The 119613-nt window shown below is 41.1% G+C and overlaps 3 protein-coding genes across 6 annotated transcripts in view; 1 reads left to right on the top strand and 2 right to left on the bottom strand.

Moving 5' to 3' along the window:
- The window catches only part of ZCCHC8 (zinc finger CCHC-type containing 8), a 22929-nt gene extending 22771 nt beyond the window's left edge, over nucleotides 1-158 (bottom strand). For 2 of the 3 annotated variants that reach the window (XM_007666892.3, XM_001506590.4), the window contains exon 1: nucleotides 1-156. This exon is cut by the window's left edge and continues 62 nt beyond it. In XM_007666892.3, the coding sequence (XP_007665082.2) occupies nucleotides 1-128 (128 nt within the window). In that variant the 5' untranslated portion in view covers nucleotides 129-156. The other variant, XM_029057870.2, reaches the window with a different exon arrangement.
- A 9408-nt stretch (nucleotides 159-9566) lies between these two features.
- RSRC2 (arginine and serine rich coiled-coil 2) lies at nucleotides 9567-31215 on the bottom strand. Of its 2 annotated transcripts, none has more exons than XM_029057596.2 (9): nucleotides 31017-31215; nucleotides 26034-26190; nucleotides 25192-25235; nucleotides 22580-22770; nucleotides 21185-21388; nucleotides 17275-17397; nucleotides 13860-13939; nucleotides 10857-11113; nucleotides 9567-10406 (listed from the first exon to the last, which is right to left on the bottom strand). In XM_029057596.2, the coding sequence occupies exons 1-9, from the start codon at nucleotides 31020-31022 to the stop codon at nucleotides 10239-10241; spliced, it is 1230 nt and encodes a 409-aa protein (XP_028913429.1). In that variant the 5' UTR covers nucleotides 31023-31215; the 3' UTR covers nucleotides 9567-10238. The 2 variants fall into 2 exon arrangements, with proteins under 2 accessions (XP_028913429.1, XP_028913430.1); XM_029057597.2 differs by lacking the exon at nucleotides 31017-31215 and adding an exon at nucleotides 24279-24356 and having other exon boundaries at nucleotides 22580-22792; nucleotides 26034-26073.
- A 189-nt stretch (nucleotides 31216-31404) lies between these two features.
- KNTC1 (kinetochore associated 1) lies at nucleotides 31405-106048 on the top strand. Its single transcript, XM_029058528.2, has 64 exons — nucleotides 31405-31573; nucleotides 32589-32760; nucleotides 36397-36517; nucleotides 37043-37158; nucleotides 37637-37709; nucleotides 42354-42431; nucleotides 42770-42804; nucleotides 44293-44403; nucleotides 45270-45360; nucleotides 45896-45948; nucleotides 46181-46296; nucleotides 46467-46524; nucleotides 46855-46953; nucleotides 48934-48977; nucleotides 49101-49166; nucleotides 49375-49450; nucleotides 50162-50287; nucleotides 50433-50522; nucleotides 51197-51238; nucleotides 52834-52895; nucleotides 55569-55680; nucleotides 60600-60743; nucleotides 61030-61086; nucleotides 61178-61279; nucleotides 65004-65123; nucleotides 65209-65352; nucleotides 65598-65696; nucleotides 67086-67189; nucleotides 67390-67492; nucleotides 68313-68447; nucleotides 68763-68885; nucleotides 70612-70684; nucleotides 70965-71032; nucleotides 72205-72485; nucleotides 72945-73117; nucleotides 73823-73917; nucleotides 74669-74807; nucleotides 74948-75004; nucleotides 75388-75551; nucleotides 77325-77429; nucleotides 78886-79014; nucleotides 80333-80449; nucleotides 82313-82422; nucleotides 85055-85262; nucleotides 85596-85685; nucleotides 86296-86467; nucleotides 86559-86617; nucleotides 86750-86966; nucleotides 89446-89519; nucleotides 90323-90533; nucleotides 90646-90755; nucleotides 91437-91483; nucleotides 92039-92114; nucleotides 92572-92690; nucleotides 93693-93828; nucleotides 94122-94217; nucleotides 96257-96313; nucleotides 97494-97548; nucleotides 99586-99649; nucleotides 101824-101953; nucleotides 102840-102929; nucleotides 103487-103632; nucleotides 104667-104757; nucleotides 105598-106048. Exons 2-64 carry the CDS (start codon nucleotides 32629-32631, stop codon nucleotides 105619-105621), a joined length of 6615 nt encoding a protein of 2204 aa, XP_028914361.1. The 5' UTR covers nucleotides 31405-31573; nucleotides 32589-32628; the 3' UTR covers nucleotides 105622-106048.
- Nucleotides 106049-119613: the final 13565 nt, after the last annotated feature.

The following is a 119613-nucleotide window of genomic DNA, read 5'->3' as shown; positions in this document are numbered from 1 at the left end:
TCCCCCACTCCATTCTCCTCCTCTTCGCCTCCGAAGCGGAGACCCGCGGGCTTCGGCGCCTCCTCCTCGTCCTCCCCGCCGAAGGGCTCGAAGAGCTCCCGGTCGCCGAAGTCCACCCCGCCCGCCATCTTGGGCCGCGGACGGGTCGGCCGGCCGGGGGCGAAGGGCGGAGGGCGACGCTCGCTATTGGCTCAGCCCTCCGAGGGCCGACCAATGAGGAGCCGGGCCTGGGGAGAAGCCCTACTGACTACGAGGACCAGGATGCAACGCTTCCCCCCCCCCGTCGGGACGACCTGGAAGCATTGCATCCTGGGACGCCGGGATCCTAGGGGAGCGGACGGGCCTCTTGTGTGCGGTGCATGCCGGGAGTCGTAGTCTCTGAGAGCGGCCCATTGTCCGCGGGGCATGCCGGGAGTCGTGGTCTCTGAGAGCGGCCCATTGTCCGCGGGGCATGCCGGGAGTCGTGGTCTCTGAGAGCGGCCCATTGTCCGCGGGGCATGCCGGGAGTCGTGGTCCGGTGCATTAGGCGCCAGCCTTACGCAGTCACTCCAATCGTATTTATTGAACGCTTATTGTGCGCACAACACCGAACTAACAGTAATAATAATGTTGCTATTTGTTAAGCGCTTACTGCTCTAAGTGCTGGGGTAGACACAGGGTAATCAGGTTGGCCCAGGCAAGGCTGTCTTCAGCCCCATTTTACAGATGAGATCACTGAGGCCCAGAGAAGTGAAGTGACTTGCCCACACTCACACAGCTGACAAATGGCAGAGCTGGGATTCGAACCCATGACCTCTGACTCCCAAGCCCGAGCTCTTTCCACTGAGCCACGCTGCTTCCCATTTGGGCACAATACAACAGCAAATGCTTTTCCTGCCCACCAAGAGCCTACAGTGTGAAACCTTGACTTCTTAATGCATTTATGTCCATCCTTAGGCACTTGGGTATCAATCAATCAACCGAATTTATTGAGGCCTTACTGTAATCATGCAATCATATTTATTGAGCACTTACTATGTGCAGAGCACTGGACTACGTGCTCGGAATGTACCCTAAGGCAACAGAAAGAGACCATTCCTGCCCAATAACAGGTTCACAGTCTAAATGATAATGATGGTACTTGTTAAGCGCTTACTATGTGCCAACCACTGTTCTAAGTGTTGGGGTAGATACAAGGTAATCAGATTGTCCCACGTAGGGCTCACAGTCTCAAGGCCCATTTTACAGATGAGGTCACTGAGGCACAGTGCAGTATCCTCAGAGGAGATCTCCTCCCTCCTCGCAAGTGGCACCCCCTCCACCTGCGCCTCGGACCCCATTCCCTCTCACCTTATTAAAACCATCGCCCCTGCCCTCCTCCCTTCCTTAACTTCTATTTTTAACTGCTCAATCTCCAATGGCTCCTTCCCCTCTGCCTTCGAACATGCCCACGTCTCCCCCATCCTAAAAAAACCCGCTCTCGACCCCACTTCCCCTTCCAGTTATCGCCCTATCTCCCTACTACCCTTCCTTTCCAAAATCCTAGAACGAGTCATCTACGATCGCTGCTTAGAATTCCTTAACTCCCATTCTCTCCCGGACCCCCTCCGATCTGGCTTCCGTCCCCTCCACTCTACCGAGACTGCTCTCTCTAAGGTCACCCGTGACCTCCTTCTTGCCAAATCCAATGGCTCCTACTCCATTCTAATCCTCCTTGACCGCTCTGCTGCCTTTGACACTGTCGACCATCCCCTCCTCCTCCACACCTTATCTCACCTTGGCTTCATGGACTCCGTCCTCTCCTGGTTCTCCTCTTATCTCTCTGGCCGGTCATTCTCGGTCTCTTTCGCGGGCGCCTCCTCCCCCTCCCATCCTTTAACTGTTAGAGTTCCTCAAGGGTCAGTTCTTGGCCCTCTTCTGTTCTCCATTTACACTCACTCCCTCGGTGAACTCATTCGTTCTCACGGCTTTGACTACCATCTCTATACAGATGACACGCAGATCTACATCTCCGCCCGTCCTCTCCCCGTCGCTTCAGGCTCGCATCTCCTCCTGCCTCCAGGATGTCTCCACCTGGATGTCAGCCCGCCACCTAAAACTCAACATGAGCAAGACTGAGCTCCTCATCTTCCCTCCCAAGCCCGGTCCTCTCCCAGACTTCCCTATCACCGTGGATGGCACGACCATCCTTCCCGTCTCTCAGGCCTGCAATCTTGGTGTCATCCTTGACTCGTCTCTCTCATTCACCCCACACATCCTATCCGTTACCGAAACCTGCCGGTTTCACCTTTACAATATCGCCAAGATCCGCCCTTTCCTCTCCACCCAAACGGCTACCTTACTGCTACAGGCTCTTCTTATATCCCGGCTAGACTACTGTGTCAGCCTTCTCTCTGTTCTCCCTTCCTCCTCTCTCGCCCCGCTCCAGTCTATTCTTCACTCCGCTGCCCGGCTCATCTTCCTGCAGAATTGATCTGGCATGTCACTCCCCTTCTTAAACACCTCCTGTGGTTGCCTATCAACCTCCGCTCCAAACAAAGACTCCTCACTCTAGGCTTCAAGGCTCTACATCACCTTGCCCCTTCCTACCTCTCCTCCCTTCTCTCTTTCCACTGCCCAACCCGCACGCTCCGCTCCTCTGCCTCCCACCTTCTCACCGTCCCTCCGTCTCGCCTATCCCGCCATCGACCCCTGAGCCGCGTCCTCCTGCGGTCCTGAAATGCCCTCCCTCCTCACCTCCGCCAAACTGATTCTCTTCCCCTCTTCAAAACCCTACTTAAAACTCACCTCTCAAGAGGCCTTCCCAGACCGAGCTCCCCTTCTCCCTCTACTCCCTCTACCGCCCCCACTTCACCTCTCCACGGCTTAACCCTCTTTTCCCCCTTTCCCTCTGCTCCTCCCCCTCTACCTTCCCATCCCCTCAGCACTGAACTCATCTGCTCAACTGCATATATTTTCATTACCCTATTTATTTTGTTAATGAAATGTACATCGCCTTCATTCTATTTAGTTGCCATTGTTTTTACGAGATGTTCTTCCCCTTGACTCTATTTATTGCCATTGTTCTCGTCTGTCCGCCTCCCCCGATTAGACCGTAAGCCCGTCAAACGGCAGGGACTGTCTCTATCTGTTGCCGACTTGTTCATTCCAAGCGCTTAGTACAGTGCTCTGCACATAGTAAGCGCTCAATAAATACTATTGATTGAATGAATGAAGTGACTTGCCTAAGGTCACACAGCAGACAAGTGGCAGAGCTGGGATTAGAACCCACAACCTCTGACTCCCAAGCCCGGGCTCTTGCCACTAGGCCATGTGCTTGGGAGAGTACACTATAACAGTTGGTATATTCTCTTGGGCTTTCGCTTCTATTTATTCTGATTCTACTGCTTGCAAACATACATTGATCAATCCGTAAACTAGACTAACTCATTTTTTACGGTATCTGTGAAGGGATTAAGAGGTGCCGGGCGCCGTACTCAGAACTGAACTAAACAGAGGCCTAGGTAAAAGATAATCAGGATGGACACAGTCCACGCACCACATGATGTGGGCAGGGACTGTGTCAGTCTATTTTTATTCTGTACTTTCCCATAATTAATTAAACAATACAATTCTATATGTGTCACTCAAGTTTTCATTTAGGTTTTTTAAAAATCATGGTAAAACGCTGAGATTTTTCCCATATGTTGCATTTAATAATAATAGTAACAATAATAATAATAATGCTGGTATTTAAGTGCTTACTATGTGCCAATCACTGTTCTAAGCACTGGGGTAAATACAAGGTAAGCAGGTTGTCTCATGTGGGGCTCACAGTCTTCATCCCCATTTTACAGATAAGGTAACCGATGCCCAGAGAAGTTAAGTGACTTGCCCAAGGTCACACAGCTGATAAATGACAGAGCCGGAATTAGAACCCATGACCTCTGACTCCCAAGCCTGGGCTCTTGCCACTAGGCCATGCTGGTGGCAGAGGCAGAATTAGAATCCATATCCTCTGACTCCCAAGCCCATGCTCTTTTCACAAAGCCATGATGCTTTCCAGTAAACTCAAGAAACCCCCGTAAACCCTCAATAACATGCCTCCCCCCTGCCGCCTTTCCATCAATCAAGCATGGTATTTATTGAGCACTCCGAGTGGTACTAGCTGCTTGGGTAAGTAATAATAATAATGATGGTGTGTGTTAAGTGCTTACTATGTGCCAAGCACTGTAAAATACAACACATCAGTCAGACAGTTCACCTGTCAATCAGTCAGTCAGTCAGTCAATCAGTTATTCAATCCTGCCAGGTTTTCTCCCCCAACAGCAATGGGATTGGGACCGGCCCGCCGTGTCCTCACCAATCTCCCTGCCTTCAATGGTTAGATTTCACCGGTTCAGTGGTTAGAGGCCGGGCCTGAGAATCAGAGGACCTGGGTTCTAATCCCGGACCCACCACTTGTTTGCTGTGTGACCTTGGGCAGGTCACTTCACTTCTCTGGGCCTCCATTCTCTCATCTGCAAAATGAGGACTCAATCCTTGTTCTCTGTCCTACTTACAGTGGGAGTTCAACATGGGACTCCTCACATTGGCTTTAAAGCCCTCAATCATCCTACCTGCTCCTACCTTACCTCTTCCGACTCTTCTACTACAACTCAGCCCGCACACATGGCTCCTTTAAGGTCAAGCTTCTCACCTTCATCTCGTCTATCTCACCCCGACCTCTAGCCCACTTCTCCCTCTAGCCTAGAATGCCCTCCCTCCTCATATCCGACAGATGTTTATTCTCCCGGCCTTCAAAGCCTCACTGAAGGTCCCTTCTAGACTGTGAGCCTGTTACTGGGTAGGAATTGTCTCCTATGCCGAATTGTACTTTCCAAGCGCTTAGTACAGCGTTCTGCACACAGTGAGATGTGCTCAATAATACAATTGAGTTGAATTGAAGGTAAATGAAGGTAAATCTCCTCCAAGAGGCCTTCCCTGACTAAGCCCCTTCTTCCTTTTTCTCTCAACGTCCTCTGCATCACCCTGGCGTGCTTCCTTTATCTCCTCTCCAGCCACAGCACTTATGTACAGGTATCTGTAATTTATTATTACTGAAGGTCTGCCTGTCCCCTCTTAAGACTTTACGGTTGTGGTGGGAAGGGAATCGTATGTTTATATTACCATTGAATCCCCTCAGTGCTTAATTACAAGTGCTTTGCACACAGTAAGCCCACTCAATATATACAATTGACATGAGGGAAATATAATTGAATGAGGGAATGAACCAATAGGCTTTGCTTCCAGTTCTTGCATGTTTCCTTAGTCTTTGCCACTTTAGAAATTATGCTAGTTTGGAACAAGGAACAATTTTTTTCCTCCTCCTTAAAGCAGCATATGCTTTGCCCTGCTGCTCCTACAATTTTCCCATTCCAGTCATTCTAGCTGTGGAGGAGGACAATGTATATTTTTTGTTGTTCTCCCACCCTCCCATCATTATTAAACCACTCTTTCAATGCTCAACAACAGTTTACCAAACAGGTGAAGGGCTGGAGGTGTCTGCTGTTGTCGCCTCCATTACCTTAGGACGAAGCAGCTTGGCTTTCCGTGGAAAGAGCCCGGGCTTGGGAACCAGACAGTCATGGTTCTAATCCCCGACTGCTGCTGCCTATCTTCTGTGTGACCTTGGGCAATCCACTTAACTTCTCTGTGCCTCAGCCTACCTCATCTGTAAAATGGGGATTAAGACTGTGAGCCCCAAGTGGGACACGGGTTTTGTCCGACCTGATTATCTTGTATGCTACCCTGGCACAAAGTAAATAAACACTATCAAAAAAATGCTCACCTTACACTAGGGAAAGGCACACTACTGTACTTCCATGACCAACTATAACAAATGTGAAAAGAATTACTTCAGTGACAGATACTCAATGACAGAGTCTCACTATGGGCAGTGTCATCTTCAAACCAGAAAGGACAACTATAGTTACTGTGCCCCGCACACATTCATCAAGAAGCATTAATGACTTTCTCCAATCGAAAGGCATTATCAGAAAAAATTAAGCCTATTAGAAATGTAGGGCCTTGCTTGCCCCAGAAAAGCAGCTCTGAGTGTTTAACGGGACTGAAAGTGCACACAGTTCAGGACTCATTTCTAAGTGGAAGCAGGCCATATATGTGTTTTTTACCCTTCAATTTGCCATAAACATTCTATAAATTGAATTTTCAACAGGGCTCTGGGAGTAGCAGCTCATAGAGTCAACACTTTTCTGAAATTGCGGAACATTTCAGATTTGACTTACAAAAAAAAAAAGGGTATTTGTTTAAGCCTTACTGCGCCAGGCACTATAAAAGCATTAAGGCAAATACAAGCAAATCGGGTTGGAGACAATCGAAGTCCCACATAGGGCTCAGTCTTAATCGCTATTTTTTACAGATGAGGTCACTGGGGCACAGGGAAGTGAGGTGACTTGCCCAAGGTTACACTGCAGACAAGTGGCAGAGCCAGGATTAGAACTCAGGTCCATTCTGATTCCCTGGCCCATGCTCTATCAACTAGGCCATTCTGCTTCTCATGAACTTGACTGACTTCTTCTGAGCTGGCAGTATCCCCAGAGAGAATTTTAATGGCACTGCAAGTCTGAAAGTCTGCCAAGCCCTACCAGGGCAGAGTATTGTGCCTTTCTGCCGGCCAGGCTCTAAGATTTAAGGACTTGTAATGAACCTGATCCGTTAGCAGTTCTAACCTGGGGGGGCAAGTTGCATTTTTTGCAGTTTTTCAGGTGAAATGGAACCAAGCAGCAGGATTTATTGACCACCTACTCTCTTTAAAACACTATTATTAAGCACTTGAAAGTACAAGTAGACAGACATGATCCTTGCCCTCAGGGAGTCACAATTTAGCTGGCTGAGACCAGACATAAAATTAGTTTACAATCAGGAAGGAAAAGGAGTGTGTTAATGAGCCATTAATGGTGTATGTTGATACTTAAATGCTCAGGAGGCTCTCACTGCATCACTGGCTACTGAAATTACACAGATTCATCTATCCCATTAATTTGTCCTAAAATTTCTAACCAAGGACTGGCAGCCCAGGAATTTGTCAGTTCTTTCTGGATAGAGGTACTCTCTTCAAACAAGACTCAGGCTCTAAACTCATCTATCAATTAAAGAATCAACACAGTACTACTAATTATAATTACGGTAGTTATTAAGCATTTACTATGTGCCAGGCACTATTTCCGACAGTTGGGGTAGGGTAGAAGATATTTGGGTTGGACACAGTCCCAGGTCCTACATGGGCTCACAGTCTTAATTCCTGTTTTATAGAGAGGGAACCAAAGCACAGAAGTTAGGTGACTTGCCCAAAGGTCACACAGCAAGTGGTGGAGTAGGGATTTAGAACCCAGGACCTTCCGATTCCCAGGCCCCTGCTCTATCCACTAGAATACACTGCTACTGCTCATCCTTCCTTTTTAAATAATTTTTCTATTCCCTGGTTTCCCCCCGGTTCCTTTCATTTCTTTGGTGGCTCCCAAATTATTTCTTTGGTAGCTCCTAAGTAGCTTCTTTACTCAGTAGTTTGGTGAGGCCTGAGGCAGGGGAAGAGTAATAACTGCCCCCCTGGAGAAAATGATTTTTACAAATCAGTCAGATCATGTTACTGAGAAAAGTCACCCTTCCCCAATTTTGTGGTTTGAATAAATATCCTATAAACCAACCTATACTCTATCTCTTTCATGGTTTAGGTCCCAGCTTGGAATGATGTAAATATTGATGTCTTTTTCTCACTTCAAATAGAACTTGCACAGGGTTGCATCACTATAAAAACAGAAAGAGCCTACGAAGCTGCAGGATAAGAGATAAGTAATGAAAAACTTAAGTTTTCACTATGGCTATGGGTGAAATTTAGACTCTGAGCCACCTGAGCCTGAAATTCTCTAGCCAGAGCACCCTACCGATTTTTGTTTTAATTTTGTGTACTTGTCCTGGTCTTTTATCTTATATGTCTTATTGTCACTCTACTCCTTATGTATCTGCTTCCCAGTCCACTCCCTATTTACATTTTTTAGGATTGGAGCCCTTGAGAACCAGGGACTGTGTCTAATTTCCACCTGCGTATTCTTTCTCAGTGCTTCGTAGTTTCTGCACAGGAGTAAGTGCTAAATAAATTACTATAACTACAACACAGCTATACTGCTATTACAAGAAGTACCACAATCAGTCTTCTGAGGGAAATTGACGGTTTAATAAAACAAAAAGGAAATAGACAACGTCCTTTTTTTTTTCATCATGAGTTAAGTACTTTCATCTACAGAGTTTGCATAAAAAGCTATGACAAAGTAATTGTGATCAATTCCAGTCAATAAACGGCTTTCTACAATTTCTGGGTCCAATTACTCTGGAGAGTGAGAGAAACACTCAACAATGAAATTAAATGAGCCACGCACAAGCAGATAGATGTGAAGTGCACACATAACAATACACACTGTTAAAAGGCACTTTATTGGAATAATAAAAGTGCTTACACCCTTGAATGCATAAATCTATTACCTGGATAACATACTGAGTATTTATCAAATACTTCCCTTCAGAACAGCAGCAATTAAACATAAATCTTTTAAATTGGCATGACTTCTAAATTTTCTGTTCCCACCTTACTTTCTTTATTTTTCACATTTTTCTAGTTTTACTTTGGTGCTTCTGTTTTTTCAGCATAGTTGCTAATTACTCTCTAAAGTGAATTTCTAGTCAGGCCTTCTTCAGTCTTGCAAAAACGTGAAAATGTTTTAATTGTCACGGAAACCAAATAAAATCCAGGATTTCTGGGAATTAAGAGAACACCAGTTGTAGAGAAAAAAATCTTTTATATTACCATCACCCAGCTTTGGGCTGGATTATGTGCCAAATTGCCAGATCTTCTAAAGACATCTACACAACATTTCTTTCATGTTTCAAGAGATGAAAACTAGACTGTACAAGGTTAAGTACAAAGTAACACAAGACAGTGGACACGAAATATCCATGTATGAGATTTTACCCCACCTGCAGCTTTACAAATAGTTGGAAAAGTAGAACCTGTTAACTAAAAATATTGTCCTTCTATAGTTCTGTCAAGTTTAATGGAAGTGGGTATATAACCTGATTACAACACTAACACCAGTATCACTGATCGGATATTTACAAAAGAATGTATTTTCAATAATTCAAAGTCAATGCCAACACCATGCAAGCTAGATGCTAGCTGTTTGGTGAACAAGGACCCAACATCAGAACAAAGAAAATTCTACAAAGTCCCAATTTTAAAAAATCATGTTTTTTCAAATTGCATCCATTCCGCCGCATTGAAGATGTAAATCCCAAACCCATCCTCTTTGTGGTGTCGGTCTGTGATCTTGCCATTCATACTGAGCATCCGAGATTTCTAAATACTTCTTCTGTTGGTTTCAGAGTCTTATAGCTTCTTCATCAACTGAACTACAACCAGCTTCATCTCACTCTACAAATCAGATACAAAAAATGTGTTTAGTTATACATTCGTTTGCACTAGAAACCTTATAAATCAATAGTACTGAGGATAAAAATGAACCTTTCCCCGTATGTTCCATCAATGAGCGACCCTTTATTGATTCTTCCCCCTACTGTATGCGCAGTAAATATCTAGTATGTCTGTGAATGAAAGTTAATTCAGTTTTGAAATAAGGGTAAGTCAGAGCAGCTAATATTTCTTAGTGCCCTTCCCTGCCCCTTTCAAGTTGCTCCTTTGCTCCAATTATTTCCTCTGTTTCCTTCCTGTCTGAAAATCCTGAAGTGTGCTACCTTGCACAACAATTTTCTTCAAGACACTTTTTGAAAGCAAAAATTGATCGATGGATCTATTGATTAAATACATTCGCTTAAGAGGCCTTTCCCCAAGTATTAGCTCCCGATAATCCCTTATTCTCAGGAATGAAATATGGTCCGTGAAAATTAAATTGAATAACCAGTGTGAAGTAGGAATCTTTACTGAACATTAATATAATTTGGGGATTTGTTACCAGACATATGAATAACTACTCTCACTTCTGCCCAATGATTGATTTCACTGTACATTCTGGAGAGAATGTGATAGCTGAATCAGGAAACATTCTACCCGCAACATGTGTCTGTGAGGATACCATGTAATGTTACAGTCAGAGCACTAAGATGCAAATTGTCCTTTACCCTGAGTTGTGTAAGAACAGACCTCTGCATAATAAGAGAACTGGGTGTGCTTGGTTTAGGTTAAGATATTGTGCAACAAATGCAGGAAGCACTTACAAAAAGCCATTAAAAGTAATAACTGCGACCATCTTCAGACGTTTAAGAGAGTTTGAAAAAAAATGATGCCATACCTTAATGCCCATTAATTTCCTGAACTTGACATTTTGGTCCTTGTTCCCAAAATTTAACTTTTCCCATATTTCTGCAGACTGTGACTTATCCTGTAAGAGACACAAAACATTAAAATGTACTGCAATTTCAATCAGGGCGTTTAACAGAAATGCAGCAGTAGTAAGTCACTTTAAAGAAATAATCATCTCAAGAGGAGGCAATTACATGTAAAACTAGCTTTATGACTGTTTTATGCCTTTTCTGCTCTGGGATAGGTGGCGAGGGGAGATGTCCTAAATCCAGCTTTGCAAACAGGTGCCACAATAACATATATGTCAGGGAATAATAATTAAATAAAAAAATCACAGGTTCAGTATTTTTGCATTTGCAAGTTAGGGGCAAATAAATGAATAAATAAATAGAAGTTCATACTGAGCCTTAAAAAAATCTTCCCAGTGCAAATTTCTCTCAAGAAGATAGGAAGCAAATATATTTTTCCACTGAAGGTGGCACAGAGAGGTTAAGATAATAAATAATACATTCAGGGAACTAAATCTTACCCCTTCTTTTTTGCCTTGCCAGAGCATTTTTCGTTTTTTCTCCTGTTCTGCAAATTTCATTGGGTTCACAGCTGCTGGGTTATAATAGCTAGGTACAGCTATTCCTGTCTCTGCCAATGCTTTGGCCTGTAATGCTGCCATTTGAGCTGCCATAGCTATTTGAGGAGTTACTTGTGTTCCTGATGCCAACAGGGCAGCAACATTGAGGACAGAGCCTCCTGTGGCTGCAGCGGCTGAAGAAAAATGAAAGTTCATATCTAAGAAAAGAAAACAAACAAAAAACAATTTCAAAAGAGAGTTTTACAAGGCAATCACATAAATATGGCCTGACAGCCAATTCGAACATTAAAAATCATGACAACACAAATACAGTATTTGCAGCCTTTCACTTAAGTGTGGAAATGATCTTGCGGCAGAACAAAAATGAAAAGGCATCACATGTGCGTGCCCCACTGCTCCAGCCCCAGGCCCAGCAGTCCAGGTGTGATGGGGAACCTATTTCCAGCTTATAGAAAACCAGGAGAGAGAGCCGTGGCTATGAGTTATCACAGCTTCAGTTCCAACCGGCCTACCTCTTAAATGAGAGGGGAAGAGCCCTAAAGGAAGGGAGGCATTAGCCTCTTTCAAAAACATTTTGTTGCCTCAATCCTGAGTCAGACCAATGGTCTACCCAGCCACATTAGGGTTTTTTTACATTAGCAGCAACAGATGCTTGGCTGAGCGCTGAACTAATGATTTGAAGATCCGTTAGCAGTTCTAACCTGGGGAGGCAAGCTGCATTTTTTGCAGTTTTTCAGGTGAAATGGAACCAAGCAGCAAGGATTTATTGACCACCTACTCTCTTTAAAACACTATTTATTAAGCACTGAATGTACAAGTAGACAGACATGATCCCTGCCCTCAGGGAGTTCACAATTTAGCTGGTGAGACAGACATAAAATTAGTTTACAATCAGGAAGGAAAAGGAGTGTGTTAATGAGCCATTAATGGTGTATGTTAAGACACTTAAATGCTTCAGGAGGCTCTCACTGCATCACTGGCTACTGAAATTCCACAGATTTCATCTATCCCATTAATTTGTCCCAAGGCAAACTCTACTGTTCAAGCAGTTCTTCATAGCTGGCCCAAGGTCATGCAGCAGGCAAGTGGCAGATCTACAGCATTCACTGAGCACCAAGCGTCATATTAAACATGTGGGAGAGTATACCATAGGTGTCGGGAGAGCTTACAATCTGATGGGGAAGATACAAAATAACTTACAGCTATGAGGAACTGCTTGAACAGTAGTTTGTAATTTAATTTATTCTTAGGTACAACAGAAGATTTCCCCCTTTGACTGCGAGCCCCACTTGAGAAAGGGACTCGAGTCTAATCTGCTTGTACTCCCCACTCCAGTGCTCAGTTCAGTGCTTGGCACACAGGTAAGCACTTAACAAATACGACAAGCATTATTAGACATATATGTCCCTAATAAAGTACCTTCCCCCATTGAAGCCCTTTTTTCTAGCTCATTCTCCCTTCTGCATCACCTAGGCACTTCAATCTGTGACCTTGGGACACTTGCTATCTGCCCCACTCTCAACTCCGCAGCACTTATGCACATACCCTTTAAATTATATATTGTTTGTTCATTTTAATGTGTCTCCCCATCTAAATGGTAAGCTCATTATGGGCAAGGAATGAGTCTGCTAATTCAGCTGTATTGTACTCTTCCACGCACTTAGTACAGTGCTCTGCACAAAGCAGGCGCTTAGCAAATACCATTGACTGATTGATGTATACCAGGATTCGTATTTAACGTATTTCTCATATGTGTGGGTGCACTGCTAACCATTGTACTGTGGGGTACTTTCCCACAGGGAAGGATAAAAGTAGCCTCAGTGTGTCACCCAACGAACAGCCAAGAGGCGTCTCTGAAATCCATCATTCTGGGGCTGTGTCTTTTGGGGGGAGACACGGCAACTGTTGGACTCTTGATCTGGGAGAAGTCTGAAACTCTGTTCCTCTGGTTACAGTACCACACTGCTTTTTTCTTTTCTTTTGGTATTTGACCTTGTTTTACTATTTTGATTGTTTCAACCCCTCTTTATGCATCTGTTACCAGTCCTCCCCAACTCTCGTAATCGGGAACCATGCAAATTCATTCATTCAACTGCATTTACTGAGCGTGTACTATGTGCAGAGCTCTGTACTAAGTGCTTGGAAAGTCCAATTTGGCAACAGATAGATTGCCATGTGTCTTCTTCCTCAGTCCTTCGTTTGGTGTTTTGTGCACAGTATCTGCATAATAAATACTATTACAACTATAACGTCATTTTCCTGTTCCTGAGTTCTACAAGTTCACGGTCCCATACACTTCCTCACCAGCCCCCTCCATAATTCACAGGGACTTTTCTGACTCCTTTGCACCCTAATTTTGTTACCAACTACCCAGCTCCTCTTACCCTATTGGCATCTCCTCCACAGTAGTTGGATCCTGTGTCCCAACCCTGGGTTTTGTCTGACCTCTAACCTTAGTAGTGTCCACACTCCATGGGCTTTGCAGGGTGATCCAAAGGCCTCCAATCAACTCATGCTTGTTCCCTGGCTCCCTCAGGAGATCCCATCCCTGAGTCTCTCCCTCCACATGTGCTCACTGCTGCTCCAAACTAGCAGGGGCTGGGAGCAAGGTGAGTTTGTCAGCACATCTTGAATAAAGCGCTGTCATCCCCTCTTAATGAAGAGGCCTGGGGGGAGATGGGTAAGAAAGGGGCCGAGTTAGGAGTCCTCTAGCTGTGGACAAAACTTGCTCAGAACAGGAGTGGGAATTGAATGGCATGAAGTGGGAGAGAAAAAGGAGGAAACTGCATTCCCTGTGCTGATTAGATGCAATATCGGATGGAGCTTTCTCAGTGACCTATCTCTGGATTTGCTCTATCGTGGACACTCGGAATCGGGATACCCCTGTAACTGCAAAGTGATCAAAAACATTCAATGTCTTTAAAATGCTGAATTCAAAATTACCTGCAACTATTTCTTGTTGTTTCTGTTTTTCCACCATTTCCTTTTCTCTCTGTTCTTGCAATTTCTTTGCTCTTTCCAACCTGTCAATGATTTAGAGTATGTAAACAGCTGATTATCTCTAAATATTAATCTAACTTCTACACCATTTCAGACAACCAAACAAGCTTGAATAGACTGCATTATACTTTATGCCACCAAAAACTCTAAAATTGAGGTTAGTTTACTTCAGAAAAGATACATTTTCTTGATAACCATTTTAATACTTGTAAAGGACTCCCCAATCATAGATAAAACCCACAGATTACTACAAAGAGCTCGAATCTTCATTATTATAGTAGTATGACAGCTCTTCCCATCCAGTCCCACTATGCATAAAGAGGGCCATTAAAAAATAGTCTTTCACTTCATAGGAACTAACCTAGTGCAGAAACAAACGCAAAATCAAGCTTGAAGGGGAAAAAAAACACCCCACCTGTTTAAGGTGTGAATCTCAAAGTAAAAATGGCCAATTTTATTTTATTCTATTTACCTGCTGAAAGGAGGATGAGCTGGTAAAGAAATGAACCGGTGGTCTAGCAAATTGTTTGCATTTATAATGTACACAGGTCTTGGAAAACGGTTGCCATATTGCTGCTGGAGTGATGTTTTTCCTTAGGAAAACACAGGGATACACTTTGGTTTCACCATACTCCCAGTGTTAAGAGTGTGAGAGAAGTTACTCCAGGCAGGAGTCCAAGAGATGGTGGAGGAGGAAATTGTTTGTTGTTGGTCCCTAACTTTCAGCACTGGCAACTTAAAATGTTTCACCACAGTTTTGATGAATGCTGACATTTAAATCCGTTTTATTAATAAGTACTATCTCCCTAACTCTTTGCTACTACTTTCAGAACACTTTAACTGCATTCACTGCTTTGAACTTTACAAGACTGGTAGATAATCTAAAACTACAGGCAAAACTTCAACAGATGCACCCCAAGTCCAACGATAACCCTTTCGACAGCTTTATTAGCCATGCCTTCAGAAGGTGTGTGATCAGAATAAATGACTCTTTGCCCTATGCTAAGTGATCTTCGGATCTGGCACATGCTTCTTATGAGCATATCTTGAAATTTTACAAGGCCGTTATAATGGAGGCGCTATGACCACACTTTCTGACACCTGACAGTCAGCGTGGCAGGAAGAGACCGGCCCCTCTCCCCACGCTGCAATCATCTAGATCCATCGCAGCCCCACTGCAGGAAAGAGGAGCCTTTCCCAGACTCCTGTTTGGTGACCCATTTGGGGCTTATGCAAAAATGTCAAGTTTCTGGCTATGCCACGACTACCTCCCCCTCAGACAAAACCATAGGGAGTCCTAGAACAAATCACAGAGAAGGTTGCTTTAGCTCAGGTGACAGCCCTGGCTTGTATGGCTTGTCTGGTTGAGCCGGGGCCATCATTTTCTGTCACCACTGCGCAAAGTGGAAACAGCAGCAGCCATGGCTCAGTTGGTCTGTGCAGCAGTTGCCAAGTAACCTTCTTTGCATATTTCTCGATTACCTTTCTCTTCTCTCTTGTGGTCACGGAACATGTCTACTAAATCTGCTATATTGTATTCTCCCAAGCACTAAGAACAAGTGCTCTGCACACAGTCAGAATTCAGTAAATACCATTGATTCATTTCTCGTCGTTCACTCTATTTTAGGCCCCACCCTGACCCAGACCAGAATGGTCACCTTGAAGTGAGAGTAAGCACTTTGCTAAATAACTATTTCCCCTCATCAGCGCAATTCCTTCCTTCAACTCTCAAGATGAATTAGCTAATGTGAGCCCCACATGGGACATTCTGATTACCCTGTATCTACCCTAGCGCTTAGAACAGTGCTCAGCAATAATAATAATAATAATAATGTTGGTATTTGTTAAGCGCTTATTATGTGCAGAGCACTGTTCTAAGCGCTGGGGTAGACAGGGGAATCAGGTTGTCCCACGTGGGGCTCACAGTCTTAATCCCCATTTTACAGATGAGGGAACTGAGGCACAGAGAAGTTAAGTGACTTGCCCACAGTCACACAGCTGACAAATGGCAGAGCTGGGATTCAAACTCATGAGCCCTGACTCCAAAGCCCGTGCTCTTTCCACTGCGCCACGCTGCTTCTCTGCTTCTCAGCACATAATAAGCACTTAACAAATACTATAATTATTATTACTAGCTGAAGGAACTAAGCTCATGACAGCTTGAAATTACAGTGTACAAGGAATTAAAATAGACAATTGGGATTTAAATGTTACTGGGCTAATATAAACTTAGTATGAGCAGAGGTATCGGGTTCATTAACATGGATTTAGTAATTCACTTCCTCTGGGGTGGACACCAAGAAGGAAAATGTGAATATAAAGGATGAGCACATTGCATTCAAGTGGTCTCTGCAGATTTTGATATCCATACCATTCACTAGGGTGAATGGAATGAGAAGGGGGTGAGCTCACCCCTTGGCTGCTGCTGCCGTTCAGCTGGAGAGAGTTTCTGCCAGGCTGGGTTCACAGAGCAGGAGCATAGCAGGTAACTTGTGATAAACTTTATCTTTTGCAATGGAAAAATATAGAAACTGAATTTAAAAAAGAAAACAAAATAATAACCCCAAAGTGCAGATTCTGCAGAATGGGAAAATTTCCAAACCTGTGTGCTGTCCTTTTCTCTTGACCTTTGACAGGTAACACAACAGTATTTCGGGATAATTTGGCCCTGGAAGGTTCAGTGAGTCATTTACATGTTCCTTTTGGTAGACCATTCCAATAAACATGGTTACCGGAGAAGCGGAGCCAATACGAAGCTTTCTCCACATTTGCTTGTGTCACATAAGGAACAGTGTTTCACTTGTATGGCAATGCAAATTCTGGGGTATACTTTAAAGTGAACTGTGTATTTAATTTTAATCAACCCATAGCTTTGACTGCCTACGTGCAGAGCACCAGAATACCCTTCAAAATAATCAAGAAAGAAATTCTAACAAGATGCCAAGTGCTATTCAGCAACTCTGTGTTCTTGGACAAAATTTCTGAATCTTTTTGATAAACAAAATGGAAAATTTCTCTCTGCCTTCTAACTCAATCACAACTAAAAGGGAGTAGGAGTTGCACAAGTTTCAGTCCAAAAAGACAATTTTGGGGAGTTTTGAATCTCTCGAAAAACTCCTAGGAAAGGTGAGTACGAAGAAGAGGAACATTTATCAGTCATGTCTATTAACAGCTGTTCAGGGGAAAAGTTGAGAATAAAAATTATTTTCCTGGAGTGAAGAATATCTTTAACACTGTATAAAAGAATATAGCGAACTCTCGACTCTTTATTACTATATTTCAATGGCAAACGTCATTCCATCTTCTAAAATACAAGTCTTGCTGAAGTCAATCAAAAAAATTAGAGAAGAAGAGATACCTTCTAGCCAATGCTTCCTGTGCATCCATTGCTGTATTTCGTCCTCTAAAAGGAGGTGGACTCGGAGTTCGGCTCAAACTTCTGCTGAATCTTCGTGGCTTTTCAATTCTCTTCTTTCTCTCTCTGTAATTAATCAGATTTTAACGGTTCCATCAGAGAATTTGATTAATTAATTTACAATGTAAGACAGGCTTGGTGCTGGCAACAGTTGCCTCCAGAAACTTCCAGGACGCCATTCCAGATCACACATTGAGCAACACAAAATAAAATAAATAATCCCAGTACATCACTAAATACTGAATCATCAACAATCTGAATCAAGATCCACATAAGTGGGGGCTGGGTGAGCAAGGTTGAACTGCTCTATACTGGGGTTCATAGCACAGAGTGCAAAACCTTTTTTTCAAAACAAACAGTGTTAAAGGTACATTCACCACGGTTAAAAAAAGTAATGCTCAAAAGAATAGGTCTTTTAATAAATGACCCTTTTAAAACTCTGCTACAATTCTATTCTGGAACAGTGTTTTGAATTAAACTCATGTTCTGATGTCACCCCTTCAACCCAATTTGCCTAGTCCTTGAGTATTCCAGGGCAGAGTAGAATGAAAGGGGGAGGCTGCTAAGGTGGGGAAGGGAGAGAGGGGAAAAGGAAAGAAAGCCAAAGCAGGAGTTGGTCTAAAAATAACATCAGTCCCACAGGCAAGATATGCAGGTCAATATACCTGGCGACAGAAGCACCTAATAATAATGATGGCATTTGTTAAGAGCTTACTATGTGCAAAGCACTGTTCTAAGTGCTGGAGCTCACGTGGCCTGTACCTAATCCCCCTTGAGCCAGCTCAGAATCACTGCCAAAAATGTACAATTGCTTCCATTTGAGACTACCTCCTTTTTCTGGTCATGGTAAAAGCCAAAAGCTCATTTATGGTGCATGCAAATTTTAGAGAATTCACAGAGTGTGACTTTTGTTTAGGGGCTGAAAAGGCTCAGAATGCCAACCGTCAATGAGAAGAACAATGCTACGCTATATCACGTTCCCCAGGACCACCAGAGGCTGGATCAGTGGTACATGGCTCAAAAATCATCTGCACAGCAACAGGTCCCAGTGGTAATAGCCTGGGACTGGGAGTCAGGAAATGTGGGCTTAGCACATGGTGTTTAACAAATACCATAATTACTATTACTAATTACTATATTAGATACCTTCCTGAAAATTCACCCTCTCCAGGAGGCATTCCTAACATGTCATTTCCGGCCACCCCTCAGCCTTCCTTAGGACCATGTTTCACAATAATCATAATAACAGTACTTGTTCAGCGCTTACCAAATGTCAAGCACTATTCTAAGTGCTGGGGCAGATTCAAGCTAATCAGGTTGGACACACAGTTCCTGTCCCATACGGGGCTCACAGTCTTAATCCCAATTTTACAGATCAGATAACATGCACAGGTGAAGTGACTTGCCCAAAATCACAAAGCAGACAAGTGAAGGAGCAGTGATTAGAACTTTCTGACTCCCAGGCCCGCTGCTTCTCATGGCCTAGTAGACAACGCAGATTTCTTTATATACTATATTTAAACGTATCTCAATCAATGGTATTTACTGAACGCTTACTCTGTACCGAGTACTTGAAAGAGTACAACAGAGCTTGATCCCTGCTCTCAAGAAACTTAATTATCTAGTGGATTGTATATCTGTAAATATATCGGAGTATCTAAAGTATTTCTAAGCAACTAAAGAAGGAAGACATGGCTTGTGGAGACATAGTATATAAGTATACTGCATACCATTATTATAGTATAGTATATATATGTTATACTATTGCTGTAAAGTGAATATATGTTATATACTATATAGTATATATGTACATATTTTTCTATTTATTTTATTAATGATGCACATATATCTATAATTTTATTTATATTGATTCCTGTTTACTTGTTTTAATGCCTGTCTCCCCCGCCTTCAAGATTGTGAGTCATCGTTGCCTCTATCTGTTGCTGAACTTTACTTTCCAAAAGCTTAGTACAGTGGTCTTCACACAGTAAGCACTCAATAAATATGACTGAATGAATAAGTAGGTTTATGCTGAAGGAGAGGAGCAATATATCTTTGGGGGAGAAAAGTTTTGCTTTTTTCCCAGGTAGAAAGCATACCAATGGAATGGAGAATGCAATTTTAATAACCTGAAAAAACTGCCAAGGATTATGTGGTTTCAGTAGGGGAAAAAAGTCAAAACTCCATTCTTCCTCTTCTTAATAATTATTGGGTAATTTTATATCTTACTATTGCCTCTGCTTTTCTGTACTGTTGAATCCTTTTTTTTGTCAAACAATAGATTTGCAAGCTTGGAACAAGTTTTATGCCAAAGATTTCCAATGTATTCATGAAGCTGCCTTTGTGTGCAAATACCATGCACATGTTTTCTATCTCAGAAACATTCAGGGCCGAAATAACTGTGGAGTACTCCTTTGGCTTCCTTCTTCAGTTGTCTGTTCAATTTTCAGTGTGCCACTCCCAGTCACATATGACGTCTAGTAGGGCAATGTCAGAATAAGAAGGGAGTGTTTCTTCCCCACTGACCCATCTCTTGACCATGCAATCACCAGAGTTAACCCATAATGTGAAAGCTTAATCCTCCTTTGCTGGGGAAATGCATCCGTCTTCCAGAGACTGAACAGTCGAATAGGAGATCTGAAACCAAGAGGGCCTGCCTCGTACTGCAAGTTCCCAAGCACCGGTGTCGTAGGTGCACACTTGTTTTGGCTTTCAAAATGCCTCTCTACTCATTTTGGGAGGGGGCTTCAGTGCTAAGTACTCAATTCCAAAATAAACCTTGGCCATCCTTTTGTTTATCCATACCAGGTGACTGCCGTTTGGAGCTGAGCTCTGAACCTGCACTGTTGCAGTAGTTCGGGATTGAGGATCTAGTCGTTTGCTGGCTCTCTACCTCAAGCAGCGTAAATGGAATTGGTCAGGTGACAGCCACAGCGTGGTGGATGTTAATCTTCACCTTCAGAGTGATACTTTTCTTCTACAGCCCGTGCTCCAGGCTTCCAATTTCCAGTTGTTAAAATAGCCTCAAGACGTGAAGGATGAAGATACTGCTAAACTTATTTTCCTTGAATCTGACACACTTCCTAAGTACACACTCTTACCAAGATAAGCACTAAAAAATATGCTCTTGTGATTAACCACATTAAATCACTCAGCTCTTATTACAGTTAGAAGTTATTCCAGTTTGATACTTATTCCAAGAAAAGTGGGGAAGATGTCAAAATAATGATTTTCCCACATGTAACTAGTTAAATGACATTCACAGAATTACTGAAGACTTTTATTCTAACCCCACTCCAAAAGGCCCTCGAAAACTTTAGCTAATGATTGGAAAGTTTAGAAACAACCAATCAACCAATGGTCTTTATAGAGTGCTTATACTGTGAGTCAAACATTGTACTAGTGGAAAGAGCCCGGGCCTAGGAGTCAGAGGTTGTGGGTTCCAATCCCGGTTCAGTCACTTATCAGCTGTGTGATTTTGGGCAAGTCACTTCACTTCTCTGGGCCCCAGTTCCCTCATCTATAAAATGGGGATTAAGACTGCGAGCCCCACATGAGACTACTTGATTACCTTGTATCCACCCCAGTGCTTGGCACATACTAAGCGCTTAACAAAAAGCCAGAATTATTATCATTATTGTTATTAGTAGAGCTGATAGGTAGGATTCCCTGCCCTGGAGCTTAAAATACACAGATCCAGCCTAGAATTTAAAAAAAAAATTATTTTCTCAAAGCAAACACTATTTAACTCCATAAGCAATTTTAACCTTCCTAGAAGGCAAACTACACATAAAAGTAAAGAGGCAAAACATCATTTGAAAATATATTATTCGGTTCTGTATTAAAGACTCACCGGCTTCTGCTCCTGGTCCTACTTCTGCTCCTGGTCCTATGCCTGTGCCTAGATCTTGACCTTGAACGAGATCGGACCCGACGCTTTCTTTCCCTGCTTCTAGAGCGGGACTTCCTCCGTTCTCTGCTTCTAGATCGGGACTTCTTCCGCTCTCTGCTTCTAGATCGGGACTTCTTCCGCTCTCTGCTTCGACTACGATGGCGCCTGAAAATACAGTAAAAAAAAAGGGGGGGGGATATTACAGAGCCACCATGTTCTGAATCAACCTTCCACTTATGATTATTGTTTTTCGCATTTTTGTAGCTCATATATGGAAAGGAGCCGGTGCAAGGTAAAAAAAAAATGTTGTGGATATCTTAGGGCGACTAAAAATCTTTGAGGACATATATTGCATATGTTTGCATGAGGGTTTCAAATTTTCAATGAGCTGCTTCATTAAGGTTTCCTAAGAAATCTGTAGCTAAGAGCTAGTAGTGAAAACTCTATTTGAACCGAGTACATAGCCCACAGAGAGCACCGCTAGGATATTTAACCAGAAACAATCAGGTAAGCCCAGCCCTGAAAAGGCATTATCCTGAATATATCTACTGAAACCTAGACATGTCGAGAACAAGCCATTTCAATGCAAAGCAACCCATATGCTGCATACATTCAAAGCATGAGGGTATTAACCTCAAAAAGTTAAGTATCATCTATAACGAGATAATGCCTTGTTAGTTCTAAGTGCAAAATATTGCACTTATGCATAGAATTAAGCATTATCCAGGCAAAAATTCAATAATGAAGGGCACCTTAACTAAGACCGATACTGAATCTACAAAGGAGGCAATGTCAAGTGACTATGGCTTGAATCCTTGAAAAGCTAGGAGTGGAACAATGGAAAGCTACTGAGTCTTTTACACTACCCTTCATCTGGACACAGATTCTCTTCTTTGAAAAGGGGTCAACCAGTTCCTCCAGCTTGTTAAACAAGAGAAATACCATAAGACTTTACTCTTGCCTCAAGAAGGGTTATCACGCTTAAGGCCTGGGAAAAAAAAGCCACAATTTCCTAGCTGTAATACTGTTCTTCCTTCCCACAGTTATACATTAGGAAACGGGGCCTTTCAACTGATGGGCAGGGCTAGAAAGAGAGGGGAAGGAAGTATAGCAAAACTTGGCAGGATGGCGGCAGGGGGACCAGGCTTTCCTGGATCCGGACTTTGTTCGGTGAAACTCCTGCATTCATGCCAACTCCCACTGGCCCTGATCTCTCCAAGAAGAAAGTGGAAAATTTTCAATGATTACCTGCCTGCAAGCATATGAGAAGTGCTAAGGAACTTGGACTTTCTTGGAATAAATAATTGTGATGGAATGATGTGCAAAACGTTAGTGATGATTACAGCTACTACGTACCTTTCCCGGGACCTAGATCTTGAGTGACTTCTGCCTCTAGATGTTTTCCTTTCTTTGCGCTTGTGTCTCTCCTCACCATTTTCAGAGGAATTTAGTCGTTCTCTTCCCTTATCTGAAGAATGTTCTTTGTCATTATGGTCCTCAGCCTTGTGCTTCTTGGAGGACTTATCTTTGGATTCATGTCTTCTTGCCTGTTTTAAGAAGAAGTTGGTTCTTTCAGGAAAATAGTGCAACAAAGAGAGTTAGTATGGGTATCAGAAGATAAAAATATGTTGTGATGCAACATTAGTAACCTTAGGAGTGTAGTTCAGTCAAAAATGATTTTCTATGTTTCTCATCAACTACCCAATGTTGCAGATGCAAATACAATTTTATTTCCTATTAAAAATCCCAAAATGCAATTTGCAGCACAGTGCAAAGCAGTGAATCATTTTCATGTCTTACTGAACCGTTTCATCTTTAGGAATGACTGATTAAAATAAAGCAACAACAAAAAAACCCCAGATGAAAACAATACATAAAATCATGTTCCTTTATATTCAGGAACAAGCGATAATATAAAGTGCACGTGGATTTGCCAATGTTTCTAGAACTGAATTCACGTATACACATCGAAGCATAAGTGCAGGTATATGCCCTAAGAATTAAAATGTACCTTGAACTATGAGCTTTCAAATTTGGCAAATCATTAATAATTCACCATGTGGGTGAGGACACTAAATGCAATTCCAATTAAGTATTTTATTACAAATAAAATCTGCAAGAATTTTTTTCTGCAATTTCAATTATTTTTAAGCTGAGTGTCCTTCTTCTTTTACAGTATAATAGTAGTGCCAAAATAATCTGCCACGTCAATTCTGTTTTTTGGACAACATTTGCACTGGAGTCTAAAAATGTGAGGCAATCACTTCTCTTCTTGATATATCCAGACAGGTTGTGGGTTTTTGGAGGGGTAAAATGTACCTAGGATAAAAAATGGCATTCACATCTGGTTCGTAAAAAAGGTTCTATAATTCAAAGAATCAGAGTTTAAAAATACAGTGACATAACCCCAATGCCATCATACTATGTTTTCCTTCACAGTGAAAAAAAAAAATAATAATCCAACACCCTGACGCTTAGTCTCGAAAAATCTCCATTAGCTACATCACACGATCAGTTATTTTTTAAGATGGGTTATACATCAGAGTGCCACCCTTACCACTTAGAATCGAAAGACTACATATTAAAAGGAACAATACCGAAACTGTAAGACTTCCCTATTTTAATTGTGTCTTCTGCTCAGTTTAAAATCCTGGGCATACTGTAAGCTCTCTTTCCATTTGGAAGTATTTGTAAAATAACTTGAATATATCCACCTCTACATTTAAATCCAACCACTTTATCTGAACACGAATATTAAAATTTAATGAAAAGGACCACGTCATGCAGTTATTTTACAGAAGTTAGGTATCTGAAGCAGACCTTGACTTTAAACAACTCCTTACTAACTGAACCCTTAAAATATACATTAGACTCAACAGTATGATGGCAAATCGTAAAGGCTTGCAAAAAGGTTAACTTTTCCAGTTAACAAAAAAGTTTATTTCACACCAGTTTCTGAGTCATAACACTCTATTACTAACAAAACACCATTAAGCCCCTTAATTGATTTAAGAGAGATTTAAGGGAAATAGGAGTTTGAATGACTAATAGTTACCTTATCATGAAGTAGGCTTATAATTTTGCTATCTGAGTCTGCAGCGTCTTCAGTTCAGTCTCTTCGCGCATTAGCACGCTGAGTATGATTTATTATAGAAATGTTATCATGTGAGCTAAACAAAATAGTCAATTTCACAAAAAACTCCTAAAATGCAAATTTTAACAGAGCTTGCCATTAGGGAAGGGAGGTGAAGTCCCTGCCCCATGGGAAGTTTTAGTTAGGAGACCCCTCACCCAGACCCCACGGGACTTATTCTCGCATTCAGGTTGCTACGTCTGCCGCTTCTTGTTGACTTTCTCCAATGTCTTCTCTGGTGATTAAGCCAGCCTCGCACCACGGCTGTTGCCTCTTCTTACTTCCCCTCACCCTTTTTCCTCAGGCTCTGCTGTCACCTCCACATCTCCAGCTGCCCCTCAGCTCATACTTGTGACCCGGGAGCGGTCTCTGAAAGGCTATCGGAATGCTATCCGAACAAACCTGTGCTACTGACGAAAAGACGGACTCTGCATCTTCCATACAAAAAAAAGGCTCCCCGAGTGAATGTACGCATCACTACGGACCAGGTCCCGGGCAGTGGCCAGCATAAGAAGACTTGGGACCTCAGGTTAATGGAAGCTCTGTGTGATAGACCTAGAAAACCGATTATATTTCTTCATATGAAATTTCACTGTGAATACTTTCATTAAAGTTAATAGCTTCTGCATGTATTTTTCCCATAAACTATTATCTCGTGGCAAAAACGTTGAATCCAATCATGCTTCTCTAGGATACTCCATAACCCAATTAACCTGCCAAATTTCCAAAGTTCTGGGTAACTTACCATAAAGTCATCATAAGCACACATACAGTTCTACCACATACTTTAATAAGTGATTTTTAAATTACCTATACGCTACAAAGTGTTAATTACCTCTTTGCTTCTGCTCCGGCTTCTGTGTTTTCTTCCTTCATTATCTGTATATAAAGACATTTTCTCAGATCAGCAATTTTACTTGAGATGGATTACTGTATTTTATTGACATGGCAGGCATGTTGACTTCTAAGACGGGCATGGACTTGATGCTTTTGGCTGCCTTCCAAATCTTTACGTATTAATAAACAATTTCACTCCTCTAGAGGCTTCCTTTTCTTCCCACTCTGTACGAGTCCAATTTCCTTGGATAGCTGAACTTGTGGCCACATTTTCTTATGTTGTTGAGTTCTTCTCATTTTACTGCTCTAACAATGAGCCACCACTGCAGAACTAAATGTATGCTTATTGTAACCCACCCTAAATAAGCAAGGCTGCCTTAACGTAAATAAGTCAACGTAAAAAACCGATGTATATACTATGTTACTCCCTAGCACTACATTTAAGTTGATTTATGAATGTGCAAAGCCTGTGAATGGAACAGTCCCTATTTTAACACGTTTAATGGGAAAAAAGCATGGATTTTACTGGATTACATATTAAAAATAAATCCCAAGAGTTACAAATATTGGGCAGTCAGTGTTTTAAAATACCTTTCTCTAGAATGTGGACAAGGTGAAATTTACATGCTCTTCTGGCATGTAAATAACTAGAAATTTATGCTAATTTACAGGATTGCTGCAATAAGTTGTTACTGTCTTTTACCAACTAGAAATGAAATATGAATCTTCATTTATGGTCAGGGAAAATCTGAATTAATCTTAATTCTAACTCAACCAAGGAAAAAACAAAACACTGTTAAAGGTGGCACTTATTACAAAAAAAGTCAGAGTAAGCTATACCTGATTTTCGTTTTCGTTCCCTTGATCGTGACCGTGATCTTGAATAATGATGTTTTGAAGTTCTAGGAGAATTAGATGCATCTGACAGCTCCTTTTTCTTTTCTCTATCTGGGGACGTCTTTTCTGGGGCTAGTCCATCTCGTTCTGTGTCACTAGCCTAGACAGCCAAGAAAAAGCAATAGACAAAAATTTGTTATTTTTCAAATAAGATGACAATTTGAAATTAATGGTGCCAGTTATTCTCTTCAATTTTTTTTAAGTTTTGAATAATTTGAAAGCATCTATTAAAAGGTAATCCATCAGAGTGGTGCCAACGTTTTTCTCAGAGTGCATTGGAAGATCCCTGATTTACTCTGGACAATGGATCTAAGGAAAGCACCAAGGAGAAATGAACACTATTCTGGTGATGGCTGCTAAATTTTTTCTTTGCTTAGGGCCCTTTAGGTTTTCTGTAAAAACTCAAGAATGTCATGACGTGTTTAAAATTATTTTTAATAGCATGATTTACTTCAGTGTGGGTTTAGAAGCTTGAACAGACTCAGAAGAAGATTCCAAAAACTTCTTATAAATTCTATACATTTTATTAAGGTCTGGGTCTGTTTCTTCTAATTTTACACAATGTTACGGATACACGTTCTCCTAACCCATAGATTTTGAGCCCCATAAAGGGCAGAGACAGAGTCTAAGCTGATTATCTTTTATCTTCTCCAGCACCTTGTTGAATACATACTAAGGACTCAAATAGCAACACCCAGAGCATTTAATTAGTATGGATAAAAAATTATAGAGGACTAAATTTAGGCATAAGTAACCTCAAATTAGGATTTCTCTCAAAAAGCCTATGACACAGAGAAGAAAATATTTCATTGTAAAGCAATATGGAAAGCTATCAACTCTACTTAGATTTTTCTTTCTTTTATAAAAAACCTTAAATGAGTTGGGTTTCTCCCCAATTGGGATTATCAGTTGGTATTATTTTATGGACTTTGCATAAAACCTTGTCATTTGATTACAGCATACCACTTTCCCTTAACTGAACTCTCGCACCAATTAAAATGATTCATTTTGCATCCATGTTTTCACTTCTAATACCTCCTTGTCCAGTAATCTTGAAAATAATTTCAAGTCACCAGAAATATATGACTCTCAGGTGAACATTATGAAAGTTGGAAAGCTGCTTCCTGTCAGGGATGAAAAGAATCCTGGATGATGAATTTAGAGAATGTTACTATGTTCACAGAGGCTTGCAAATGAAGAGGCAATCATGGAAAAAAAATTTCCATATAGTCAGAAAATGGTCTTTGATATACTAACACATTGAAAGGAACCCAAAAATTTCTAGGTGCTTGGGAAAACGAAGTTTATAGTTACTTTAATGAATACAAAAACTGGTCTCTGTAATATAAACCCCTCTTAGCGTATACAAAACTATTCTCTTAGAGGAAAAATTACTTTTACACACAGTGACTGATTAGTGGATAATGGGAGAGGCCAGAAAAATAAAACGGGATAAAAGAAAAAATGGCGTTAGCTTTATTTTCCTTTTTCATAGATTTATGTTGTAAATGACTGACTACAGAACCTCTGAGTATGAAATTCTTTTTCATCCTAAGAATGACTACACAATTGTTTTATCTTTGTTAATGTCTTTCATGTCACACCTTCCCTACCATCACCTCAGCATTTCTGTCCCCAGAACTTCTGGTCCCTATTTGTACATATTGTTTTGTATATTATACTATTTGAGGAGGACTTCCTCCTGTTTGCTGTAAGTTATTTTATTTATTCCACCACTGCTAGATTGTAAACTCCTTGAAGGCAGGGTCTTCTACTGTATTCTCTCACAAATTGTGCTCTGCGCAGAGTCAAGTGCTCAATAAATACTATTAATTGATTGAATTCAAAGCATAAAGTCCCTTTAACTAAATGTGAACCTCTAATAATAAAATTATGACTCTTACAGGAGACTGGAGAAGTAGCAGCTCGTTCTGCTGACTTTGGGAATAGGTTTCTCCATAAAGCAATGTGCAGAAGGCTAACTCCTTCTGAATATTTCTGTGCACCTCTAAACTTCTCTCCTCTTGCGGCATCATGTTAAATCATTTTTATAAATTCATTTATTTTCTTGAGAATGAATGCAAACTAATTTAGAAGCTGTAGCTGGTGGTGGAGACCATTACTACCAATACATTTGTTTCAGCTTCTTGCAATGGGATTTATCAAGTTTAATAGGGTCCTTTTTTAGCAACAATTTCTCTGGGTGAGATGCAATTAACAAGACATCTGAAAAATCATTTTCTAGATACATTTGTCTCCCCATTTCAACAACTTCTTTGCTACCTGCTAAGGAGTCTCTCTTAAGCTTCTAAAATACCACCAATTGTAATGAGTGCTAACTCTTCCAAATGTCACCTTCTGGTTTTCTACTGGTTAAATAAACTACTGCTTATTTAAATCACGGGGAAAAGACGGGGATCACTGTACTACACTAGTCACTAGTCACTAATCAATGGCATTTTTAGAGTACTCACTGTGTGCACAACACTGTACTTAAACACCCAATAAAGTACAAGAGCTAGTACACACTGTTCCCTAACAAAGAGTTTAGGATCTAGAGGGGGGAGGTAGACGTTTAAAAAATTACACATTATGTACACAAGTGCTGAGGGGCTGAAATCATGCTAGATTACACGATGATCACCACTGCCATTTGTTAAAACCTTTTTTGACAAGAGTTGGCTAAAGATAAATCAGATACCAACAGTCACTGTGTAAAGTTAGTTCACCTCACTCTAGACTGTGAGCTCGTTGTTAGAAGGGAATGTCAGAGTTTACTGTTGAATTGTTCTTGCCCAAGTGCTTAGAACAGTGCTCTGCACACAATAGGTATGAAGTGACGTGAAGCAGCGTGGCTTAGTGGACACGGCACAGGCCTAGGAGTCGGAAGGATCTGGGTTTTATAATGCTGGCTCCAACCACTTTTCTGCTGTGCGACCTTGGGCATATCACTTATTTTCCCTGTGCTTCAGTTACCTCATCTGTAAAATGGGGATTAAGACTGTGACCCCAATTTGAGACCTGGACTATATCCAACCTGACTGGCTTGGATCTACCTCTGTGCTTAGTATAATAATAATAATGGTGGTGGTATGTGTTAAGCGCTTTCTATGTGCCAAGCACTGTTCTAAGCATTGGGGTAGGCAGGAGGTAATCAGGTTATCCCACGTACATCCTGGGAGTCAGAAAGTTATGAATTCTAATACCAACTCCACCACTTGCCTGCTGTATGGCTTTGGGGAAGTCACTTCACTTCTCTGTGCCTCAGTTACTCCATCTGCACATTCCAAGCGCTTAGTACAGTGCGCTGCACAAAGTAAGTGCTCAATAAATGCAATAATGAATGAATGTAAAATGGGAATTGGAAGGCCTTGAGCCTCAAGAGGGACAAGCAACGTGGCTCAGTGGAAAGAGCCCAGGCTTGGGAGTCAGAGGTCATGGGTTCTAAACCCCACTCGGCCACTTGTCAGCTGTGTGACTTTGGGAAGGTCACTTAACCTCTCTAGGCCTCAGTTATCTCATCTGTAAAATGGGGATTGAGACTGTGAGCCCCAAGTGGGACAGGGACTGTGTCCAACCCGATCTGCTTGTATCCACTCAAGCGCTTAGTACAGTACCTGGCACATAGTTAAGCGCTTAAGAAATGCCATAATAAATAAATAGACAGACAGACAAGGACAGTGTGCAACCCTATTTCCTTGGCTCTGCAAGGAATACCTACCACATAGTAAGCGCTTAGCAAAAAACGTTGAAAAAAAAAAGTGACTCCCAACTACTTTCAGAACCATATTTTTACCCCCGTCAATGGGCAGGGATTATCTCTATCTGTTACCGAATTGTCCATTCCAAGCGCTTAGTACAGTGCTCTGCACATAGTAAGCGCTCAGTAAATACTACTGAATGAATGAATGACCGTGTGTTGAGGAAATGGAAATTTTTGCTTTCAGAAGGCCACAAAGAGAAACCCCCGGACCCTGGGACTTTCAGAATGCTGCCTGGAATTTGAACTAGATCCACGTTGCTACAAAAAAGGAGGAAAGGAATGTACAAGGCCTATTTTCTTTCTTGCTCTACAGGATATGTGCAGTCCTGTTAGTCATCCACTAATGCCACCCAGCAGGCTTTGATATCATCACAACGCAGGCTCAACGCCCGTAAAACCTAACCTTAACGCTTCGGGACTGGTCAGGAGGGGATTAAAATAAAAAAAAAAGGAAAAGAATGGAGAGACTTCTTCCTTGAAATTGTTCATTATATTGATCCAGCTCGGTGCCGAGCCTTCTCAAGGCTTTGCCCGGATGGGGGTCACTGGTCTCGGCCGCTGGTTCCCCACAAAAGTGGAACCGACTCCTTTTTGGGAGACTATTTGAACCTTTCCTGGGACCTTCCCCCGATTCTCTACCTTTGGGCTGATGGAAGCTCTTCGCAGGACTCGCCCCAAGAGGGCCGATTCGCTTACATGCGGTGAAGGACAGGCCAAAGCCACCGGGGAAGAAGGGCTTGACCTCTTCGGCCCTCCTTTTTCCCCCTGATCATCATCCCCTTGCCCAGCCCATCCGATCGATAACTTGTAACTCTGAGGGTTTGTCCCCGAAGAAAAGGACCGGCTCACGGAGGGGCACGGCTCCGGGAAGCCCCGAAATCGGGCGCCGCGGCGAAAGCGACGCTCCCCGGGGCCCCAGGAAGGGGTAGGAGTTAAAGAGGAAAGTTCTGGAAGGAGACACTCCCTCAGGCTCCCCCCGTCCTCCTCCCTCGGCGCCACCTCCCATCGGCCGCCCGCCATGATGGCGGCGGACGAGGCCGCGGCGCCATTTTGTCCACATCGACCCGTCCCCCCCGCCCCCCCGGCTCCTCGCGGCGGCTCCTCCGTCCCTCCCGCCCAACCCGGAGGCCTCCCGCGGGTCCAGGGCCGGAGTCGACACTTACCGCCATGGTCCACAGGATCCAGGCCGCCGGGGCCGCGCTTCCACTTAAGCAGCCGCCCCGGTATCCGCCGCCGCTGCCGCCGCCGCCGCCGCCGAGGCGCTGCCAGACCCAACGGCTCGCGCCAGAGACCCGGATGGCACAAAGGGGCTGCGGCCCACACCACCGCACAGCCTTCTGGGAGTGGGGTCGTGACAAGAGTTGCTATGGCAACGAAAGCCCCGACGGCGATTGGCTGGCTTCCCGCCGAGTGGGCGGGGACAGTGGAAGAGGGCGGGGCCAGAGGGCTTCTTTCACGGGCGGGGCCGGCTCGCTGGGGAGTGGCGGGGCTTCCCTTTTTTTTTCTTTCCCCTTCGCGTTTGAATGGTATTAATCCCTCCTGGCTTCCGTAGGAGGCGGGGGCCTGGGCTTCTCCCGCCAATTTGAATGCAAGTGAAGCTGGAGAGGCGTCCATGCATTTTGGAGGTTCAAGAGGAGGAGGGTTAGCAAGGGAAAATTCCCTCCTCTGCTTTTTTTTCCCCCCAGTTGCAAGAGCGGAGGGGGAAGCGTTCTTCGTGAAGGTACCGCTTGGCGTGAAAACCATAGTTTGCCATGGTCGAGCTGCGGTGGGCTCCAGGCAGCTGTTGGTCCTGAGAGGGTGGGGCCAGTTGCTTGAGATGCATCGTCTTGCCAATCTGCAATTCATATGATAGCTAAGGGTTTAATAATAAAGCGTGCTGGACACCAGCCCGGCCTGGGGCAAAGGGCCTGGGAGTCCGAGGACCTGAGTTCTAATCCTGCATCTGCCAATTGCTTGCTGGGAGACCTGGAGCAAGTCACTTGCTTTATCTATGCCTGAGAACTGTGAGTCCTCTGCGGGACGGGGGTCTGTCTCCAACCTAATTAACTTGCATCTACCCCAACTCTTAGATCAGGGGGTCTGTCCCCAACCTAGTTAACTTGCATCTACCCCAGCTCTTAGATCAGTGTTTGTCACATGGTAAGCTTTTGACAAATATCGTTAAAAATGCAGTAATTGCCATTTTTATGGGGCATCGGTTATTTTGGTGCAGAAACGTTCTGATACCTCCAAAAAAAAACTTTGGCGAGATGTGCATTCATTCAATCGTTTTATTAATAATAGTAATAATGATGGTATTTGATAAGTGCTTACTACGTGCAAAGCACTGCTCTAAGCGCCGGGGAGGATACAAGGTGATCAGGTTGTCCCATGTGGGGCTCACAGTCTTAATGCCCATTTTACAGATGAGGTAACTGAGGCACAGAGAAGTTAAGTGACTTGCCCAAGGTCAACACAGCTGACAAGCGGCAGATATGGAATCTGAACCCATGATCTCTGACTCCCCAGCCCGTGCTCCTTCCACGGGGCCATGCTGCTTCTCTATTTATTGAGCGCTTACTGTGTGCAGAGTAAGCGCTTGAAAAGTTCAGTTTCTAAGTCAGTTTAGAGACAACAGAGACAATCCCTACCCAACAAGGGGCTCACTCACTGTCTAGAATCCACCCCATTTGGCTCAAGTCCTACTTTTGGGGGAATTTTTAGCTTTCTCATCTCACGCCTTTTTTTCCCCACAGTGAAAACATTTCTTATAGTCAAGAGGATAACTTCCTTAAAATGTGGAATGAAATTGAACTTCTAACAAGTGATGACACAGGAAATGGTTGCCTAAGTATTGGTTCCAGAGAAGAGCATGGAACAGCTCTATATCAAGTGGATACCTTAGTTAAGATATCTTCTTCGGAGAAGGTAAGACTGGGGACTGAAGATGACTGGGGGGAGCAAAAATGCAGTATTCGTCAATCAGTATTACCTATTCAGCACTTTTTGTGTGCAGAGCACTGTTCTAGGCATTGGGGAGAGTTTAGAAGACTTGATCCATGTCCTCTAGGAGCTTACTGCCTAGAGGGAGAGACAGACAAATGATTTGCAGATAGAAGAGAAAATAAAAATGGATATGTAGATGAATAAATGCTTAAACTATAAGATTTGTAAACATATGTACAGAAATCCTACAGGTAGGTGCAGAAATATTGAGGAGCTAGTTGGGGCTGGATGTGTCATAGAGAAGCAGCATGGTGTAGCTGATAGAGCATGGGCTTGCGAGTCAGGAGGTCATGGATTCTAATCCCGGCTCTCCTGCTTGTTTGCTGTGTCACCTTGGGGAAGTCTCTTAACTTCTCTGTGCCTCAGTTACCTTATCTGTAAAATGGGGATTGAGACTGCAAGCCTCACATGAGACCAGGGACTGCATCCAACCCGATTTGCTTGTATCCACACCAGTGCTTAGTACAGTGCCTTCCACAGAGTAAGTGCTTAACAGATATCATAATTATTATTGTTATAAAGATGAAAAACTAATCTGAGAGAGCCTGGAGGGAATGTTATTTCTTAAGGGCTGGGAGGATGGGGAAAGGTTAGGCTTGGCATATTGAAAGTGCGAGGGAAGTTTAGGCAAGAGGAAAGACCTGAGCAAGGGGGTCAGAGGTGGGAGAGACGGATAAGTAGGTTAGACTGAGAGGAGTTGAAGAGTCCTGTGAGACAATGTAGCAGCCGAAGGACCTGGAGGGTCCCAGATGGGAGATTTGGTTGACAAAGCAAGAAGTCATCAGGCATGAATTCCTCAAAACAATTGGCAAAGTCAGCTGGGGCATGAGGTGGGGGCCACTGTGGGTTTCAGGAGGGAGTTAAAGCCTTTAGAATAATTGGGACATAAAGGCAAGGGACAATGGGCATTCATGTATTTAGATCCCAAAGCATTCTGGTTACGATTAACAGAAAGTGGATTTGAACACGGTTTTGAAACTGTTGTTCTTTCTTACCCGTTTTCCAAAATTCCAGTGGTCTTGTCAAAACCCCGCATTAAATGTTTTGAATCCTTGGTCCTAAACAGTCCCCTGTGCCCTCGCACATCCTATTCCATTTTGTGACATACAAGTATGACATTTCTGTTAATGTGTGAATTTCAAGAAATTATTTGCGGGGCAATCGAGCCCCAGGTAGTATATCTTCCAGGTAGTATTTTTCAAATTGAGTCCCGAGGACTTTTATTTTTTTTTTATGGTGTTTAAATACTTACTATGTTTCAAACACTGTTCTAAGTACTAACGTAGAGACAGATCTATCAGGTCAGATACAGTCCCTGTCTCACGTGGAGCTCACAGTCTAAGTAGGAGGGAAGACAGGTTTTCAAGCCCCATTTTACAGGTGAGGAAACTGAGGCACAGAGAAATGACTTGCCCAAGGTTACACAGGAGGGAAGAAACAGAGCTGGGATTAGAACCTAGGTCCTCTGAATCCCAGGCCCACCCCGTGCTCTTTCCACAAGGCCATGCTATTTCCCATGGCCTGTCTTTGAAAATGGGTCACCTCCTTTTTACTCTTGGCCCTTTCCCTGGTCCTGTTTTAAAAATAAGACTTTGATGGAGCCTGCCTTAAGTAGTCTTTGGATTTGCAAAGTCTGAGAGTCACTACTTCAGTGTTTAGTGTAATCATCAGTGATGGTATTGAGCTTAGTGTGTGCAGAGAAATGTACAATTCTAATTAATGGTAACATAAATGGTATTGAGGGTCTATTGAGTGATGGGGGGAGGGGGGGAATTCAGCAGGCACACAAAACATGTTCCCTGCCCCGAGGAGTTTTACTCTAATGTGGGAGCCAGACAAACTATTCTCAAGCAGTGGAATCAGAATAAAACGAATGTTCAGTCAAATAAACACGTGCTTTGCTTACATTTCACAAAGTTGAATAGGATGGGCAAAGGCATAGTTGACTGTTTTAGGACCAAGTATTCAACACATTTCATGGAGAAAATGGTAGGGTATAAAGATATGTACATAGGACTGTGGGACTGATGGTGGGATGGATATCATCAAGTGCTTAAAGGATATTGATCCAAGTGCATAGGTGAGGCAGAAGGGACAGTGAGTAGGGGGAAATGAGGGCGTTGAAGGTGGGTAGAGTGGTGGGCTTTCCGATAAAGAGAACCAGCATGGCTTAGTGGAAAGAGCACGGGCTTGGGAGTCAGAGGTCATGGGTTCTAGTCCTGGATCTGCCACTTGTCAGCTGTGTGACTTTGGGCAAGTCACTTAATTTCTCTGGACCTCAGTTACCTCATCTGTAAAATGGGGATGAAGACTGAGCCTCATGAGGGACAACCTGATCACCTTGTATCCCTCCAGTCCTTAGAACAGTGCTGTGCACACAGTAAGCGCTTAACAAATACCAACATTATTATTATTAATATTATTATATGAAAGGGAAGGGAGTTCCAGGCGAAAGGGAGGATGTGGGCAAGGGGTTGGCAGCAGAACAGATGAGATTGAGGTACAGTGAATATGTTGGCAATAGAGGAGTGAAGCCTGCGGGGTGGGTTGTAGATCAGCAAGGTTAGGTAGGAGTGGGGGAGCTGATTGTCTTAAAACTGGAGGTAAGGAGTTTCTGTTTGATGCAGAGGTGGATGGGCAACCATTGAAGGCCTCTGAGAGTAGAGAGACATGGACTGACCTTTTTTTAGGAAAGTGATATGAACAGCTGAGTGAAGTATGGGTGGGAGAAGGGAGAGACAGGGAGGTTAGCGAGGAGGCTGATATGGTAAATTCTTGGACCATCATGGTAGCCGTCTGGATGGAGAGGTAATGGTGGATTCTAGAGACGTCATGAAGGTAGAACTAGCAAGATTTCATGTGTGTTAAGGTCTTCAAGACGGTAAGCTCATTTTGGACAGGGAATGTGTCTACCGACTTTGTTAAATAATACTCTCTAAAGCACCTGGTACAATGCTCTGTGCAAAATAAACAATAAATATGACTAAATGAGAGAGATGCATCTAAAATATCAATCAGGTTATGTGCTTCTGGGACAGGAAGGAGGGTGATGTCTATAGTCACTGGAAAATCACGGGTTTGGGTGGGAAGATGAGGAGTTCAGTTTTGGATGTGTTAGGTTTGAGGTGTTAGGTTTGACAACTCTACTTTGACATCGAAGTAGAGTTGTCCGAAGGCAGAAGGAAATATGATCCTGCAGAGGAAAAAGGGTGAGGACTGAGTGGTAGATTTGGGAATCGTCCACACGGAGATGGTAAAGACATGAGAGAAAATGAGTTCTCCAAAGGAGGGGGTGTATGTAGAGAATAGATCGGGACTCAAAACTGAGCTTTGAGGAACCTCCACAATTAGAGTGTGAGAGGGAGAGAAGGAGGAGAAACACGCGAAAGACACTGAGAAAGGGTGACCAGAGAGATGGGAGGAGAGCCAGGAGAGGACAGTGTCAGTGAAACAAAGGCTAGCTAATCTTTCCATTGCTACTTCATGTAACTACCTTTTGTGCATTTGAAAGTGATGTAGTTATGTATGTCATAAATGTTTTTTTTCCATCCCATCAAGGTTTCATTTAATCCCAAATTACGTGCATGTAACTCAAGTGATGGATGCACTGTTGTAGCTGACCAATCAGTGACACTACTTGACAGTAGTTGCCAGGCCCTCAGGTTGCATCTTCAGTTTGGTGAGTTTATTTCTCTGAAGTTAAAGAAATGAGAAGTCAAAGTAATGTAGTAATTAAAGCATCAATTCTTGCCACCCTTTTTTTTTTTTTTTTTTGCAAATGGAGGCCAAAGTTTAGTAGAGGTACTTTTGGAGGAAATGGGCACTGTGGTAAATGATCACGTATTATGTTTTGTGAGGGATCCGATAGTACTGAGGTGTCCCAAGATTTCTCAATCTAATGCAGTTTTATAACTTCACAAATCATTTTTGAGATACATTTTCCATAAAAACAATGAGATGAGTTAAAATGTGCCAGTAACTAGGTGACAGGGTGGCACTACTAAAATGCTTAGACAACCAATTCCTGTAATTTTGTGGCTTACCCAAGTGCCTCAAATTTTACTTCCTTCTCCTCTCCAATTACTTGCATTTGAATAATGCTGTTTTTTACAAGGGGAAAGTATACCGATGGGCATCTGAGATTGTGAACTGTAAATTAATACGACTGCTTGAAATAACCTTAACCTGTCCGTGGAATTTTTAGGTACTCAGGTGGATGTGGTGGGCTTGTGTCAAGACGGAGAGTTTCTTTTGGTTGGTGAGAGGAGTGGAAATCTACATCTTATTCACGTAGCAACAAAACAAATCTTGCTCACTAATGTAGGTTCCATTTTCTGTTCTTTAACTTAATGAACTTCTTTTGTGGCTTATTGATAGATTTTAAACTACAAACCTGATTTGTGCTGCTGGAATTATGCTAACTCTTAAAGGAGCATCAGACTTGCCTAATTAATTTCTCAATTGCTTGGCTCATTGCAGTCAAGCCTTTGATAAATGTTTCCTAGGAATAGAGCTCTTTAATTCATCTTGTAATTTATAGAACTTCAAATTTTTATGAATTACACCCTGGAAACAGAAAATTCATAAGCAAATAACCCACCATTTTGACTTTACAGATGTTTGGAATATTATTTTTATTGACCTTGCCTCTAGAATTTCTTTTGCTTTATGCCTAAGTTGTATACATTTTGTGCAAAATTTTGATAGCCACGGTAGGAAATTTGCCTTAAAGTATTATCCTCTAATTATATGCTATTCTAGATTAAATAATGCTTTTTTAAAATTTATTTGCAATTAGGCTTTGGTTCAGAAAGCCCCAGATGAAACCCAAAGTACATATCGGGATCTTATTATAGAAAAAAATGATGAAGGTGAGCTTCCTTGTTATATATTTTTTCTTTTTTACCCTTGATATCCTACGGCGAAGGCTAGAAAAAAAAATGATGTCCTTTAGATTCCCCTTTAAATTTTATGGTAGCCTCACTGAATGTGAAAATTTTATTTTGTTGTAGTAAATTAATTTTTAGTTTTTTCTTCAAGGGAAATAATAATATGCTAAGAGCAGGGTTTAATGATTGTTTGGTCTTTGCTCCCTTCAAAATGCACTTGTTTTGTGAAGTATTAAGTTTTAAACTATAAAAGTATTATTGAACTAATTCACTTGGACACTACTCACTACTTTCAGAGCTCATTGGAATCTGTGTTTGGAGATGCTTCGTTCCTTCAAAGGTTTTTGGGTTTTGATTTTGTATTTTAGTTTTATTACACCATCATCTTTTACATCTGGACAAAGTCTGATTCTTTTAAACATCTATTTTGGGACAATTTAGCCATTCCTTGGAAAATGTCCGAAGTTTTACAATACTTTAGGCAAAATTAGCAGTTTAAAAGATGTAGAATATATGCCAGTAGCTTTGTGAATATTACATTTAATCTTGGGCATGATGGATTATTCCTATATTTGTAATGATAATAATGTTGGTATTTGTATTTGTTAAGCACTTACTATGTGCAGAGCACTGTTCTAAGCACTGGGGTAGATACAGGGTAATCATGTTGTCCCACGTGAGGCTCACAGTTAATCCCCATTTAACAGATGAGGTGACTGAGGCACAGAGAAGTTAAGTAACTTGCCCACAGTCACACAGCTGACAAGTGGCAGAGCCGGGAGTCGAACTCATGACCTCTGACTCCGAAGCCCAGGCTCTTTCCACTGAGCCACGCTGCTTCCCATAAATAATAATAGTACTACTAATAATATAATAGTAATAATGATCAAACAACACCAGTAAAGTTACACTTTGAGAGTATACCTCTCTGAAAACAATTTTTTGGTCACATTTGCTGCAAATTGCTTTTAAGAAGTTTTCTAGTAAAATAACTATTTATGCTAAATTTGCTGCGGCAGGCATGTTTACCAACTCCATTGTATTGTACCCTCCCAAATATTATGTACAATGCTCTGCACACAGTGAGCACTCAATAAGTACCACAGCTTAGGCTAAGGGTTTTCCGTTGTTCCTCTCTTACTGTGCTAGATTGAAAGCTCCTTTAGAACATGTGCCTTGAACCTCATTTGGCTCTGTCAAATAATCATAGTTCATTAAGCACTTACAATATACGAAGAACGGAACCATTATTATTAGGAGACTGCATGGGTATTAATTCCCATAAGGTCGCTGGCCCAAAGGGGAATCCTCAATCCAAGAAGGGGGAAAATAAAAAGGGAAAATTAAATCAAAACGGAAACCACAGTAGTTGAAGTTAGTGATTCATCCCTCATCTCTTCCCTGCTTCAGTCTTGGCTGATGTGTTTCAAACTGTCATAGGGTCGCAGCATTCTGAATATTGGAGTGGCAGGTTTGGCCTCCGCAGTGTTAGGAGGAAGGTCTGGGCTTCAAGCCACTCTCCAGCATCCCTGGAGCCCCACTGGAGGAGGATCCAGGTTGTAGGGTGCCAGATTGCTGCTCGCCCACTGCATAAAATAAACCAACCAACGCCAAGTTTCGGGGCTTTCAGGAGACCGTTTTAATGACGCGTAACACGTCCTGCTCTGTTTTTCACTCAAAACCCAAAAGGGATTACGAAATTATAGTGTTAGGATTTGGACTCTGTCCAAGCAGATTTGACTGAGGGTTTTTTTGTTCTTTTGGGTGTGTGTGTGTGTGTGTGGCGGGATTGTGGATTATTTTCTCTCAAGTTCTTTCTAAAGAGGGAAGGATGAATTGAAAGTAAAAGGAACATGGCAAAATTTGAAACCTATGTTTCTCCTCTCATCCCCTTCCTTATTCTTTTGCACTTTGAGTCACCCAAACTACCCAGTAAACTGGGTCCAGGTTAGAATCCACAGAATGGAGATCCACATCCCACTGTCTCCACAGCCCAGGATCTTGGATTTGACCTTGCGGCATTGGCAGAAGAGGTCCAGAATCCCTTTCCAGTGTTCTACCACACATCAGTATTTGAGAGTCTACTATATGTGGAACACTGCACTACACACAAGAGATCAGGAAATAAGAGTAGATGTCAGAGTTATTCAAGGAATTTACGAACTCATGTGCAATGATTTAGTGACTTTCTGGGAGTCGTACTCCCCATTAACACGGGGACAGCTACACATGAACAAACACTTTGACCTGTTTTCAGCATCCCCAAGTCTCTTTACTTCAGCCTCCCAAACCCTGAAACTCCTGAAATGTAATGACTGACAAGATTATCTGAACCTGTTCCCACTTAGCCAAGTTTGTCTTTGTGCTGGTTAAATCTAGTTTCTAGGATAAGCATACACAGGCCAGACTTGGCCTTCCCATACTGACAACTCCAACCCTTGTTTGCTGTGTGACCTTGGGCAAGTCAGTTCACTTCTCTGGGCCTCAGTTAACTCATCTGTAAAATGGGGATTGAGACTGAGCCCCATGTGGAACAGGAACTGTGTCCAACTCTATTTGCTTGTATCCACCCCAGTGCTTAGTACAATACCTGGCACATAGTAAACCCGTAACCAACACCGTTATTATTATTATCTCTGCCATCAAATTATTTTTAATCCCTCAAACCCAAGCAATTGTATAGAAAGGTGTGCTCTCCTCTTTTTCTTTCTTTTATTGTAATTGTAAAGACCAGTGTTCAGAGAAATAATAACCTTCCTATACAGTTGTTGGTGTTCATTTTCCTTATTCCTGAAAAGGTTTACATTTTTAAAATGGTAATAATAATAATGATAGCATTTGCTAAGCGCTTACTATGTGCAAAGCACTGTTCTAAGCGCTGGGGAGGATACAAGGTGATCAGGTTGTCCCGCTTGGGGCTCACAGTCTTAACCCCCATTTTACAGATGGGGTAACTGAGGCACAAGGAAGTGAAGTGACTTGCCCAAAGTCACACCGCTGACAAGTGGCTGAGCCGGGATTTGAACCCATGACTTCTGACTCCCAAGCCCATGCTCTTTCCACTGAGCCGGATTTGTTATGTGTTGAACCCTGTTCTAAACACTGGGGTATTCATTCATTCATTCAGTAGTGTTTATTGAGCACTTACTATGTGCAGAGCACTTTACTAAGTGCTGGGATTGTACAATTTGGCAACAGATAGAGACAATCTCTGCCCAATGACAGGCTCACAGTCTAAATGGGGGAGACAGACAGCAAAGCAAAACAGAACAAAACAAAAACAAGACAACATCATCAAGATAAATAGAATCAAGGGGATGTACACCTCATTAAAATAAATAGGGTAATAAATAATATATACAAATGAACACAGTGTTGAGGGGAGGGGGAGCAGAAGGAAAGGGGATGCTCGCTAGATACAAGTTAATCAGCCCATTGCAATCCCTGTCCCACATGAGGCTCACAGTATAAGTAACAGGGAGACTGGGCATTGAATCTTGTTTTTTAGTTGAGGAAACCAAGGTACAGGGAAGATAAGTGACTTGCCCAAGGTCACACAGCAGGCAAGTGGTGGAGTCGGGATTAGAACTCAGGGCCTTCTGACTCTCAGCCCAGGCTTTTATCCACTAGGCCTTGCTCTTCCTCCAGGCCTCCAATTTCACTATTTTCCTTTTCCTCACTCCCCCTTGTACTGTTTTTTCCTATGAAAGAGGAAGGAAAAAGGACAAAAGTCCATCAGATCAACCAGATCAGGCACAAAGAAACTTGCCACAAATTTGGAAAGTGTATTTAGTCAAATCGGGTAGATGACTCCTCTAGGGTAGGCTCTAAATTGGAACTAATGGTTCCCAGCTCTAGAAATGATCCCTTATAAGTGTTGAATTTATCCCGGCTGACTCCGGTTAAGAAGAATTTTCCTCTAGGGAAAAAAATCCTTTCCCAAAAATATATGCAAAAATGACAAGAAGGTGCTTAACATATGGTAAGTGCTTACAAATTCCACTATTTATTGTAGAATAGCCTTTCAAATGTATAGTTTGTTTATTTTTTATTTATCTGTACATTCAGACACTTCTACAGTTGTATTATTCTGATTCGTTTGTACTTCTTACTGCCTTATCCTTGTTCATATGGCCTTTACCCTCTGTAAATTTTTTTTTAATGGTATTTGTTAAGCACTTACTGTATGCCAGGCATGTACTAAGGGTTGGGTTAGATAAAAGATCTTTTTTGTTTTTCCCTTTTAAATGGTAAGCTCTTTGAGAACTGGGAGTTTGTCTTGTTACTGTGATTCGCTCTCAAATGTTCAGTACTCACCGTGCCTAGCACTTAATAGGCACTCAATCAGTACCGTTGATTGAGATAAATTTGAGGGGGGACAGCATTGATTTTAAATGAATTAGTGGGCATGAGCCGATTCTCCCTCGCTGTACAATAAGCTCCTTGTGAGAAGTGAACGTATCTTCCAACTCTCATGTATTTTATTCCCCCAAGCATTTAATGCAATGTTCTGAACAAAGTAAGTGTTGAATAAATACCACTGATTGATACATACAGGTTACATTTGGGCTAAATTATCTATGATCCTGACAATCAAGCAACATTTCTTTAAATATATTTTGACAGGGCTCTATCATGTTTTCCTTCTTACAAGCGATGGATTCTTTTGCATTATGGACCTTCATCTTGGAGAAATTCAGAAAGGTAGCTAAAAATTCATGCATAAGTAACAAATTATAGATTTGTATAGTATTTATGTAAACTTAAACCTTTAGAGTTGAATTTTTCTGAAAAGAAATTACTAAGAGTATTGCTTAGATTTTGTCGTTGAAACTCTTGTACCGTACGCAATTGTCACATAGCCAGTATTAACACTGAATCTTTAGCGATGTTGAAAATTAAATACATTGGCAGACTTTTTTTCTTGTGTTCTGTCCATAGTACCGGATTACCATTCAGTGTGGATTATAGCTGCCTTAGATATTTATGTTGTTGTTTTCGTACACGTTTTCATTGTGGTTTTTTTTTTCTTTTTAACGTAGCAATTCAGAAGATGGACCTTAATATGGCAAAAGAGGTATATGGAGTACCTGCCCATGTCTGTACCTAGAACCAAGCACTGTCTCACCTCTGTTCATTCATTCATTTATTCAGTAGTATTTATTGAGCGCTTACTATGTGCAGAGCACTGTACTAAGCGCTTGGAATGTACAAATCGGCAACAGATAGAGACAATCCCTGCCAGTGACAGGCTCACGGTCTAATCGGGGGAGACAGACAGCAGAGCAAAACAGAACGAAACAAATACAAGACAACATTATCACTATAAATAAAATCAAGGGGATGTACATCTCATTAACAAAATAAATAGGGTAATAAAAAGTATAGACAAATGAGCGGTTTGATCTGCCATGGCAAACTCTTTTCACAAGCACCTCTTTTCTCAGTGCCACGATCACTTCCAGCTTTTCCCAATCTCGGCCATGGCTACTGCCATTGCAGTTATCACTTATTTGGTAGTCTTTTTGAGCACTGGTATTGTGCACTTGGAAGCGTTCGTTGGATTAAGTATTGATGATCCCTGGCCTTAAAGAGCATCCAATCTAGTTTCATTACTATAGATCCTGGTTTGGTTGCGTCTCCAAAATTTCAGCCCCTCTACCATCCCCAGAGAACCCTCTCATTCTTCCATGCATTGCCATATTTACTGAGTGCTTACTGTGTGCAGAGCACTGTACTAAGCACTTGGAAAGTAATTCAGTAACAAATAGAGACAATTCCTGTCCAACAGCGGGCTCACAGTCTGGAATGAAAGAGCTGACTGAGTGCCTTAAAGAGTCTCTGTTAGATGCAGACCTCCCAGGCCACCTGAGAGGACAGTGTAATTCTTCTCCTGAGAGGCCTCTGCCACACAGTGCAGCCCAGGAGTACTCATCATCTTCCTCCTCTTTCCTTTAGGGAGCAAGAATTGGAGGCATCATTTTGGTTTCTTCTTTTCCTTTTTTGACTCCAGAGGAGGCAGGCTAGCTCTGGCTCCTCAGAAATGTTGGAGGGAAGGGTTAAACTAATGATGTTACTCCTTCTGTGCCAACCCACTGGGTGAACTTGAGTGATGGCGATATTTTTTTAATAAATGAATTGTAATGAAAGTTTGCAGTACATTCAGCACTGCAGTTCAGCAGTACATTTAATAATAATAATAATAATAAAAAAGGTATTTAAGTGCTAACTATTATTATTATGGTGTTTGTTAAGCGCTTACTATGAGCCAAGCACTGTTCCAAGTGCTAGGATAGATGCATGGTAATCAGGTTGTCCCATGTGGGGTTCACAGTCTTAATCCCCATTTTACAGATGAGGTAACTGACTTGCCCAAAGTCAACCACAGACAAGTGGTGGAACTTGGATTAGAACCCATAACCTCTGACTTCCAGGTCTATGCTCTATCCACTACTCCATGCTGCTTCTTTCAATTCTTTATTTCAGTTTCAAAGCTTTTTAAAAACACTGTGCTATCCTAATCTGCCAATTTTAACTAAGTCATATATTTATTTTTGTTTTCCAGTTACAAGGACGTGTTAAAACCTGTTTTATTTCTACGGAAAATTATCACACCTCTGGTTGCCTGAATTTCGTGATTGGTGACTTAACAAGTGAAATCCAAATGATAATTGGGGTGATTATTTTTTTTCCTAACATATTACACTTTTCTGTAACTATTTAATGCCCGGAAGTAAACATTGCAATTTTGTACAGCAGCTCTAGAACTATGAGGAGTTACAAAGACTTTATGCTGTAATTTTAGTAAGGTAAATGAGCTTCTCTTTAAGTTAATTTAATCATTATATTTCATAATCTAGGGCAAAATCCTTTCAAGATTTATGTTTAAAATTGATTCCCATAACATTCGATTATTTTTTGTGTGTGCAGAGATCACAGGGAAAGTTTTACAGGTGAAAGTATAACATTTAACTAGTGTGGTTGGCATATAGAAATGAGAGTGTTTACCTTTGAAAATCGCAAAACTAATAGACACTAGTATCAATATGGATGTTTTTTCTGTTTTAGTAGGTCCTTTAGTTTAGTAGGTCCTATTATTATTCTTCTCTAATTTCCAAATGGAATATGCTTCTTAAAGCAAACATCATTTAGAATCTAAAATCCCAGAATCACAAGGGTGAAAGGGAAAATGGAGATGTCTTTGTCCACTCCTCTTCCTAACCAAGTCTGTAGTCAGGCCAGCTAGGAATGAGCACTTTCCACATTTTAAAAGAAGTTTTCAGAGAGGCACTCCACAATCTTGTGGTCTTTGTGTGATTCATTTGGTTTTGAGTGGGAGATTGAATTCCTCCTCCAAGCTAAAATAAAAAGAAAATTTCCAGGAAATAGAAGAACTAATTTTATTTAAATGGAATTTGAAGTGTATTCTGAGGGCCATGGTTAAAAACTGAGATGGACTTGCCTGATTTCTAGAAATCTTCAGTATTATGAAGCAAATTTATGAATGATAATTATATTATTTTCCTTATTTTCTTCCTCCAGGGCACTGGTGACTGTGTACTCTCAAAATGGGAGCAGGATTCTCAAAAACTGGTAACTGTTACGAGTCTTACTGATTCAAGTATGATTAAAGGTAAGATGGAAAAACCCACTGACACATCATTGTTTTGTAGTTATTAGCAAATTTAAAATACTGTCAATGGGATTATAAAGAAAAACATGTGTGTAATATTTTATATATATTTGTATATGATATATAAATTTTTCCCTGTGATCAGTAGTCCAAAATTTGATTATTCCACTTTGCTTAATCAGATCCATTGTTTTGAGTTCCATTTCATGGACTACTCTTGAACTCACCTAAAATTAGGAGGACGGGCCAGTCATTACTGTTTGTTCTGTGGGTGTCTTTGCTTGTTCCTGCAGCCACTACTAATGATTTGTGAAATTTTAGGCCAAGGATAAAGGTTTCTCAAGTTAGAATAGTCAATCTAACTTTCATGTTTATCTAATGGTATAATGTCATTAATATGTAATTTAATCAAGCTTGCTGAAAGTCATATCTAAAAGTAAGTTAATTATAAAATATGTGGAAAATGCCCCACTTGAGTATTAATGCATTTAATCTCCAAATAAAATCATATGTTTTGAATTGTTTTCTTTTATAGGTGCAAAGAAATTCCAGCTGATAGACAATCTGCTTTTTATTTTGGATACTGAGGTATGTTTCCAGGCACTCTGGTTTGGTTTCATACAGTTTTACCATTGGGATTCTGACTGTAAGTCTAGTTGTGAATAGAAAATTTATGTAAAAAGATGGCTTTATTTTTAAGAAACCTGGAAAGTATACTGCTTTTCCACAATAAATTTGATTAAAGCAGCCTAGATTGTTTTTAAACAAATCCATTTTAACAAGTGAATAATTCATGCAAATATTTTCTAACTTCTTATAGAACGTTTTGAGCTTATGGGATGCTTACACTCTAACTCCCATTTGGAATTGGCCTTCAGTTCATATAGAAGAGTTTCTTCTAACTACAGAGGCAGATTCACCCTCTTCAGTTACTTGGTAAATGAAAGTTTGGTACTTTATCTTAATACAAGTTTTTAGAGAGCATGCAGGAGTTAGGTGACAATTTAGGAGAAGTGATCTGTTCCACCATTTATTCCTCTCTAAAGTGAGACTTCACTGTTTAGAAGGTGAATATTTGGTAACTTATTCTTAATTTTTTCTTCCAGGCAAGGAATCACCTCAAATCTCAAACTTATAGCTCTGACTACGCCTAATGATAAACAGGTGCAGTTATTTTAACTTCCTATTTTGATCCTTCTAAGAAACACAGGCCCTCAAATTACTTTTTTCTTTTTGATAAAGTAATTTTCATAACTCAAGTAACCTTGATTGAAATAAGATTGTAGGAACTTATATAAATACAGACCAATGACAAATTTGAGAATATGAAGATTTGACTGAATGTACAAAGAATTTCGGTAGGTATGTACTGTACAACATCAGGTTTTAGAAGCACATCTCTTAAGTTTCCTGCATTCCCAAACTTAAGACCAGTAAACTTTGATTTTTGTCTGAAAATTGAAATTGTTCGGTTGCCTTTTTTTCCTCTCCTAGATGAGGTACCTCATGGTTTATTCACTCCCAACCATGAACCTGCTATATTCTTTGCAAGTATCTGATGTTGCTTCACTGGTTAAAAGTGGAATCAGTACAGTAAGTACATATACAATTTCAGCTGTTTGGCCAGTAAAGCACTGCTAGGTTGCATCAGACAGTAATATCATATCAAGCTGGAGTCTAGGTTAAAAAAAAAAAAGAAGCAATCAGTGGTATTTATTGAGCTCCTACTGAGTGCCGGGTGCTGTACAAAATGTCTAGGCAGTATAAATGATGCATAAAAGTATAAGTGAATAAAATGCATAATCTTATGCATATTCATACCATACGCATAAAAATATAAAAGAGTGTGAAGGAAGATGCATGTTCCCAACCTCAATCTTTTGGAGGAGACAAAAAGATTTAAAATGGTGGAAGCGGGAAAAAGAACCAGGATTTGACTGGAGGCTCTATAAATGTTAGGATAAAAGAACAGAATAAAGAATCGAATATACAAATAATATGTTCCCAAGTGCTAAGGATGACTGTTGGGTAATTGGGAAAGACTTCTTGGAGGAAGTGGGACTTTAGGAGGACTTTAAAGTATGGGGAGCTGTCGTTTTCTAGATTGAGGTGGACAGAAGTTCCAGGCCGGAGGAACAGCTTGAGTGAGATGATGGGGGTAGGAGATTTAAAAGGAGGGTACTACAGTTAAAAGGAGAGTTTGTGGAGGAGTAAAGTGTGCAAAATGGGAGTAGTGGTGAAAAGAGACTTGAAGCCAGTTGTGAAGGGTTTTGATGCAGAAGAGATGGATAGGCATTGACATTTTTTTTTGAGGAGTGGGGAGAGATGTGCCAGATTATATTTCAAGACGATGATATGGACAGGAGTGTGTAGTATAGACTAAAAAGAGACCGAGGGAGCCTGGAAGCAGAAAAAAAACAGTGAGATGGTTGGTACAGTAGTTGAACTGTTATACAAGTGCATGGATCAGGATGATGGTTGTTTGAATGTATTAAAAATATATACTAATTCTTAGGGAGTTTGCCTAAGACTTAAATCATTCATTCATTCAATAGTATTTATTGAGCGCTTACTATGTGTAGAGCACTGTACTAAGCGCTTAGAATGTACAATTCCAGAACAGATAGAGACAATCCCTCCCCAGTGACGGGCTCACAGTCAAATTGGGGGAGACAGAGAAAAACAAGACAACATAATCACAATAAATAGAATCAAGGTGTCATACACCTTATTAACAAAACAAATAGGATAATAAAAATATATACAAATGAGCACAGTGCTGAGGGGAAGGGAAGGGGCCTTAGCTAAGGGGAAGTGAAGGGGGGAAGGGGGAGGGTGTGGAGGGGGAAGAGAGGGAGCAGAGGGAAAAGGGGTAGCTCAGTCTGGGAAGGAAATTCATTCAGTAGTATTTATTGAGCGCTTACTTTGTGCAGAGCACTGTACTAAGCGCTTGGAATGTACAAATCGGTAACAGAGACAGTCCCTGCCCTTTGACGGGCTTACAGTCTAATCGGGGAAGACAGATAGACAAGAACAAAAGCAATAAATAGAATCAAGGGGATGAACATCTCATTAAAACAATAGCAAATAAATAGAATCAAGGCGATGTGCATTTCATTAACAAAATCAAATAAAAAGGAAATCCACTCTAGAGAGTAGGGGTGTGGTTGGGGAGAGTCATGTCACTTTTTATCAGAAACTGATCTCTCACATACTCTATGGGATGGAAGAAAGGAGATTTGGGGTATTTAGGATGTTTGGAAAGAGCTAGTTAAAACAGCATTAGAGTGGGTGCTCATTTTTCTCCCATTTTCCTGCTATTTTATTCATTTAAAACTTGCCAAGAGGTGACACCTCAGGGCATTTGGGAAGTTATGGAAGGAGCGCCTCTCCACTGTTGCAGGGGCTGTAACAGCAAAAAGTCCTGGAGAAATGTGTGAAGGGTTAGGTTTGCAGCTAACTGGACCACTAGTAAGCTTCAGAAATTCCTGGTTTGCAGGTGGGAGGGACTTTTTTCCCAGGTAATAAAATCTGAATTGCTATTCTTTCTTTTTCTTTTTCCTATCCTTACAGGATACAATTTATCTTTTGGAAGGAATTTATGAAAATGATAAAAAGTATGTAATATTATCAAGTTTCCCAGATCGGTTGTGAATGTCACTGTCCCAACTTCTTTATTCAGTTCTCGTCAACACTTTATTGAAAGCTCATTTCTAAGGATTATTCTGGTTATTTGATAGGTCATCCGAAAGCTCTGTGTCTGTATTGGTACTGAGATGTCTAACAGAAGCCTTGCCAGAAAATCGGTAAGTTTTCCATTTTTAAAATTTGAAGTTCTTGAGTGAAAAACAGATTCCATAGATAATGCATATTTCACTTCCATTCCTCTAGACCGAAACATCATTGTGGGCCAGGAATGTGTCTTATACTGTACTCTCCGGAGTTTTTATTATAGTGCTCTGCACACGATAAGCTCACAACTGACTGACTTTTCTTGCTCTCTCAATTATCCAGGTTAAGTCGCCTTCTTCACAAGCGCAAGTTTGCTGAAGCTGAAAGTTTTGCTATTCAGTTTGGGTTGGATATTGAGGTACTAAGAACTTGAGAAATGTCTCAATGGGATCAGATCAGTGGATCATCCAGTCCAGTCCAGTTGCATAACATCCTTAACTTTTTCCCTTTATACCCCTAACTATCCCTCTTAGTCTTATGGACTGCTTGTCTGAATGTATCCAAACCCATCATGAACTTCTTGAGGTTTTCTTCTGTTCATCTGCAGAGATGAACTTCAAATGCTTACTGCTGGTAATCTTTGAAATATGTCCTTGTCCTGGAATTGCAATCAAACCTAAAAGATACATATTTATAAGGAAAATTTGATCGAGTATTTGAGGCATAGAAAGGGACACTGATGCTATGTATTTCTAGGTGCTACAGGGCCCTAGGAGTTTGGAAGTTTAGAAATGATTATTCATGTAAACTTGTATTTAAAATCTCATTACTGCTACACTAGGAAACATGAATGCCAACAAATAGATACTCCTGATTGAAACAGATTGTCCCTTTAGGCTTTCAGATGTTGTTTTGGTACTTTCTCAAAGGAACTAGACTGTCCTCCCTTACTTTTTTCCCCACATCTCTGGCTACTGCAAAGCCCTCTCCTAGGAAGAGAAGATCTAAGAACTGAACATAGGATGATATGATCCCCCTTTGCAGGAAGAGCCATACAAAAGAGCTTGAATTGAGCCTCCATTCTTTATACCCTTAACATGTGTAAACATTATAGCTGTTTCTCTTGCAGCTTGTATACAAAGTAAAATCAAATGCTATTTTGGAGAGATTGGCTTCATCTTCAGTGGCTATTGGTGGACAGAGTACATGTCAAGAGCTTGTGGAAGAAGCTAAAGAGAATTTACGTAAAATCCAGGCATGTTCTTTGGATTGCATTGAGTTGATAGTCTGCATACTCTATATATGAGACATTTTGGGTTGGATTTCAAATGTCATATAAGGCCCAGTAATTTTATCTTTTTTTTCTCCCCCTACATCACCGCTTTTAAAATGAAAAACAGGATGATGAGTTTGTTGTGAATTACTGCATGAAAGCTCAGTGGCCCACCTATGATACAACTCAGGAAATGCTAAATTATGCCAAAATCAGAGTAAGTTTTTACAGACCTGCTTGTACATTTGAATATGAGTAGCATATTTTGCAATCTTTGAGAAAGGATCATTTTAATTATCCTTAAGATAGAAATCAGTGGGAATTACTTTCTTGCCTGGCAAAATAATAAAACAAATGGATAAAAACAAATTTAATCATTCCTTTTAATATATTGTTGCTAAAGTTTTTTTAATTGCTGTTAAGGTGGTTTGCCTTTGATTGGGACTGACATGCACTCCATTTACAATTGGAATTTATACATTTTCGAGTGGGTGTGAGAGAGATGGGGTTAAGAAACAGTTAGACTGTCTAACATGGAGGCAAATCCTTCTCCATTCTTTGCAGTTATGTATTTGGGGCCCATTTGTCTGAAAGACTTCTCACACACTTTCAATCTATCATATTTTTTGAGCACTTACTGTATGCAGGACACTGTAGTAAGCGCTTGGGAAAGGACAATATAACAAAGTTGGTAGGTACGTTCTCTGCCTCTTTCCATGTTTCTCTTTTGCACCCTGCTCTCAAATCAAGTGGCTAGGAATGGGAATGTTCTTCCAGGACTTCTGGGAAATGTAACCTCTGGTAATTAAGTCCAGGGAAACATCAGAAACCTAGGGTGGCATAAACAGTAAAAACATCAGTTATCTCTCTCATCTATATACTTTATCTTAGATTTTGAAGAAAGAAGATCCCATTTCAGATGTCTTAACTGAGGTATTGAAACCTAAAATTATTTTTATGTAAAATATTTAATACCTTTTAAATATAGAGTGTGTTTAAGTATGAGGGATATTTTGATGACTTGCCAAATGACTCATTTAGATTAGCATATTTTGAACAAAATCAGGAGGACTAATTCTCTGGAGAAGACACTAATGCTAGGAAAAGTCCAGGGAAAACGTGGAAGAGGCAGACTGGCGGCAAGATGGATAGAGACCATAACAATGATAACGGAAGAACCTTTAGGTTACGGATTATGGTGGAAGACAGGACATTCTGGAGAAAATATATCCATAGAGTCGCTATGAGTGGCTCAGTGGAAAGAGCACGGGCTGGGGAGTCAGAGGTCATGGGTTCAAATCCCGGCTCCACCGCTTGTCAACTGTGTGACTTTGGGCAAGTCACTTAACTTCTCTGTGCCTCAATTCCCTCATCTGTAAAATGGGGATTAAGACTGTGAGCCCCGTGTGGGACAACCTGATCACCTTGTGTCCTCGCCAGTGCTTAGAACAGTGCTTTGCACATAGTAAATGCTTAATAAATGCTATCATTGTAGAGAAGCAGCATGGGTCATTGGAAAGAGCCCGGGCTTGGGAGTCAGAGGTCATGAGTTCTAATCCCAGTTTTGCCTCTTGTCAGCTGTCTGACTTTGCGCAAAGTCACTTAACTTCTCTGCCTCAGTTTTACCTCGTCTGTCAAGTGGGGATTAAAACTGTAAGTCCTATGTGGGACAACCTGATTACCTTGTATCCCCCTCAGCTCTTAGAACAGTGCTGTGCACATAGTAAGCGCTTAACAAATACCATCATTATTATTATTATTATTAAATACCTAAAAGCACTTAATAATAATAATAATAATATGTAAGACATGTTTTGTACATCTAGGATCTCAATGAATTATGAATTTTATAGTATTCTAGTACCCAAAAAGAAGAGTAGGGATTGGTTTAATTTTATTAATAGTATTTAAGAATCTACTATATGCCAGGTACTGTACTAAGCCCTGGAGAAGATACAAGTTATTCAGGTTGGACACAGTCTAAATCCCCCTTGGGGCTCAAAGTCTTAATCCCCATTTTAGAAATGAGTTAACTGAAGTTCAGAGAAGTTAAATGGCTTGCCCAAGGTAACACAGCAGACAAGTGGTGGAGGTCGGGTTAGAATCCATGTCCTCTGATTACCAGGCCCATGCTCTTTCCTGTTAACCTAATCTCTTTGGAGACACAATAGAAGCTAGGATTTGCTTTCTATTTCAACTATATTTGATGAGTAAAGCTGCAAGTGCTCTGGGAAAATTTGTCTGAATTTGAAACTTCTTGCCTGTTGCTAAAAGGGTGTGTGAGGAACAGTGTGGATGGAATAGAGTGGAGTATCTGCTGTTTTTTAGCATCCAGTGCCATTTTTCTCCTCTATTGGTTTAGTTGATCAAGTAATATGGAGTTTGAGGGGTGTAATGATAATTTGGGTGGGAAGTTAACCTGCCGAAAGATTTCAGAAGTATTCGTATATAAAATGGCAGCTAACTTTAATTTAAAAAATGATTTTTTTTTCCAATGAAACCTCAATTCAAATCCTTATTTCCATTAGGTACTAAGAGCTCAAGCAAAGTTAACCACTTTTAATGGAGCATTTGGACCCGAAAATTTCAGGTTTGCATTCTTTCTTCTCCCACCCCTTTTGTAATCCTGATTTAAATTAGTGATAAGTCTAATAATAGCTGATGGCTCATAAAGGACTTTTAAAATCTGAAATTAAAAATTAGTTTGAAGAAGAAAAAAGATTATTCTTTCCTGCTAAGTAGCTGTTTTGCTTTAGCGTCTGGGACCTTCAATTTGCTTACATTATTTTCTTGAATTTTATTTGGTTTCATTTTTTCTTCTAGTCTGCCTTAACCATTATCTCTTCAAAATCTTCCTAACTTACAGATCTGTCCTATCCTTAATATGCATGACTAATGGATAACTCATTTTAATGGTAGAATTCCTCTGGGAGGCAGGCAGGTCCTGTGACTCAGTGGGGAAAGAGCTTGGGATGGGTTGTGAGGAGTCCTGGGTTCTAAACCCAAATCTCCCAAATATCCTCTCTCTGCTTCAGTTTCCTGTTATGTAAAATGGGGATGAGATTTGCTCTCCTTTCCTCTTAAATTGGGAGCCCTTGTGTAGGACAGGGATAGTGTCTGCTCTGATCATTTTGTATTTATCCCAGGGCTTAGCACGAAATCACTGAATTGATTACACTTACTAGGTGTGTAGAATGGAATACAATAGCTAACTAGAATATTTATGTAACTGCTTTGGAAAGTATACTCTTGCTCTTATGATTATAATTGCTTTTATAATTCTGTGCCTTCTAAACTTATGCATATGTACAAAGCAAAATTGAATTTCATTGGTAATATCTCACAAGCTATAATGGGGAGTCCTTGGAGAACACAATCATCCCTTCATTACAGCATTTACAGAATTTTTAAAAAGGCAAACTTGGGCCCATTACAGGATCAGAAAATGAGACTCAAGTATACCCTCTTTTTTTTTAATTCCTAGTCTCTAAACTGAAGATAAATGAACAATTATCCAATACAGCTCTGAGAAACTTGAATCCTGCCACTACTCAGACCTCTTTTTTGCCCCAAAGAGTGGTTGCCAGATTTCAGTTTTGAGAACATGGACACAGACCGTCTTGCCTCCAGTCTCTCCCCTTTTCAATCCATACTTCAGTCTCTTGCCCATTTTATTTTTCTAAAACATTTTTCTACACATTTCTCCCCATTTCTCAAACAACTCCATTGGTTGCCAATCCATATCCACATCAAGCCGAAAATCTTCACCATTGGCTTTAAGGCTCTCAATAGACAATCTCCCTGTTTTCCTTCCTCTCCCACTATACTCTAGCTCACATGCTTCACTCCTCTCATGCCAACCTATTCATTATACTTCATTCTTGTTTCCTGCTCATGCCTTCCCTTTTCCATGGAACCAAGCAATCTATCAGTGGTATGTACTGTGTGCAGGGCATCGTACTAAGTCCTTGGAAGAGTACAATACAAAAGAGTAGGAAGATACAATCCTTGCCCACATAGAGGAAGACCACTGCTCACCCCATCTTTAACACCATCCTGAAATCACATCTCCTCCCGGTGGCCTTCCCTGATTAATCTCTCATGTCCCCAATTTACTCCCACCCCTCCTGCTATCCCAGAATATCTTTAATCACCTAAGCATTTGGGTACCCACACCCACCCTGTTGGCATTTATGAAATTATCTTTTTATATTATTTCTCTGTAATTTATTTTAATGAATGTCTCCCCTAGTAGATCATTTATTTTAATGTATGTTGTCCACACTTGATTGAGTTCTTCAGAGTCCCTTTCTTTTTTAAATTGTAGTTTGATTTCACTGCTGAGGGAGAGGGGTTTTGACCCCAAGTTTCATGTACAGTGTTAAATTAATTTTTATGGCTTCATTAAGCAAAGTTAGAATAACTATGGTTCAATGCTTAAAGATGTTTAAGGCTCTTTAGGCTAGGGATCGTTGTCTATGTACTCCGTTGTACTCTCCTCTGGCTGTAGCAGAGGGCTATGCACAGGTTAAGTGCTCAATAAATAATATGGATTAATTAAATAGGTGCACTGGCCTCCATTCTTCTATAAATGCAGTGCTTGCTGTCACTGTCAGATGTAAGAGGGCTGGAAAGTCGTGTCCCAAGAGACTTTCTAGGAAATCAATGAAAAATAGTGAAATGAACCCATATAATAATAATAATATGTTGGTATTTGTTAAGCGCTTACTATGTGCAGAGCACTGTTCTAAGCGCTGGGGTAGACACAGGGTCATCAGGTTGTCCCACGTGGGGCTCACAGTCTTAATCCCCATTTTACAGATGAGGGAACTGAGGCCCAGAGAAGTGAAGTGACTTGCCCACAGTCACACAGCTGACAAGGGACAGAGCTGGGATTCGAACCCATGACCATATATAAGGGATATATAGCAACTTCAGTTTGGGAGCTCAGCAGTAGGTAATCTCCATATTGGGGAAAAAAGACAAAAAGATTGAAATATTATTCCAGTATTTCAGGGGACATATGCTCTTACTGAAGTTTCTGATATCCCATGGTATGCCCACAATTTAGCCGATCTGCTTTATTACCTCAGTGAATGCTCATAGCCCTTAATGATTATTATTAATATTATTACTCCTAATTTTTCCACTTTGGCTCGTTTTCCTTTGTTTTCCTGGTTTGTGTGATCCTGTCACCTTTCCTCACACCCTGTCATTAAATGCATTGTTTTTACTGAAATTAAAAAAAAAATCTTGATTTCAGTGGAATCTCTTGGATTGAATTTCTGAAAAATGAAGATATTCTGAAGGACATTTTCTTCCAGCTAGGAGAAGGAAATCTTGCTCGGGCACAATACCTTTGGCTTAGGCATCGGGTAAGTGTTCCGCGAATACTTAATTTAAAGCTTATGAAGTAGACTATTGAGTAAGACTAGGGATTAAGCATCATTTATGACCAAGAAATCAAGTAATGTATTTGAACTTGCTTTTCTTTCCAAGTTATAATTCAGCCCAGTGACCTCAAATAAGAGTTTGCAGAGTATATTTTTTTCTGCCATCATATATGGATAATATCTTTGGAATGCTTATAGCTTGCTACTTAGCTAATGAATGGTATCACATTTTATAAGAAGTCGTTTGGATTTGTTCCTTGGTGAGAACTGCAATTATGGATATACAGCTAGTATTGCTCAGTTTTAATCTGGAAAGACTGGAATGAATTATTCCATTGCTAACTGTATCCTGTTTAACCTCGTGATTTTTCAATGATATTCCTTTTAAGTAACTAGATTGTAAGCTCCTCCTGTAGACCATAAACTCTCTGAGAGTAGGGATCACTTCTACCAACTTGTAGTTTCCCAAGCACTCAGTAAAGAGCTCTGCATACAGTAAGTGCTCAAATTCCACCTATAGACATCTTTAAGCATGGAATTTAGTTATTCTAACATAACTTTGCTTAATGAAGCCATAAAAATTATTTAGACACTGTACATGGAAAGTGGGGTCAAAACCCCTTCTCCCTCAGCAGCGAAATTCATTCATTCAATAGTATTTATTGAGCGCTTACTATGTGCAGAGCACTGTACTAAGCACTTGGAATGAACAAGTCGGCAACAGATAGAGACAGTCCCTGCCGTTTGACGGGCTTACGGTCTAATCGGGGGAGATGGAAAGACAAGAACAATGGCAATAAATAGAGTCGAGGGGAAGAAGATCTCGTAAAAACAATGGCAACTAAATAGAATCAAGGCGATGTACGATTCATTAACAAAATAAATAGGGTAATGAAAATATATACAGTTGAGCAGACGAGTACAGTGCTGAGGGGATGGGAAGGGAGAGGGGGAGGAGCAGAGGGAAATGGGGGGAAAAGAGGGTTAAGCTGCGGAGAGGTGAAGGGGGGGTGGTAGAGGGAGTAGAGGGAGAAGGGGAGCTCAGTCTGGGAAGGCCTCTTGGAGGAGGTGAGTTTTAAGTAGGGTTTTGAAGAGGGGAAGAGAATCAGTTTGGCAGAGGTGAGGAGGGAGGGCGTTCCAGGACCGCGGGAGGACGTGGCCCAGGGGTCAACGGCGGGATAGGCGAGACCGAGGGACGGTGAGGAGGTGGGCGGCAGAGGAGCGGAGCAAGCGGGTTGGGCAGTGGAAAGAGAGAAGGGAGGAGAGGTAGGAAGGGGCAAGGTGATGTAGAGCCCTGAAGCCTAGAGTGAGGAGTTTTTGTTTGTAGCAGAGGTTGATAGGCAACCACTGGAAGTGTTTAAGAAGGGGAGTGACATGCCCAGATCGTTTCTGCAGGAAGATGAGCCGGGCAGCGAAATCAAACTATGATAAAAAAGAAAGGGGACTCTGAAGAATTCAGCCACCAATCAGAGCTCTCTTCCTGCTCAAACTATCTTCTTAGCCAGCAGCAGTGATACAGAGAGTGATAGGGCTACCTAGATATTCTATACAAGTCCCTAGGGGCATCTCTTGGTGTCCTAGGTTTCTCCAGTGTTGTGCATCTTGAAGGAAACTGAAAGCAGTGCATCTAGAGACTCCCCAGGGAGTCAGTCAATTGTATTTGAATGCTTATTATGTGCAGAGCACTGTACTAAGGGTTTGGGAAAGTTCAATATAAGAGTTGGTAGATATACTACCAGAACGATTGCAGACAGAGGTGGGGTGTTTTGGGAGAGATGTGTCCATGGCGTTGGACACGACTCAACAGCATACAGATTACAGTATCAGCCTCCTTGCTGACCTCCCACCCTCCTGTCTCTCCCCTCTCCAGTCTATATTTCACTCTGCTGCCCAGATCATTTTCCTATAAAAAGTTCAGGACGCGTTTTCCCACTCTTCACGAAACTCTAGTGGTTCTCTATCCACTCCGCATCAAACAAAAACTCCTCACCATTGGCTTTAAAGCACTCAATCACCTCGCCCCTTCCTATCTCACTTTACTACTGTCCTACAACAACCCATCCCACACAATTTGCTCCCTCTAATGCCAGTCTTCTCACTAACTCGATCTCGTCTATCTCGCCACTGGTTCCTCACCCGTCTCCTGCCTCCTCAAATCAGACAATTACTCTCCCTGGCCTTCAAAGACTTACTGAAGGCATATCTCCTCCAAGAGGCCTTCCTTGACTAAGTCCTCCTTTCCTCTTCTCCCACTCCCTTCTGCGTCTCTCTGACTTGCTGTCTTTATTCATCCCCCTCTCCTCCCAGCCCCACAGCAAGTAATTTATTCATTTATATTAATGCCTGTCTCCTCCACTAGACTGTGAGTTTATAGTTGGCAAGGAATGTGTCTTTTTATTATATTGGACTCTCCTAAGTGCTTAGTACAGTGCTCTGCACACAGTAAGCATTAAATAAATATGACTGACTGAATGAAAGAACTTACAATCTAGAGTGGGAGATAATAAAAATAATAATGGTATTTGTTAAGCACTTACTGTGTGCCAAGCACTGTACTAAGTGCTGAGGTAGATCCAAGGTAACCAGGTTGTCCCATGTGGGGCTCAAAGTCTTAATCCCCATTCTTACAGATGAGGGAACTAAGGCACAGAGAAGTGAAGTGGCTAGACATTAATATGTTACTGATATGTACCTAACTGCCATGTGACTGTGGGAGAAGTGAATAAAGTGTAAAAATCCAAGTGCAAGGTGGTGCAGAAAGGATTGGGAGAAGAGGAACTGAGGGTTTAGCTGGAGAAGGTGTTCTTGCCAAGATGTGCCTTCAGTAAGGCTTTGAAGTTAAGGAGAGTGATCATCTGTCAGATGTGAAGTGGAAGAGCATTCCAGTCCAGAGGAAGGACATGGGCGAGGGGTCAGCAGATACACGAGATTGAGGTATAGTGAGTAGGTTGGCGTTAGAGGAGTGAAGTGTGTGGACTGCGTTGTAGTAGGATATCAAGGAGGTAAGGTAGGAGAGGGCGAGGTGACTGAGTGCTCTAAAGTCTGTGGTAAGGCATTTCTGTTTGATGTGGAGGTGGATGGGCAACCACTAGAGGTTCTTGAGTGAGGAAACATGGACCGAACAGTTTTGTAGAAAAATGATCCAGTCAGCAGAGTGAAGAATGGACTGGAGTGGGAAGAGATAGGAAGCAGAGAGGCTATTGATGCCTATCTACTTGTTTTGTTTTGTTGTCTGTCTCCCCCTTCTAGACTGTGAGCGTGTTGTTGGGTAGGGATTGTCTCTATCCGCTGCCAAATTGTACTTTTCAAGTGCTTAATACAGTTCTGCGCACATAGTAAGCACTCAATAAATGCGATAGAATGACTGAACCGTCAGCAAGGAGGCTGATGCAGTAATCAAGGTGGGACAGGGTAGTGCTTGGATTAACATGGTAGCAGTTTGGGTGGAGAAGAAAAGGTGGATTTTTAATGATGTTGGGAAGGTTGAAATGTCAGGATTTGGTGACAGATCGATTATGTGGGTTGAATGAGAGAGATGAGTCAAGGATAGCACCAAAGTTACAGGCTTGAGACCGGGATAATGGTGGTGCTGTCTACAGTGATGGGAAAATCAGGGAGAGGATAGGATTTGGGTGGGAAGATGATGAGTTCTGTCTTGGACATTCTGCTCTGCCCTTACTGTCTCCATCATTGGCAGAGGAATTGGGAGGAGCTATGTGGATCCTGAGTTCTTGTACCAGCTATTTCTTCCAGTTTAATAATAGTAATAATAATAATAACAATGGCATTTAAGTGCTTACTGTGTGCCAAGCACTGTACTATGCACTGGGATGGATACCAGCAAATTGTGATGGACACCGTCCCTGTCCCACATGGGGCTCACAGCCTCAATCCCCATTTTACAGATGAGGTAACAGGCACAGGGAAGTGAAGTGACTTGCCCAAGGTCATACAAAAGACATGTGGTGGAGCCGGGATTAGAACCCATGACCTTCTCCCAGGCCCGTGCTCTCTCCACTACCCCATACTGCTTATGTTTACTTCTGGGCCAGTGCATCCTTAGAATTCTAGAGAGTACTATAATGAGCTCAGGAGGAAGTGTGTTACTTTCATTCAATGCTCCTTCCAAGCCCTTTGCTACCCCTGTTGATAGCATGAGCATGGCTTAGTGGTAAGAGCACGGCCATGGGTGTCGGAGGTTGGGGGTTCTAATCCTGGATCTGCCACTTGTCAGCTCTGTGACTTTGGGCAAGTCACTTAACTTCTCTGTGCCTCTGTTACCTCACATGTCCCCCTCACGTGGGACAACCTGATTACCTTGTATCTACCCCAGCACTTAGAACAGTGCTTGGCACATAGTAAGTGTGTAACAAATATGATTTTTATTATTATTAATAAAAGCTGTCTTAATTATGAAGTCCCTGGAGATTATCTGCTGGATTCCAGGGCTTCCCCAGTGTTGCAGGCATCTGGAGTAAATCTGAAGCAATGCTGTCTCATAGTGCTATTTTAGTGTTCTTTTGAGTCTCTGGCACAGTGGGAGCTCTGGGAATACATTGCTATCTTATGTGGCATTTTCCCTGCCCATTCTACATGTGAGGGTGTCAGGAACACCAGGAGAAGTGAAAGGGAAAATATTGTTGGGGTGTTTTCGGCAATATTTGTTCCAGTCTTTCATTTGGTGCCTCTGTGTTAAAGTTGATTCATTGATATAGAATCAGTCAATTAATGGTATACACTGAGCTTTTACTATGTGCAGAGCACTTTACTGAGCTTGGGAGAGTACAGTACAACAGAATTAACAGATACGTTCCTTGGCCCATAACGGGCTTCTAGTCTAGAGGGGAGATGCAGCTCTGCAAATTTATGTGCTTAAAGGTTTTTGTTTTGTTTTTTTTAAGGCCGACTTTGAAAGCAGATTTGATGAGACAATGCTAGAGAAATTGCTTAACTCAATTGCTGCAACAATCCCTGTGCAAGCCCTTTGTCTCTGGTTTAAAAACATTGTGATTCCATTTGTAAGAAGAGTTGTACCTAAAGGACAGGTAAACTTCTTTAAATATCCCTGGATGAACAAAATAATTTTTTTTCCTTTCTTATGTGAATGGACCCCTTCTTGAATTGTAACTATATTTCAATGACAACTTATCTGTTGCCGACTTGTTCATCCCAAGCGCTTAGTACAGTGCTCTGCACATAGTAAGCGCTCAATAAATACTATTGAAAGAATGAATGAATGATCTCCTATAATACCATTTTAAAGATCCTTATAGCATTTTCCCTGTTTTTGTCACTGCAAACTCTAACAGTTTCAGAAATTTTCTGTTTCAGAAAATTCTTGCAAAATGGTTGGAACAAGGAGCTAGAAATCTTGAATTAACTGATAAGGTAACAATTAATTTAGTGATTACTGGAAAAAATTCCCATTTTATATAAGTACTGTTGTTCTTAATATATATATTTAACTTTTATACAATAGGCAAACTGGCCAGAAAATGGACTTCAAATGGCAGAAGTGTTTTTTACAGCTAAAAATCCAGATGACTTGGGATTGGCATCTTCCTGGCATTGGATCCCCTTGGTATGTTATTTGTTGAGTGCTAATACCATGTTGTTAAATTCAGCGATGACACAGCTAACCCCCCAGACTGCCTCTTGAGTGAGCAGTCATAAACCCCTGAGTTGCCTAGGAATGCTGTAAGCTCACTGTGGGCAGGGAAATGTGTCTTATTGTTGTAATTGTGTTTTCCCAAGGGCTTGGTAATTAATGTTGGTATTTGTTAAGCGCTTACTATGTGCAGAGCATTCATTCATTCAATAGTATTTATTGAGCGCTTACTATGTGCAGAGCACTGTACTAAGCGCTTGGAATGAACAAGTCGGCAACAGATAGAGACAGTCCCTGCCGTTTGACGGGCTTATGGTCTAATCGGGGGAGACGGACAGACGAGAACAATGGCAATAAATAGAGTCAAGGGGAAGAACATCTCGTAAAAACAATGGCAACTAAATAGAATCAAGGCGATGTACATTTCATTAACAAAGTAAATAGGGTAACGGAAATATATACAGTTGAGCGGACGAGTACAGTGCTGTGGGGATGGGAAGGGAGAGGTGGAGGAGCAGAGGGAAAGGGGGAAAAGAGGGTTTAGCTCCGGAGAGGTAAAGGGGGGGTGGTAGAGGGAGTAGAGGGAGAAGAGGAGCTCAGTCTGGGAAGGCCTCTTGGAGGAGGTGAGTTTTAAGTAGGGTTTTGAAGAGGGGAAGAAAATCAGTTTGGTGGAGGTGAGGAGGGAGGGCGTTCCGGGACCGCGGGAGGACGTGGCCCCGGGGTCAATGGCAGGATAGGCGAGACCGAGGGACGGTGAGGAGGTGGGCGGCGGAGGAGCGGAGTGTGCGGTGTAGGCGGTAGAAAGAGAGAAGGGAGGAGAGGTAGGAAGGAGCAAGGTGATGTAGAGCCTTGAAGCCTAGAGTGAGGAGTTTCTGTTTGGAGCGGAGGTTAATAATAATAATAATAATAATAATAATGTTGGTATTTGTTAAGCGCTTACTATGTGCCGAGCACTATTCTAAGCGCTGGGATAGACATAGGGGAATCAGGTTGTCCCACGTGGGGCTCACAGTCTTAATCCCCATTTTACAGATGAGGGAACTGAGGCACAGAGAAGTGAAGTGACTTGCCCACAGTCACACAGCCGACAAGTGGCAGAGCTGGGATTCGAACTCATGAGCCCTGACTCCAAAGCCCATGCTCTTTCCACTGAGCCACGCTGCTGCTCTAGGTTGATAGGCAACCACTGGAGTTGTTTAAGAAGGGGAGTGACATGCCCAGATCATTTCTGCAGGAAGATGAGCCGGGCAGCGGAGTGAAGAATAGACTGGAGCGGGGCGAGAGAGGAGGAAGGGAGGTCAGAGATCAGGCTGACACAGTAGTCTAGCCGGGATATAACGAGAGCCTGTAGCAGTAAGGTAGCTGTTTGGGTGGAGAGGAAAGGGCGGATCTTGGCGATATTGTAAAGCACTGTTCTAAGCACTGGGGTAGATACAGGGTAATCAGGTTGTCCCAAGTGAGGCTCACAGTCTTAATCCCCATTTTACAGATGAGGTAACTGAGGCACAGAGAAGTTAAGTGACTAGCCCACAGTCACACAGCTGACAAGTGGCAGGGCTGGGATTCAAACCCGTGACCTCTGACTTCCAAACCCAGGCTCTTTCCACTGAGCCATGCTGTTTCTCGACAGTACAGTGCTCTGCACATAGTAATGTGCTCAATAAATACAGTTGAATGAATGAATGAATAGATTACCATGGCATCCAAGCAGCAGTTTTATAAATCAGGGTAGAGGTGGGTGGTTCTTATTTTCTGCACCTCTGTAGGGTGTATTGTTGACCTTATGGGGGCTTCAAGAGAAAATTTAAATGTGTCTATTCGGTTTTTCTCATTGTGTTTCTGGCTGTTTTGGCAAATATGGATGTTGATATAATGTAATTAGATTGTTTACTGTGAAAGTTTTGATTCTTCTAAGTGTTTTAGTTGTCTCTTCTGGGTCCTTCATTTGTTTTTTCTCTCTATACCCCTTTTCCTTCTGTTTATTTAGTTGAGAGGGCAGGGAACCATCATATTTTACTGCGAGTGGCATAAAATGGGAGATGACAGCTGTAGGCCACTTGTCAGCTGTGTGACTTTGAGCAAGTCACTTAACTTCTCTGTGCCTCAGTTACCTCATCTGTAAAATGGGTATTAAGACTGTGAGCCCCACGTGGGACAGCCTGATTCCCCTGTGACTACCCCAGCGCTTAGAACAGTGCTTGGCACATAGTAAGCGCTTAACAAATACCAACATTATTAGGTAAACTTTCCATAAAAGAATTAGCAAAGCACTGCTTTAACAAGAGAATTCTGATGTCCCTATGTTTTGAAGAAGTCAGTTTCCAAATGATTAGCTTTAAAAACGTATTGGAAGAATCAATCCATGATGCTTATAGAGTGCTTACTATGTGCAGAGCACTTTATTAAGTACTTACAGATCTCAACAATCTCTAGAGTGGCAATGCTGAGAATTGTAAATTTCATTTCTGGGCAGGGCCAGTCAGGGGAAACACTGTCTTATTTAGTGAAATAAATTGAATTTCTGAAAAAAGCTATTAAGAATATATTGTTCCTTACTGAATCTTACGAAGCAAGTTGCCTAACACCACCTTGGAAAATGGTGATTCTCATATTCAGGGGAAAAAAGAACTGTTAATTGATTTCTCAAAGCAGGAGTAAAATTTATTTATTTTTAGTTGTTTCAAACTGTATCATTTGATTAAGCACTACAAATCAGCAGCTGACAAGCTTTTCACAACAATCTAGGTGGTTCTTGGTCTTTTTCCCTGTTGCTTGTCCTGATTTAAAATGGTTCCAGCATCAGTTTAATTTTGATTATATGTCTAATAGGAGATTGTTCATCTCCTCCTCTTCTGCTGAACACGTAAAGAATGTGGTTTATAGCTTCCTAACATTGCACTTTACAAGGCAACAATCCCAAAATAATATTCACAAGCACTTTTTTAAACAAAGGTGACTAGTAATTACTTTATACAGTGAAGGCTTGGGCATTAGTCATACAATAAATTGAAGTGTAAAAATGGCAATTTTCCACCTTATTCTCCCATTAAAGTCTTGAATTATCAGTTGATTCCAAGTTGCACATTAACCCTTGACTCATAGATCAGGTAGTCAAGTTGTTGCCTTTTCTGTAGCTCTAGATGTCACAAATTGACACCTACAGAATGTCACTGTATCACCTTTTAGGGCACTCATTTTTCTTTCTTCCAAATTTTATCTGTTATAGTCAAGATAGATGGCTTGAATTCATTTGAGAGAAATTTGAAAAGTCTTCTAGTTTTCATTTTCATTCAGTTTAATAAATTTCACCAGGTCTTCCCTAGTTTACAATGTTCTAGAGAGTCTAATCCATTAAAAAATGGCTGGCGTTAAGTAGCCTAAAGAAATGCAACGTTCGTGTCAGGGGTTGTATTCACAAATGTCGTTAAAATTATGTTATTGTTCAGCTTGATTGTTTCTGGATCTTCAATCTCTGGCAGTGAGTGTGCCTGAATTAATTTGATTTTTTGTTGGGCAGGAGTGGGTCTTTAGTTCTTTTATAATTTGAATTATTCTAAAATTGCTTACTTTCCCAACTTCCCAATTTTCCTGTGCACATTTCAACCAATTGTTGGCTGTATCATTTTGACTAAATTTGGGTTGGGATAATCTAACATTTAGATTGATAGCATCTAATTTTAAATTATCTGTGTTTCAGAAAGAATATCAGAGCAGCGAAGAAGTGTGTCAGTTAAAGAAATTAGTGAACAGTTTACAAGAATTGATCAAGTTGGTCAGGAAGTACAACTGCAGATTGGCACTTAGTGATTTTGAGAAGGTAAAAAGTACAAGAATCTTTGTGAATTGTTATACTGTGTTGCAGTCTGGACATTTGTTTACTTTGATCTTTTTTAAATACCTAGGAGAATGCCACTACAATAGTGTTCCGTATGTTCGATAAAGTATTGGCACCCGAACTCATTCCATCTACCTTAACGAAGTTCATAAGACCCTATATGAAGGAACATAGCTTGCAGGAGGAGAAAGTTCTACTGCTCTATATAAAGGTAATTTTAGGAGTTGAGACATGCTCTGATGTAAACGATGTAAAGACGTTCTCCATGGGAAAGCCTGTCACTGTTTGGCTGTCTTAATTTAGCGATTGAGGATTTCTGCAGGGTTTTTTTCTGGGCAGCAACTTCCATTTCAATCTGTTCAAGTGCAATCGGAGGCAATATTAGCTTTGCCGTTCAGAATACTTTTAATTTGGGGAAAGAAGTTTTTGTTGTCAATTGAAATGATCCCTTTTTAGGAGCTGTTGAAATGCTGCAGTTCCCAGTCTGCATCCTTGTTTGAAACTGCATGGGAGGCGAAAGCCATGGCGGTCATCGGGTGCCTGTCGGATACAGATGTAAGTTTCTGGGAAACTGAGCAAATCAATATCAATGCAGCCATCTAGCACTAACAGGGTACAGGTTTCCCACACCGGTATCTAATATATATCCATTTCAGCCCCCTTGGGCTGGGGCTAAATGTAAATCAAGGAATGGAAGTCTCTGTTTCCTGCCATGGTCTCTTGAGTCCAGTTGAGAACATTCTGAGCAGGTTAATAAAACAGTTATCTCACTGGTGACTGCCTGCCCTTTTGTAATGGGCAGAGGTTTGTTAATATGTAATGCAAACTAGAATTACACACCGTTAGAGTGATAAACAGGGCAGGACATTAGTTCTACATGTCTCAATGTCAGTCAATCAATTGTATTGGGCACATTGCATGCACAGCATTTTACTAAGCACTTGGGAGAATACAATAAAACAGACGTATTCCCTTTCCAAAGTGAGCTTAAAGTCTATTATCCTCTACAGAGCAGGGAGTCTGTGTACAGGATAATAGAAAAGACTAAGGAAGAAGTTTTATAATTTTCACATCATCAGGGGAAGACCACTTCAAGCTATGCCTTCCTAGTGATACTACCGGTCCGGGTGGCCCAGGAAGCTTGCGGGAGCAGTAGATGGTTAGGAATGTTATGTGATTGTGGTTAGTGAATTCAGAATTCTGTGGTGAAGAGTAACTCAGTAGCATGGTACAGCAGGAAGGCAAAGCCTCATTAATCAAGCAATCATTTACAAGAAGATTATCAGTAATGCTATTAAAATTGGAAGGAAACATATTACTGGTGAACAGAAATGTCCCTTGGATGGAAGGGCTTTCATGACAAGATGAAGCAAGTTAATTTAAAGAAAGAACAAATAATAAAGGAGTTATTTTACACTCTTCAGGACCAAGCTGTGTGAACAAACCTTCTGAGCGTAAATGTCCCCGATACTGAGCCCTGTTAAAGGACACTAGTTAACAACCTTAATAAAAGTTTAAAACTCATGAGAAGCAGTATGGCGTAGTGAATAGAGCACAGACCTGGGAGTCAGGGGGTCATGGGTTCTAATCCCAGTTCCTCCACTTGCCTGCTGTGTGACCTGGGCAAGTCACTTTACTTCTCCATGCCTGTTACCTCATCTGTAAAGTGGGGATTGAGACTGTGAGCCCCTCTCGAGGCAGGAACCGTGTCCAACCCGATTTGTTTTGTATTCACCCCAGTGCTTAGTAAGCACCTGAACATAGTAAGTGCTTAACAAATACCACAATTACTATTATTATGCAAAACAGGATTTTGGTTAAACAGAAGTTAACCAAAAGGGATACCTTTGAACCTGGTTGGGGTCTCTTTCTGTTAATTTAGACAATGCCAGGCAATCTACTGTGTAAGAATCCGTTTTCATGGGCGTCTGTTTGTCTCGGTAGCTCATATTCGATGCAGTGCTTCAGATAATGTATGGAGCAGTGGTGCCCTGGAGTGCAGCAGTTGAGCAGCTAGTGAAACAGCACTTGGAAATGGATCATCCCAAGTAAGATATGACCTTGCTGAATATTTTGTACATATTGTTTGGAAATGTCATCTTGCTTTGCAGTTGGTGAGGCTTTTCCAATAATAAGTACATAGTAAAAAAAAGTTACATGTCTAAATGCTGTGCAGTTGATTTTGATATGGCAAATTGTATTGGATAAAATTACAAGCCAATCAGTAATATTTTATTTTGCTTTAAAGGGTCAAATTATTACAGGAAAGTTTTAAGTTAATGGAGATGAAGAAGCTTTTGAGGGGATACGGAATAAGAGATATCAATCTTTTAAAAGACAAACAGATAATGGTAAGTAAATTACACTAGTCTTTTCCTCGCTTTGTTCTTCAGCTCTTTTTTGGTCTGTGTCTCTTAGAATATGCTAGAAACTCTGAAGAAAGTGTTTGTGCTTCAAATAATTCATTTTGCAGCCAGTTTGGGTTTTGCTTCAAATAATTCATTTAGCAGCCAGTTTGGGTTTTGACTCTGTATCCGCAAAGGAGGAAAAGAAAAAATAATAGTGACTATTGAAAGTGCCTTATTGTGTGAAGAGGGACGGTGTGTCTCACTAATAATAGTCAGGTTGCCTTTAAGAAGAGGGAAATAGTCCTTCTTTTTTAAGTCTAGAATCGGCCAAATCTCTTCCTTTCCTTCCCCCTCTCCATGGCACTGTGATCCTCATTCTTCCCTTCCCTTACCTCCAGAGGTAAGATCACATGGCAGCTCTTGTTGTTCCCGGGGAGAGGGAATTGATCTCTTAATGGGCCCAACCCTTGTGCTGAGGAAAGGAGAAGGTGGGGATGGGTGTTATCAGAACTAAGTACTGGGTCCGAGCCAGCAGGTATTCCAGTTTGCGGAACTGTAAAAACACTTTTGGACACATGCACAAGAGTTTTATATATATTGATAAAGTTGAGAAAGGAATCAAACAGGAAAAGGCCATACAAACAGTAGAAACTAAAGCATTTTTTTCCCTTCAATTTCCATCTGTTTTAATACAAACACAGTCTGGATTTACCCAATTTCAGGTTAAACCTAATCTTGAGAGCTGTTTTTTAGCTCTACCCAGGGAATTTCACTGTAATAAAAATCAATTTCCAAAGCAGATAGTTGTATTATTTTCTTTCAGAGGGTGGTGAGGTATATTCTCAAGCAAGATGGTCCTTCGTCATTAGAAGATGCTTTAAAAGTGGCACAGACATATATGTTACCTAACGATGGAGTGTACTGCCTAAAGATTATTGACCTGATTGACAGAGAACGGGTATATATGTTTTAATGTTTTCTTTGTTTTGGGGGTTGGCTATCAAATGAGATATACTCTGGGTTTTTGTAGAGTTTGGATTTTCTTTCTTTCTCATATGCAGTATGTAGTTGTTTTGACTAATTTTATATATTTCTCTGGAAGTCCTAATATAAGGGGAGCTAATTTTAAAATTAAATTCACCTGTTTGATAGTCAAGCTATTGGTCTCTTGAAATGAGAATATTGAAGTAAAATAATACATATTGAAACATTAAAAGGAACATTTTCCAATGCAGTGCCCTTTATTTGATCTTCAAATATGATATTTTTGTAGGGTGAAGAATGTCTCGACTTACTGAAGTCTCTGCCTCCTTCTGAAGTTGAGCAAACCGTGGAAAGACTGGTCATATGGGCAAGGCTAGCTCTACAGGAACATCCTGACTCTAACTCTGAAGAGGTATTATTTTAATGGGTTCCACTTGGAAGTATTCAATCTTATTTGTTGTTTAACAAAGAATGTGGGATAAATATACTAAAGGGCACTTAAGAACCCCCTTTCAAATTAATCAACAGTATTCATTGAGCATCTATTGTATGCAGAGTAACATACAAAGCACTTGGGCTTCTAATTACATGGATGACCTCATTTTAGTAATTACAACCTCACCTAAAAATCACTTCTCCTTCTTCCTATTTACAAAATACACTTAAAATATTTTTATTTTTACTTCCTCACAGCCTTCATAATCTTTTCCCAAACATTAGATTCACACTCAGTGACAATGGTGGCATTAATTGGATCAATATCCTGATATTCTCTAATAAACTTGGTTTCAAAGGGTCTCCTAAGCTTTTTCCTTCTGAAGCCATAAAAGATCGATATCCCTGTGGTTGAGATCTAGGGCTTGGAGAACTCAGTAACCTTTTAAAGCCCACCTAAGTAGAGGTTTCTCCAAGCTTTGTTTTGCTGGCCCTTGGCAATAAGAGCTCCTTTTGGTTCTTTCTCTCTGTCAGAGCCTCCCTGTCTTGCTGATTATTTCCTCATCCTCCTCTCCCTGCCTTCGAGTAGGATCTATAGCTCTGTTCTGCTACTATCCACTGCTACGCCTTTAAATAAGCTCTTTTAAATTCTAAATCACTTGATGTGAAGGAGATCAGGCTGTGCAGGAATATAGTCCTGTCGTTTATGGAATTTGGGCTTATAGTGTGCCAGACACTGTACTAAGCACCAGGGGAGCAACTGAAGATCGATTCAGATGTAATCCAGGTCCCGTAAGGGGCTTAATCTTAATCGAAAATCTATGTTCATATTCAGTCAATTGTATTTATTGAGTGCTGTATATAAGTGAGCACTGTATATAGATGAGGGGGAGAAGAGACGTGCCAGGAAAGTAATAATGGGGTAAATTTAGGCATAACAACCACCAAGCAGAGGTACTGTACTGATGGAAGGAAGTGGTCCTCAAGCACCTCACTGTTCCAAGCCAGGTCTTTATAGGGCTGAGAGCCATGACCAGGGGAAGCAGCGTGGCTCAGGGGAAAGAGCCTGGGCTTCGGAGTCAGAGGTCATGAGTTCGACTCCCAGCTCTGTCACTTGTCAGCTGTGTGACCATGGGCAAGTCACTTCACTTCTTTGTGCCTCAGTTACCTCATCTCTAAATTGGGGATTAAGATTGTGAGCCTCACGTGGGACAACCTGATTACCCTGTATCTACCCTAGCGCTTAGAACAGTGCTCGGCACATAGTAAGCGCTTAACAAATACCAACATTATTATGACCTTTCCATCGTTCTAAAAGGTATACTTTGACCTGCCCCATTCTACCTGGACATGTCTTCTCCTTTCAGCTTTGGGGGAAGGAGCCACTCTGGCCCCTGGACCTCCCCCCTCTCACACACCCCAACCCCCCGTCCCTTGTGTAGACTTCGTGAGTCCTGATGGTGGCTAAAGTCCAGGCTATAAACATTCAGTAATAAAGGATTGACTATTAGGTACATCAAAGCACAGTTAATATAGTAAAAAGAAAAAAATAGCTTATTTTAAATTTGGATATTAAAACTTTGTGCCTTATTGTATAACTGAATAAGTGACCAACACCACATTTCACTGTCTAAAGAGCTTCTAGTTCTTTTTAATGAGCAGGAAGGGAACAGACTTTATTGAATTTCTTTTTGTCTTTTCAGAGCAAGTTCCAGCAAATGTCTATAGCCAAAACACTGGTAAAATGTCTGAAAATACTACTTAATATTCATAAAGGTAAATTATCCTTCAGCACCCAGTTTACTTTGACAATGGTCTCTCCCTCCCAAGAATGACTGCCTTTTCCTACTGTATCCCATTGTGAGAAAAACCTCATTGCCTTGTAGCAAAAAAATTCATTTCACACATTTCCAGAAAAAGCAAAAAATAAAGAGAAACCTTACAAAACTAAAAGACCAAAGTTTATTTAGGTGTCTAGTCCCTCAATCCAAGTCACCTAGACTCTAGGCATGTTTTGGTTTGTATGGCAGCTGTAATTAGTTTTGTTTTATTACAGAAAATCCTATGAAGAAGGATGAATGTGAAAAAAATGTAAAGATGTTTGAAACCATGGTTAGCCTACAGGTAAAGAATATGACTTGTTTAGAGGGTCACTAACTCCAGTGGCTTTCTTTAGTTTTAGTTAAGCAGGATTGATGAGAAATCATATTTAATTCTAGCAGCCTCTTTTCTTAATTCGTAAATAAAGATCAATTCAGAATGTCCCTATCCTTTAAAGAACCAGTCGGTTTTTGTTTTTTCCTGGTTTTTTGAAAGAGAGCAAGGTTTTTTGAGAGAAGGGGATAGTGTGGTTTGTTGTTTAGTTCTGAGTTAAAGTCCCCTGAAATTTGCTGTGACTTTGGAGGCCTAGCTTATGTTTAGGGGATATAGATGTGACTTTTTTGGTGAGCAGAATCAAAATGTTGAAATAAGATTTTCAGTTGATTACAGGAAAAAATATTCTTATTAAGCAGATTTTATGTTCATTATTAGCTGAAATCATAATTCTGGATGAGCTTTGTGGAAAAAAAAGCACTTCTGGCTACATCCTTTGGTGTCTTCACATAATACATGAAATTCTCTGTCACTACCAGCATTAATTCTAGAGATGGTGTTGGTTTCACATACAGGCAGTCTTTGTGCTTACAACACAGTTGCTTCTTGAAAACTGTCTTAAATGAAACCAATTTTCGTATGAGGAGAATATTATGAATCGGGGACTGGTACAGATACCTTGTTTTTACTGGTTACCCAGAATTGTATACTCAGATAATTAAAAATTTGTAATGTGGCTGTGAGAAATTCCACAATAAAGTTGCTAGCTTTTTTTTCCCCACTTCATCAAAAGTAAAATGGATGTGGTCTCTGGTCCCTCCATCTGGCGAGCAGGCAACTTCTCCCCACCCTATCTCTGAGTCTCTCCAGGTCTAACCCCAAATAGCAGAATTCCACTCTGTTTCTCCCTGCTCGTCCTCCCCTCCCCCGATCCCTCACCACCAGTCACAGTTTTACATTTTTTTACTCATTTCCCAGAACTCGTTCCATAATGGAGGCTATTGTTGTAAAGTTTAAACCAATGTGTTAGAAAAGTGAAATGGTGTTAGTTTTAAAATAGTGTTTGTGCTATTCATCTTAATTCAAAGCATCTTAAGTGCTTTCTATTACGGGTAGGATATTCTTTGGAATGTATTAAAGTGAGAGTCATTGAAGAGAGGAAGCATGAGATTATTTTAACTTGATTCATATTTTTATTGCAGGAAGATTTTGATATCTTTCTTTCAGTTGAAGATTATGGAAATCGTTCGCTGGTGACTCAGCTGCGTGAAGAACACATTAAAGCTTATGAAAGCACCCGGTCCACGCAAAAATCTGGAAAGACCCAGGAGATGACACCAGCCAATACAAAAAGCCCTTCCACTGAGTCAAGGCTCTACCGACTGGCACTGCTTCTTCAAGTGTCAGAACCAGAGTTGGGTGGAGAGCTAGCATTGAGAGCATTAAATGCAGGCAAAGTGGAAAAGGCCTTAAAAATATGCAGGTAGTGTTTCATGTGAGAACTGTAGAGTACAAGTTTTTGAAACAACTGGTCTTTTTGCCATAGAACACCTCTCTGCTCTTGTGTGAGTGCCAGACAATACAGCAGTTTTTATTTTTAGGGATATATTGTGGTTAACAAATTTGAGATCCTTTTCCCAAGGTGTTTTTCTGGTGATGAACATTGGGTTTTAAATGGACTACTTAACCTGTAGGTTTCAGACACCGGATACTAACAGTTCTGCAAAGCTAGTTCTTAAATTTGCGTCCTTGAACGTGGTACTTGATCTTAAGTATAAGATTTGAAAAATGAGTAATACTGAATACAACGTTTGCCGCTGAATATATTTTCTTCACCTGAATTGGTGTTGCATGTTAATGAGATAACTCTACCTCCATCGAAGGCAGAACAATCGCGATCCTTTTAAGATATTCTCCCTGCGTATTTACCTCTTCTCTCTAGAGACCTATTTATACATCACTGTGATGCCGGCACAGGAAGATTGCTGTTTTTGGCTTGTCAAAAGCTTTGTCACATGTTGGGTGCTGATGTTCCAATGATAACTCCTGCAGGAGTGAATCTGCCTGCAGTTTTACATGAGCTGGCCTGCCAGGCAGTCACCATCTGTAGTCCAGGTAATCATCATCATCCAGTCATATGCACTGTCCTATACATGCATTTAGCTTGAGGCTCTTTGCCCATGGTTAATAATAGTAATTAATAGTAATTATGGTATTTTTAGACGCTTATTCTGTATCAAGCACTGTTCTACACGCTAAAGCAGATACAAGGTAATCAGGGCAGACACAGTCCCTGTCCCACAGGGGTCTTACAGTCATAATCCCCATTTTATGGACTGAGGTAACTGAGGCACCGAGAAGTTAAGCGACTGGCCCAAGGTCACACAGCAGACATGGTGGAACCCAGGTCCTCTGACTCCCAGGCTTGTGCTGTTTTCACTAAGCCAGGTTGTTTTCTAATCCTGATTCGCTCTTAATGGAATCCCCCCACCCTCCCACACACAAAAGGCTGCAGGTATATTTCCCATTTTACAAAAAGGAGAGATGAGGTCCAGAAACTAAGTGACCAAAGCCACTTAAACCTTTTCTTTCAAATCTAGAGCTCTTTTTTTTAAAAAAATCATTTCTCAGGTGATATATCCTATAAAATCACACAAGTTTCACTCCTAGAACTTATTTTCAGGACAATTATTTTAAAAGTACAGTACGTTTTATTGAACAGTCAAAAATTAAATTCAAAAATATTCATTTAGGATTTATATACAAATTGAAAATGGCTATTTTAGTTTAATCCTCTCTTTCTAATTTTTTTCTTTTCAGATCTTTTGTTAGATGCTCTGGAACTATGTAAATACACCTTAGCTGCCATGGAATTTTACAGACAGTGCCAAATAGATTGTGGATTTATGACAAAAGTAAGGGTTTAAAGCTGTGTTCCTTTAAAAACGGCACCATAAAAAGCAGTTTAAAAATTCCTTGCTAAAAACTGTCCTTTGCCATCCCTCTCACTTCTCCAGAAGGCTCTCAGTTGTTGGGATGTAAAGTACCACTTTGCAATCACCTGCAAAGTGATTCAAGGAATTTCTTGTATGAAAATATTAGGGGTTCAAGCTGGAGTAGGGAATGAAACAAAGCAGATCTTAGATAATATTGGGTCAGTGATACGGAACGCCATACCAAGCGTTTGGGAAAGTACAACCAAATAGGTAGATGTAACCCCTGCCCGCAAGGAGCTTTCAGTCTACAGAGGGAGACAGATATTCACATAGATTGGGATAGAGGAAATAGTAGATTATAAGACTATTTACTTAAGTATTGAGGGGTTTGGGTGTGTACCACACTGCTTCAGAGGTACACGGCCAAGTGCGTAGTCGACTCAGAGAGGAGGGCAGATAGGTACAGATGTTTGCGAGAATTTTAGAAGAAATACAAGATTCCCCTTTTCCCTATTATCTTTTTAACGAATAAGCTCTAGTTTGTGCATGAATAGAATGTCTTTAGGAGAGTGAGCGCTTATGCACACCGTGTTATAAGCTCCCTGAGGACAAGGATCATGTCCACCAACCCTATTGTACTCTCTCAACTACCTAGTTTAGTGCTCTGCACAGAGTGAACACTCAGTGAGCACCATTGATTCAGTTACATGTTTTTACTGCTTTGATCTAGACTTCTTTTGGAGCAGATAAAGATCCTTATGAAGAGTGGATGTACAATGACTTCTTTAGCGAAGATGGGATTGTTCTTGAAACACAGTTGGTGCTGCCAGTTATCTATGAACTGATTTCATCTCTGGTTCTTGTTACTGGTAAATTTGAATTTTAGTTCTTGGTGTTTTTTTCTGTTAGAGAAGAAAATTTTTCGAATGTATTTATAAGAAAAAGAAAGGCATTAAGGCCTTTTTTATGATGAAGAGAGGCACTCAATTAAAACTGATATCTTTTGCAGAAAGGAATATGCAACCTCTGGATTCTGCAAGCTTGCCATACTGTCCATTTAATAAAGGTATTTAGAAGATAATTATAGCCCAAAATTGTAACATTTTCAAAGGTTCATTTTAAACCCACAGTTCTATAGAATACTTTCATGCTTTCTGTGCTGACTTATACTTTTTATGCAGACTTAAAATGTATTTTGTAGGTTATTTTTATGTTTAAGAATTAAGTTGCAAACTTTAGTTTGTCTTCCAAGTAAATGACACCCCTATCCCTGTTCTAATGGAGTGACAGAACATTGCCAGTAAAATAATTCTCACCATGAAATTCCATAGATATTATAAACTAAGAAACAATACCTTGATCATTAAGGTACAGCTACCTCTCTCCATCTTTAAAATTGATTTTGAAACTGACCATTTTTACCTATTAAAGTGTTTTGTCCTTTCATAGGTGAGAATCTTCTATTGCCGGTCATCAGTCCCATTTCCACTCTGCTCCAGAACCTGCAGGAATGTAGCCAGTGGGGGCTAGCCCTGGGGCTCGTCGTAGTTTCACTTGGCAGCTGCCTTCAGCACGGAGTGTCCAACAGCATGAGCAGACATTTGAGTGAAAAGGTAAAGTAGAAGAACAGAGAAAGAATCTGGACAATTTTGAAGATTAAAACTTTTCTGCAAGGGGAATTTTGGATGACTTGATCGTTTGGTGTTTCACAAGCGGGGGAAATTGCATTCTTGGTAGCCGGCAGGTATTAATTATGGTGGAATAGGGCATTTGAGGTGGTGTTTCTATGGTTGGCAGTTCAGGAGCCAAACGACTGTTGCTGTCTTGTCCATTTAAGCTGAAGACAGGTAGAAACAGCACGTATCACTATTTTGATGGGATGGGAAAAGTGGGATAATGAGCTTCTTTATTGAGTTGATCCCTCAGAGGATTTTAATTTCTACTACTTTTTATTGACTATATACATTTGAAATGTCACTACTTTCTGGGTCTGTCCTGGAATATAAAGGAAGTGTCTATTGTAGGGTGAGAGTTTGCTGGCTAGATCTGTCACTAAAGTGGCAGGCCTGCCCCTACCCCCGACTGAGAGAGAGGAAGAGAGAGAAACCCACCCCCCACACACACACACCCAACCCCCCACCCCACTTCAGCACACCCCCTACTCCAAAGAGGAGAATGAGATTGTTTTGGCCAAGCTGATCACTCGCTCTCATTAACCTTCTTCTTCCCTCCAGCCTCTTTGGAACTGGATGGGTGAAAGATCTGGAGACAGACATTTTCTTTGACAAAGATGAAACTTTTATTAAAACAGTGATAAGCTTAAAACAGACAATAATGGCAATTTCATTAATGGAAACACTGGCATCTTCAAGTTGACATTTCCAAAGAGAGAGCACAGGTAGTAGCCAGTGCTCTAACACTGACTTTAGGAAGGAGTGCAGTCTAGTGGAAAGAGCAGAGGCCTGGTAGTCAGAGGATGTGGGTTCTAATCCTGGCTCTGCCACATGTCTACTGCGTGACCCTGGGCAAGTCACTTCACTTTTCTGTGCCTCAGTTACCTCATCTGTAAAGTGGGGATTACGATTATGAGCCCATATGGGATGGACTGTGTCCAACCTGATGATCTTGTATCTACCGTAGCACTTAGAATGGTGCTTGGCACATAGTAAGCACTTAACAAATGACATTATTATTATTATTAACTAACACATTACTATTAATATTATTATTAATAATAATACTACAAGTTTGCATTCTCGAATAAATTGGCACTAAGGAAAGTTCACATTTTACACCGATCCCATGTCTGACACTGTGCATATGCAAATGCATTTCTATGCCCCGTTCTGTTTAGGCACACCACATTTTTGGAAAAAAACTTTCCCTAATTTCTGCAGTTGTCTCCCAGACAACTGAAGTAGAATGAGTTTTTAAAGATTAGATTTTTGCCTTAAGTTTTTTGTTGTTGTTGTTGTTATTGTTTTGTCCAAAGGCAGGACAGGACAGCAGCCATGGTTTAACCTCAAGACCATATTAGGTAGCTTTAGGGGAGCAGATGTATTCCTACATTTCAATTTTCCCCCATTAAGTGGAAAGGAGTGAGGCTTCAGTGGGAGAGAGGAACTATAGGGGAAGATGCTCATAGCCTCCGATGTACTTTGACGTCTGGCTGGCTAGAGAGACATCTGTGCATGTAGCTGTGTACTTCTAACGTTCCCTCTTAGAGCTAATGTTGGAACTTACTATAGTGCCCTTCATGCAGTAAGTGCTCAATAAATACCATTGATTTATTGTTGGATCTAGTATTAGGTAAAGTGAGAGTTTTTTCAACCTTGTCTGCACTTTCATTGTATATAGTGACTTCTCTTTTAATTCCATTTTGTAAGCTCTATGAGGAAGAAATGCTAGCTCACATGAAAAGTATTCTGACTGCCATGAAAGAAAAAGCCAATACTTTTATCCAAGAAAATGCTTCAGCGTTGTTACATAAAGTGAGTATTTTGTTTAAAATGTTCTTATCTATGTTGTTCACTCTTTATCAAATACCTGGGCCTGCTGTAGGGTTGTTTGTTTTTTTCTGGACTTTAGAAGATTTCAGCCTCAGTGACTTTTGACTTGACTGTAGTCCCTACTTAGCTCTGCTGTTGTCCAGGGGAAAGAGCATGGCTCTGGGAATCACGAGGAGACCTGGTTCTAGTCCTCACTCCCCAAGTAGGGTGTAATGTTTGCTGGGCTGTGGCATCAGTGGTGAAATTTATGACTGAACCACCTAGGTTGTTCCACGAGAAGACGAAAACGTGCCTCGTATGTGACCTTGGGCAAGTCACTTAGCCGTGCCTCATCTGTAAAACCCCCTCCCCTCCCCATCGCTCCGACTCTACCTGCCTCTCCACCCCACAGCGCTTGTGTATATATATATACATTTTTATAATTATAATTCTATTTTTATTAATGATGTGTATATAGCTATAATTATATTTATAATGATGCTACTGATGCCCGTTTACTTGTTTTGATGTCTCTCTTTCCCCTTCTAGAATGTGAGCCCATTGTCAGCAGGGATTGTCTCTATTTGCTGCTGAATTGTACTTTCCAAGGGCTTAGTACAGTGCTCTATACACAGTAAATACTCAATAAATACGATTAAATGAATGAATAAAATGGAGAAGCAATACCTATTTTCCCTCCTACTTAGACTGTGAGACCAAGGTGGGACAGGACTTGTGCCCAACCTGATTATCCTGTATCTATCTCGGCACTTAGTACAATGCTTGGCACATAGTAAGCACTTAACAAATACCACACTTACTATCATTATTATTAGAACCAGCCAAAATCCTGAAAATGTGCTTCCCAACATGGATTACAAGATGACAACCTGTTGCATTATGGTGCTACAGTGCACAGCATCCGCACTATATTACCGTCACTTTGGCCATAAATGGATCCTGCACGTTAAAAGTTTTTACATGCGCTTTTCAGTTTTTGTACCACTGATTGCTCTCTATATCCTAATGGGTAACATTAGGACAAGGCAAGGGCAAGACTGTGTAAATGGCACTGTACAAGCGCTGCATACTATAATCAAGTCACTCATCCTATCCCGACTGGATTACTGCACCAGCCTCCTTTCTGACCTCCCAACCTCCTGTCTCTCCCCACTTCAGTCTATACTTCACTCTGCTGCCCGGATTATCATTCTACAGAAACACTCTGGGTATGTCACCCCCCTCTTCAGAAATCTCCAGTGGTTGTCAATCAACCTTCTTATCAATCCAAAACTCACTATTTGCTTCAAAGCTCTCCATCACCTTTCCCCCTCCTACCTCAGCTTCCTTCTCTCCTAAACAAAGCAAAGAGCATGCCACATACTCCATACTTAAACTTAACTGCCCGTGTGTTTTTATTATGTGCATAATTTTTTTTAAATTGTATTATTTCCTTTAGGTATTTAATTGTCGTCTGGTGGATCATGATCTGGCACTGGGTTACTGCACTCTTTTGCCTAAGGAAATTGTCTTTGCAAAACTGTGGAAGGTCATAAGCAGCTCCTGGCAGAACTACAATAAAATTTTGGTACGCCTGAAAAAACAGATATTTAATCGCACACAATAGCTTGTTAAAGACTTTGATGATGTTACCAACTCAGGGTGCTTCTTCTAGTTAGTCTACATTTGGTCGGCTCGTTCAGCGTTTTTAACAACTCTCTCTCAATTTCTGACACCACTGTCACATATGGCCTCCTCAACTTAACAGTGAAGTTCCAGAAGCTCCACTGCTTCTCTCAAATCCATAGAGATCACACTCCAGGTTAGAAGAACCTCTTTCTGTATATTATAATTGATGATGAAATTGCTCAGAGAGTTAGCAAAGCCTTTGGTCTACTTAAACACAAGCTATGGGGTGCAGCATGGCCTAGGGGATAGAGTACGGACCTGGGTGTCAGAAGGCCCTCGGTTCTAATCCCGGTTCCGCCACTTGTCTGCTGTGTGATTTTGGGCAAGTCACTTGGCTTTTCTGTCCCTCAGGTACCTCATCTGTAAAATGAGGATTAAGACTGTGAGCCCTTTGTGGGACAGGGACTGTGTCCACCCAATTAGCTCGTATCTACCAATTAGCTTGTATCTATCCCAGTGCTTAGTATAGTGCTTGGCACAAAGTAAGTGCTTAACAAATACCACTATTATTATAATTATTATTCTTATGAAAGGGAGATCCAATTTCAATCAAAAGTGTATGCTCAGTGGTCAGTCCTCTTCTCTGAGCTATGGTTACTATATGGCTGCTGCACTGAAAAGTGACTTAATCTACATGAGATTCCTGCATACTCTTGCAGTGATTAGCAGTAGAAGGCTCTACATACTGGAAGACTGGAATGATGCAACAGTGTTGGAATCAAATCTTTAAATTCTTTGTTCTCATCTTCACTGGGTTGAGCATTTAGTATGTATGCCAGACGGTGGGTTTTCAGAAGCAGTGTGTGCCATGTGAGTGTTTGCCAGTCAGTCAACCATCTGGAAAGTACCTGCTGCCAACTAGAAACTTGGGCCCTGGGCTACTTGCTGAGGGTATGAAGGTTGACCAGAAGTGAATTTGCGTGATTAAAGCTGGGAGCAATGGAGGAAAGCAAGTTCCTTAGAAATAGAAAAAGACATGGGCAGTATCAACAGCCAAGGAAGCTCTCTCCATCAGTCAGACTTAGCACATGTTTTCCTGGCTTCAAACTAATCATTCTATCATAAAGCAGGAAAATGTATTATGGGACTATTCCTGTATGGTCTCATAAATCAGTAGACTTGGTTAAGTTTCTGTTGAAGAAGCTTTGTTTTGGAAGCTGAAAACGAGCAGACCCAGCTAAGGAGTTTGATTTTAATCAATTTGTTTTTGTTTTTAGGCAGTAGCTTTGGTTGGAGCTCAACTTGCCAGTCTCTATGGAGAAGAAGAAATGAAGCTTAAGTTTCAGGAATTAATTATTGATGCTCACTGGGGTATCCGGCTTGGTAAATTTGGTGTGAGTTTATTATAATAATTTGTTATAATAGGTATCGAGTAATAAGTTAAAATAAGTATCTATTGATTGAAGCAGCGTGGCTCAGTGGAAAGAGCACGGGCTTTGGAGTCAGGGCTCATGAGTTCGAATGCCAGCTCTGCCACTTGTCGGCTGTGTGACTGTGGGCGAGTCACTTAACTTCTCTGTGCCTCAGTTCCCTCATCTGTAAAATGGGGATTAAGACTGTGAGCCCCACGTGGGACAACCTGATTCCCCTGTGTCTACCCCAGCGCTTAGAACAGTGCTTGGCACATAGTAAGCGCTTAACAAATACCAACATTATTATTAACATTATTATTATTATTTTATTTATCTACTGATAAATGTTCTATCTACTTCATCTATATCAATTTTATTTTATTAATATTTTATCCATTGGTTTAAAAAAGTAACAATCCGTAGTATAGAGTACCGAGGGTATTCTAGAGCACTGTACTAAGTGCTTAGGAGTTTCATTATGAGATATAGTGTCTATTTAGTTGCTGAACCACCCAACAGGGACACTTAGTACAGCGCTCCGCCTACAGTAAGTACTCAGATACAACTGATCGATAGATCAAGGGATAGTCTTCCCTGCTGGGAAGCAGCATGGGTGTAATGGATAGAGCACGGGCCTGGGAATCAGATGTCGGTGGGTTCTAATCCCGTCTCCGCCACTTATCTGCTGTGTGACGTTGGGAAGTCACTTCACTTCTGTGGGCCTCGTTTACCTCATCAGTAAAATGGGGATTGAGTCTGTGAGCCCCACATGGGACAAGGACTGTGTCCAACCTGATTTGCTTGTTCCCACCCTAGTGTGGTGGGTACAGTAAATTTCAGAGGTACAATGCCTTGCACACTGTAATTGCTTAACAAATACCAGAATTATTATTATTATTATAATGATGATGATGATGATGATAGTCTGTTGGTGTGCACGGTGTGGCCTGAATTATGGGGGTGAATTTCACAGCATATATATGGAGTTGTAACATGAAAGTGAAGTTCACATTTTTCTTCACTTTTAGTGAATATTCCATAGAGAGTGTATGTAGACTGATGGTCCTGAACTTTAGTGTACGGTTTTACTTCTCAAGAAAGAAAGAAAAAAATCCACTTTTTTCTTGAGTCAAAGTGCTTCTGAATTCATTTTTTTTCAAGTATACACATATGTGAGTGTTAGTATTACCTCCTGTGTGAGTTATTATTTTCATTTGATCAGTACCTGCCTAAAGAACTTGTAATGGTAGAGATATAAATATTGTGTATCTGGAGGCTTTTTTTCTGACAACTTTGCCCCGGTCCTCTCTGATTTTGTAGGTCCCAGTTTCACAGATCTAGAGATCTTGAGAAGCAGCATTATCATAGTGGATAGAGCCCAGGTCTGGGAGGCAGAAGGTCATGGGTTCTAATCCCTGCTCTGCCACTTGTCTTCTGTGTGATCTTGGGCAAGTCATTTAACTTCTCTGTGCCTCAGTTACCACATCTGTAAAATGGGAATTGAGACTGTGAGCCCCATGTGGGCCAGGGACTGTGTCCCACCTGATTTGCTTGTATCCACCCCAGCATTTAATACAGTGCCTGGCACGTAATAAGTGCTTAACAAATACCATAAATTTGGGGATTGAAGCAGAAACATAGCTAGGGGGTTGACAGTTAAACAATTATGAAATACATTTTTGAGGGGATGAAACAATAAATATAATTCACTAGTGAAAACCAGGAGAGGGAACACTGTAAGTAATGCGTGAAGTAGTATAACCAATTATTTTTCTGCTTGGAGTGTGCATTTGAAACCATGTGTCAGTAGCATGCTGAAAACTTCTCTTACTTTTCTGTTTGTAGATTTCTTTCCAGCCGGTATTTAGGACATGTTCACCAAGAAAGAAAGAACTTATTAAGACCCTAGTGGAGAATCCAGATACCGACACACATCTCATCCTGGAATATTGCAGGTAAAATACCTTTTTAGTTCATGACATACTTTTATTCCATTCTAAGAGGTCCCAAACAGGTGATGTGTTGTATATGTTTGTAAAATATAGAAGCATTTTAGGTATTTGTACATCTTTAATCAACGTCCATATATAGAGAAGCAGCGTGGCTCAGTGGCAGCTGTGTGACTTTGGGCAAGTCACTTAACTTCTCTGTGCCTCAGTTACCCCATCTGTAAAAAATGGGGATTAAGACTGTGAGCCCCATGTGCGACAACCTGATTCCCCTGTGTCTACCCCAGCGCTTAGAACAGTGCTCTGCACATAGTAAGCGCTTAACAAATACCAACATTATTATATATGCTTTTTAGGGGATGAACTTGAATCCTTGACTTGGTTTCTATCTGTGAACCCATGTTTTTTTCAGCCATGGCATCCTTCTGCTTATTAGATGTACTTTTTAGAAAATGGGTTTTGGTTACATCCCATACGTCAGCGCTAAGAGGATCTGAGATGGGGAGCTGATAATTCTGTTGTATTGTGCTTAGTACAGTGCTCTGTACCTAGTAAGATCTCAATAAATACCACTGAGTAATTGATAGTTACATTCCTTGCTTTGTTGCAAGTAGCTCTCTGATTTTTGGAGTCATTCTCTTCAACCCAGTCTTAATGATGTTTTCTTCGAGCAATATTCAGTCTTAAAGGCAGACTGTTAGAGGGAATCTTAGAAAGACAGCCAGTTTTTAGCCACAGTAGTAGGAGCTCCTTGCCCTACTGAGGTTCTTTAGGAGTTTAATCCAGTTATCTAGGTGGTATGGAGTTTTCCTTAAATAGGGCTTTCAACAGTACAATTTCCACATTATAAGAGAAATTGGTAGAAGCAGCATGATGCAGTGGATAGATCACAGAGCTGGGAGTCAGAAGGTCATGGGTTCTAATCCCGGCTCCTCTACTTGTCGGCTTAGTGACCTTGGACAAGTCACTTTGCTTCTTAGCGGCCTCAGTTACCTCACCTGTAAAATGGGGATTTAAGACTGCGAGCCCCTCGGGACAGGGACTGTGTCCAACCTGATTATCTGGTATCTACTCCAGGGCTTAATACGGTGCCTGGCACGTAGTAAGTGCTTAACAAATACCACAACTATTATTACTAGGTACAGCTTACTATTCAACACTTTAATGAAGTCACCACTGCAGTTAATCAGCTGTAGTTGTTGAGCCCTTACCATACTAAATGCTTGGGAAAGTACAATACGATAGATTTGGTAGGCATGATCCCCGAGGAGAAGCAGCGTGGCTCAGTGGAAAGAGCATGGGCTTTGGAGTCAGGGCTCATGAGTTCGAATCCCAGCTCTGCCACTTGTCGGCTGTGTGACTGTGGGCAAGTCACTTCTCTGTGCCTCAGTTCCCTCATCTCTAAAATGGGGATTAAGACTGTGAGCCCCACGTGGGACAACCTGATTCCCCTATGTCTACCCCAGCGCTTAGAACAGTGCTCGGCACATAGTAAGCGCTTAACAAATACCAACATTATTATTCCCATGAGGGACTTATTTGGGAGAGACAGAAATTAAAATAAATTACAGTTAGGGGAAATAGAGAATACGACGATGTGCACATAAATGCCGTATCAACATCCTTGGGGCTACACAAATCAAGTGTACATGTGATGCAGAGGGGAGGGCCGGGGAAGAGAAATGAAAACTTCTTCAGGGATGGCCTCTTGGGAAGACAGGATTTTTGGAGACTTTTGAAGGTGGGGAGAGTGATGGACTATTGAATATGAAGGAAGAGAGAGTTCTAGGCTGAGAGAGGATGTGGGCAAGGGGTCAGTGGCAGGATAGATGACATTAAGGTATATAGAGTAGGTTGGCATCGGGGAAGTGGAATGTGTGGATGAGTAGGGAACGTTCTGCTAATTCAGTTGCATTGTACTCTCCCAAACACTTAGTACATAGAAAAGCAGCATGACTTAGTAGATAGTGCCCAGGCCTGGAAGTCAGAAGGATCTATGTTCTAATCCTGGATCCACCACTATTCTGCTGTGTGACCTCGGGCAAGTCAGTTAACTTTTCTGTGCCTCAATTACCTCATCTGTAAAATGGGGATGAAGACTGTGAGCCCATGTGGAACATGGATCCTATCTTGCATTAGCCTGTACCTACCCCAGAGCTTAATACAGTGCCTGGTGCATAGTAAGCACTTAACAGGTGCCATCTTTTTTAAAAACTAAGCATTCAACAAATACAGTTGATTGCACTGAGTTGAAGGAGATCAATGAGGCAGAGGTAGGAGGGGGAGAACTAACTGAGTGTCTTAAAGCCGAAGTAAGGAGTTTCTGTTTGATGCGGAGATAGATGGGCAGTCATTGGAGTTATTCAAGGAGGAGGGAGATATGAACTGAATGGTTTTTCGGAAGTTGATTGAGGCAGCAGAGTGAAATATGGACTGGGGAGGAGAGAGACGGGAGGCAGGGTGGTCGGTGAGGAAGCCGATGCAGTAGTCAAAGTGGAGAAATAAGCGGTTGGATTACCAGGTGACTTTTACAATGAAAGGACAGAACCTGAATAATGATAATGTGCTTAGGAAGAAATCTCTTTTTAAGGATGCTGTTTTTATTGTAGTCATGTTTAATTGAACATTTTTGTCTTAGCGCTTATGAACTGGACAGTGACTCAGCTCTCCAACTTTGCATTGAAACACTATTTCTCCACAATTCAAATATAAACCCAAGTGAAGAAACTACAGGGAATACTGCACATCAGTTACATTCCAAGCTCCTGGCTAAGGCTGCAGAAATAATTCCTTTGCTGAAGAGCACGAAAGATTTGGTCATCAGCCTTAGTGGAATATTACATAAGGTGAATAATCACAAAATAGAGAAATTCATATGTCATTTAAATACTTTCTCTAGTATTCATATACTCTCTGAAGTAAAATTTCAAATACAATAATATATGTCATTGTTTTAAATAGCAGATTTTTGTGCATCCTTGTCTGAAAGGGAGTATTATCAAAGTAAATTTAAATGATAAATTAAAAAAATTCCTTGTCTTTGGAATTATAATTTCTAAGAAATGATTAGATTTAAAAACTTATCTAAATACCCTCATTTGTGTACTGTGTTTTTAGTACCACTGTAGAAGCATTTCTAATCTAAAGTAGGTAATTGTTGATTCTTTACTTTGGAACAGTTGGATCCCTATGATTATGAAACTATTGAAGTTGCACTGAAAGTTATACAAAAAGCGGATGAAAAGAATACCAGTATCCAGATTAATCAGGTACATCAAAAATCAACTGAGAAATCTTATAAACACACTCACTTAATTTCCCACTCTGTCTTGATTCTTTACCCTCAAAGGATTTCAAAAGTATAGGAGGGTTTTTTCTTTCTGTATTTGTTTTTAATCTTCCGTATCAAGTTAAAAAAATGCTATAGATGTGTGAATTAAGCGTCGATAGACCTTCCAAAGACGATTAAGTAACATCTTATCATGGTTGATGGGGAAAAATTAAAGTAGAGAAAGTGAGAGGTAAAGATATGCCACAAGGCACAAAGGACATGTTTATGTTTTTGGCGGTTAGATTTCAAAGACCCTTAGGCCATTCAAGGTGTACCAGAGGATGAGAACTGTAAGTTTTGTCGAAGGGTTTTGTCACATTAAAATGTACTTTTCTGCTTTCCCTTGCTTGGTTTGAAAGAACTGGGGCTATTCAAAAGGCCTGAATTGATATACCAAAAATGAAAGGTGTGTGGGGAGGAAAGGAGGCATTATGAGAGTTCTGGGGAATTAAAAGCATGTAATGATATTGGAGTTTTCCAAATAGATGTTGTCTGGATGTGTATTCTACAGAAATGGAGTGATCATAGTGTGTGTTCTTTCCATACAGGCTTTAAGTCTTCTGAAACACTTGAAATCCTACAAAAGAATTTCTCCTCCTGTGGATTTGGAGCACCAATATGTTTTGGAACACGTGATGGCCTTGTCACCAGCTGCTCATACCAGACTACCTTTTCACCTGATTTTCTTTGGCACGATGCACAATTTCTGGAAACTCCTGGGTTTGTTCAGAAATTTCTTAAATGAAGTTCTGAATGAGATACTGCCTCCTTTGACTTCCAAAGCCAATTATTCTTTCCAATTCCCTTCTAGCTTCTGAGCTCAGCGAGGAATCTTTCCCAACCCTTCTGTTGATTTCAAAACTAATGAAGGTAAGTAAGCCCAATTTCTCTGAAAGATTTTCCCTCGTCTATTTCTTCAGTGTAAGAATTTTATACTGTCTGCATTGTCATTTCCAATTTGCACTTATAAAATTAATGCACTGACTCCTTTTTTCTTCAAAGGCTTCTTTAGATACCTTATACATGTCCACAGCCAAGCATGTCTTTGAAAAAAAATTGAAGCCAAGATTACTGAAGCTAGCACAGACTAACTGCTCCACCCTGGATAACAAGGAAACCGCTGAAACTGCGCAGGCCATTCAGTCCTACTTGTTGTCGATAGTTAATCCTGAATGGGCTGTCGCTATTGCTGTCAAGATTGCTCAGGATCTTCCAGTAGGTATGGAGGATTTGGGAGGGAATACCTGTTCAAGCTTGTGTGACTTTGAACAAGTCACTTCACTTCTCTGGGCCTCAGTTACCTCATCTGGAAAATGGGGGTGAAGACTGGGAGCCCCACGTGGGACAACCTGATAACCTTGTATCTACCCCAGTGCTTAGAACAGTGCTTGGCACATAGTAAGGGCTTAAATACCATCATTATTATTATTATTGTTACTTAAGGTGAAGTGAACATTTGAAAACTCACCCAGGCCCTTGCAGTTTTCAGAAGATGAGGTAAAGGGTCAGCAGTTCTACACGGAGTCCCTGTTGGCCTTGCAGCCTATTTTCTGTAATTATAATTGAGACCCCTAAATTAAATATTTGGTGGGAGGAAGATGGAGTCTTCTGTGGGGAGGAATAGACGAGCCTCGGTCCTGAGACTTTGTGAATCGTAACCCGTGCAAGGGAATTGATTCCAGTGGTAGTAGCTGGCTTAGCAGTGTGGCTCAGTGGATAGAACAAGGATCTGGGAGTCAGAAGGTCATGGGTTCTAATGGCTCCTCCACATGTCTGCTGTGTGACCTTGGGCAAGTCATTTCACTTCTCTGGGGCTCAGTTACCTCATCTGTAAAATGGGGATTAAGAGTGTGAGCCCTGTGTGGGACAGAAACTGTGTCCAGCCTGACTACCTTGTATCTACCCCAGCACTTAGAACAGTGCTTGGTACATAGTAAGCTCTTAACAAGTATTATAATTACTGACTGTTTACTTGTTTTGATGTCTGTCTCCCGGTTTCTAGACTGTGAGCCTGGAATGGGCAGGGGTTGCCCCTGTTTGTTGCTGAATTGTACTTTCCAAGTGCACAGTACAGTGTTCTGCACACAGTAAGCGCTCAATAAATTTGAATGAAAGAACGTGGAACTGTGTGTTGAGGCCCAGGTTTGAGTCTCAGATGGGCCACTGGCCTGCTGAGTGACCTCAGACAAATCATTTAACAATAATAATTGTGTGCATTAAGTGCTTATCATGGGCCAAGCTCTGTACTGGGGCTGGGGAAGATACAAGTTAATCTGGTTGCACACAGTCCCTATTCCTCCTGGGGCTCATAGTCTAAGTAGAAAGGTGAGCAGATATTGAATCCCCGTTTTACAGATGAGGAAACCGACGCACAGAGAAATTAAATGACTTGCCCAAGATCACCAAGCAGGCAAGTGGCAGAGTTAGGATTAGGACCCAGTCTTCCAACTCCCGGCCTGTGTTCTTTCCACTAGGTCCACTTGCTTCTCTTGCCCTCTCTGGACCTCAGTTTCCTCATCTGAAAATGGGAATACAATAAATTGTGTGCCTTTGGGACAAGGGCTGTGTCCTACCTCATAACCTGAAATTTACCCCAGCGCATAGTAATTCCTTAATGTGGAAAGCAGTGGAAGCAGCGTGACCTAGTGGAAAGAGCATGGGCTTGGGAGTCACAGGTCGTGGGTTCTAATCCTGACTCTGCCACTTGTCAGCTGTGTGACTTTGGGCAAGTCACTTCACTTCTCTGTGTCTTAGTTCCCTCATCTGTAAAATGGGAATTAAGACTGGACAAGCTGATTACCTTGAATCTACCCTAGTGCTTAGAACAGTGCTTGGCATATAGTAAGTGCTTAACATACCATTATCATTATTATTATTATTATTATTATTAATGAATACAATTACTGTAGTTCAAGAAATGCTCTTTGCCCTCTCTTCCCTTTCGATCCTTTTGTTGCTGGGGAATGGAGTGCAGTGAGCAGGTAGGCAGGCAGGAATGCAGACATTGCAGAGACCATGCAAAACGTTATTTGTTTTGTTTTAAATGTGTAGGACACATTTTTAGCCATAGCGACTGCAGCATAGTCAATCGTATTTATCGAGTGCTTACTTTGTGTGGAGCCCTATACTAAGTGTTGGGGAGAGGAGAAGATAACAGACCTATTACCTGCCCACTGCCTGCTTACAGCCTAGTTGCTGTGCCATAACCTCATGACCTGGCAGGCGGTAGACTTGAGATCCACTATGCTTTTCATTGCCCATCTATGCCAGGACTCCAACCTGCCCACCTTTCAAAACATCCTTGGTGGTTCTGTGGATTGGCAACCTTCCCCACTGATGGCCTAGTCCTAGCAATCACAGCCGAAACCAAAACTCAGGTCTCTTGTTCCCAGAGCCCTGATCTTTCCAGTGAGCCAGGGACCTGTATTAACGTGCCATAAGGCATTACAAAGTGTGAACAAGTCTTATTGCTTAATGAAGTGGGACTAACAAGGACACAAACGCGCAAATGAAAATACCTAGATGTGCAACAACAGAAAACACAACTTTGCAGAAATGCGGAAAGGTGCTTATGGGTGGATAAGGAGTATTCAAGAAAGTAAAGTAAGCTTGAAAAAATCATTTCAGTTACCTGACAGAAATGACTTATAACTTGAACCTGAGCTCTAACTTTATCACCTACTTTTTTTCCTATTTAGGACCTGACAAGATTAGTGCATGGAAATTCAGTCTTCATTTAGCCGAGAAATGGCTAAGGAATTCTCCAGCTGAGGTCTGTTTTCTGGATTTCAGGTTTGATGTCTGAATGCTTATAATAATAACAATAATAATAATAATAATGGCACTTACTATGTGCTGAGCACTGCACGAAGCGCTGAGAGTAGGTAAGGGATAATCAAGTGGGACACAGTCCCTGTCACACATGGGGCTTGCAGTCTATTTAGGAGGAATGTAACCCCCTTTTTACAGGTGAGGAAATTGAGGCCCAGAGCTGCGAAGTGGCTTGCCTAAGGTCATCCAACAAACAAGTGACGAAGCTGGGATGAGTTAGAACCCAGGTCCTCTGATTCCTAGTCTCATGCTCTTTCTACTAGGCTGTGCTGCTTTCTAATAATTATGGTATTTGTGAAATGCTTACTACGTGCCAGATACTGTACTAAATGCTGGAGTGGATACAAACAAATGGGGTTGGATACAGTCCCTGTCCCACATGGAGCTCACGATCTCAATCCCCATTTTACAGATGAGGTAACTGAGATTCAGAACTGTGAAATGACTTGCCCAAGGTCATACAGCAGATAAGTAGAAGAGCTAGGATTAGAACTCATGACCTTCCGACTTCCAAGCCCATGCTCATCCACTATGCTAAGGTGCTTCTCTAATAGGAGATTCTAATAGGATTCCCCGGTTCCCCTTTTAGCACTGGGAAGGGGTCGGGCAGTCGGGAGTTCAGTTTGCAAGTGGGAGGGACTTAAGGACCAAGTGGGTCAAGAAGTGGGCTTTGAAGGTGTCAGTTATCCAGGTTTAGTCGGAGGGCATTACAATACACGATATTCTCTTTGCCATTTTTTGAAGACTGAATCTCATGACAAAGCCGAAGCTCTGCTGAAAAAACTACGCATTCAGTACCAGACATCAGCCACTGAAACTGTGTTAATTACCCACAAGTTGAACACCGCCGAATATTTGAAACTGTCAGGAAAGCCAGCTCATCTTATTGTCAGCCTTTATGAGCATAGCAGCATTGATCAAAGAATTAAGAGTCCAACGGGCCAAGATTATCCTGGTTAGTGCAAACCTACATCTGGACTGAGGGGAAGAGGAACAAAATCTTCTTTATTCTCACTAATCCGTTGTCAAAAACATTTGTTTTTAATTACTTTAATATGTGTCTGTAGATATTCATGCGGCTGCCAAGGAAATTGCTGACATTAACAGTGTGAACTTAGAGAAAATCAGGGATAAATTGCTGGAAAAATGGCTCTGTCCAAATAGACAGACTGGTGAGGTAAGTAATGCATATCCGAGTGTCCGTTAGTGACGATTCAAAATGAAGATCTTCTGACAATCTGAATTCAAGCAGGAACTGTCCATACTTACATAAATAACGTTTTTCATTGTAAGCATGAAATGCAAGACATGATGTGGGTTTGAATCTGTAAGTCCCTAAAAAATTAAAAATGCAGTCCTTTTCACTTCAACACCTGCAACCATGTTCACCACAAAAAGAAAATTCAGAAATGATGAAGATAGCCTCCATGTTTGAAATGATCTCCTTTTAGATACGAATCATTTTCTGCCCAATTTATTGAATTCACCCTGATTAAATGTTCTTCTAAATGCTCTTTTTATTTTTTTGGTGATAAACTTATTAGTCACCGAAATTGCAGATGATTTATGCAAGGACACTCTTAAATGAACAAATAAAAAATTTCTACAGTTATTCCTTAGTGCCAGGCAGGACTGTGGAAAGGAGTTTTTGGTCCTGTGTCCACCAAGGCAAATCTAAATTTATGCAGTAGGGTGGTGGACCTACATAGGGCTGAAGTCCATATTTTCCCATCTCAGTATGTCTTTTCTATGTGCTACTTGAATGTGAAAATCACACTTAGAAGCCAGCAATTTTCAAGAAGGCTTAATATTAAGTAGGAGTATTTTTTTCAGTGTGTCATATATTTTGTTTTTAAAGAAATCAGCAGACTTCTTGGATCTTCAGGGGGATGAAGAATTTAGAAGGTACTTTTTTCCATTCCCACTCCTTTGAAATTTTGGCCAAGAATAATTATGTAAGAATGTGCTTAAGTAACATCTTCTCACCAAGGAATCTCATAGCTTTATCATATAGTTTTTGGAAGTGTTCAAAGAATGAGAGTTATGTTTTTGATACAGTTCTTTCAGGAATCTTTTCTGAGGTAAGGAGAAAAGATAAACTGAATCCTACTATCAATTAATTTATTTAACTAGACACACAATGCTTACCTAGATGAGTCAATCGTTCAGTAAGTTTTATAAAACTAACAGCAAGATATGTAAAGATAACTTTGTGTGCAGAGTCCCAACTTAATTTAAGTAATTAAATACTTTAATCTTAAAAAATAGCCTTTAGTATTTCCCTTAAAAATTTTTCCGTGGGCCCATTGTTGATTTTCTTATGGTAGTTTCTTGAGATGCTTTTGGTTTTTTTAATCCCTTTTCCTGTGTGGGAATTTAAATGAATGTATTGTGCGTAATCTAATATCGTGATTTCATTAAGTGTGAATTAACGTTTTTAAAACGTCTTTTTTTTGACAGAGTGATTTATCTTCTTCAGCCACTACCTATAGATTATAGCTCCAGGATGCTGTATGTAATTGCAACGTCTGCATCTGTAAGTGGATAGAAATTCTGTTTGAAACTCCCTCTTCTTCATTTTATGTATTATATTTAATAAATTAAAAGATCTGCAACATGCAAAATCATGACCAGTTTACAAAACATGGCTTGCTTAGGTGTAGTCTCACCCCCACTGAGGTTGAAATTTTTAAGGATGTGATCTCAGTGCTTCCTCCTTTGGAAAATCTGTCCACTGACTAGATTCTACCACCATGTTTCAAACAACCAATCTGACAGGTGCTCTTTTCCACCGTATGAGTTTTTGCTTTATAGTGGGAAAATGTCGCTAGATTTCTACTGAAATAGGAAATCTGCCTTCTCTGCAACTGAACTCTCATTCTCATTGGTAATTGATAATGAAATTTTGGACATTTTTGAAAAACAGAGTCTTGTTAGAGTTTTGTTGCTGGCATGAGTGAATATTGACAAACAACTTTTTCCCCCCCCGTCAGTCGATTGGTGTGAATCAGTTGACGTTTGCCCATCGGAGGCGAGCTCTTCAATGTCTCCTGTACTCGGCGGACACAGAAACGATTGAATCTGTCTTCAAAAAACCCATCGAAGAAGTCAAGTATGCTGAATTTTCTTAGTCAACTGTATTTTTTTCTTCAATTTGGCAGTTAATTCTGCCCCGTAATTTGGGCAAAAATGGATTTCATGAGGTTTTGCTAACATGTCTTTTTTTACTTCTTTACTGATCCATTACAGGGAGTGCTATAATGTCGTTGTTTCTCAATTAACCTCATGTTATGGGGAAAATCGCATTTTAATAATCATCATTTCAGTGGGGATTAATGAGTTGTGAGTAGACAGTTACCTTGCTGGGAACCAGCATGACTTAGTGGTTAGGGCACGGGCCTGTGTGTCCCAAGGACCTGGATTCAAATCCTGACTCCGCCCTTGTCTGCTGAGTGGCCTTGGGCAAGCCATTTAGTTTTTCTGTGCCTTAGTTACTTCATCTATAAAACGGGGATTAAGACTGTGTCCAAATTGATTAGCCTGTATCCACCCCAGTGCACAGCACAGTGCCTGGCACATAGTAAGACACTTAACAAATACCTTTAAAAAAAATTACTACCATGAATGACATTTTAAAATAAAAATTTCTGTAGTATAGAATATTTCTGTGCACCACTATTAGAATGTTTTTCAACCTTGTCTCTCATTACTGTTTTAATGCATTAAGTACTGTTAAGAAACACAAAGAACTGTTCCATTCGATACAGGGAGACAGAGATTGGTAAGTGAAGTAGTATCGGGCTTGGACAGATGCACTGTGAACAATCATTTCTATCCTGAATCTACCTGTGCCAATTTATGATTTATGCTATATACTAAAATAGAGAATGTTCTGCCCACAACATGAGTCTAATTCTTCCATCACGTAATGAAAATACATGATGTGGCAGAACAAGTTGATCTTGATTTTCTTTTGATCCTAAATATGTACTTGGTCCATCAGTTATAAGTCCCAAGATCCATAACTTGTGGAACATGCCATTTCGCCACCGTTGAAAATTCCCATTGCATCCGGTTGGTATTTGTAATAATCCATTCTCTCTGTCCTTTTCAGATGTTTTCTCAAATGTATAACGTTTCTGGCAGAGTTTGAAACTTTGAATATCCCATATACGTATGAGTCATTTCACAGTAGCCCTAAAGAAGGAATGATTAAAGGACTATGGAAAAACCATAGCCATGAGCCAATGGTATGTATTTAGAGCAAATCGGCCAAATTAACCCAGGATTTCTGGGTCTTTTTGAAGAGCACAATTACAAGAGAATTCTGCAATCAAGATTTTTTTTCTACATGATCTGTAGAAGAATCTTAATTGAAAAATTGGTATGCAAAAATAAGGTTAATTTATGCAGAATTTCTGAATATGTTGGAAAAATGATTCAGTTTTCATGTGTTGAGCATCCTCTCTCCGACCACAAGATGAAATGCTTGTCCTTGAATTACTAGTGTTTTGCATTAATATTTTTTCTCCTTTGTCTTCAGGCTGTAAGACTGGTTGCTGAACTAAGTTTAGAATACAAAGTGTATGACCCTCAGCTTTGGAATGGATTGTTGCAAAAGTTACTTGGATTTAATATGGTAAGACTTCATCTACCAGCCATTCTGGATGTAATGATAGGCAGTTGTAGTCCCGTGGAGGATTGAAAAATTCAGATTCTGTGAGGCCCCAGACAATCAATCAGTGATATTTATTGAGCGCTTAATGTTGGTATGTGTTAAGCGCTTACTATATGCAGAGCACTGTTCTAAGCGCTGGGGTAGATACAGGGTAATAATGTCCCACATGGGGCTCACAGTCTTAATCCCCATTTTACAGATGAAGTAACTGAGGCACAGCAGCGTGGCTCAGTGGAAAGAGCATGGGCTTTGTAGTCAGAGGTCATGAGTTCGAATCCCACTCTGCCACTTGTCAGCTGTGTGACTGTGGGCAAGTCACTTAACTTCTCTGTGCCTCAGTTCCCTCAAGTGTAAAATGGGGATCTAGATTGTGAGCCCCACGTGGGACAACCTGATTCCCCTGTGTCTACCCCAGCGCTTAGAACAGTGCTCAGCACATAGTAAGCGCTTAACAAATACCAACATTATTATTATTAAGTGACTTGCCCACAGTCACCCAGCTGACAAGTGACAGAGCCAGGATTCAAACCCATGACCTCTGACTCCCAAGCCCGTGCTCTTTCCACTGAGCCACGCTGCTTCTCACACTACTTCTCATGCTGCTTACTGTGTGCCGTACTGAACGCTTGGGAGAACACAATACAACAGAGTTGGTAGACATGCTCCCTGCCCACAATGAGCTGACAGTCTAGAGGGGGACCCCACTCCTACCTTTGCTTTTTGGGTGATCCCCTGCTCATCAGCAACAGCCCACTCACTGGTTCCTTCTCCACTCTCTCTCCAACCTGAGAGTGTTCTATTGCTCCCCAGCTACTTTCCTAGCCGGGGAGCAACCAATCCCTAACTCTGGTGTCCCACCCTCTACGTCCTCTAGACGGAGCTCTCTGTGGGCAGGGATTTTCTCTCTTTATTGCTGTATTGTACTTGCCAAGCGCTTAGTAAAGTGCTCTGTACACAGGAAGCACTCAGTAAATACACTTGAACGAATTGTGGGACTGCTGCGGCTGCTTCTGCTCCCTGGAGCACAGCCCCTACTTTTCATCCTCACTAGGACTGTCTCCCCTCACCCCCAACCCATTCACTCTGTTTGCCATCTGGTAGGGGTCAAAAATCCACAAAAGCCCCAAATCTGCAAATTTCTCTGTCCTAAACAGTGCAGATTTTCTATCTACTCTGCCTTTTTTTTAAGCTCCAGAGAATTTGTTTCAAACATGGTTGATGATTTTCTTAATGCCAAGTTGTAGGTGTTTTGAAATCTAGCAGATTTTGTAGCTAGTCAGAACTTTGAGACAAATCATCTATAGTGGGAAGCAGCATGGGATAAATCATCTTTAGTAGGACAGAGCACAGACCTGGGAGTAAAAAGGTCATGAGTTCTAATTTCGGCTCTGCTACTTGTCTGCTCTGTGACCTTGGGAAAGTCACTTCACTTCTGGGCCTTATGTCCGTCATCTGTAAAATGGGATTGAGACTGTGAGCCCCACGTGGGCCAGACAGTGTCCAACCTGATTTGCTTGGGTCCATCCCAGCGCTTAGTACAGTGCCTGGCACATAGTCAATGCTTAACAAATGCCATTATTATTATTATTATTTGATAAGATCTATGTCCCAACATCTAAATGAAAATGCAAATGCAACAAATGGTGCAAAATATGGAAAGTAACTCTTCAAAAGATGGTTACTTTTTCCAGTCACCAAGAGTGTGTCTGGTAATCCCTAGACTGTAAACTCGTTGTGGGCAGGGAATATGTCTGTTTATTGTACTCTCCCAAGTGCTTGGTACAATGCTTTGCACACAGGAAGCACTCAATAAGTACAATTGAATGAATGAATTAATAATAATAATGGCGGTATTTGTTAAGCGCTTCTAAGCGCTGAAGAAGAAACCAGATAATCAGATTGGAAAAGTCTAGTATTATTTTAAGGAAAATTTCAACTCCATTGTCATTGGAATGCTGCACAGTGTTAAAATCCTTATTTGGGGAATTTGTGTGTTTCAGATCAATTATCTAAGAAATGTTTTAGCGGCAATTTCCAGTGTCCATTCCTTGTGGCAGGTATGCACATTTTAAAAAGCCAAAACACCCTTTTGGTATTTATTTTATTAAATAGGGCAGTGTAATAGTTATAAGCAGAGTCTACTGCATTTTAACTTAGAAATGAATAATCTGTTCTCCTACAAGGCAGGGGTTATGTTTTTGAAGCACCCTCCACCCCCTACCACTCCCCATCTGTTAAAGAAAGCTAATGTTATAGTTTATAAATCAAGATTGATGCCATGGGAGAGTACATGACCATTTCCTCTAACACTGCTTTGTGTCTTTTGAAAATCACAAATTTATTTAAAAATAGCTTTCTCCAACTGTCCAGTAGCATTCTATTTAAAACACACATTATGAGAAACTGATTGTACCTTATTTTCATCCCATTATCAACAACAAAATCTTAGTGTGCCCGTACTTTTTACAAAGACTACAAACAAATGTCATGTTCTCTAGACACAATTGATTTATCTAAAAGCATGAGACTAAGGGCAGTCCGAATGTACGACTGTTCTTGAATCAATAAAATTTCCCTTTTTCTTAGATGGGAAATGGTTAAGGTTGTTGTGTCCCTATAAGTAAGGGCAAAAATACCGGAAAATGCTTCAAATAGTATTTAGTGAATCTTATGAACTTTTATTTTGCAGTGAAATGCTGCATGTCCTGTAGAGGTCATTTTTTATATCGTTCCTGGGATCAGCAGTGAAATAAAACTCTCTACCCTGCTTAATGTTCATGTTTACACATTACACATTAGTTTCACATATCACTGGATAAGCACAGACATCCTGGAAATTAGGAATAATTTGAATCAGGAGGAGAGAGTGTTGATTGTGAAGAATCCCTTTAGTGGCCTAAAATTTGTTCCACAAGCACTTAATTTACTTCCAGGAAGAAGAGCCCTTATTTGTGGATCTAGTATGGGCTAGGGAGATGGGGCAGTTTTCCCACTGGGGAAATGGGTCTGAACCCATGAGTTATATTGGTTCTAAGTTCCCACCCCAACTGAATAGCTCTATTGCATGGACTGGGAGGTCAGATCCTCCTCGAGTATAGAATCCAGAGCTATTAGTCTAAGTCGGTCTATACAGAGTCCCTTCTCCAGTCTGTATACTCCCTTCTAGAGAGTAATTTTGAAGCACCGGGGAGAAGAGGAATTCCATATGCTCTAACTATTCCAATTTGGTACCAACAGATTCCTTACTTCAGTAAATCTTGGCAACGTGTTATACTGATCCCACTCCTTTCAGGTATGTAAGTGGTTTGGCTTTATACGTTTTCCTCTTGCCATTCAGGCAGACCTCAGATTTTTGACACAATCGGTTCCTGTAAACCACTTGATAAGGTGAAATGTTGTAAGTCACAACCAGTTTTCTCAAAAGAGTAGTGTGTTAAAGGGAGGTTGGTTCCTGAATTGAGACTGGTTGCCCTATTTTTGCCAAAATTATCCACAATTGTGTCCTAAATTAAGTATATATGAGTCGTTTAGCTGTATTAATGCATTTACATTGCAAATAGCAATCGTATTGATATAAAAATTATAATAATATCTAAGCAGTAAGCTTGTTGTGAGCAGTGAATGTGTTTATTGTTATATTGTACTCTCCTCAGCGCTTAGTACAGTGCTGTGCACACAGTAAGCGCTCAAATGAATGAATGAATAATTGTGGTTTTTGTTAAGCGCTTACTATGTACCAAGCACTATACTAAGTGTTGCGGTAGATGTAAGAAAATCAGGTCCCACATGGGTCTCACAGTCTTGAGTAGGAGGGAGAATAGGTATTGATTCCCCATTTTACAGATGAGAAACCAGAATCGCAGAGTTCATTCATTCATTCAATCGTATTTATTGAGCGCTTACTGTGTGCACAGCACTGTACTAAGTGCTGAGGAGAGTACAATTCAGCACACATAGAGACAATCCCTACAACAGTTTTACAGTCTAGAAGGGGGAGACAGACAACAAAACAAAACAAGTAGATAGGCTTCAATAGCATCAATATAAATAAACAGAATTACAGATATATGCACATCATTAATAAAATAAATAGAATAATAAATATGTACATATATACACAAGTGCTTTGGGGCGGGGGGTAGAGCAGAGGGAGGGAGTCGGGGAGATGGGGAGGGAAGGAGGAGCAGAGGAAAGGGGGGCTTAGTCTGGGAAGGTCTCTTTTAGGAGGTGAGTTTTCAGTAGGGCTTTGAAGGGGGGAAGTGTGCTAGTTTGGTGGATGTGAGGAGGGAGGACATTCCAGGCCAGAGGTAGGACGTGAGCCAGGGTAGATGGCGGGACAGGCAAAAACGAGGCACAGTGAGGAGGTTAGCACCGGAGGAGCGGAGTGTGACTTGCCCAAGGTCACACAGCAGATACCATGGTGGAGCCGGGATTAGAACCCAGGTTCTCTACCTCCCAGGCCCATGCTTTTTCCACTAGATCACCCTGCTCCTCAAAAAAAAAACAAAACAGTACGTAAATATACTACCGCATTACCCCACATACAGATGATCTAAGAATCACAGACAAATTTTGCCCCCTCCCACTTTATTTAATTTTCTTAACATAGTGTACATGTCTGGACCAATCACTTCTCTAGCGAAGCCTTTTCTCTCCCACTCCTCTGCCAGAGATGTCATAGCTGTAGGGCCGAGGGTGCGGGGGGAGAAGGTGGCAGTGACCCCTTCCCTTGATCTTGCAGCTGGGGGATTCATTCATTCATTCAATAGTATTTATTGAGCGCTTACTATGTGCACAGCACCGTACTAAGCGCTTGGAATGTACAAATCGGCAACAGAATGTTGCCTGAGGAGGTGGTGGAGAATGTTGTGGTCGCAGTGAAGAGGGTGGAAGGGAGGGTCGCACAGTAGCCGGGAAGCAAGGAATCAACTGGGAGCGAAGGAAGGGAAATTTTCATAGAGGAGAGCAGGTGAAGTGGCAAAGAGGCAGGGTTACAACTCTGATTTCCAGGTAAAATAAGCAAGGAGAATGGACGTGTCGTTTCTCCAATGAAGCCTTGTACTGCCGAAGGCAGTAAAAGAAGCCAGTGCCTTAGAGGAGGCTCCCATTTAGACTGTGAATTCCATGTGAGACGGACAGTGTCTGTCCTGATTATATTCTCTCTATCCCAGAGCTTAAAGTCAAACCCGGTGTCATAAAGGTGAAATAGGATGTTAATGTGGAAACATACAAAGTTTTGTTCTACGGAATGCTGTTGTGAGTCAAGGACTGCCCGAAGCAGTGATTTTTAGCAGCGTTATCACTTTGTGTTTTTGTGTTTTATACTTAGCTTCTTGTCCACCGAGCCCCACGCAGCTTCAGGACTGCTGTGAGAGTCTGGTGGCCCTTCTTGAGTAAGTGAAATATTAACTAACATATTTATGTGTTGAGGAATGGCTCAAAGAACTACTTAGGAAAATCCTTTTTAGTTTGCCTTGAATGAAAGGGAAAAAAAATCTCTGAATTCGATTTTTTGAGGCTAAGCATAACACTTATGAACTTTGTGTTTTGAAACACTCGTTTGTTGAGGTGTCATTCATTTGATATTCAGTAAATATGTATGTGGATAAAAATTGTAATTTTATGAAGAAGCAGTACAGCTTGATTTAATGTTTTCTAAATACCGAAAGAAGTTTTAAAAAGGATGTACACCCATTTTAAAACTTTTCGCCTAATTGAAAAAAAAAATTGCCAACCTTTTCACTTCTGCTATAACCCAGCCTGCACACTTCTTACTACAGCCCAGGCTGATTTACTCGCTGTGCCCCAATCTTGTCTATCTCGCCACTGACCCCTTTCCCAAGTCCTTCTCCTAGCCTGAAACTCACTCCCCCTCCATATACACCAGATCACCACTCTCCCCACCTTGAAAGCGTTATTCAGGTCACTTCTCCAAGAGGCCTTCCCCAATTAAGTTCCCTTTTCCCCGGCTCACTCCCCCTTCTGTATCGTCCATGCACTAGGATCTACGACCTTTGGGCATTTGATTGATTGATTGATTCAGTTGTATTTATTGAGTGCTTCCTGTGTGCAGAGCACTTGAGAAGTACAGTTCAACAACAAATAGAGACAATCCCTGCCTACAACGGGCTTACAGTGTAGAAAGGAGGAGGCAGACATCAAAACAAGTAAACAGGCCTCGGTAGCACCATTATAAATAAATAGAAATGTAGATATGTACACATCATTAATAAAAATACAAAGAATTATAACTATAAATATGTATGTATATATGCACAAGTGCTGTGGGGCAGGGAGGGGGAGCAGAGGAAAAGGGGAAGCTTAGTCTGGGTTATATTGATATTTGCTTTACCCTCAACCCCACAGCACTTATGTACATCTTTAAACAATCTGTAGTAAATTATATTAATGTCTGTCTCCCCTCTAGACTGTAAGCTCATTATGTGCAGGGAATGTCTGCTAAGTCTGTTGCGTCATACTCTCCCAAGCTCTCTGCACAAAGTAAGCAATCAATAAATATAATCAAAATCAATTCTCTTTTTTAGACAGTCCACACTATCTAAAAAGAAAGCTGTTATGGTCTAAAGTAACTAATTACTTAAACTTTATTAATCATGATTATTTCCAAAGTAAAGTTTCAGGGATAAGGGAAAGGCCCCAACTGTGGGGTAAATATCTTGGCATCAGATAGACACTCCTTATCATCATCATCATCGGTATTTATTGAGCACTTACTTTGTTCAGAGCACTATTCTAAATGTTTGGGAGAGTACAGTACAACAGAGTTGGTAGGTATGTTCCCTGTCCAAGATGAGCTGACCGTGGACTTTTAAAGCTCCCCTCCAGTTTTCCCCATCTTCTAAATGGGTCCTTTTAAGCTGCTCTTCCTGAGGTCACATTCTAACTGTATTTCACTCTTAACCCTCCCACTTCTGCCCATTTCATCACACTGTTTCCATCTTCAAATCTCCCCGAATACAACTCTCCTCATCTTCATTGTCATCCTGAATTCCCACCTTCACCAGGGGGCCTCTCTCAGCACTTAGTCATTTTACCCATGCTCGCAATTCTTTTATGTGTGTACTCAATTATGTAATTTCATCTTTATATATTCTTGCTGCTACTTGTTAGATCCTTGTTATTCCCACTAGTTGTAAATGACTTACCTGCCTGCCTTCCCCCATTAGATTGCAAGCTCCTCTTTAGTACAAACGTTTAATTCTGCATGTGGAGACAGAAAGAGGCAGGGATTTTAAGGAGGATAGGAAAGGGGAGGCATCAGGTTTCAGAGGGCTAACAATAAAGATAGCTTCCATTTGGGGCCTTTCCAACCCTGATTAGGCGCTTTCAGGTTGTGTCAAAGATGTGGGATGGGGGGGTGCAGCCCAATCAGTTCTGGTGGCCATTGCTCCCGTCACCCCCATAGCATTGATGCCACATCTTGTTTCATTTGCCTTTTCCCTAGGACTTAGTAGAGTTCTCATCTCACAGAAGGTCCTCAAGAAGTGTTGATTGGTTGATGTGTTATACTTTTAGTAACAATGTCTTTTTGCCTCATTCTCCGAAGGTGTCCTGTTTCAACTGATTTTGATGTGACTGGAGTTGCCAAGCAGTTTGTCCAGTTAGATTTGCCAGCTTTTGCTCTAGCCTGCCTGCTGCTGATGCCACAGTCTGAGAAGAAAGAGCAGCAAATTAAGGTAACCAGAAGATTTCATTGACTTTCTGATGAGCGGGGAAGGTATCATATTTTGCTGTTGTGGTGCCTGTCCCCTATAGAATGTTGCATTTTTCCTTTCATCACTTCAACACAAGTTTGGCTAATTTCCTTAACCAAAATTCTAAAATGTATGAACCATAAGGAACCAAAAAAATAGCTTTGCTTTGCCTGGATTCATTTTTATGTAGTTAATCCCATGCCGTTTTTCTGATAGAATAAAGACCCTAAGATAAATCACTCCTCCTTCCCTGAAGTTTGTCAATAGAACCAGATATTAACAAATGTCTGAATAAATCTTAAAGGAGAGTCATTTTGATATAACTTCTAAGAAACCCTGTCATCTGGTTTTGACTTCAATTATTTTCTTATTTTTGGCATTCCTCTCCATTATCTCTGAGTACTCCAGAATTTTCCTCCACTGTAATTAGGAACAAGGCTGACCATCTTTTTTTTTTGTAAAGATAGTACAGCACATCATGTCCTGTGCCTTATAAACGAGAAGGTATTTTTACAAAGAAAATATCTCTGATATTATGGATGGCTAGTTTCATTTTTGTCCACTTTTTGCAAATTTAATTTAAATATAAAGTCCATAGGGGAAATTTTTTTTTTCAAAAGTTAGTTTCAATGATATATTTCTAGGTATGAAATTCTTCCTATTGGTCCTGAGAATTAGGAAATGTCTGATTAAGCTGGGGGGGTTTTCCTGCCTTTCTTTGTCTTTGCTGATGGAGCTAACATTTCTTCTTTAAAACTTTCAGGCAGAAACCACTAAATTTCAGTTACATTGACAGAATTAGTTGCAAAGCTTTCTCTCCATTGTTTTTTTCTCCTAAAAAAACTCTTTACTTGTACTCTTTCTCTAGAATTTCCTTGATTTGTGCAATCCTGAGACTATTTTACAACAAGTGGATGAACATATGAAAACTGGGGAGCTAGCAGGGTTTGCATCCCAAGTAAGTGACAACTTCAGTACCTTTTCCCTCGTGCAGTTTGATCTAGTTAGGTAATTTGCCCCATATTAAGATTAGAAATGTTTTATTGCCCGTTTTCTAAAAACTCTGTAACTATTGGAGGTATGTAGGGAAAAGATAATCATCTTCTTATTTCTATAACAAGAAAGAAAAAGGCTCACTGCTGTGCTTTTTTTTTCTAATATGGCATTTAAGTGCTTCCTATGTGCCAGGCACTGTATTAAGTGCTGCAGTAGATTCAAGAAAGATTGAACACAGTCCCTGTCCCACGTGGGGTACACAGTCTTAATCCCCATTTTACAGATGAGGTAACTGAGGCCCAGAGAAGTTAATCGACCTGCCCGAGGTCACCCAACACACAAGTGATGGAGCCGGGATTAGAGCCCAGATCCTCTGATGCGCCATCAACCATTTGCTACAGAAAATTTAATCGCAAAATAGAGATCTAGTTTAGCATTAAGATTCTTTTGTTTAAAATAATCAGAAATAGTTATAAGTAGATAATGCAAAATGTAAGGGCAGCTTTCTTCATTTTGTAGATCAGGAGTTTCATTTTGACTGACCTCATAAACAAGAAGCAGTTTGAGATGTTTACAAAGACCGAATATTTACCACTCTTGAAGTTTCACATGGCAAATACCAATAAAGTGAAGGAAGTGGTGGATTACCTTGCAAAGGAGAATTGGTAAGATGCCAAAAATGTCTTATTTGGAAAACAAAAGAGCAAGAGTGCTAAAGCCTTTATTTGGAACTTGTCTTTTATCGTTCCAGGAAAAAGTTTTTACCTTTTTACTATAGCATTTTATACACATTAAAACTATAAAGATTGATCGTCCAGAAGAACTACACTGGAACTTCAGTACTCTTCCTTTCTTTCTGAGCTTTATGCATATGGAGTTGCAATCTTAAATGTGTTAAAGTCAATTTATATTCACTGCCAAATGGATAGGAAATAAAAGAACTCTAAGTAAGAAGCACGTTTCTATTCCTGTGGCATTCTCAGTAGTTACCGGTCTTCGTTATCAATATCAATCTTCTTCTATTAAGATAAACAGGACAAAGGAGATACACAAATGATTTAATCAGTGGTATTTTTTTTAGTACCTATTAAGTGTAAAGCACTGTACTTAGTAAATTCTAAGGAAAGTACAACAGAAGCAGAACATACATTTCCTGCCTTCAAGGATTTTACAATCTAATATCTGAAAATATAAATAACAAATGAATTATTTGTGCAAAGCAAAGGTGAGTTTAATGGTTGAAATTAGCAAACAGTCTCAGAAATTCAGAAAATCATGATCCCCTCATCTTTCTCTACCTGAAGCTAATTATAATGACCAAGTCTTACATGGCTAAAGAAACTATCCATTAGCTTAGATGTAGCAGTTAGTTAATAGAGAACAGTTGGAGTCATTTTTCTTTGCTGTAGTCTCTCCTTCTCCTCTAACCAAGGTGATATTCAGTGGATAGAGGATCCAGGAAATAAAAATGGCCTAAAAGGAAAAAAATCAAAGGGAATTTTAATAATTTTTTAACTATAAAGTGATCTAAGTCGCCATCCCTATTCTGCTACCCCATAATTGTTTGGCATCAAATTGTTTCTTCAGTGTTTTGCCTGCTCCTATTTTATATTCCCGAGCTCCAACAATGAAATAAGTATTAGTTCATGCTCTGACCATATTTAAGTTGCCAATATTCCTTTTTTCCCCTTTATTCTAGTTTGGATGGCATCTCAGCCGTCATAATTGAAAATTTAAAGCAAAGCGGCAAGCCAATTCCAGCTGATACAAGTGCATTTGAGATTGTGAAGGTAACTGAGACTAACCCATTATTTGTCCTATCTTATCGTTTGACAGACTAGGAATCGTAAAATAACTCACTGTTTTTAACGTAGTATTTTGCAACATGGCTTTGCTTTCAGAAGAAATCAAAACTATTTGGTAAGATATCTTCAATGAAAAGAGAGCCAGGTATACTGTGAGTTAATCAAGGCAGTTATAAGCAGTGAGATTAGCGTATTTCTACCCTAACAACTAAATCATGCCATACACCTCAACAGTTAAAGAGAAAGTTTATATTTCTGCAAATGACTTGTTCTACACTTTTTTTCATTAAGATTCTGTGTTGGATCCTTTTTTGCATTTTTCTAACTTTTCGTTTTTCAGAAGGCCAACAATATTGTGATGTTTAGTGTCACTGTCTGCCTTAGTGGTTCTCAGTGGTACAAGATTGCTTTTGTCAGACCAGTGAAGACCATTGTTTCATTTCACTGAAGAGAGAATAGCCAGTGAAGGGGCAAAATAAAACAAATCAGGGATAAGCAGTGGAAAGACGCCCAATGAAATGGAAGATTTGTGCAGTAAAAATTAACACTTGACTCCTTCCCACTTTGAGTTTGTGTAGCAAGGCAAGTACTTGCCTGTGTTCGAAAATAAAATGACTTATCGGTATTTCGTCGTTTAAGTTTTAACTAGAGGTTTTTATCAACTTGCATAAAAATGTAGTGCTGCTCTTTTTCTTATTTGGGCATTTCAGTAGTATGGTTGCTAGGAATTCCTTCAACTATTTTAGTTTGTGCAAGATGTCTTATTGAAAAAGCACCAAGAAATAATTAACATTCTGCTGTTTTGGTTTTTTTCTTCCCTTTCAGCTCTATCTAAGTGGCCTGAAGTAACTTAAGAGAAGCTGGGTTTTTTCCCAAGAAAGAAAATGGAGACTTGGATTCTAGTGTTCATTGGCAAGATATTTATAACTGCTTTTTATATTGCAAAATTTAAGAATGTAAATAAGAAATTCTGGAATATTTGTGACAATCACAGATACATTATGTTTCAAGGAACTTCAGTCCCTTACTATTCACTTGCAGAATTTCCAGGTATTTTATCAAATGTAATATTGCCTAAAGTTAACCTCCCACCAATTACGTGCTGTTTATGGAAGAATAAGGTTGGAATTCATAAGTATTAATTTTTGCCTGTTAGTCTTTATTCCTCTTAACATTAAATATAAGAAATGATATAAACCTTTTGCCCTTCACAATGGATTCAGGACATAACTTCCTGAATGTTTCAAATCTTAAATAAATGCATTGCTCTGTTATTGATTTTTGTATGGTAACTATTTTTATAATTGAAAAAGCAATTTTTGTGTTCTGAATTTTTAGCTCAAAATTTATTTGAGATTCAGAAGGTCAAATTGTTTTTTGATTTTTTTGGAATTTTGGGTTGCCTTTAATTCAGAAAATACTGCTAATAGTTTGGCCACATTTTCACTGGAAGTCTGACATGGCCATGGAATGATATCTAACCATAATTATTATCTAATGGAAGCTTGAAGTTGTTCCACACTCACGTACATGAGGGTGACAAGAATTGGGCTGATGCTACTTTGCTTGATCTTGGTTCAGTGACAATAATGATAACAGTGGTAATTATGGTACTTGTTAAGCACCTATTATGTGCCAAGGACTGGTATAAGTGCTGGGGTAGGTACATATTAATCAGGTTGGACACAGTCCTTGTCCCCATGGGGCGCTCACTCTTAGTCCCCATTTTACAGATGAGGTAACTGAGGCCCAGAAAAATTAAGTGACTGGCCCAAGGTCACACAGCAGACGCATGGCGGGACCAAAATTAGAACCCAGGTCCTTCTGACTCCCAGGCTTGAGCTCTTTCCACTAAGCCATGCTTAGCTTTCTACTTGGAAGGAGGAAAACTGTTTTTCATCCTTGCTCACCCTCTTTATTGATTCAATCATATTTATTGAGCACTTACTGTGTGCAGAGACACTGTTCTAAGTGCTTATAATAATGGTATTTGTTAAGCACTTACTATGTGCCAAACACCGTTCTAAACCCTGGGGTGGATATGAGCAAATCAGGTTGGGCACACTCCCTGTCCCACGTGAAGCCTACAGTCTCAATCCCCATTTTACAGATGAGGTAACTAAAGCACAGAGAAATGAAAGGACTCTCCCAAGGTCACACAGCAGACAAGTGGAGGAGTGGGATTAGAACCCATGAACTTCTGACTCCCAGGCCCATCCTCTATCCACCACGACATGCTGCTTCTTTATGTAGCAGTTTGTTTATGTTATGCATGTATGTATGTTATGTATGTTGATGTAGCAGTGCCCTTTCTACTTAGCTTCTGAGCCCTGTGTGGGACAGAGACCGTCTCTGACCTGATTATCTTCGATCTTCCCCAGCGCTTAGAACAGTGCTTGACACATAGTAAGCACTTAACAAATACCACTATTCTTAGTGGTAGTACTTATGTCCTTTGTGTTCAAAGAAGATGGCCCTGACAGTGAAGTTCACCTTCTGAATGTATATATGGCTGAAAAGGGCAATCAAGGGAGGACCGCAGTCGATCGTATTTATTGAGTTCTTACTGTGTGCAGAGCACTACACTAATTGCTTGGGAAAGTACACTATAACAAAGTTGGTAGACACATTCCCTGCCCACAACGAGCTTGCAGTCTAGAGGGTGAGACAGGCCCTCTAAATAAAAAATAAATAAATTAGGGATATGTATGTTAAGTGTTGTGGGGCAGAGGGAATGGGTGCATAAAGGGGGTAAATCCAAGTGAAAGGAAGACACAGAAGGGATAACAACAATTAACAGAAAGGATAACAATTAGAGAAGCAGCGTGGCTCAGTGGAAAGAGCACAGATTTAGGAGTCAGATATCATGGGTTCTAATCCCGGCTCCGCCACTTGTCAGCTGTGTGACTTTGGGCAAGTCACTTCACTTCTCAGTACCTCAGTTACCTCATCTATTAAATGGGCATGAAGACTGTGAGCCTCATGTGGGACAACCTAATCACCTTGTATCTACCCCAGCGCTGTATCTACCCCAGCGCTTAGAACAGTGCTCGGCACATAATAAGCACTTAACAAATACCAACATTATTATTATTATTATTATTATTGGAGTGAGCACACAAACAGGCTGTCCCTTGATGTATTGTGCTTAATGTTTGCAGGGCTGGTGCTGTTTTTCTTTTGCTTCCTTTTTTCTCTTTTTCTCTGTGAAGCTTTTGCTCAGAGAGCCACTTGTTTCCTGAAGGGAAAGTGTGCCATGCAGGACCTGGGTTCTAATGCTGGCTCTGTCACTTACCTGCTGTGTGACCATGGGCAAGTCACTTCACTTCTCTGTGCCTTAGTTACCTCATCTGTAAAATGGGGATTAAGACTGAGCCCCTTGTGGGCCAGGGACTCTGTCCAACTTGATTACTTTATGTCTACCCTACAGCTTAGTATAGTACCTGGTACAAAGTAAGCGCTTAACAAATACTACAATTATTCTTATTACTATCTGTCCTCAGCAGTTGACTCCCAGTTTTCAGGTAGGGTGAAGCATTGTCTGAGGCTTCATTTTATCGCATCGGTAGTCTTAAATCTTCACAGTTATGAAGGAGGAGCTTGCAGGATTATTGAAGGGAGCTAAGAGAACATCATTTTCATGGACCCGAAGAATCCTACAGTATTTATCAGTTAATGTACAGGAATTAGAGTTCAAAAATTCAGAAACTTTTGCCCACATCCCATATCCTCATTCAAAACCTATTTCCTTTTTTCATTTGAAACAGTCATTGACATAAACCTGTATTTCTTTAATTGAGGGTTACAGGAGAGTTTGAAGGGCTTGTGGAGAGAGGAACTTGGTGCTCCAGTCGGCTGTTCGGTAACACAACAGATGAGTTTGTGTTTGTGTTAAAGGTAACACAAGGCTGTTTGTTTGGTACGTACTCTTCTTTTTCACAAACCTACTATTGCTCCTCGGCCACCGGGCCTCTCCCTAAGTCCCTTCAACTCCATTTTTTTGACCCCACAACAACCCTCATTCTAAGGAATCCTGATTGTGAACAGTCACTCGTTGGCTCTGAGGTTTATGTGGCCTAGTAGATAGAACATGGGCCTGGGAGTCAGAAGGACCTGGGTTCTAATCCTGGTTTCGCCACTTGTCAGTTGAGTGATCTTGGGCAAATCACTTCACTTCTATGCCTCAGTTCCCTCATCTGTACACTGGGAATTAAGACTATAAACCCTGTGTGGGACAGGGACTGTGTCCAACCCAATTATCTTGTATCTATCCCAGCAATTAGAACAGTGCCTGGCACATAGCAAGCGCTTAACAGATGCCATTATTATTATTGAATTGGTTTTTCTCATGTTCCCAATTTCCATTTTTAAAGCTTTATGGACTAGTCAAAAGATGGAGACAATAACAAAAAAATACTCAAAATACTAAGACTACCTTCCATGTCCAAAAATTGGTTTTTCAGAGAGGAAGCTTGACGATAACATGTCTTTAATCGTTTATAATCTGACTCTTTTGAGGAACTGCCTCTCCTACCAAAGGGACCACACTGCAGGCATTATTGTAATATTAGGGTGTTGGAAAAAATTGTAATATATGTAAAAATATTAAAGCTATCTCTAGGAATCTTTAATTCAATTTGGTTAGTCTAAAGTGGATTCATTTTAACTATTTCCATTAGAAATTTATTTTAAGCATAATATGTAGCAGTCCTGACTAAGTTTAGCTTGCTGAAATAAAAATGTCGAAAGCCTATTCTGAAATCAGTAAAAACCAAATCAAATGTCAAAACATTTCTTCTCAAACAATGTTTTTCATTGATTGTTGATCATAGCCTAATAGCTACTGTTTTCAACCAACCTAGATATCGAGTGTTGTTTTAGCTGGTTGAAACACAGATTACAGGGGAAAGAGAAGTAGGGGCAGGGGAGATGACCACAGGCAGTACTACCTGGTTTCTTTTGCACAAATGAAAAGGAAGGGAAAACCAGGAGAAGCTACGTGCTTATTTTTAATCTGGCTTCTCTGCTCTGTACTCAGTGGTCAAATCAATCAGTGGTATGTTTTAAGCACTTACTATTTGGAGAACATTGTACTAAGTGCTTGGGAAAGTACAGTACAACAGAATTAGCAGACACATTCCCAGGCCATAACCTAAGTGTTACTTGCATTATAAAATAAAATGTGGAGTTAATACTCCTGTTCAATAAATGTCTGCTTCCTATTAACTCAAAATTTTACATTTTGGTGATGAGGCCTTGTATCTCTCTAAGTTTACAAGTTCTGAGTCAAAGATACAGTAATAACTTATGTATTGAGTAGCAATTTGTTCAAGACCCCAATGAACAGAGCAAGTAGTAATAACTGTTATATTTAAGTGCTTACTATGTGCCAAGCACTGTTCTAAGCAGTGGGGTAAATACAGGATAATCCGGTCCCACATGGGGCTCTCAGTCGGAGGGAGAATAAGTATTGAATCCCCATTTTTCAGATGAGGGAACTGAGGCACAGAGACATTAAGTGACTTGCCCAAGGGTCAGAGAGCTGGGATTAGAACCCAGGTGTTCTGACTCCCAGGCCCAGACGATGGCTTTTCTTAAATTTCACTGATAGAATGCCTTTTCACTTTGTTCTATATTATAAAATGTCATTTTGAGAACTTTTCCACAGTCTACAAGAATAATTATCAGACTATCAAAAAAAAAAATCAGACAGAGTTGAAGGATCTACAGCATGTTTGCTGGTCCTGCTGCTGGTCATAAATGCTCAAAAAAATAAGAGTCCAAGTGGTGACACTAGAATTTAGCACATGAGGATTAATTTTGTCTCTAAAATCAAAGAGATTGGATTAGAGTCAAGTGAATGCATTGTCCAGGTTAGGGATGGGTCTGGACTATACACGATCTCATTCTAGAGGTCCTGCCACTTTCTTTCAATCGTATTTATTCATTCATTCATTCAATAGTATTTATTGAGCGCTTACTATGTGCAGAGCACTGTACTAAGCGCTTGGGATGAACAAGTCGGCAACAGATAGAGACAGTCCCTGCCGTTTGACGGGCTTACAGTCTAATCGGGGGAGACGGACAGACAAGAACAATGGCACTAAACAGCGTCAAGGGGAAGAACATCTCGTAAAAACAATGGCAACTAAATAGAATCAAGGCGATGTACAATTCATTAACAAAATAAATAGGGTAACGGAAATATATACAGTTGAGCGGACGAGTACAGTGTTGTGGGGATGGGAAGGGAGAGGTGGAGGAGCAGAGGGAAAAGGGGAAAATGAGGCTTTAGCTGCGGAGAGGTAAAGGGGGATGGCAGAGGGAGTAGAGGGGGAAGAGGAGCTCAGTCTGGGAAGGCCTCTTGGAGGAGGTGATTTTTAAGTAGGGTTTTGAAGAGGGAAAGAGAATCAGTTTGGCGGAGGTGAGGAGGGAGGGCGTTCCAGGACCGCGGGAGGACGTGACCCAGGGGTCGACGGCGGGATAGGCGAGACCGAGGGACGGTGAGGAGGTGGGCGGCAGAGGAGCGGAGCGTGCGGGGTGGGCGGTAGAAAGAGAGAAGGGAGAAGAGGTAGGAAGGGGCAAGGTGATGGAGAGCCTTGAAGCCTAGAGTGAGGAGTTTTTGTTTGGAGCGGAGGTCGATAGGCAACCACTGGAGTTGTTTAAGAAGGGGAGTGACATGCCCAGATCGTTTCTGCAGGAAGATGAGCCGGGCAGCGGAGTGAAGAATAGACCGGAGCAGGGCGAGAGAAGAGGAAAGGAGGTCAGAGAGAAGGCTGACACAGTAGTCTAGCCGGGATTTACTGAGTACTTACTGTGTGCAAAGCCCTATACTAAGTGCTTGAGAGAGTACAATACAATAATAAACAGACACATTCCCTGCCCACAAGCTTTCTGTCTAGATGGGAAGGCAGATGTTAATGCAAAACTAATTACAGATATGTACATAAATACTGTGGGACTGGAAATGAGAGGGAATAAAGGGGCAAGTCAGGGTGATGCAGAGGGGAGTGGGAGAAGAGGAGAGGAGGGTTCTCTCCCAAAGGAGCCTCAACAGTCAGTTGATTGCAAACTCCTGGCATATGTGAACTAAGAGCCACAGGATTATCTGTTCAATAAAATCAGACCAAGAATCTCAAGAATGACACTTGGGGCTCTGTAATAAAGACAAGAAGCTTGGCCTAGGGGATAGAGCAGGGGCCTGGGAGTCTGAAGACTTGGGTTCTAATCCCAGCTCTGTTACTTATCTGCTGTATGACCTTAGGTAAGTCACTTGACTTTTCTGTGTCTGTTGCCTCATCTGTAAAATGGGGCTGAAAACTGTGAATCCCATGTGGGACAGGACTGTGTCCAACCTGATTAGTTTGTATCTACCCCAGCGCTTGGTACAGTGCCTGGCACGTAGTAAGCTCTTAACAAATGCCACTTTTTAAAAAATGCCATTATTAGCATACTCCATTAGACCTTTCCTAACGCATATCCTTCTTCCTACCCGTAGTTTATTTTAGTGCTTATCTCTCCTACTTGATTTTAAACTCTTTGTGGTCAAGAGATCATGTCTACTAAGTTGATTGTATTCTCTGAAGTGCTTGGTACATTAAGCACTAATATTGACTGATTTCAAAACTGTAGCTTATTTTAAAGAGAGCATCAAGTAACAAAGTCGATGATGATTATTATTATTAAGTGCCAACGAGTCGTTTCTGATTCATAGTGACTCCGTGGATATATTTTCTCCAGAATGTCCTGTCCTCTGCCATAATCTGCAACCTTTCTAATGGTTCTTCCGTTATCGTTGTTATGGTCTCTATCCATCTAGCTGCCGGTCTGCCTCTTTCATGTTTTCCCTGGACTTTTCCTAGCATCAGTGTCTTCTCCAGAGAATTAGTCCTCCTGATTATGCGTCCAAAATATACTAATCCAAGTCGAGTCATTTGGCCTTCCAAAGACCGCTTGTTTGAATTTGCTCCAAAATCCTTTTTTCCATTTTTCGGGCAGTCCATGGTATTTGCAGAAAAGTCTTCTCCAACACCACATTTCAAAAGAATCGATGTCCTTTCTATCCTGTTTTTTCACTGTCCAGCTTTGGGATCCATACATTGTCTCTGGAAACACTACAGAGTTGACAATTTGTATTTTTGTGGCAAGTGTTACATCAGGATATTTCATGACGTTTTCCAGACTCTTCATAGCAAGAGTTGATAATAATAATAATGTTGGTATTTAAGAGCTTACTATGTGCAAAGCACTGTTTTAAGCGCTGTGGGGGATACAAGGTGATCAGGTTGTCCCTGTGGGGCTCCCAGTCTTAATCCCCATTTTACAGATGAGGTAACTGAGGCACAGAGAAGTGAAGTGACTTGCCCAAAGTCACTTTATATTTATGTTTATATTTAGATTAAGCTCTCATCTGTCTCCACCTTATTTGCCCTTCTGCATCATATACCCTTAGCACTTTGATATTTCCCCATCTCCACTCCCTAGTCAATCAATCCATGGTACTTATTGAGCGCTTACTGCGTGTGGAGCACCGGACTCATTTACCATTGTTATAATCTGTTGCTTCCCCTCTCTGCAATTTATTGTTTGTATCCCCCACTAGATTATAAATTCCTTCTGGGCCAGGAAAAGCTCGGGTCTATCAACTTCATTGTATTCTCCTAAGCACTTAGTCGCTGCTCTGCATACAGTTCTCAATAAATACCACTGATATTTTTAAAGGTTAAGTATTAGCTAACAAAACTTTTATAACAAAAATCGACCTAGTGATAGCCCCTATAACGCTTGATTTTTAAGGATGTTTTGCCCGTGTTTCTATTTCCAAAGTAAATCTTGGAAAATTAAAGTGGCCTAAGCAGTGTGGCTCAGTGGAAAGAGCACGGGCTTGGGAGTCAGAGGTCATGAGTTTGAATGCCGGCTCTGCCACTTGTCAGCTGTGTGACTATGGGCAAGTCACTTAACTTCTCTGTGCCTCAGTGACCTCATCTGTAAAATGGGGATTAACTGTGAGCCTCACGTGGGACAACCTGATTACCTTGTATCTCCCCCAGTGCTTAGAACAGTGCTCAGCACATAGTAAGCGCTGAACAAATACCAACATTATTATTGCCAACCGCTTCTTTGTCTGGGCTTTTCTTAGGGGAGGTTATTGAGAATTTCTTCGGATAGTAAACTGCAAATTCTTGATTTCCGTGAACCTTTTTAGCTGAGTGGAATGGGAACCGTTGATTTTGGTGATCGTCCATCGTTATGCTGCAAGTTTAAGGGTTGGGTTTAAGGGGCCCGTGTTTATTTGAATAGCATCAGTCTTTGCTATTGGCCACTAGGTGGCGATCGTGTACGCTTGATTGGAATCGTGTGCGCTTGTTGAGCTCTTACTGTGTGCAGAGCACTGTACTCTTCGCTTGGGAGAGTAAAATATATCAATAAACAGACCCATTCCCTGCCCACAGTCAGCTTATAGTCTAGAGAAGACCATCAGTTTAGTCTTAGTGTAATTTTGCTTGGGGATATTTTCCCTCTTTTGCTCTTTTGATGTTCGAAGCCAGGAAGGAGTATAATTGATCTGTTGTGGCCACCGATTTTTTTTCCCCCCTCCTTCCTTTGCTTAGCAAAAGTCCTAAATTTTAAAACTGGGAAAAAAGTTAATGGATCTTTCTAAATCAAGTGATATTAATGGCCTCTCAAAAAATACTTTGAAAATTCTATTAAACATGTTTTAATCTGTCGCCTGATTTCAATGGGGGAAAGAATGTCAAAATCCTGAATCTTCAAAAAATCATTGGTATTTATTGAGTGCTTACTGTGTGTGAAACACTCTACTAAGTGCTTGGAAATACAAAATGAAGTTTGGTTGGTAGACACAATTCCTGCATATAAGGAGTCTATAAGGGAGACAGATATTAAAATAAATTTCAGATTAGGAGAAATAGTAGAGTATGGTGTAGTGGATAGAGTCTGGGCCTGGGAGTCAGAAGATCACAGGTTCTAATTCCAGCTCTGCCACTTGTCTGCTGTGACCTTGGGCAAGTCACTTAGCTTATCTGGGCCTCAGTTCCCTTATCTGTAAAATGGGAATTGAGACTGTGAACCCGTTGTGGACAGAGATTGTCTCTATTTGTTGCTGAATTGTACTTACCGAGCACTTAGTACAGTGCTCTGCACACAGTAAGTGTTCAATAAATACGATTGAATGAATGAATGAATGAATGAATGAATGTGGGACAGGGACTGCATCGTACCAGATTTATTTGTGACCACCCCATCACTTAGAACAGTTCCTGGCATATGGTTAGCGCTTAACAAATACCACAGTTATTATTATTTTTAGATGTAAGTGCTATGGAGCTGTGGTGACTATCAAAGTGCTTGAGGGGTACAGAGCCAAGAGCATAAGTGACACAGAGAGGAGGGTGGGTAGAGAAGCAGCGTGGTTCAGTGGAAAGAGCACAGGCTTGGGAGTCAGAGGTCATGAGTTCGAATCCTGGCTCTGCCACTTGTCAGCTGTGTGACTGTGGGCAAGTCACTTAATTTCTCTGTACCTCAGTTACCTCATCTGTAAAATGGGGATTAACTATGAGCCTCACGTGGGGCAACCTGATTACCCTGTATCTACCCCAGCGCTTAGAACAGTGCTCGGCACATAGTAAGCGCTTAACAAATACCAACATTATTATTATTATTAGGGGAAATGAAGGCTTAATCAGGGAAGGCCTCTTGGAGGAGATGTGATTTTAGGAGGATTTTGAAGGTGGGGAGAGTGATAGACTGTTGGATGTAAAGGGGGAAGGAGTTCCAGATAAGAGGCAGGATGTAGGCAAGAAGTCAGAAGGGTGATAATAATAATAATGGTATTTGTTATGGGCTTACTATGTGCCAAGCACTGTTCTAAGTGCTGAGGGGGTGGATACAAGGTAATCAGCTTGTCCCACATGGGGCTCTCAGTCTTAGTCCTCATTTTATAGATGAGGTAACTGAGGCACAGAGAAGTGAAGTGACTTGCCCAAAGTCACACAGCTGACAAGGGGCATAGCTGGGATTAGAACCCATGACCTCTGACTCCCAAGCCCTTGCTCTTTGCACTGAGCCACGCTGCTTCTTAAGCCCGTCAAATGGCAGGGACTGTCTCTATCTGTTGTCGACTTGTTCATTCCAAGCGCTTAGTACAATGCTCTGCACATAGTAAGCGCTCAATAAATACTATTGAATGAACAAGCTTGAGCTACAGAGAGTAAGTTGATGTTAGTAGGTTGGGTAGTAATAGGAGATTGAAGAAAGATGGGAACTGGGTAGAGCTGATTGAGTGTCTTAAAGCCAGTCAATCAATTAATCAATGTTATTTACTGTGTGCAGAGGATTATACTAGATGCTTGGGAGAGAACAATATAGCATTGTTGGAAGACAAATTCCCTACCCACAAGGAGCTTACAGTCTAGAGGGGGAGATGGACATTAAAACAAATTATGGATAAGCATATAAGTGCTGTGTGGCTTAGGATGGGGTGAATATCAAATGCTTAAAGGATTCAAATCCACGTGCATAGGCGATGCAGAAGATAGAGGTAGCAGGGGAAATGAGGGTGCTAAAATTTTGGAGGAGATATGATTTCAGTAGGGGTTTGAAGATGGGTAGTGTGAAGGTCTTTGGTATATGAAGAGAGAGGAAGCTTCAGGCCAGAGGCAGGACAAGGGCAAGAGGTCAGTAATGACATAGACAAGATTGAGGTACAGCGAGTAGGTTGGCATTGGAGGAGCAAAGTGTGCAGGCTGGGTTGTAGCAGGAAAACAAGTTTTGGTAAGAGAGGGTAACTGAGTGCTTTAAAGCCGATGGTAAAGAGCTTTTGTTTGATGCAGTTGAGAATAAGCAACCACTGGAGGTTCTTGAGAAATGGGGAGATGTGAGCTGAACTTTTAAGAAAATGTGAGCAGTAGAGTGAAGTATGGACTGGAGAAGGAAGAGACAGGAGATGGAATTCAACCGGTAGGCTGATGCAGTAATCAAGGAGGGTTAGGATAAGTGCTTGGATTTACAGTAGCAGTTTGGGTGGAAAGGAATAACTCTTACATTGTACTTTCCTAAGTGCTTAATACAGTGCTTTTCACACAGAAAGCACTGAATAAATTTGATTGATTGAAAGAGCAGATTTTAGTGAGTGTGCAGGTAGAACCGACAGGATTTGGTGACAGACTGGAATGGGTTAAATGAAAGTGATGAGTTGAGGATAATGCCAAAGTTATGGACTTATGAGATAGGGAGGACAAGTGCTGTTGCCTACAGGGATGGGAAAGGCAGCGGGAAGGCAGAGTTTGGATGGGAAGGTGAGTTCTGTTTTGGACATGTTTAGTTTGAGGTATTGGTGGGACAGCCGGATGGCAATTTCTTGCAAGCATGAGGAGATCTGAGACTGCAGAGAAAGAAAGAGGTCAAGACTGGAGAGGTAACTTTGGAAATCATCCATGTAGAGATGTTAGTTGAAACCATTGGAGTGAATGACTTCTCCAAGGGAATGGATGTGGGTGGAGAATAATGGGGAACTCCCACAGTTAGAGGGTGGGAGGCAGAGGAGCCCGTGAAAGGGACTGAGAATGAGCCGGGAGAAAGGTATGAAGAGAACAAGGAGAGGACACTGCTAGTGAAACCAAGGCTAGAAAATGATTCCAGGAGAAAGGAGTGGTCCACAATGTTGAAGGCAGCTGAGAGGTCAAGGAGGATTAGGATGGAGAAAAGGCTGTTGGATTTGGCAAGAAGGTCACTGGTGACTGAATTTCCATCAAAGGGGGCGGAAGCCAGGTTGGAGGGAGTCAAGGGGAGAATTGGAGGAGAGGAAGTGGAAGCAGCTGGTGTCAAGGAGTTGAAGAAGAATGGCTGGAGGGAGATGGGGTGATAATTGGAGGGAGGCTTGGGGACAGGGGAAGATTTTTTTAAGATGGAGAATTCATGGGCACGTTTGAAAGCAATCGGGAAGAAACTTGGGAAGTGAATAGTTGAAGATGGCAGTCAGGGAGAGAAGAAGGGAGAAGTTAAATGTTTGAATAAGGTCCATAGGGAAAGAATCAAATGTGTAGGGGGGGTAGATGATAAGAAAAGGTAGGAGATCTTTTGAGATGCCTCTAGGAAAGATGGGAGAGTTCGAAGAGGGGGGCAGGAGGAGGGAGGAACCATAGAGAGGCAGGGGGGATTTTAGGGAGATTGTGCCTGATGGTTTCAATTTTGTCTACAAAGTATGTGGCTAAGTCATTAGGGGAAAAGAGATGACAAGGGACAGGTGATTTGAGAAAGGAGTTAAATGTCTGAGCCAGCTGACATGGGTATGGGAGTCACGAGAAGCAGCATGGCTCAGTGAAAGAGCCCGGGCTTGGGAGTCAGAGGTCATGGGTTTAAATCCCGGCTCAGCCGCTTGTCAGCTGTGTGACTTTGGGCAAGTCACTTAACTTCTCTGTGCCTCAGTTACCTCATCTGTAAAATGGAGATTAGGACTGTGAGCCCCACGTGGGACAAACTGATCACCTTGTATCCCCCCCCCCAGCGCTTAGAACAGTGCTTTGCACATAGTAAGTGCTTAACAAATGCCATCATTATTATTATATGATACCCTTATATCTGACTTCTGAGAAATAACGTTATCGGGTGGAGGAGAGGGAAGAAGCTAAAGGAGGTGAGGATGAAGTTGAGATGGATGAGGTCTGATGTCTACCAACAGTCCCACAGCTTGAGCAAAGGGGGGGAGGAAGTGTTCTGAGGAGGTGATCCAGCATTGTGGATTTGTGGCACGAGGTTGGCGAAGGGACAGGAGAGTGAAGGATTTTAGTTCAGAGAGGGTGGTGTTGAGGGTGTCAATCTGTGCATCAGGAGAAGGTAGTTTGGGTAAGAAGATCAAATGGGGTGTAAAACTTTAGAAAAGTTAGAAGATGAGAGTTCACTGTTGGGGAACAGACAGATTTCGGAGAGTGGGTGCGTAGAAGAGAAGCTGATGGTAAGGAATCTCTGGAGTGGAAAGGGCAGAATCTTGCACAATGATCACGTAAGCATCCTTCCAGCATTGCACAATACTGAGGTATCTTGCAAAATGTGATTTCACTGATGAAGACAGGATCTTCTAGTGGGGTTTCAGTAGGCGATTTTGTCTAATTGCCTATCCATCTAAAAGTTCTTGTGGGAGTGCCAAAAGAATGTTTACTTTTACAGTCATCTAGGCTGTAAAATCCTTCTTCAGATTGTAAATTAGACTGTAGTCTCCCACCCCCTTCTGCATCACCTTTATACTTGGATTCGTACCCTTCATCCACCCTTCCCTCAGCCCTACTGCACTTATTGATATCCATAATTTATTTATATTAATGTCTGTCTCCCCCGCTAGATTGTAAGCTCATCGTGGGCAGGGAATGTGTCTCCGAACTGTTATACTGTGCTCTGCACACACTAAGTGTTCAGTAAATATGATTGATTGATTAAGCTCCTTCTAGGCAGGGAATGGGTCTACCTACTCTGTTTTATTGTACTCTCCCAAGTGCTTAGAACAGTGTTCTGTGCACCGGAAGCACTCAATAAATGCCTTTGATTGATTTTTTTCAAATCTTCTTTTCAGTCCACTTAGGTCAACCCAAGGGGTTATTGATAGGATTTAAAACAGTGCTTGGCACATAGTAAGCGCTTAAATACCATCATTATTATTATAATTATTAAACAGTCAAGTAGGACCTATTTTGTAGAGAGTACCTACCTTTGGGATCTTCCTTCTCTCTCTTTTTAATCTTTTTTTAAATGGTATTTGTTAAGCGCTTACTATATGCCAGGTACTATACTAAGAACTGGGGTAGGTACAAATAATCTGGTTGGTTTCAG

Source organism: Ornithorhynchus anatinus, chromosome 2 (genome assembly GCF_004115215.2).
Source record: "Ornithorhynchus anatinus isolate Pmale09 chromosome 2, mOrnAna1.pri.v4, whole genome shotgun sequence".
Classification (NCBI taxonomy): domain Eukaryota; kingdom Metazoa; phylum Chordata; class Mammalia; order Monotremata; family Ornithorhynchidae; genus Ornithorhynchus; species Ornithorhynchus anatinus.
Note: the sequence above shows the minus strand (reverse complement) of the source record. Positions and strands in the feature narration are given on the sequence as shown.

What these genes read in the sequence shown, in the direction of transcription:
- RSRC2 (XM_029057596.2), bottom strand. An exon ending in GGAACGAAAACGAAAATCAG is followed by an intron (nt 25,236 to 26,033) that starts GTATAGCTTACT and finishes CTTTATATACAG; the next exon opens with ATAATGAAGGAAGAAAACAC. An exon ending in GCCGGAGCAGAAGCAAAGAG is followed by an intron (nt 22,771 to 25,191) that starts GTAATTAACACT and finishes TTCTTAAAACAG; the next exon opens with GCAAGAAGACATGAATCCAA.
- KNTC1 (XM_029058528.2), top strand. Translation starts at nt 32,629, where the DNA reads ATGTGGAATGAAATTGAACTTCTAACAAGTGATGACACAGGAAATGGT. An exon ending in ATCTTGAATTAACTGATAAG is followed by an intron (nt 61,087 to 61,177) that starts GTAACAATTAAT and finishes TTTATACAATAG; the next exon opens with GCAAACTGGCCAGAAAATGG. An exon ending in ATTGTGGATTTATGACAAAA is followed by an intron (nt 73,918 to 74,668) that starts GTAAGGGTTTAA and finishes GCTTTGATCTAG; the next exon opens with ACTTCTTTTGGAGCAGATAA.